A 143640-nucleotide genomic window follows, 5' to 3' on the forward strand; every position below is an offset into this window, starting at 1 on the left:
CAAAGATGCATTCATATGAAACGCTATGTTGGACATATTTCTAAAGTGAATGCATTACAAGCAGAGTGTGCTTCGATTTCAGTCTCAAACAGCAAGGATGACAGCTAGGTGATTGAAGAGAAAAAGAAAGGGGGGAGTAAAGTTGGGTTTTGCGTCTCAATGGGGTTGGCGAACGCTAAGGGCCGAAAGACGTTGGCTTTAATAAAAATAAATGAAGAAGATGTTTTATCAACTTCCACTGTCCTCCAATGGAGTTGGGTTGAAAGCAAAATCACATTTCTGTTCTTCGCAAAGAAAATGGAAAATAAAGTATTTATCTTCTACAAGTTACCCAATAGCCTTGTGCCAGCCACATTCCAGACGGACCTGTTTGTGCTATTGCTTCATGCTCAATGTGGGAAGCTATCACAATCATGGTGTTGTGAAATTAGCTGCATCGGTTTGAAGGCGGTAAGTTGGAACAGTTTTCATTGTTAGTGTTGCATCATAAGCAGTTCCAGTGAATTTCCAATAATCACTGATCTGGCTTTCAAGTCTGTCTATGAAAATGCCATTTTTGTTACAAATATAACCAGAACCATGCATAATGCACATTCACTTAGAATAACTAACTTCTTGTAGCAGGCATTATAGAAAATATACACGTCTCGTAAACAATCGCTCAAGCACATGCCTACGTGCTAGTTGAGTAGCCAGCTAATCTTCTTATTTCAAGTTTAGCCAACTTGGACCTTTTTGCTAGCTAACCAGGAAGAACACACCCTTCTGTCTGTCTCCAACTGTTTGAACAGCATGCCAGCCTGTCCACCTTGTTCAGATATTGAAATAAAGTGGTCTACCTTATTTCTCAGAATGAGAACATGTTGTCAATTCGTTGTAGAACTGTGTTTTTGTCACGATTCCCACCGACGGTGGCGCCCCCTGCTGCTCGGGTGGTGCTCGGCGGTCGTCGTCACCGGCCTATTAGCTACCACTGATTCCCTTTTGGTTTTCCCTTTTTTGGTGTTTTGTGCACCTGTGTTTAGTTTGGGTAATTAGCGGGGCTATTTATTTTAGCTGGTCCGCTTCCGTGTTGTGCGGGATTATTTCGGTACTGACGGCTCATGTTCGTGTCGGCGCTGGTTTACGCCGTGTGTGTTTTCTCCCCTGTGTTTTGGGAATATTTGTTTTATGTGTGAGTGTACATTGAATACGCCACTACCCTGTGCTCGCTGCTTCCTGTGCCTCATTCCTTCACCACGACTACCAACCCGTTACAGTTTTATGCTAATTGATCATTTATAAAACACAGACTAGACCAGAATCAGTGTTCATTTATACTCCTGTTTTAGTAGTCTGCTTTGCGCACAATTTGAGGAGTTGAGACATAAAAAGGTTATCGTTAGAAAGGTTAACTTCTCCTCTATTACAGTAAAATAATGTCTCAATGTGTTTCAGTGTCCCTTTGACTGATTCTGTTGGACCAAACCTCAAAATGCAAATAGCGAGTTGAAACCGCTTATCAGAGAGGAAGAAGTGATCTCTCATCTTTGTTGTTGTGAGTGGCAGGGGGAGGGGCTTAGTGTCTGTGCTTTAATGGAAAGAAGGTGCTTTACAGCACAAAGGGAGTGAAGGAGCCAAGACCAAAAAGACAACATGAAAACAAGAAGATCTAAACGCTCATAAAAACAAAGAAAAAAATTCTTGATTCTTTTGATACAGGCATTCGGAATATTGCGCTAAAAAATACATTTGAATTAAATCTAATTAATTCGTTAACTTATTTCAGGTAGAACCTTTTGGTTCTAAGTAGACCCCTTTCGGGTTATATAAAGATCCCTTTCCACAGATGGTTCTACATCGAACCCAAAAGGATTCTACCTGAAACTAAAAAGGGTTCTCTTATGGGGACAGCCCAGTAACCCTTTTGGAACCCTTTTATCTAAGAATGTGGTAGTAAACCGCAGGGGATAGAGATGTAGGGATTATTGAAATGTGGAAGGTAGAGCAGAGATCCTTGATGATGCTGCCTGACAATTTTTGCAAACGGATAAATCTCTGTTTACGGTCAATGTCAGCGTTTAGCACAAAACAAGAAGACCTAAACGCTCATAAAAACAAAGAAAAAATCCTTGATTCTTTTGATACAGGCATTTGGAATATCGCGCTAAAAAATACATTTGAATTAATCAAATGAATTCGTTAACGTTCTAACCAATTACCAGAGGTGAAGAGAACACACAACCAAACATGGCTGAGCACAAGGCTGCACTAACCCCAGCTAACCACCTCCGAGGTTACCCCACCCTGCCCCATGCTGAGGAACAAGCAAAGATGCATTCATATGAAACGCTATGTTGGACATATTTCTAAAGTGAATGCATTACAAGCAGAGTGTGCTTCGATTTCAGTCTCAAACAGCAAGGATGACAGCTAGGTGATTGAAGAGAAAAAGAAAGGGGGGAGTAAAGTTGGGTTTTGCGTCTCAATGGGGTTGGCGAACGCTAAGGGCCGAAAGACGTTGGCTTTAATAAAAATAAATGAAAAAGATGTTTTATCAACTTCCACTGTCCTCCAATGGAGTTGGGTTGAAAGCAAAATCACATTTCTGTTCTTCGCATAGAAAATGGAAAATAAAGTATTTATCTTCTACAAGTTACCCAATAGCCTTGTGCCAGCCACATTCCAGACAGATATTGCTTCAAGCTCAATGTGGGAAGCTGTCACAATCATGGTGTTGTGAAATTAGCTGCATCGGTTTGAAGGCAGTAGGTTGGAATAGTTTTCATTGTTAGTGTTGCATCATAAGCAGTTCCAGTGAATTTCCAATAATCACTGATCTGGCTTTCAAGTCTGTCTATGAAAATGCCATTTTTGTTACAACTATAACCAGAACCATGCATAATGCACATTCACTTAGTTATTCTAACTTCTTGTAGCAGGCATTATAGAAAATATACACATGTCTCGTAAACAATCGCTCAAGCACAAGCCTACGTGCTAGTTGAGTAGCCAGCTAATCTTATTTCGAGTTTAGCCAACTTGGACCTTTTTGCTAGCTAACCAGGAAGAACACACCCTTCTGTCTGTCTCCAACTGTTTGAACAGCATGCCAGCCTGTCCACCTTGTTCAGATATTGAAATAAAGTGGTCTACCTTATTTCTCAGAATGAGAACGTGTTGCCAATTCCTTGTAGAACTGTGTTTTATGCTAATTGATCATTTATAAAACACAGACTAGCCCAGAATCAGTGTTTATTTATACTCCTGTTTTAGTAGTCTGCTTTGCGCACAATTTGAGGAGTTGAGACATAAAAAGGGTATCGTTAGAAAGGTTAACGTCTCCTCTATTGCAGTAAAATAATGTCTCAATGTGTTTCAGTGTCCCTTTGACTGATTCTGTTGGAATATGGCAACTAAGTTCATTAGTTATTCATCTTAACTCTCTCTCAACTCTCTCTGACCCCTTTACACATGCAGCTGAGTAACAGAGTGACTGAAAAATCTGTAACAGAATGACTTCCATTAAATTGGCCACAATGAGAAATCCTAGTAGTCACAAACCACAGTTGCTGTAGAGAACACTACAGCACAGTACCTTAGAGTACAATACAGTAAATTAAAGTAGAGTATAGTTCAGAACAGTAGAGTAAAGTTCAGTACCGTAGGTTAACACATGAGTAAAGTACAATATAATGTAATATACTCTATTTTATCGGACTATACTGTATTCTACTGTACTTTTCTTTACCTTGCTGTACTATACTCTACTGTACTCTACTCTTCTGTACTGCAGTCTACTCTACTGTACTGAACTATACTCTACTGTGCTTTACTGTACTGTACTGTACTCTACAATGATCTACTGTGCTTTACTGTACTGTACGGTACTCTACAATGATCTACTGTGCTTTACTGTACTGTACTGTACTGTACTGTACTCTACAATGATCTACTGTGCTGTACTGGGATGTCAAAACTTTGATTGGTACAGATTTGTTTCGGTCTGGACCAACAAAATGTGGTCTTGTTTGGGGAATAATAGCCAATGTGTAGAATAATACCCAAACACGCAAAGAACAATATTAAATGTTTCTACCTTCATGTACCTATTTAGGATACATCACCATGAAGATAATGACATTAATAATTATGCATTTCTGGATAGTACAGATCAATGACTCACAATGTCATGCTGTTACCGTCAATCTGTTGCCGGGTGTTGATCCACTAAACTTACTGTAGTTCAATAACCAAAACAGATTTTTTGTATCATAGCTGACAGACATCTTTGAATCTTAATTCAGAGTAGATATTTAACAGAATTTTGGGAAAACGTGGTCACATTAAAAACGGAGGGAGATTTTACTGTCATTCTGTCACCAACCATTGCATCTGCTCTGTTCATCTACTAAATGTGTTTTAGTGAAATTTTCAGTGGCAATTGTTAAAAGTAGACTTCTACATATATGAAGAAGTATGGTTTGTTTAACTTGGCAATCAATGGTTTTTGCTTAGCATACATTTGAAAGTGAAATAGTGAGTCTCATGACCACTCTGCGCAACATTTTTAACACTCTGCTCAAGTGTAAAAAGGTGAACCTGCTAGCAGCATATTATAACTTGGCGGCATACACAAACACACACCTGAGCGGTCTGCCAGGTTAGTGGGTGAATGTGTGACTCATTTCCTTTTCTTGAGACGTCAGTCTTCTGCTGGGCTATAAAAGGAGGTGAGGTGGTTGTGTTCACCAGATCAGAGGACGGTTCACCAGATCAGAGGACGGTTCACCAGATCAGAGGACGGTTCACCAGATCAGAGGACGGTTCACCAGGAACACGGTAAGAGAAGATCATTTACTAACGCATAGATACTATTTCTCTTAAACTCTCTTACTATTTGTGTGCAGTTAGGAATTGTAAACTATTTAACAGTGTTTATGATCTTAGATCTGTTGTATCTGATTACAATGAGATGTTCCCTTTTCTGTTAAATTCTTGCTTGTATTATGCGTGCGGTTAGGAATTGTACTGCAAATTCCTAACAGCGATTGAGCACTTTGAATCTTAATTCAGAGAAGATATTTAACCTACAGTAGCAAAAATATATAAATTATATATTTTTGCTACTGTAGGTTAAATATCTTCTCTGAATTAAGATTCAAAGTGCTCAATCGCTGTTAGGAATTTGCAGTACAATTCCTAACCGCACGCATAATACAAGCAAGAATTTAACAGAAAAGGGAACATCTCATTGTAATCAGATACAACAGATCTAAGATCATAAACACTGTTAAATATTTTACAAAAATAGTTTCCAAAAATATATATACATACATACATACATACATACATACATACATACATACATACATACATACATACATACATACATACATACATACATACATACATACATACATACATACATACATACACACACACTACCGTTCAAAAGTTTGGGGTCACTTAGAAATGTCCTTGTTTTTGAAAGAAAAGCACATTTATTTGTCCATTAAAATAACATAAAATTGATCAGAAATACAGTGTAGACATTATTAATGTTGTAAATGACTACTGTAGCTGGAAACGGCAATTTTTTTATGGAATATCTACATAGGTGTACAGAGGCCCATTACCAGCAACCACCTGTGTTCCAATGGCACGTTGTGTTAGCTAATCCAAGTTTATCCTTCTAGGCAGAGCTTCTCTGTCCAGTGTCTGTGTTCTTTTGCCCATCTTAATCTTTTCTTTTTATTGGCCAGTCTGAGATAAGGCTTTTTCTTTGCAACTCTGCCTAGAAGGCCAGCATCCCGGAGTCGCCTCTTCACTGTTGACGTTGAGACTGTTTTTTTGCGGGTACTATTTAATGAAGCTGCCAGTTGAGGACTTGTGAGGTGTCTGTTTCTCAAACTAGACACTTTAATGTACTTGTCCTTTTGCTCAGTTGTGCACCGGGGCCTCCCACTCCTTTTTCTATTCTGGTTAGAGCCAGTTTGCACTGTTCTGTGAAGGGAGTAGTACACAGCGTTGTTCGAGATCTTCAGTTTCTTGGCAATTTCTCACATGGAATAGTCTTAATTTCTCAGAACAAGAATAGACTGACAAGTTTCAGAAGAAAGGTCTTTGTTTCTGGCCATTTTGAGCCAGTAATCAAACCCACAAATGCTGATGCTCCAGATACTCAACTAGTCTAAAGAAGGCCAGTTTTATTGCTTCTTTAATCAAAACAACAGTTTTCAGCTGTGCTAACATAATTGCAAAAGGGTTTTCTAATGATCAATTAGCATTTTAAAATGATAAACTTGGATTAGCTAAGACAACGTGCCATTGGAACACGGCAGTGATGGTTGCTGATAATGGGCCTCTGTACGCTGTGGCAGACCAGGGAGTTTGGTCAAGACGTTTACACAGATCAGACACGGACAGAGTATGATTAGCTCTGTTTCAAGGGTGTTTATTAAATAATAAATCAAAAGAAAAGGATAGGTCTCCCCTATGAGACCCTCTCCGGGATAGCGTATCTGGGCTCCGGGTCTTACAGTGCTATTCCTGTCAGGCACACATACTCCCTCATCTTTGCTTGGGCACCATCTCCAACTACACAGAAGTCAACTTACTTCCCCCAGTCCTTCCCTGTGTGCTGCCCTTCTGGCAGCTTTATGGGGTTTGTACAGCTGGTGAGCAATCAGCCCTTGATTACTCACCAACACCCCAATCAGCCCCAATTAGTCATGGTCTGAGAGCCCATCGAGACCTGGCACGTCCAGCAGATGGAGCCATCGCCTCGTGATGTATACTCCGTCTGTCACCAGGCCTCGACGAGTCTCCCCCTGGTGGCTGACCTGCTGTACGCCACAACGCCAACGTAGATATTCCATAAAAAATCAGCAGTTTCCAGCTACAATGATAATTTACAACATTAACAATGTCTACACGGTATTTCTGATCAATTTGATGTTATTTTAATGGCAAATGAATGTGTTTTTCTTTCAAAAATAAGGACATTTCTAAGTGACCCCAAACTTTTGAATGGTAGTGTATATCGATATAATATTGTCCCAAAATATTATTGTGATATGTACGTTTATAGATTTTTTTCCCCCATCACTAGTGAACAAAGATGGCGACTCCCATGTACTTACCACAAAACCCTAATTTGCTAAATTTGCCATAAATTGCTCTGCGTTACTATTTTTTGGTATCAGCATTAGCACAGTATACATGATCCTAATTCTAGATCCAAGATGGCGGCAGTTTGAAAAAATGGGAAAAGTAGATTTATTGACACATTGAACCATTTCGCGCGCAGTAGTTTGTGGGTCTGTGAGTGGTGCTAAAAACGTCATATCTGAATTCCTCCATCTTTATGCACCTTCGACCGTTGTAATCAATCAATTCTAAATGCAATCAATCCATCCATTTTCAAGACTTGAGGTACTGCTGCCATCATACTGTCTGTCTCTCTCTCCCACAGGATTACCATGGAGAGAAAAGCCTTGCTTTGCATCTTCTTCTTGTTGCTACCACTGGCCTTAACGTCTGCAGACATACCTGTCCTTAACTCAATAAAAGACCTCAGAGACATCGCGTTTGGCCACAGATTCCCTCGTCATGGCCTAATGCTGCTACACTTTGTCTCTGGCGGCCTATACGTTGATAACAACGATGCACTCATACCAACGTTCTTGCCAGAAAGGGGAGATTTTGGCTTCCATTACTTTTATAACAATGAACACATTTTTCCACCACTGCAAGATCAGAACAATCAGGGTTACTACACAGTCGGGAATATCAACACACGAACAGCATACCCACTCTCTCCTTATGTCACTCATAGCTATTACCTTGCCCCAGGAAACTTAGAGAGGAACATGGACAGGATAGTTGTCAGAACAAGCCCCAACAGTCCACTGTTAGAGGCAGTCTACATAACACAGCACTATCAAGGAAGCAGTGAGTATGACCCCAGTAACACCTACCAAATCAGCCCCGCCCTCCTGCGGGAGATCAGGACCCTCAGCAATAACAGGGTGGACAGTGTGCACGCGTTTCTGTACGCTGCCGACTATGACGTAGACTCCACATCCTTCACCCAGAACTGCTTCGCCACTGATAGCCCACACATGGTTGAAGACGCAGGCAGAATGACTCTGAATGAGTCCACTGCTATAATGAAAGGGGCAGTGGTGAATGACCACCACACAGAGTGCTATGCTGTTGTGCTCCAGGTGAAATCCACAGAAAGTGGGTATGCCCGGCTTGGATGGGCTAATGTCCCTGACAGCCTGCTGGATGAGGGGGTAATGCTGGCCCTCTTTAATAACGGTAAAAATAATCTTGAATCTCTCACTCTTGACAAGCGCAGCTACGGAACCTATGACACCAACCAATACCTTAACCACGGCCTACAGGTCAAGCTAATCTCCAAGGACGGGTCAGATGTCTTCATGAGCGGACCTAAGTATGATGACGCAGACAGGAAGCTTCCTGTTGGCATAGAGGGGTATGACGCCAGTCTGCAGCTCTACACTAAAGACGGCTATGCTTGCGCTCGCCTGTTCATCAGTAAGACCTTCACCGATTGGAAGACTGATTTCTATTCCTCGTGGGTTGGATTCTACTCCAATCACAACGATGCTAGTAATTCTTACTCTACTCACCAGTACGCTATCTCTTTCACTAAGCAGGATGACACAAACATAAAATATGATATATATTCGTATGTGTCTGATATGTCCATTCAACCTGGAGCTCAAGCTCGATTCTTCCTCACGGAAACATACGATCAAATTCTGGCACAAACTAAACCATGGGAAAGGTAAAAAGGTGTCTGGAAGATTGCTGGTATTAGTATTAGTGTCTCCAGCCGTGAGCGAGGTACTTTACCCCTCAGACTGTTGAACAAAAACAGTCATTTAAGGAGAAACCAGCAGAATCTTACAACACTTGGAAAGAAATTGGAAAGCAACAGCGTAAATTTAAAGCACCCAACAGAGAACACCTCAGTCATGTCTCCACCGCTTACACACACCACACCGTCTCCGTGGCGACGGAGCAGCCAATCACCATGCTGACGGCAGTAGAGAGCAGACAGGATTGGGCACATCTGACCCTTCTGTAACTCAGAGACTGACTAGACTACTACTAAAATATGTTTTGTCTCAGGCAATAAGATGGAGATGTGGGGAGAGGATGAGTGAATGAATCAAAAGGCGTAAATCAGCAGAATGCCCTGAGGTAGTTTATCAACTACCCTAAACTACTAGACCTATGATAACTTCATAACTGCAATTGAACAAACTACCCTGACCAGACCAATCGAACACTGATGTCTGTAATGTCTACATGTCAAGTGTTTGTATTGTCTACTACCGTCAATTGTGGTACAGTTTTTCTATGTAAATTGTAAATTATGTTTTGTTGTGTTCATGGAGCCCAGGAAGATTAGCTGTCGTCATAGCGTCAGCTAATGGGGATCCCAATAAAGATAAAGATAAATAACTTTGTGTTATATTGAAGGCCAATTATCAAGATTGTTAATGGCTGGGTAGATTTGTTTGGGCTGGTTAGACTCACAATCTAACAACAGAGGAGTAGAGGAGGGCCAGCAGTATTTTGACTAGGGTTGCAAAATTCTGGGAACTTTCAATACATTTCACAGAAACAAATATATTTAAAGCAGTGGAGGCTGCTGAGGGGAGGACGGCTCATAACAATGGCTGGAATGGAGTGCAATGCCTGAAAATGGAATGGTATCAAAACACATGAAAACCAGGTGTTTGATACCATTTCATTGACTCCATTCCGGCCATTATTATGAGCCGTCCTCCCCTCAGCAGCCTCCACTCTTTTAAAGATAACTTACGGTCAATTTTTTCTTTTCTATTAACTTGTCTGTCGGCCCTGCATTAAAGACCATAAATGGTTAAGGAAAATTGGGATAAATAAAAACATATACCAATTTCATTTAAGGACCTAAAAATTTACAGCTGTGCCGTATAAATTGCAAAATAGTTGGGAAGAGATTTCCGATGTACCCATTCCATGGCATATGGTTTATGAATTGACACGCGAAACAATGCCGGATTCAAAACTTCAAAACAAATTTTTCAATTTAAATTATTATTCTTTCAACCAATATAATGTTATATATATGGGGATATAATCTTCCCAGCTCTGCAGATTTTGCTGTGAAGAGGCAGAGACATTAGATCATTTATGGTACTGTCCATATGTAGCTAGTTTTTGGTCACAGGTCCAGGAATGGCTGAAGAATTGCAACATTTACCTAGAACTAACGCTGCAGATAGCAATACTGGGTGATTTGAAAAGTCATAGTCAATCAATCAATAATATAATAGTTTGTCACGTTCTGACCTTAGTATGAGGTCATTTTTCCATAGTAGATTGGTCAGGGTGTGACAGGGGGGTGTTTTTGTCTATGTATTTTGGGTTTTCTGTTATCTATGTGGGTTGTCTAGATTGTCGTTCTATGTTGTATTTTCTATGTTGTGGCCGAGTATGGTTTTCAATCAGAGGCAGGTGTTTTAAATTTGTCTCTGATTGGAAGCCATACTTAGGCAGCCTGTTTTTGATGGGGTTTTGTGGGTGGTTGTTTTCCATTTCGTTGTTTGTACCTGACGGGACTGTTGGTTGTTTTGTTATTTTTGCAAAGCGTTTTCATTAAAAGTAAATATGAGCACTTCACACGCCGCATTTGGTCTCCTTTAGACGACCCTTATTACATAGTTATCTTTGCAAAAATGTTTACCTTTAATTTACAATCTGTAGAAGCTATGAGAATAGAAAGGTTCAGTACTTTTGTGAAGCATCACAGCACAGTTGAAAAATATATGGCAAATAGAAATCCAAAATGGATGGCGTTAAGAGAGAGATGGGAGGGGTTGAATGGAGCTGAAGGGTGGGACTAATAACAAGATAACCAATGTATAACATATGTGGTCTGTGAAATGTATATAGGTTCAGAAATTTTGTGAAATAGCTACAGTTCCAAATAGAAATCAAACTGAATGGACATCAGAAATAGAGGAAGGACTAAAAACAAACAAAATATAACTATTGAAAGATTGTGTCTGTAAAATGTGTATAAGATGTACAAACTGGAGGTAGAAGCCTAAGTACTATTGTTTATTAGTGTACTCCAATTGGGGGAAGGGTGGTAGGGTTTGCAGGGAATAATAAAGGTATATTAAAAAAAAAAGTATGTATATGTGTGTATGTATGTGTATATGTACGAATGTTTATGTATGCATATATATATATATATATATATATATATATATATATATATATATATATACACACAGTTGAAGTGGGAAGTTTACATACACTTGGGTTGGAGTCATTAAAACTCATTTTTCAACCGCTCCACAAATGTCTTGCTAACAAACTATAGTTTTGGCAAGTCGGTTAGGACATCTACTTTGTGCACGACACAAGTAATTTTTCCAACAATTGTTTGCAGACAGATTATTTCACTTATAATTCACTATATCACAATTCCAGTGGGTCAGAAGTTTACATACATTAAGTTGACTGTGCCTTTAAACAGCTTGGAAAATTCCAGAAAATGATGTCATGGCTTTAGAAGCTTCTCATAGGCTAATTGACATCATTTGAGTCAATTGGAGGTGTACCTGTGGATGTATTTCCAGGCTTACCTTCAAACTCAGTGCCTCTTTGCTTGACATCATGGGAAAATCAAAAGAAACGATCCAAGACCTCTGAAAATAAATTGTAGACCTCCACAAGTCTGGTTCATCCCTGGGAGCAATTTCCAAACGCCTGAAGGTACCACGTTCATCTGTACAAACAATAGTACGCAAGTATAAACACCATGGGACCATCCAGCCGTCATACCGCTCAGGAAGGAGACGCGTTCTGTCTCCTAGAGATGAACGTACTTTGGTGCAGAAAGTGCAAATCAATCCCAGAACAACAGCAAAGGACCTTGTGAAGATGCTGGAGGAAACGGGTACAAAAGTATCTATATCCACAGTGAAACGAGTCCTATATCGACATAACCTGAAAGGCCGCTCAGCAAGGAAGAAGCCACTGCTCCAAAACCGCCATAAAAAAGCCAGTCTACGGTTTGCAACTGCACATGGGGACAAAGATTGTACTTTTGGAGAAATGTCCTCTGGTCTGATGAAACAAAAATAGAACTGTTTGGCCATAATGACCATCGTTATGTTTGGAGGAAAAAGGGGGAGGCTTGCAAACCGAAGAACACCATCCCAAACGTGAAGCACGTCGGTGGCAGCATCATGTTGTGGAAGTGCTTTGCTGCAGGAGGGACTGGTGCACTTCACAAAATAGATGGCTCATGAGGAAGGAAAATGATGTGGATATATTGAAGCAACATTTCAAGACATCAGTCAGGAAGTTAAAGCTTGGTCGCAAATGGGTCTTCCGAATGGACAGTGACCCCAAGCATACTTCCAGCGTTGTGGCAAAACGGCTTAAAGACAACAAAGTCAAGGTATTGGAGTGGCCATCACAAAGCCCTGACCTCTGTGAGCAGAACTGAAAAAGTGTGTGCGAGCAAGGAGGCCTACAAACCTGACTCAGTTACACCAGCTCTGTCAGGAGGAATGGGCCAAAATTCACCCAATTTATTGTGGGAAGCTTGTGGAAAGCTACCCGAAACGTTTGACCCAAGTTAATTTAAAGGCAATGCTACCAAGTACTAATTGAGTGTATGTGAACTTCTGACCCACTGGGAATGTGATGAAAGAAATAAAAGCTGAAATAAATCATTCTCTCTACTATTATTCTGACATTTCACGTTCTTAAAATAAAGTGGTGATCCTAACTGACCTAAGACAGGGGATTTTTACTAGGATTAAATGTCAGGAATTGTGAAAAAATGAGTTGAAATGTATTTGGCTAAGGTGTATGTAAACTTCCGACTTCAACTGTGTGTATGTATGTATATATATATGGTTATGTTTATGGATATATATAATTACCCCCAAAATATATGGGGGATTGGAAATGATGCAGACAATTACATTGATAAAATCTTTACAGCTGATCCACACCTTATTATTTTAAATGACAAAAGAATACTATAAAAAAAACACTCAATTTAAAACACTTAAAAATCCCAATTTCTAGATGAACATGTCGACTCATCGTCTAAGTATCCACCATGAGTAAAGTCAATCGGTCAGTCTATTAAAGATACTATAATTTGTGATGAAATTGTACTGGCGAAATAGCATAGCAACTGTCTAGTTGCGAGTAGAGAAGAGAGAGGGTGAGTGAGAGAGAGAGAGAGAGAGAGATTGACTGAGATTGACATTTTCAGCAAATAAAGTATGCAAATCTTCAGTTAGATAAATGAATGCTACTTTTCCAACAGTCATAGGCTTTGACGACTTAGAAATGGTTAACAACAAATCATCAAATATGATTCATTTCAATAAAGCTCATTTCAGGACTGGTATGGGGATATATTTCTTCATGATCTGTAAACACACTTAGGCCTACAGCTTAGTGTAGTACAAAAATATATACATCGAAATGAACTGCTGCGGAAAATCGAAAAATAAAATATTCAGACATTCATAACGATACACAGACATAAAAATCTACCCTGTACTGATCTTAGTATGAAAACAGGGACTTTTGATAAACACATGTAATCTTCAAACCCTTGAATTATTAATGCCCTTCAAAGCTAAGTAGTACAACTGTGACCGATTCCTGATACGCGCTATTCCTTTTGGAAGGATCCAATCTCAAACACAGAGAGAGGGGAGGAGGCCATGTGATTGGTTGGGAGAACCCCTGACTTCTCAACAACAACAAAAAACTGTGAAACTAGGGAGGGAGTATGGAAGGAAGGAAGGCTGCACCAATCAATATGTCAGAGTAAAAGTTGGCTCTGTAGAAGCGCTAGGTCATCCATCTTCTCCCACAGTGATGAAGCCCATATGAATGCAGAGAGAACCTGTATGGACCATATGCGGACAGAGAAGGATGAGCACCATCACACACTGTTCTAAACCAGTACGCTATGCTCTCTCTCAGACACACACACACACACACACACACACACACACACACACACACACACACACACACACACACACACACACACACACACACACACACACACACACACACACACACACACACACACACACACACTGTGACAAGGACACTGTAAGAACCGCTCCTCCTTCATGGAACAACAGCATGCCTAATTGATTGTAGACGAGCTGTGTGTCCTGAAGGGTAGCCTATTGCTTTGTTTGTCTGTGTTCTGAACATACTTTGTAATGCATGTGTTATCTGGTTTGCTATCACTACATTGATGCAAAGCTACTCCCAGTTGGTTCAATTACTTTCAAAAAGCCCTCAAACCAAACAGTTATGCTGCCATAAAGCATGGCATCATCACCAGCCAATCGGCAGGCAGCAGTCATGTGCTTTGTGCAACAAAGACCTGGGGAATAAGCAGGTGCATGGCAAGAAAACAATGAAATATAGTCACATACCGTATAGTATAGACCAATACAATAAATAGAGGAGAGAGCAGAGGTACACAAGCCTTCTCAAGTGTCCTTTTAACTAACTAGTCTAAGAGCTACCTTGAGATACTGTTGCATTAGCCCTCTGCCAAGGCAGGGTGAAGCTGTACACACGCACGCACAACCCCACACGGACAAACACACGCACGGACGCACACACACACGAGCACCCGCACGCACGCGCACACACTTCCTTCCGTTCATTCCCTTATACAGTAGGCTGCGTTCGTTATCCTTCCGACATCGACAATCCTGCCGTGGTATTAGAATGTTTCCATCCGTCAGAGTAGTGTTATCTCCTTCCCATACAGTATTGCAGCGTCCTCTCACTAGCAGCACGCCTACCGCTTCCCTCTGACAATGACTTCTGCTCACTGGTGACAATCACTTAGCACACACATGATGTGCGTTGAACTCAATCCCACGTAAACCCTACTATACAACGCTGTGTGAGCACAAAGCTCGGCCAAGATCGGATCCCTCTGCTCCAAGGTGTCAGTAGGGGAATTAGACTCCTACAAGGCAGCCTGCTGGGCGGTAGCATACTTCATGTATTAGTGAATTGTTTCTGTAACATGGTTTATGTAATGTGTACTGGTCAACCTCAGTCCAGGGCTTAAGATAGACTTGCTTCCGTTTCATCATTAGAAACTGCATGGTGATATTTTCAGACTACTTATTGCGGGCCTTCAGTTACCTCACACAGCAAGCGGGCTACAGGCACAAGGCTTGACCTCGGCTGTGACCCAAATGGCACCCTATTCCCTACATGGTGCACTACTTTGACCGGTGGCTATATGGCTATGTTCAAAAGTAGAGCACTAGGTAGGGAATAAGTGGCATCTGGGACGCAGGCCCTCATGTCTGTTTGGAGGAAAAGAAGCCAGTGGCTCAGCTATCCAGCCTACTAATCCATTTCAATCCCTCCAAAAACCAGACAGCAGACAAAACCCCAAGGACGAACAGACGAGACAGACAGACAAGAGTCGGCACATTTTGTTCTGGATATGACCGTTGACCAAAGGCATTTTAGAATACTGCAGTTCCTTTCTTTCTTTCATCTCCTGACCCTTTTTGAAAGCGTCTTTTCCTTTGAGGCATTTCAGGTTATGCGCTCTGGATGGCGGCATCAATAGAATCACACTTGTCTTTGGATCTAGTGTAAGCTCAGTCAGGACCAAGTCATCATCACGAAGAGAAAAGAATCTCGTTCAACTCCACCTCTCTCCTCTACTGTACTCTGCCATCTTCAACGTCATCCACAACCTCCTATTACTTACAGTGCATTTGGAAAGTATTCAGACCCCTTGACTTTTTCCACATTTTGTTTCGTTACAGCCTTATTCTAAAATGGATTCAATTATTGTTTCCCCTCATTAACCTACACACAATACCCCATAATGACAAAGAAAAAACTTTTTTTTTTACATTCTTGCAGATTTACAGAAAATGTAAAACAAATACCTTATTCACATAAGCATTCAGATCCTTTGCTATGACACTCAAAATTGAGCTCAGGTGCATCCTGTTTCCATTGATCATCCTTGAGATGTTTCTACAACTTGATTGGAGTCCACCCGTGGCAAATTCAATCGATTGGACATGATTTGGAAAGGCAAACACCTGTCTATATAAGGTCCCACAGTTGACAGTGTATGTCAGAGCAAAATCCAAGGCATGAGTTCGAAGGAATTGTCCGTAGAACTCCGAGACAGGATTGTATCAAGGCACAGATCTGGGGAAGGGTACCAAAACATTTCTGCAGTATTGAAGGTCCCCAAGAACACAGTGGCCATCATTCTTAAATGGAAAAAGTTTGGAACCACCAAGACTCTTCCTAGAGCTGGGTACCCGGCCAAACTAAGTAATCGAGGGAGAAGGGCCTTGGTCAGGGAGGTGACCAAGAACCCTGACAGAGCTCCAGAGTTCCTCTGTGAAGATGGGAGAACATTCCAGAAGGACAACCATCTCTGCAGCACTCCACCAATCAGGCCTTTATGGTAGAGTGGCCAGACGGAAGCCACTCCTCAGTAAAAGGCACATGACAGCCCTCTTGGAGTTTGCCAAAAGACACCTAAAGACTCTCAGACCATGAGAAACAAGGTTCTCTTGTCTGATGAAACCAAGATTGAACTCTTTGGTCTGAAAGCCAATTGTCACGTCTGGAGGAAACCTGGCGCCATCTCCACGGTTAAGCATGGTGGTGGCAGCATCACGCTGTGGGGATGTTTTTCAGCGGCAGGGACTGAGAGACTAGTCAGGATCGAGGGAAAGATGCACAGAGCAAAAGTACAGACCGATCCTTGATGAAAACCTGCTCCAGAGCGCTCAGGACCTCAGACTGGGGTGAAGGTTCACCTTCCAACAGGACAACAACCCTAAGCACACAACCAAGACAACGCAGGAGTAGCTTTGGGACAGAGACCTGAAAATAGCTGTGCCGCAACACCCCACATCCAACCTGACAGAGCTTGAGAGGATCTGCAGAAAAGAATGGGAGAAACTCCACAAATACAGTTGTGCCAAGCTTGTAGCGTCATACCCGAATACATTATATTCTCTAGCAACCTTGTGTCTTTGTACTGCTCCTGGCCTGTTCTTCCCTCAACCGTTACCTACACTACCATCTCATCTCTCCTAAACTCTCCTTTATTCTGTCATTTATTTCATTCTCTCGCTCCCATCCTCCTTATCTTTCTCTTCTCAATTGGTTTTCCCTCTAGCAACCAGACAGTCCCTGGTTGATGGGAAAATAAGAGCAGTGGAGGGGGAGGGAAAAAAGAGGGGAAGAGACAGGAAAAAACAGAGAGGGAGGGAAAGAAAGGTAGCAGAATTCCCCAAGCTATATTCCTCCCTCCACTCTGAGCAGTCAGCCATTCCTCCCTATTCTCCTTTTCTCTGCCTCTGTGTTTCTGTTACAGCTCCCTCCTTCTCTGGCTTATCAAAGACGCATATCCATCCATCCTATCATTAGGACTAAGGCATGCCTAGAGCATTTTTGTTCTTCATCCAGAGAGAGAGAGAGAGAGAGAGAGAGAGAGAGAGAGAGAGAGAGAGAGAGAGAGAGAGAGAGAGAGAGAGAGAGAGAGAGACAGACAGACAGACAGAGACAGACATCAAAAGCACACCAGCAGGAAACAGTGCTAACCCACCCACTCCTCCATTAACGGCACCATCCCATTTTACACTCACACACAAACAAATTGACTGTGCTCTACACACCCATTCATTTCCATCTTACTTTCTCTCTCTCCCTCTCTCACACACACAATCCTTGGAACGCTTCACTTCCCCGAGGTTTCCCATGAGGCTGACAGATGCAGCTGTTGTCACCGCCACCTCCACACACCGGTATTTCCACCTTCTGTTCACCTCACACACACACACACACACACACACACACACACACACACACACACACACCAGCGTCTCCTGCCTCAGTAATGACAGGTCTATTCCCTCAGCTCTACACAAGCCTCCCCTCCCATTTCCCGGCTCTTCCGCACATGCATGCTTCCTGCAACCTCCACCCAATCCCTCCAGCATCTCTCTCATCCACAACCCCACCTCCCCTCTCCCTTTCCCCAGCCACCCTGCATCCTTGTCCCCCTCCTCAGCCTGGACCTGTTCAGAGCATCACATTCTAGCAATGCCTCATCGCCAGCGCCCACATCCAACCCCCCACTCCCTGCTGGGAGAGAATCTGATAGCACAGCCAGCAGATTGGAAAATAAAACACATTGCAAAATAAAATTGAGCTGCTACTTATGTATACATGGAGATAGTAGCGTTGACATGCCTTGGGATGGTGCATTGCCCATGCTGCGACGCGGACAGCTGGAGCCGAGAGTGATCGCGTTTCCTGTTCCTCCTCTTTTTTTCTCCTCCCTCCTGTCCGTCGCGTTCTCTTTTTCACACCAGCGTTTAGTCTCTCCTTCCTCGTGCCGTCCCCTCTTCCTATTCGCTCCTCTCCTTCTTCCGTCCTCCTTCCCTTTGTCTCTCTCTCTCCGTCTTCCTCTTGCTCTCTTGGATCCTCCTCTGAAGAGATGGCTGTGATCCAGCAGCCGAGCTCTGATAGCTGTGAGTGTGTGTGTGTGTGAGAGAGGCGTACACTATAGCAATAAGTGCCTAAGAAGAGAGTGTGTGTGCCTGTGCAGAGATGCTCAGCACACGGCTATGAATGAACAAAAATGTTGCTCATGATAGTTTAATGTGCTCTCTCTGTCTCTTTCTCTCTCGATCTCTCCTGTTTTCTCTCCATTGCACACCTCTCTCTCTTTCCATCTCTCGCTCTCTCCGTCTCTCTTAAAGGCACAGGCAGTGCGTTGCATTGCTACAGGCCTGGGGGCGCATCTCTCGCACCGAGAGATGATATGGCAACCAACGGGAGCCAAGGGACTTGGTCTTGTGGAGCTCAGAACCAGAGCTAGGAGGAGGTGGGTGGAGAGACGCTCCCCAGAATTGAGAGAGGAGGCTGGGGGAGAGAGGGATCCTTTCTAGGTCCCTCTACCACACACTCAATCTGAGGAAGATTGTGTGTAATGTGTATACAAGAAGATATGGTGGATGGGGGAGAGAGAGAGAGAGAGAGAGAGAGAGAGAGAGAGAGAAAGAGAATGGAGATTGTGTACTGTACCAGCAGTCTTCGGCCCATGCAGAGAGGGCATTAGCTCACTATCACAGCCAGTGTTATGCTCTGTCAGCCCACATTCCCAGTCCACTGATAACCACAACAATAAAGTTATGAGTTCAGTTTCATACTTATAAAAATGGTGAGGTGAAAATACCGCCCTGTGACGCGAGCAGCTCGGGATAGCTCTGTGGTGGGCGGGCCAGAGGCAAGGTTACTCTTGACAGGCAGCTGCAACACAATGTCAGTCCACAGGGATACGAACCTGAGAGGGGGTGACATGATGGAAATGTGGAGAGTAAAGGTTACCTTGGTAACCCTGGCATTGCTGTTATCAAATCAAATTTTATTAGTCACATGCTTCCGAATACAACAGGTGAAATGCTTACTTACGAGCCCCTAACCAACAATGCAGTTAAAAAGAATACGGATGAGAATAAGAAATAAAAGTAACAAGTAATTAAAGAGCAGCAGTAAAATAACAATAGCGAGACTATATAGTGGGCGTACTGGTACAGAGTCAATGGTTAGTTGAGGTAATATGTACATGAAGGTAGAGTTATTAAAGTGACTATGCGTAGATGATAACAACAGAGAGTAGCAGCGGTGTAAAACGGGGGGGGGGCAATGCAATAGTCTGGGTAGCCATCTGATTAGGTGTTCAGGAGTCTTATGGCTTGGGGGTTGAAGCCTGTTTAGAAGCCTCTTGGACCTAGACTTGGTGCTCCGGTACCGCTTGCCGTGCGGTAGCAGAGAGAACAGTCTATGACTACGGTGGCTGGAGTCTTTGACCATTTTTAGGGCCTTCCTCTGACACCGCCTGGTATAGAGGATGGCAGGAAGCTTGGCCCCAGTGATGTACTGGGCCATTTGCACTACCCTCTGTAGTGCCTTGCGGTCGTAGGCTGAGCAGTTGCCATACCAGGCAGTGATGCAACCAGTCAGGATGTTCTTGATGGTGCAGCTGTAGAAACTTTTGAGGATCTGAGGACCCATGCCAAATCTTTTCAGTCTCCTGAGGGCGAATAAGTTTTGTCGTACCCTCTTCACGACTGTCTTGCTGTGCTTGGACCATGTTAGTTTGTTGGTGATGTGGACACAAAGGACTTTGAAGCTCTCAACCTGCTCCACTGCAGCCCTTTCGATGAGAATGGGTTGTGCTTGGTCCTCTTTTTCCTGTAGTCCACAATCATCTCGTTGAGGGAGAGGTTGTTGTCCTGGCACCACATGGCCAGGTCTCCATGACCACCTCCCTATAGGCTGTCTCGTCATTATCGGTGATCAGGCCTACCACTGTTGTGTCATCGGCAAACTTAATGATGGTGTTGGAGTCGTGCCTGGCCGTGCAGTCATGAATGAACAGGGAGTACAGGAGGGGACTGAGCACGCACCCCTGAGGGGCCCCTGTGTTGAAGATCAGCGTGGCGGATGTGCTGTTACCTACCCTTACCACCTGGGGCCGGCCCGTCAGGAAGTCTAGGATCCCGTTGCAGAGGGAGGTGTTTAGTCCCATGGTCCTTAGCTTATTGATAAGTTTTGAGGGCACTATGGTGTTGAACGCTGAGCAGTTGTCAATGAATAGCATTCTCACGTAGGTGTTCCTTTTGTCCAGGTGGGAAAGGGCAGTGTGGAGTGCAATAGAGGGAATATGTTCCGCAATAGAGGGAATATGTTCCGCAATAGAGGGAATATGTTTGTCCAGGTGGGAAAGGGCAGTGTGGAGTGCAATAGAGGGAATATGTTCCGGGATTCCTCCGATGGCATTGAGGAGTACACCACGTCAGTCATTGGCTTCATCAATAAGTGCATTGATGATGTCGTCCCCACAGTGACCGTACATACATACCCCAACCAGCAGCCATGGATTACAGGCAACATCTGCGCTGAGCTAAAGGCTAGAGCTGCCGCTTTCAAGGAGCGGGACTCTAAGCCGGAAGCTTTTAAGAAATCCCGCTATGGCCTCCGATGAACAATCAAACAGGAAAAGCGTCAATACAAGTCTAAGATCTAATCGTACTACACAGGCTCTGATGCTCGTCAGATCTGGCAGGGCTTGCAAGCCATTACAGACTACAAAGGGAAGCACAGCCGAGAGCTGCCCAGTGACACAAGCCTACCAGACGAGCTAAACTACTTCTATGCTCGCTTCGAGGCAAATAACACTGAAACATGCATGAGAGCATCAGCTGTTCTGGATCACTGTGGGATCACGCTCTTCACAGCCGAACATTTACCAGGCCGCAGGGCCAGACGGATTACCAGGACGTGTACTGCGAGCATGCGCTGACCAACTGGCAAGTGTCTTCACTGACATTTTCAACTTCTGTAATACCAACATGCTTTAAGCAGACCACCATAGTCCCTGTGCCCAAGAACACAAAGGTAACCTGCCTAAATGACTACTGACCCGTAGCACTCACGTCTGTAGCCATGAAGTGCTTTGAAAGGCTGGTCATGGCCCACATCAACACCATCAACACCATTATCCCAGAAACCCTAGACCCACTCCAATTTGCATACTGCCCCAACAGATCCACAGATGATCTGACGAGCATCAGAGCCTGTGTAGTACGATTAGATCTTAGACTTGTATTGACGCTTTTCCTGTTTGATTGTTCATATTCCAGTCTGTGCTAGCAAAACAGTCCTGTAGCTTAGCATCTGCTTCATCTGACCACTTTTTATTGATCTAGTCACTGTTGCTTCCTGCTTTAATTTTAGCTTGTTAGCAGGAATCAGGAGTATTCCTCTATGTTACCTCTATGACTCTTGCCGCCTTTTAGGAGGTTTGTCACTGTAAGCACTGATGTATTCTTCTGTTGTCTGGGCAACATACACCTCTCAGACATGAACACAGCCAGGATCTAGGGCAGAGCCCACCTACATACACAAGAACAATTTACAAATAGAAAAATCTATATGGCTATGAATTTTTGTTGCACGTAACAACATGGTATCTGACAGAACAAGGTAAAGTATGAGCCACCGCTGGTGAAATCACGCACTCTATAGCGAGGGTCAGGGACACACCAAGGTCGTGGGAAAGAACCACAGGCATTATGGGTGAGAGGAAGATCCTGAGCATTGCAGTCGAGGGACCAAGATTGAGGGGAGAGTGGGAAGAGAGTACAGCAGCTAATGGACTGTGAAAGATGGAGGACAGAGAAGAGGAGGTGAAATGCCAGAAGATGGAGGAAGGAGAAAAATTGTTTTTAATGATTGATAAATAATGTATGGAGGAGCCAGGCTGCCCAGGTCTTTAAGAACATGCTGGTCTGTCTGTCTGTCTGTCTGTCTGTCTGTCTGTCTGTCTGTCTGTCTGTCTGTCTGTCTGTCTGTCTGTCTGTCTATCTGTCTGTCGTCCAGCTGGTTTACAGGCAGAGAAAAACATGAGCCTGTTGCCTGCTGTCACTCCATCTCTATTGGAAACAGAGTCAGAGGTATGGATGGTGGAAGCCTGCTGTACTTCACAGAACAGACCACAGTGTTCCTTCCCGAGGAGGGAGAGAGAGAGAGACATCTCCTCCTTTTATCCCAGTCACTCCCCTGTGTTATACAAGCTTATAAGAGCTGCCAGTCTTGGGATTCGCGTACACACAGGGACAAACAGGCCATTCTGCATTTCAGTCTGAGAGCATCAAAATGATGATGATAATAATGATAATAGCCGGTAATGACTGTCATGATGGGAATGATTTTCACTTATCATCATAAACAGATTGGGTGGTTGTGTGCCACAATGTGTCATGGCAGGTTTGATTTCAACAGAGTGAGAGAGAGAGAGAGAGAGAGAGAGAGAGAGAGAGAGAGAGAGAGAGAGAGAGGGTTGACATTATTACAGGTACTCAATAGTCCAATATGGAAACAAGACCATCATTACTCATCACCAGTATGTACATTTTCTATACCGTACTTAGTCCGCCCATTCTAATCAGTTACTATGGATGGCAGCTGGGTAGGGACATTTCACAACATGCCATAACAAAACACAGAGCCAACTGTGGGATATCACATATTTATCAGTCATCTATCGTTCTAAACCCAAACAATTAGCCAGTCACTACTCCGATGAACCTCTCATGGCCAAGGAGAGGGAGGCCCTATTAGTGACAACAAAGCCCCCAGAACAACAGATAGGTCTAAACTAACGTACTGTATCACAGCTACAGAGAGAAAACAAAAAACTCATTTCACTGTAATTTAGTGCAGCTCCCTCGGGCTCTTTTGATGGCAGCAAGGTGATGTGCTTAATATAGTTTTGTGGAGCGCAGAAAGAGGATGTCTTCGGTGGCCATTCAAAATCATTCAGGCCTAGATCACTGTGTGTAGACTACAAGGAGGAAGGAGCACCTGACTGGACTGCACAATGACTTGGTCAGCTAAACAAAACAACACATTCAACATTGCACATACAACTGAAGGCTTACTACTGCCTATATTATGACCTTTTCAAATGTCCCAGAAGGACTCTAACAGTTGTAGGTCCCACTAACTTAGTGGAACATCAACACGAAGGAAAAACAGTCCTGCCTTTGAAAGACCATTGGGATGCCCATTATATACTATAGAGATGCTTCTCTATAACTCAATACCAAAGTCCTATGTGGCTCAGTTGGTAGAGCATGGTGCTTGCAACACCAGGGTTGTGGGTTTGATTTCCATGGGGGACCAGTATGAAAATGTATGGGCACACTACTGTAAATGTTATGCTATAACAAAAATGTTTTAAAACAGAAATCTTATAATTAAGGCTACATACTCACTGGTAAAAACATGTAGCCTATAGGCTACTATGGAATGAGGGGCAGTCTTACATGTTGGCTACTTGGGTTTGCGTGGCCATGGGCTTCTTCTTTAAACTGAATATCTTTGACTTTAACTGGACAGCAGAACATTTCAACAATGTTTGTCACAAACATTCTCCGGTTAGGCTAACATTTCTTTTTGAATTGTTGTGTGCAAAGTAGGCTAAAGCTATTTAATGTAGTTGTTGGTAAATTGTTCTGTCGAAGTGAAGACACATTTTTACCAAACGGTCAATACAAAAAGAGAATAAAAAAACGCGCCCAAACTGCAAGGTGTGCGACGCACCTGCACAGGCCATGCAGACAGATGGAGACAAATTGCCTCTAAAAAAAGAACCACGTTGCAAAAAAAAAGCAATTCCGTTATGATGAAATGGAAACTTTTTCCCCCATGTCCTCCTATATTAGGCTACCTAAGGCTACATTAAGTGAGAGATATTTGTAGCTTTTCCGTCAAAGATGGATTAGACTCTAGAGTATGCTAATGTCAATTGTTCACGGCCTCTCAAAATTCGCTATTATTTATGACAGTCCGCTCTCTTTTTCATCTTCATCAACTTTGTACACCACCGTGTCTTTGTCTGCAAGGGCTTCAATCAGCATACAAATTCGACGCCCATACAAGGCATGATGGCAGCGATCTAAATGTCATCAGAGATTTTTTTGAAATTCCTAGAACATTGTTGCAATTATGTTTTCTCAATTATATTCCAGAGAAAATGGGCCCTATTCTTTATTAGAACAGCCAACAGCCAACAGCTCAGCAATGATAACAATGATATCTCCCCTTGTTCATGTTTCATTCACCAGTGTTCCTTCCTTGCACAAAGGTTGCAAATTTATCTGTGTTATCATATATGTTTGTCCCTAAAGATTCTTGCTTGCATGAAGTTACGTATGTTCTCTGTGTGTGGATGAAGAAAACATTATCATTAGCAGCAACAGCAAGCAATGGTGGCAGCAGCCAGTAGGAGTTTGCCTGGGGGGCTTTCTCTCATCAGGTCGTGGTTGTGGATTCAGTGAGGCCAGGGAACTGGTTGTTGTGCAAATTGCTGAGGAGGCCGAGCTTCATCGTAGCAGCCCTGCAGTGTTCTGCTGGACTGCACGCTCGACTCCTTCCTTCTAATAACATGACATATACTGTTAGCCTCTACACTCTGGAGCTGACTTCATTTGTAGTGAAATGTTGTCCTACCCTATACCCGCCCTAACCGCCTCCTCTCCTTGACATCCATTGCTCTTTAATGATGTGTGTGAATTAGATGTAGGCCTACCCATCCTCCCCACCCACACAACTAACCCACATACCCATCACTGTCACTTTAATGGACATGCACATCAATCGGGGGGAAATCATAGTAACTGCCTTGCACTTTGTTACTTTCTTAATACAAGTCTCTCTGCATGCTGGCTGGGGAGGATGCACAGCGACGGACTTACCACGAGGCAGACGAGGCAATTGCCTCAAGCCTCACATCATTAAGGGGCCTTGTGCGCTGGGCATAATTTAATAAAATAATACAAGTAATCTTTAATTAAAAATATATATAATTTCTTTGCTTGAGACCCCGGTTGCTCCACTCGATATATATACATACATAAACATATACACTGAGTGTACAAAACATTTGGAACACCTCCTCTTTCCATGACATAGACTGACCTGGTGAATCCAGGTGAAAGCTATGATCCCTTATTGATGTCACTTGTTAAATCCACTTCAATCAGTATAGATCAAGGGTCAAGGGTTAAAGAAGGATTTTTAAGCCTTCAGACAAATGAGACATACATTGTGTATGTGTGCCATTCAGAGGGTGAACGGGCAAGACAAAAGATATAAGTGCCTTCGAACGGGGTATGGTAGTAGGTGCCAGGCGCACTGGTTTGTGTCAAGAACTGCAATGCTGCTGGGTTTTTCACACTCAACAGTTTCCCATGTCTATCAAGAATGGTCCACCAACCAAAGGACATCCAGCCAACTTGACAAAACTGCGGGAAGCATTGGAGTCAAAATGGCCCAGCATCCCTGTGGAACGCTTTCGACACCTTGTAGAGTCCATGCCCCGATGAATTGAGGCTGTTTTGAGGGCAAAGAGCAACTCAGTAATGTTTTGTCCACTCAGTATGTATACATATATTTTTTCACAATAGTAGAAACAAGTGTCATTAATCACCTATGGACTGGTTCATAATAAATAATAGACTATTCCACCCTGACAGAGTTCCCATGCATTTCACGCAATATGATTGGAAACGAAACTTTCATTGAAATTAAGCTGCAGCTGTCATGGATCCCCACGGTACTGCTGCTCATTCCGTGCACCAGCTCCGGAGGTCTACGTCACCGGCCTTCTAGGCGTCACTGAACTGGACTCATTACCACCAACCCCGGACTGTCTTGTCTCATTATGCACACCTGGTTCCCATTCCCCCTGATTAGTATGTTACATATGTGCCCTCTGTTCCCCATTGTCGTTGACGGTTATTGTTACCATGACCGTTGGTCCTGTGAGTACCTGTGCTGTTGTATCGGCTTCCATGCTACGTGTTATTGTGCACTTGTTTTATGGGTCTCGTCCTGTCTATTATTTAGAGGTTTACACCTCGCTAATTTTTTTGGGTGGAGTAAATAAAACCCCCTATTACGTATTCCTGCACCTGTCTCCAATCATTAGACAATGTGACAGAATAACCGACCCATAAATGGAGACAGCAGGAAAGACCGAGCTATCGACCATCGTAGGGACAGTCCAGCATCATGAGGACTGTCTCTCCAGACTCGGCAGCGCCATGGACAACGTGCTGGCAACCATCCTGCGCTTGGAGGGGAATGTGCAGGAATGTGCAGTTGGATAGCGGAGAGGGCGTTCGAGACACTGAAGGCGCTCTTCACCACTGCTCCCCTGCAGGCACATCCCGACCCCTCACTTCCCTTCATCGTCGAGGTGGATGCCTCCGAAGTAGGAGTCGGGGCAGTGCTATCCCAGCACACCGGAACCCCTCCAAAGCTGCGGCCCTGCTCATTCTACTCCAAGCAGCTGAGCCCTGCCCAGAGGTACTCCGACGTCCGGGACAGGGAAGTATTGGCGGTCAAGAAGGCTCTGAAGGCATGGAGGCACTGCCTGGAGGGGGCCAAACACCCTTTCCTGGTGTGGATGGACCACCGCAACCTGGAGTACATCAGGGCAGCGAAGAGGCTAAACCCGAGACAGGCCAGGTGGGCTCTATTCTTTGCCAGGTTCCAATTCATGCTTTCTTATAGGCTAGGCTCAAAGAACGTGAAGGCGGACGCCCTGTCTCGCCTCTATGATACAGAGGAGAAAGAGGGAGAGGAGACGCCCATCATCCCTCCGTCTCATATCATCACACTAGTGGTGTGGGACGTGGACGCCGACATATGGCAGGCCCTGCGCATGGAACCTGCACCTGCACAGTGCCCGGAGAACCACACCTGCGTGCTCACGGGTGTGCGGGACCACCTACTTGCCTGGGCGCACACGGCGCCTGTGTCGGGTCATCCTGGGATAAGCTGTACCATCGCCTGCCTGTCTCTTCCTGTTCCATCTGTGCCCAGTCTAAGACACCTCCCTTATGGAAAGCTCCTTCCCCTGACGGCTCCACAACGACCCTGGTCTCACCTCTCGGTGTACTTTGTCACTGACCTTCCCCCCTCCCATGGGAACACCACCGTTCTCGTCGTTGTGGACCGGTTTTCCAAAGCTTGTTGCCTTCTTCCTCTGCCTGGGCTCTCGTCAGCCATGCAAACCGCGGAGGCTCTTTTACGAACGTCTTCCGGTACTATGGGATCCCGGAGGACATTGTGTCAGACCATGGCCCTCAGTTCACCTCACGCGTATGGAAAGCAATCATTGAATGCCTTGGGGTCATGGTCAGTCTCACCTCCAGGTTCCGTCCTCAAGCTAATGGGCAGGTGGAGAGGGTCAATCAGAAGGTGGGCAGGTTCCTGAGGTGTTACTGTCAGGACCGGCCGGGGGAGTGGGCGGATTGTCTACCTTGGGCTGAGTATGCTCTGAGTATGCACAGAACTCCCTCCACCACTCCTCTACTGACCTTACTCCTTTCCAGTGCGTGTTGGGGTATCAGCCGGCCCTGGTACTTTGGCATCCAAGCCAGACCGAGGCCCCTGCGCTGGACAAGTGGTTTCGGTGCGCTGAGGAGACCTGGAACGCTGCGCACACTCGTCTCTAGTGGGCCGTGTGTTGGCACAAGGAACAGGCCGACCGCCACCGCAGTGAGGCGCCTGTCTTCTCTCCAGGCGCCTGGGTCTTGCTCTCCACCCTCCACCTGCCCCTCCACCTGCCCTGCCGGAAGCTGAGCCCGCGGTTTGTGGGGCGGTTTAAAGTCCTGAGGAGGGTTAATGAGGTAACATACCGTTTGCAACTCCCTGCTGATTACCGCATTAACTCACTTTTCTTTTCATGTGTCTCTCCTCAGGCCAGTGGTGCCTGGTCCCCTCGCTGAGGCTGGACCCACTGACGCCCCGCCTCCTCTGGACATCAAGGGAGGTCCGGCGTACTCGGTCTGTGAAGTCCTGGATTCAAGGCGTCGGGCAAGGCGTCTCCAGTACCTCATCGACTGGGAGGTACACGGCCCAGAGGAGCGGTGCTGGGTTCCTGCGGTGGACATCCTGGACACTTAGCTGACCAGGGATTTTCACCGTTTGCACCGACCCACACTACTTCGTCTCGGGGGGTGTACTGTCACGGATCCCCCTGGTACTGCTACTCATTCCGTGCACCAGCTCCGGAGGTCTACATCACCGGCCTTCAAGGAGTCACTGAACTGGATTCATTACCACCAACCCTGGACTGTCTTGTCTCATTACGCAGACCTGGTTCCCATTCCCCCTGATTAGTATTTTATATATGTGCCCGCTGTTCCCCATTGTCCTTGTCGGTTATTGTTACCATGACTGTTGGTCCTGTGAGTACCTGTGCTGTTGTATCTTCTTCCATGCTACGTGTTATTGTGCACTTGTTTTACGGGTCTCGTCCCCTGTATTATTTAGAGGTTTACACCTCGCTCTTTTGTTTTGGTGGATTAAATTTAAAAAACTATTACGTATTCCTGCACCTGTCTCCAATCATTAGACAACGTGACAGCAGCAGAGCAGGGCAGAGAAAGAAAAAGAAAGAAAGTTTATTGAAAATTCCCAGAATTTGGCAACCTTAGTCACATCCCTCCAATAGAGTTCCCGACACTTGTAGAATCTATGCCATGGTGTATTGAAGCTGTTGTGGTGGCCCAACGCCCTATTAAGACACTTTATGTTGGTGTTTCCTTTCTTTTGGCAGTTACCTATAGTTTCAGCCACTTGCAAATTCAAGGAAAGTTGGTGGGTGCACAGTGCACTGTTCGGATGCTGGAATTATATGGGATGAGCAGGCGAAGCTAACCTACTTTTTCAAGTGATTTGTTTGACAATCATATGAAAACATCATGACTGGTTGTGTTCATGGCATATTAAAATGTAATACATTTTTACAGTTAAATTACATGTCTTTACTATAAAACCCATGGGGGGGGCTCAGACTGGCCTCTGCCTGGGTCCTCCAAATCACTAAATCTGCCCCTAGTGATACATGGAGAATGAGTCTGCAAAATGGTTTAGATGTTATGTTTTTAGGTTGAGCTGATCACTGCACATAACAACTTGATAATATTCTGCTTGGGACCACCTCCTCCAGTAGCTCATAGAGCAGGTTACAGTACTGTAGGTGGTGCAATGATGCTATTAATCTAAACGTATCTACAGGTTAATTGCTGGCATTTTGCATTTCCCAGGGCTGAGCTTATAAGACTGGCTAGTTCCCCTAGGGCTAACACTGATTGTCATCTTCATCATCCTCTTCATCACCACCCCTCTCTGTTCTCTCCATCCAAGCGTTGCGAGCTCACCGGCCCAGAAACCCTTTCACCGGTACAAGCAGTGGCACAATAGATCTGCCTTCGCTCCAGTGGGGATACTGTAGGGGAATGTCAATGACAATGTGGTTGGCTGGATGCTCGAAGAGGGGACATGTTTGGTGGGGGGGGTACATCGATCATCCTTCAACCTCACCTCCACCACTCTTACACACATTCAGTCACTCACCTCTCAATGGTAACCTTCACAGCTACCTCCAGCCAATAACACAATAACCCTGCATCTTGGATGGAGTGTACTATAGAATAAAATATACACTCCCCTACATATTTATTTGGTCAGTGAAGCTAAAATGTTTAATTTGGCTTTATACTCCAGCATCATGGATTTCAGATCAAATATTTTGTGAGGCAATAGCACAGAATGTCACCTTTTATTTGAGGGTATTTTCATACATATCTGTTTTTGCGTTTAGAAATGAAAGCACTTTATGTATCTAGTCCCCCCATTTGAAGGTGTCATAAGTATTTGGGCAAATTCACTTGTGGTATATTCAGTTTGGTCAAAAGTTTTGTATTTGGTCCCATATTCCTAGCACACAGTGACTACATCAAGCTTGTGACTCTACAAACGTGTTGGACGCATTTGCAATTTGATTTGGTTGTATTTCAGATTATGTTGTGTCCAATAGAAACGAATGGTAAATAATGTATTGTGTAATTTTGGAGTCACCTTCATTGTAAATAACAATAGAATATGTTTCTGAGCATTTCTATATTAATGTGGATGCTACCATGATCATGGATAATCATTAATGAATCGTGAATAATGAGTGAGTAAGTTACAGAGGCAAAAATATCATACCCCCAAAAAAATGCTAACCTCCCCTGTTATTGGTAATGGTGAGAGGCAAGCATGTTTTGGGGGTATCATCTTTGTGCGTCTAACTTTCTCATTATTCACAGAAAAACAAATATGTAATACAGATATGTATGAAAATATCCTCCAATAAAAGGTGACGTTCTATGCTGTCACCTCATATAAAATATTTGATCTTAAATCCAAAATGCTGGAGTACAGAGCCAAATGAAGAGTTTTAGCTTCACTATCCACATAAATCCATAGGGGAGTATAGGTTTCTTTGTGAACTAGAGGTTAGAGTAGGGGTATAGTAGTGCATGTGGAGAACATAATGGATGTCAAGCCAGCAGATACACTAATACTGCAATGCACGGTGAACCCAGCCTGATCCAATATGCTGACTAACATTTATCTTAATTAACCTCTTATGCTCTATATATTACACAGTAGCAGCTAGGCCATATACCATAGGCATCAATGCATCTCCATGATAGAGACTACTGTCCATCTAAACCAATGAGCAACATCATCGTGGGCTTCCTGATTTGCATTTTACCCATGATTGCCCACAAGTCAGCAACATACATTGCAGTCAATATTGTCGCACCAATTTCAATGTTAACACAGGACAGAGTGAGATAATGGTCTCTTTTGTTTCCCCATTCAGACAGCACCAGCATGATCAGACAATGGATTTGACTCCTTTATCAAAGCAAAGAGTGCTGCTCCCCAGTACTTGGCCTCGTTCACATACAGCGGCGAAGCCGCCGCCAATCAACTGACCAGATCCGGTGTTTCCATGGCGATGTGGATGGTAGGAGACGAGTCGTGGTCTTTATGGATGAGGACAGACTTGGGGGTGGGCTGGGTTTGCGCGTGTGTGGAGCAGTGTTGGAGCAGTGTTGGAGCAGTGTTGGAGCAGTGTTGGAGCAGTGTGGGTGGATGGGATTATGAATGTCTGTCACCATATGTACTGGGTTGTGGCTGGGCTGTGTTGCATGCTGATGTGCGTGTGTGTGTGTGCGTGTGTGCGGGCTCATGAGGATCAGACACATGGCTGAGTGCAGACTGTGATTCTGGCGTGCCATGCAGAGGGTGTCGGTCTACATATGTGGGATCAACGTTCTTCACACGGACATGGGAAAGGATGAAGAAGGGATTTTTGCCCCCGAGTAAGGTCAGTATGCAGAGAAAAAAAAAATCACATGCACGCACACGCACGCACATACACGGACACACACACTCACACACACACACAGTGAAACCGAGTCACACCCAGCTTTTATCACCCTCTCCCTGAGGTTGTTAGCTATGTTCTTCCTGATTTATCAAAGGCAGCCATCTCTGGATCAACACAGAGCAGAGGGCTCTGTCACTATGACAGGGGAGTTGGACAGAGCACTACTGCACACAGGGTGTCTTACAAGTGTGGAGGAAGGGTAGGATATAATGCTGCTAAAAGAGGGATGGAGAGAGCCGAGGTACAGACAGTACGTACATAGACTTATATTAATAGAGGAATGGAGATACAAGAGAGCATGAGAGCGGCTCTGCACAGAGTATACCCAATTCTGTGTTAGAGAGAATACGGTCAGAGGTCAGGTTAGAGAATATGAGAAATAAAGTGGGAGGGGAGAGGGAGAAATAATTAGATAATTATAGGCGATGTTTGTGGAAAAAAGAAAGAGAAATGTACTGGAAGATGTATTGTTGTTGCTATCTCTAAGATCATAATAACAGACCTACAGAACACACACACACTCAGCCCCCCTCTTCCATCTGCTCTTAGTCCATATTGACAGGACAGGAAATAAGGAATGGCAGATAGAGAGGCTTGTCACGCATGCTTCTCTCTCTCTTTCTCTCCTTCACTCCCTCTCTCCTTCTCACCCCTCTCTTCAGATGGACCTGCAGTGACTCCCTATGGGATACATTAGGACAGGATGGATCAAATGAAAAACTGTGCTGCTGCTGTCACAGAGATACACTGGGCTGACGGGCTGATCGGTGCTCCGGCAGGGGGGCTGTAGGAGACCCTGAACGGGGTGGGGGGCAGTAAGGGATTAATGTGGCAGTAAATTGGGAGTGTGATGCCTCAGATCAAGCTGAGATGTGGGCGCTCCGCAGAGACCTCCTTATAAAGGTCAGGATCAGCCGGCCGCTGTTTGGCCATGTGTGAGAGGGAAAGAATGTGTTTTTATGTACCGGAATTAAGCTGTCGGCGTGTGTTTGTTGGTGTGTGTCTGCGTGTGAATTTGGTGAACGCTAAGATATATTTTTTAAGTCTGCATGTTTATCATACATAATTTTTTTTGCATATATAAGGTCAACCTCCACTGTTAAAAAAAGAATAATCAAAAAACATTCCACTAGCAGATCACTCCTAAAATCACACTCCATAAGCAAGGGATTCCAGGCATCAGATGTGACCAGCAAGATCTCACCCACATCAACCAATCGTTGAATCAGCCGGCCAGACTCTGTCAGCCTCCTTAGCGATGACAGAGCGTCCTCGTTAAGCAACCCTCAACAATAGCATGAAAACGAAGATGTAAAACTGCCCACTATCACCACACACACACATCCTGTGGCAAAGAGTACATGTCTCCCGATCTCCTTTCTTTTTCCATGTCTGCCCAACCACTCTCTATAAATAAGTAAGGTGCTGTTTCCAAGGTAACGTCACCATGGAGAATTGTCCATCTGAAATCATGCTGTAGAGAGAACCATGGAGCAGTGGTCTAGCTAGCACAGTATGGGCTCCGTTTTATATTAACAGACCCTCATGACCAGCACCATGATTCTCTGCCCTCATTAACCACCATGATCCTCAGCCCTCATTAACCCACCATGATCATCTGCCCTCATTAACCACCATGATCTTCAGCCCTCATTAACCCACCATGATCATCTGCCTTCATTAACCACCATGATCTTCAGCCCTCATTAACCCACCATGATCCTCAGCCCTCATTAACCCACCATGATCCTCAGCCCTCATTAACCCACCATGATCCTCAGCCCTCATTAACCCACCATGATCCTCAGCCCTCATTAACCCACCATGATCCTCAGCCCTCATTAACCCACCATGATCCTCAGCCCTCATTAACCCACCATGATCCTCTGCCCTCATTAACCCACCATGATCTTCAGCCCTCATTAACCCACCATGATCCTCAGCCCTCATCAACCCACCATGATCCTCAGCCCTCATTAACCCACCATGATCCTCAGCCCTCATCAACCCACCATGATCCTCTGCCCTCATCAACCCACCATGATCCTCTGCCCTCATCAACCCACCATGATCCTCAGCCCTCATCAACCCACCATGATCCTCTGCCCTCATCAACCCACCATGATCCTCTGCCCTCATCAACCCACCATGATCCTCTGCCCTCATCAACCCACCATGATCCTCAGCCCTCATCAACCTACATTATGCACTATTTCATAATTATAGCCCCAACATTCTTCTTAGCATTTCTGCTAGCTTGGCAGTTCCACTGTGACCCTCATTTAAATTGTGTGTGTGTGTGTGTGTGTGTGTGTGTGTGTGTGTGTGTGTGTGTGTGTGTGTGTGTGTGTGTGTGTGTGTGTGTGTGTGTGTGTGTGTGTGTGTGTGTGTGTGGGTGTGGGTGTGTGTGCGGATCAGAAACCAAATCGAAAGCCAGCAGTGAGCTAAATGGAACTTTGGTTCCCTCTAGTGGTGAGAGCAGACACTGACATGTTTAGGGTGGATTCTACATAGCAGCAAGGCAGAGATGGGTAATTACCCACCATCACACACTAGTAAAGCCAAATTCAGTGTTTGCTTGTTAGGTTACAGTGCAACATTACAGTTGAGGTGTTTTCCTAAGCTGTGGTATTAAGGTTAGAGGGATGTAGTGTGCATGTGAAAAGAGACAGTCTGCCTGGCACCCTGCAGGAGGTGATGAGCCTGTCTCGCTGAGTCCCCTCTCAGTAGTGCCAGTGGGGTTTTTCAAACACAGAGCTGTCACTGAGTGGGAAGTAACACCTACCTCTGGTCTCCCTTCAGGTGGGAGGGAGACATTCACACACGCATGCAGACACACAGTCACAGACAGACGGACGGACCGGACGGACGGACAGACACACCGGTTTTACCATACACACCACTGTCGACTCTAATTACAATGTCTTTCCCCCTAAAACCTGACTAAACCAATCCAATTTCAATCTGAATGGTGGCAAAAAGAGGATTCTCAATCATGGGAGATTTTTCATGGCAGAGAAATATGGAGAACGTGGTAGAGATATACATTGGGCTTCTGAGTGGCGCAGCGGTCTAAGGCACTGCATCTCAGTGCTAAAGGCGTCACTACAGAATCCGGTTCGATTCCAGGCTGTATCACAACCGGCCGTGATTGGGAGTCCCATAGGGAAGCGCACAATTGGCCCGGTTAGGGTTTGGCTGCCCAGGTTAGGGTTTGGCTGGGGTAGGCCATCATTGTAAATAAGAATTTGTTCTTAACTGACTTGCCTAGTTAAATAAATAAATCTGATTAAAGTGGACATCTGGGGATAGGGGGTCTTTCTCCCTCTCGCTGTCAGAACAGCTCTCCCATGTGGGCCTTGTCAGGAAAGGTCAACAGTTAAACTATTGAGGAGTATGGGAAGGGCCATACTGAACCATCTCAAGATCTCCTTTGGAGAGACTTCTCAGGTGTCGTCATTAGAATCATGACAGCCACATCTGTTGAGCCAGGTGCCTGCTAATGTGAATATAATGCCCTTCCTTTCCCAGAACCCTACCTAGCTATACACAGAGCATTAATACCCCAACAAACATCAGAGACAACTTCAATAATCATGATTAGTCCATCAACACTAATTATCTAATTTAGTTCCTGATGGTACACTAAAAGCAATCATGGAAATTTGGTCTGGAGGACAAAGAGAGGATTATGGGGGATTCCGTCAGTTGGCATGGGGATAAGACTCTAGTCCATCACACTGACCTCAATATGTCACATGACCTGTACATCAGACAGCCAAGATGTTGGGCGGAACAAGGGGAGATCACTCTCTATTGTCATTTGATATTGTTGCTATTCTTCAAGGGGGTTCCAATAACGTACGCTTCATATGAGGAACATTCCCTAAGACTCCTTTTCAATGTTATATCCTCCCTTTTTATGAGATGAAGGAAAGAAAATTGAGCTTACTTATCAGAATGAAAAACATTGGGCATGTAAAAATCTATAATTGAATACAGATACCTCGACCTGATTCCTTGAATCCTTTGTAGAATTTGGGGAACCCAAACAAAGAGGATAATGAACAGTCTGCATGAGCTTCACCTAAACCGTATGGACCCCGTCAGAAGATATAACTGCAAATGGGATATGGTCCCCTGTCAAGTATATCTAAGGGCTTGTTCTAAGCTCCACACAGGGACATTCTTCGGGATATTGACTTGTAATGAAAGACTAGCTTAATACTCAATCCCAGCCTGGTCTGAGGAAATTGAGAAATGATATTGCGATAGATCACCTGGGTATTCCAAATGATGACAGAAGTAGGTAAAAGTGCTCTGAGCGTTCTTTGAAAGCATCATTTTTTGATTTTGGGGCAACCGATACAAAGTTTGCATGCCACATATTATTGATTCATCAGAGGAATTCCAGAGGTCATTACACTTATTCCTGAATAACCACATTTTGTGGTGGGCAACATAGCCAAAACATCATAGCACAATATTTTTCAGATTTTTGACGGTATGTCGGTATTTAACAGTATTTAATGTTTTTGAACAATAAAAGTTCTAAATATGTTTTATGACCCTAGGGTGGCAACAAATGAATTATAAGTGGTTATAATGGGCTTTCTCCATTCTGATTAGGCTATTTATACTCAACCAAACTAGGACCAAAATGACAGTGATGTAGTCTAATGTGTAGAACTTTTCATTTGTTTAGCACTGTATCAACATATCGTTACAGTATTGTAAAAATCCATATGGGTATACCAGTACTCCCGATATATCGCCCAGCTCTAACCACATTATTGACCATAATTCTGGGCGGGTCAATGGACCTGAGACAATGAGATGGTGAAACAATCACCTTTTTTTTGTTTTTTTTACTGAAAAAGTACACAAAAGCTAGCATAGAATTGATGTGTGTGGTTTACCTTGCCATGGAGGGGACACACACAACATGGCCTAAAAAACACCCCAGTTCTCTCTAGCAGACACTACAGGAAAGGACAGACTGAGCCTCTGTAGGCCAAGCCTCCCTGAACTCCTGCTATGAAAGTGTTTTCTGTCAGTGGGAAAAACCATGCTGCACCACTTATTCTCTGAAAGAAGAGAGAAACATAATGCTATTATTTTGCAGGTAGTGCCACGCTGTGACTAAGAGGAGTTATTGCAGTCTAGGAAAATCTGCCTCAGGGGCTCTTGACATTCCTTTGTGATTTTTGTAACTCGAAAACACTAATGTTAGCCTGAAAACCTTAAAGGTTTACCTTAAAGGTGAAGCCTTGTTCAAAATGATCTCTGTTCCAAGGTAATGAATAGGTTCTTACTGTGGTGGAATTGTGAAACTGATGTTTCAGTATCGTAGCCTATTTTAGCCCAGTGTTTCAGTATCTAAGCCTATTTTAGCCCAGTGTTTCAGTATCTAAGCCTATTTTAGCCCAGTGTTTCAGTATCTAAGCCTATTTTAGCCCAGTGTTTCAGTATCTAAGCCTATTTTAGCCCAGTGTTTCAGTATCTAAGCCTATTTTAGCCCAGTGTTTCAGTATCTAAGCCTATTTTAGCCCAGTGTTTCAGTATCTAAGCCTATTTTAGCCTAGTGTTTCTTTCAGTAACTAAGCATCTATTTTATTTCATGAAATAAATATACAAGAAATTTGTAATAGAGATCTCTTTATTATAGTGCATTTCTCAGATGTTACAAGATGGGTTTTAAAAAGCTAAAAACAAAGGGAAATCCTTAAGTAAAAGAAAATACATATGCACACACACCTTGTGTCATTTGTACAGAAAATGATCTCAAAATGAAAGCTTCACATCTGAACAAAGGTAGCTAAATGAAATTGTCAAGTAAAAAGAAATGTTCATACAGAAGTTCACATACACTTTAATTACTTGCCATATACCGGAAGTGACGCTCATCATTCAATTCAATGGATTTTCTTTTAGCACTAAACTCTACAATATCATTACAGGAAAAAGGCCCAAAATTTGATTTAGAGTTATTCATTTGTGGAAACCATTTTCTGGAACAATTCATAAAAGAAAAAGAGAGATCTAATTGTCCAGTTGTACACAGATGCAAGGGTAAAGGTCAGTCCTTCCCTCAAGAGGTCAGTGTGGGGCTGGGACCTTAGGGTCATCTTCAATCAGCAGGGGGTGTGTACAGTACAGTGTACTAAGGGTTTCTCAACTAAATTCACAGTAGCCTTTGGAATACATGGGATGTAAAGAAAACCATTGTCAGTTATCGTATGCATTTTGAAGCTGTGTGTTGATGTGGAGAACAGCCGCGGCTTAATTTGCACATGGTAACTGTCTGCTGGTGTAGTTGCTATGGCGATGCTGATGGGAGAGAGTTGTCAATGAGAGCACTGCTGATGTGAGCAGAAAGCTCAAGCTTTCCCCCTGCTGCTTGTTGTAAAGAGGTTGATGAGGCAACCTTCCATGGTCTAGTTACAGAACTATTGTATTATAGTGCAAGCTGGTCATGTTTCACATGTAGCGAAGGGGAAGATGTGACTCTACCTGTGCAGCAGAACCGGGATAACTAACCCCGACGACACATAAAGATCAAACAACCTAGAAAGCCCCGCATAGGGTGTGTGTTCACAATTCAGAGTTTGGATTGTAGGCTGAAGTAAAGCGTAACGCATCGAATGCCATGAGAGCTTGATAAGAACACAGCACTATGAGGATTTGGAGAACAGTGCCGTGTTAGTGCAGCTGAAAGTCAGTGGCGGCTGATGGAAGGAGCTAAAGGAAGGGCTTAATGTAATGTCTGGAATGGAATCAATGGAACGGTATCAAACATATCGAAACCACATTTGACTCAGTCCCAATTATGCCATTCCAGTCATTACAATGAGCCCATCCTACTACAGCTCCTCCCACCAGCCTCCTCTGCTGGAAGTGCCCTGCAGGAAAGCCCAACTCTGCAGCAAACATCCTAAAAGCTAACCCAAACACAACCAGCCCTTCATAAGTCAAACCCAAAGGATCCTAAAGCATTTTGATTGAAAGACTGCACACCTGGCTCCTCAGCTCATGCTAGACCAAGGGAACCAGGTCAATCTGTACAAAAAAGAACAATGTAAATAAAATATAATAAAAAGGAAAAAAGTACACAACAGAAAATGTAATGAGGAGAAAGCCAGAGTGGGAGCAACTCTCAAAAGGCCTCGCTGTTCCAGTGGACAGGAATGGTGCTGAAAACACCCAACTAATCCCATGTACACTCACCCAATACACTAGCAGAGCTATGGCTAGCTACACTCAACCTCTGCCTAGCATAGCTAGTCTAGTGTAGTACTACACAAACACACACACACAATTTATTGCGTTTTCCATACCCGGCGGTAAGGATCTTTCACTCAATCAAAACATTATCAATGATCTCACAAGGCCCTGTGAAAGGATCACTTAGTGGCATTAGCCACCAATAAAGATGCAGTGTGATAAAGAGGCCATCACTTCAGATCCTAGAGGGCAGCAGGGTCAGCAGCTGGTCACCATGGTTACCTTTTGGAACAACAACTTAGTTACATGGAGCCAGCAGACAAGTATTGCTCCACTCTAATAAACCAAAAACAATAGTAACAACTCATTTCAGTCAGTAATGCCTACTAAACAGCTGACCCTAAAGTCCTGCAGGTCTTATCAAGCACCATCATCATTCAGGCTAAGGTGGATACGCTCAACAACAAAAACGAGTGGACGAGGGGCGTGGCGACGTCACTAATTTGTTGTGCTTCAATTGATGTTTGAGGGTTAGGACAGCGACTGAATGCTAGCTAATAATTTATTAGCTAGTGTTCCCAAGACAGCCAGAACAATGCGGTTGGGCATACTACAACAAAACAGCATGATTTTCCAAAGAATGCAAAGAAGGATCTAGGATGGAAAAGCTATTTTTATTTGTCTTTTTTCCAACCTGATACAGGTTACATTGAGATTTATTTCATGGTGTGGGGTCTCAAACCAACAGTTTTTCAAGAGTGTGTGACAGATCGCAACACTAGTGGATGAAAAATCAAAGTAGTTTTTTTAATCTATAAACTTTATTCATTTTTCAGATTACACAAGACTTAGCATCCCGGGTCTTTCTTTGCCTTGTGAAAACCAGGGTGTCTTAAGAGCCACTGAGGGTGGGGCAGGAGGGGAGGGCGCTAGAGTTAGCCATGCTGTCATTTCCACGGGTGAGAGTGACTGTTGAAGGCACAGCAGGGCTGCTCCCACTCCCGGCTCACACACATGCACCCACACATACATACACATTAAGATCCACACAAACACTTGCACTCTCACACACATGCGTATGTGGGGTATCACTGGTCAAAGCCCCAATGGTTGGGATGGAGTGAGAGAGACGGGAGGAGAGAGGGGCTGGGACCAGCGCTGTCGCCCATAACACACTGCGCAGACGAAGACGCAGACAGACGGCGGAATGGTGGATCATTTTGCGTTCTTTAGCTGGTTGGAGAGCCAGTCGAGGCCCTCGTAGAGCCCATCCCCGCTGGTAGCGCAGGTTGCCTGGATGTACCAGTTACGCTGGCGCAGGGAGTGCAGGCCCAGCTTGTCTGTGATCTCCGCTGCGTTCATAGCGTTGGGGAGGTCCTGAAGAGTGGAGAGAAAAGGGTTAACCCAGGAAAACATGCGTCTGCAACAGACCTTCACAAGCCATCTTAGTATTAGAGATCGACCGATTAAAATCGGCAAGGCCAATTAATTAGGGACGATTTCAAGATTTCATAAATCGGTACTCGGCCTTTTTGGACGCCGATTACATTGCAATCCATGAGGAAACTGCGTGGCAGGCTGACCACCTGTTACTTGAGTGCAGCGTCAAAAGGACCTTGTGGCTGCAAGGAGCCACGGTAAGTTGCTAGCTAGCATGAACTTTTCTTATAAAAACAATCAATCTTCACATAATCACTAGTTTAACTAGTTTGTCCTGCGTTGCATATAATCAATGCGGTGCCTGTTAATTTATCATCGAATCACAGCCTACTTCAACTTTGCCAAACGGGTGATGATTTAACAAAAGCGCATTCGCGGAAAAAAGCACTATCGTTGCACAAATGTACCTAACATCAATGCCTTTCTTAAAATCAATACACAGAAGTATATTTTTTTAAACCTGCATATTTAGTTGAAAGAAATTCATGTTAGCAGAAATATTAACTAGGAAAATTGTCTCACTTCTCTTGCATTCAGTGCAATCAGAGTCAGGGTATACGCAACAGTTTGGGCCACCTGGCTCGTTGCCAACTAATTTGCCAGAATTTTACATAAATATGACATAACATTGAAGGTTGTGCAATGTAACAGCAATATTTAGACTTAAGGTTGCCACCCGTTCGATAAAATGCAGAACGGTTCCATATTTCACTGAAAGAATAAACATTTTGTTTTCGAAATGATAGTTTCTGGATTTGACAATATTAATGACCAAAGGCTCATATTTGTGTTTATTATATTACAATTAAGACTATGATTTGATAGAGTAGTCTGACTGAGCGGTGGTAGGCAGCAGGCTCGTAAGCATTAATTCAAACAGTACTTTACTGCGTTTGCCAGCAGCTCTTAGCAATGCATGTTGCACAGCGCTGTTTATGACATCAAGCCTATCAACTCCCGAGATTAGGCTGGCAATACTAAAGTGCTTATAAGAACATCCAATAGTCAAAGGTATATGAAATACAAATGGTAGAGAGAGAAATAGTCGATGCGTCATAATTCCTATAATAACTACAATCTAAAACTTCTTAAGTGGGAATATTGAAGAACTGGGAATATTGAACCACCAGCTTTCATATGTTCTCATGTTCTGAGCAAGGAACTTAAACGTTAGCTTTTTACATGGCACATATTGCACATTTCCAACACTGTTTTTGCATTATTTAAACCAAATTGAACAGGTTTCATTATTTATTTGAGACTAAATAATAATATGTAATAATATTTTATTTATGTATTAAGTTAAAATAAAAGTGTTCATTCAGTATTGTTGTAATTGTCATTATTACAAATATATACATAAAAATTGTCCGATTAATCTGTATCGGCATTGAAAAATCATAATTGGTCGACCGCTACTTAGTATAGAGGAAGTCCATTGTATGACCTTGAGTTTAACTACTAGTATCTGCAAACCATATGAATAATAATACTGTACTACCAATTACAGATGCAGTTTACTGGTGAAGCCTTGGGCTGCGTTAACACAGGCAGCCCAATTGTGATCTTTTGCCAAATTAGTGGCAAAATATCTGATCTGATTGGTCAAAAGACCAAATTAGTGGGAAAAAAGCACCTGTTAGTCTCGCTCTGCTCAATGTAAAATTGCGCTCCGATTCCATTTTAAAGAATTCTACGCACAGCTCACGCTGAGAAAACTTGATTTAAGTGGCTCACTCTTTATGCGCCAAGCTAAATTTACATGTCCAGTGTAGCAGGTAAAAAAAAACTACTGTTTTCCTGACGCACTAGTGTCTCTCCCCAGTTAGTCAGTTCACCTGTTTGTTAGCGAACACAAGCAGCACAGCGTCCCTTAGCTCGTCCTCAGCCAGCATCCTTGTCAGCTCCTCCCGCGCCTCATTCACTCTCTCCCTATCGTTACTGTCCACCACAAAGATCAGACCTGAGAGAAGCAGGGGGAGAGAAAGGATGGAGGGTGAGGAAAACAAAAACATTTACCCGGGACAGTCTCGACTCAAAAAGCCAGAAAGAGTGAAGATGGTGCTGAGGGGGTTCTGGTGACAGTGTCCACTCACCTTGGGTGTTCTGGAAGTAGTGCCGCCACAGAGGCCTGATCTTGTCCTGACCGCCCACATCCCACACAGTGAAGCTGATGTTCTTGTATTCTACCGTCTCAACGTTAAAACCTGAGAGAGATCAGTTACGTCAGAAACCTAAGACACTAACATTCCAAGAGGCTGTGAGATGACATATCAGCAATCGCAAACAGGCAAGCTAAGTCACTCCCTTAACACAAATGCCTACATGAAATGTCTTTGCCCGAATGTAGCTGCAAATTAAAATGTATATTTGAATAAAATATGCAAAGTGAATGAACATCTACTGGAATATGTAATGTCATCAGCCTTGTGTTACATTCATATAATGCAACATTTATTTTGGGGCGGGGGCTGTAAAGCGCAATTCATTCCTATATTTAAAAGTCAGTTAATCCCTATGACAACAGCCACATAGCAGGACGTTGCCTGCCTGTGGGAGCTCTGCAGCTGATGTAGGCAGGTACTCTGGGCATGTGGCCAGTGATCAGAGTTCAGATGAGATGGGGACAGAGGGAGTACATGGCTGTAGGTATGACATTCATTTCCACTCCCCTACAACTAAACAAACAGGAGCCTAGACCTCATGAAAATCACATGGAGCAAGGTGTTGGAGGAGTATTGGGGAGCATTTCAGGAGGGGTTTGTACCTAAGTGAGGAGTGTGTGATGATAAGCGGTAAAAGGGATAAGGCTAAGCTACTCACCGATGGTAGGGATGGTGGTGACGATCTCTCCCAGTTTGAGCTTGTACAGGATGGTGGTCTTGCCGGCAGCATCCAGCCCCACCATCAGAATCCGCATCTCTTTTTTACCAAAGAGATTCTTAAACAGGCCTGCAAACATGTTCCCCATCTTGGCTAATCTGGAGGAAGGGAGACAGAAACCAAAATGGTTAAGCTAGTAGTCGTACAACATTCATTGTGCCTAACACCGGGCTAAACCGGCCGTGTGTATGTGTGTCCACGTGTTCGGTAACACAAAAGCTCGCTGACGTATGTGAGCAGTGTGGATGAAATGATTCATTAACGTTAAAATATTCTGCACCGCTCCCGCATACGTGGATGGTGTGGGATCGGTGTAAAACAAGACATTTTTTATGACTCCATTTATAAATGTATAATCGGGTTCCCATCCTTGGTAATTTCATTAAGACTTTTGACCTGTGAGGGTAATAATGTCAGGCTAAGCTTCCTTATCTCTGATAAAGGGCAACCACAGAGAGTAAATTCATGAGGGGGAGAAAAAGTGCTGAGAAAAGCATTTAGTCGCTGTGTTTATTTTGAGTCTTAACAATGGGCCCTCACAGCGGCGCCTCTGGGTCTCACGCCACACATGAGCAGGACTTGGCTGAAGGGGCTGCAGGTCAGTGTTGTTTTGAGTGGCAGGCAACTGTTTACTCATAGCCAGGAGCAGAGAAGTGGATCACATGACTGGCAGAGCACTGACCAGAGACACGATCCAGGGGTAGAGGCTGGTTATAACATAGCGCCACCTGAACACCTATTGCCCAACACCCACCAGGCAAGAACACAAACAGGCTCTGTAACAGCAGCCACAATGATTAAAATGTAATAGCCTAGTCAGTCCCAAATAGAAGCCTACATACATGTCTAACAAGACCATATAACTAATTCACGTTTTTTTAAAACATAACTTTACCACTGTTGAAATGCGTTTCTAAATGTACACCAATTTGGTGCCTTTTGAGAAGTGTAACTTTCACAACTTCAACTTCATGAAAAAATACAAATAAAAATCCTCTGAAGAGTTACATTTTGTTTTTATAAAGACAGTGCAAAATAAAGTAACAGGGTTGATGAGTTCTTCTTAAATCAACCATCAAATTTGGGGTGTCAGGTAGCCTAGTGGTTAGAGTGTTGGACTAGTAACCGAAAGGTTGCAAGATCGAATCCCTGAGCTGACAAGGTAAAAATCTGTCGTTCTGCTCCTGAACAAGGCAGTTACCCAACTGTTCCTAGACTGTCATTGAAAATTTGAATTTGTTCTTAACTGACTTGCCTAGTTAAATAAAGGTGTAAAAAAAAAAACACTTATGACAGGGAAACTGTCACAGAAACGTGTGTGCAACCAGGAGGGGCTTGCATTCGCTTCACACAAAAAATACATTGTTACAACATTTCTAGTGTATGGGTAACAGGGTTGACATGTTATGCTCAGTTTTGCACCACATAATTTCCAAAAAGAGTAGAATCAGCTCATCTGCTTTTACTCTAAGATATTACTATTAAATGTTCAATGTTTTAAAAGACAGTGCCACCATATTAAAATTACAGTTAATTTCACATAACAGGGTTGAGGGACATACTTAAATGAATCACATAAATAATCATCTTCAGAAATAACTGTCTAGCAACAAAATAAATAGGGCTTTACAATGATGCTGAACCTTGGAGAAGTTTTGGGATTAAGTGGGTTAAAATCGTCATAGAAGTGAGAGTTGACAGAGGGACTTCAAAATGCTGCATTTTGGCACTTCAGAAGATTTATTGAATTCTCCATATTGTCTATTATATTAAAGGGCACATCATTTAATATAACAGGCTTTTAAAACAATATTGGTGCACAATATCTAATTAAATTATCGAAGGGTCGCAAAAGGCACTCTCATGGAATGACCCACAAATGTATCAATTGTTGACTTTCATTTTTAAATCAGGGATATTCATTGCAATAACAATCCTTCCTATTATTCAGTATGTTGCCAACCACATCGCAGAATCATGTGATTTAAGACACGGCCTATGATGAAACAGGCTCACGACATCAGAAAAATAGTGTATCCTAAACACCATGACAAAAACAGATTTATATTTGAGACAAGTTAGTGGTCTTAATAAAAACTGGACAAGAGTAGGGGACGATGGGAGCGCATTATAAAAGACCCATACAGGTGTTGTAGGTGAAACATAGAGCATGCAGGCTGAGCTCAAGGAAAATCACACAATGAGGCCAGTGATGTGGCGAATATAGGTCAGCACTCAGAGGAACCAGAGTACTAGAGACTGGATATGGGAGAGGTAACAACACACCTGTAAGCAGAGACACACTGCTGAATTAACCAGGAGAGAGACAGGGAAACAATGATCCTGTCACACCAAATAGGCTATTGAACACTCAGGTCTTTCTCCAAAGGACACGAATGACTACTAAAATAATGGAACATTTTGCTACACAACTCTGATCTTGTGCAAAAACCCTCCCACTAACACATGCCTACGAATGACTTCATAAGATAACACCAACACAGTATTATTACACTCCTTCAAGACAATTGTGTGGCAAATGGTATGGAAATTAACATAATTCATAAAGGCGTCCTTCGGTAGAAAATGCTGAAGCCATTTAAATATGACACACGCCCTGGCACTTCTGAAATAAACTATACAACTGTAGGCAAACAAAAGCTAGGAGGGGTGTGATTTGAGGTCTAACATCATGAACACAGGGAGTTGTCAGTTTCACAAAGTGCCTTCCTGGATTCAGAATGTGACAACAAATCTAGCTCTAGCCAACAGACATTCCATAGAGGGAAGTTTCAGAACTAGAAAAGCTCATAGATTGCAGATTTCTAACAATGACATCACAACAATGCCAGCTCATTTGAGTCAGGATTGTCCACCCTGTTCCTCAACTAAATCAAAGAGGAAGTGCTCAGAATGCATCATCTTCAGAGGGAACAGGAATGATAGGGGAGGGGTATGGGAGACCAGCAGCAAGTCATCAGAGAGTAGTTAAGTGAACGTATCACAGTATGCGGGGCGGCAGGGTAACCTGGTGGTTAGAGCGTTGGACTAGTAACCGAAAGGTTGCAAGATCGAATCCCCGAGCTGACATGGTAGAAATCTGTCGTTGTGCCCCTGAACAAAGCAGTGTTCCTAGGTCGTCATTGAAAATAAGAATTTGTTCTTAACTGACTTGCCTAGTAAAATATAAATAAATAAAGGCTGCCAATGTGGCAGAAGGGACTTTTTGCTCTTGTCCTGAACAATCTTTGAAAAACATTTTCTGCAACACATTGAGGGAACACTAGGGGCATCAAGGAGGATCATTTTCTTGTTGGACAGGCAAATAGTGGACATTTTTCTTTTAAGTCTAGCGATGTTTTTCCCATATGGGAAAGTTGAAACGTCAGGCATACTGGGGTTATCCTGCTACACTGGTTGTTTGATTAGCCCCTCATCAGGACCTGAACAAAGTAGGAACATCTGCCAGAGATTCCTGGAGAACTCAATGTTTGAAAATGGAAATGTATGGAAGTCAGAGACATGGGTGTCACAGTAATAAATAACACTAAGATGTGTGTAGCGTTGTATGCATCACACACACTATTTTGCTTCAGTTGTCTGTCCATTAAAATGACTTATGTTAGACATAAGGGTTTAGCTACTTTGATTTGTAACACTAGTTAGTGACTAACCATGTGACCCGTTCAGTTTGAAGACACTGACAACCGTTTCCAAAACCAAATCTAACCATACAGTACCCACAGTTACGCTAGCTAAAGCTTCCCGGCACCGTTTAGGTACCCAGCTAGAAGGCCGTAGAGACCACCACGTCCAAGTTACCTTACCGTTTAACCCCCAGGCTGGTTAACTACATTCATTTAGAGACGTGTTTAACGTTGGTTAGCTAGTTAATAAGCGGCGGACGACTCAAATCTCAATCCACGTAAATTAACGTTACGCAGTCAGAAAATAGGCGTAGCTAGCTAGCTAGCTAACGTTAATTTTGCTTACATCGTTAGCTATCACAAGCAAACGAAGCGGCTCGACATGACTCAAAATAGGAGGAAGCTGAATGTCCAATCACAATGACCAGCGAATACTTACTGACACAATTTCAGTAAAGTTAGCGGAATAATGCTCTCACGACTTTTACAGGTCGTGAAAATATGAAGCCGGCGAGCTAGCTAACGTTAACTAGCTATTGACGGCAGATGATCCTCGTTTGGTTTGAGTCTACGCAGGGGGATTCGTTGTCAAAGCTTGCGGTCAAGCCGAAAGCAAATAAGCAATCGTTTGCATTCCAGATCCATGAAAAAAAAAATACAATAAATGACATATTATATTGCTACTTGGTATACATGTTTTACCTTTTAGTGGCGGTTTCTCGATCTTTCTTTTACGCTCCTATTCACCGCTAACAACAAAATGGCGTCTTTCACAAGTGTCAAGAAAGCCGCGTCATGAACGTTGTACATCGTAAGATCTTCACCAATCATGCAAGTCACAAAACCATACCTTGCTGTGCTGCGGACCAATCGATGCAACAACATTTAATGTTGAGGGCGGAGATTTACAAAAGGCCCTCCTCCAGTTTGCCCTACAAACTGAAAGACCAGTCAAGCTTCCCGTAGGATCAAGCATCCCCGCCTCTTCCCCGCCCCATGTTTCCGGCTTCAATGGAGACTGGAGAAATGTGTCACTGGCCCAACCCATCATCATTGGGGAGGATAGCAAACAAAACAAACCGGTTACATTTGTTCAATCCAGAAGAATAAAAAAAAAACGTCCGGGAAATACAGGACCATGGGTGTGTATAGCCTTACATTATATATGGCAAGCAAGTGCTGCCTTATATGCCTTATGGCTAGGCCACTTGCCTATAATGTCATAGAGATTATCATCTCAATCAATAAGCAATAGCCTACAATTTACATTTCTGATCAAAGAATTCCAGCTTGTTTCTGTCATTCATCTTTTAAACAGCCGGAAAGAGTCAGAGCCAACACCATAGAAATAGGAATTAGAATACAAATTAAGTAATTTAATGGGATCTCTATGGCCAACACTAACATGCGAGGTCTACAATGACAGATAGGTCTATAGGGCCAATAGGTAGGTAACCTGGAGTTGGGGGGGCCTTGGAGGTGGGCAGAGGGGAGAAGTGGGTTGCAAGGTTCAAGGTGCATCAGGGTTCAAGCGTTCATCAAGGTTGTTGGGGTCATCGTTTAAAGGCTCACAATGTGTGTTGTTCATATTAAATCCACTAGATGGGGCCGTCTCCATGCTGCAGTCATAATGCCCCAATAAATCAAAGCCAATAGTTTCCGTTTCGTGTTTCCTTTCCATAAATCAACCACTGAAATTCTAGGCATGGGCCTATGTGAGTGCAATATCATCAGGTGGAAGTTTGTCCACGTTTCATGTGTTTGTGCTCATGGTTATCTAATTCAGGTGGTTGTCCGGTTCCCTCAGTTATGCAGGTGCCACACTGAGCAGACAACTCGATATTTGATTACCCATTCATCCACATGGTAATTGTAAACCAGAGTTGTTGTTGATGCTGTTGGACATGAAGTGATTTTTTTTGGACAGGGATTTTATATGAAAATGGCCTATGGACTGAGACATCATGGGTGGTATGCAGATATATCTACAGGTGTCATGAAGCACAGAATATTCTTTAATTATGGGATATAAGCCTTGAGATGCATTGCATTAAAATAAAAGCTTATTGTTGATGTTTGTCTGTATGTGATGTTGTACAGTAATTACTTATTCACCGTGACTAGGCAGTGGGCAGAGGGCATGCCACTTGTTATTAGTTTGTGTGTTGTCAGGGCTGTCTGTCCCACAATGTGTTGCTTCTCCTTGCAGGTGTTTGGTCAAGCGCCCACGTGAGCATAAATAAATATATACAAAAATAAAGATGTAATCCAGTTGAGTATAAAAACGTATTTATAGCGGTTTTTTCCTGCTGCCATGAAACAGTAAGTAAGAATCAAAGAAAAAACACTGTTAAGTAGAGAAAATTAGATTAGAGCCTTGGTGGTTTGTAAACATTATGACCAAAATTAAAATAGAGTTATCAAGAACGAGACAGACCATCAGCGAGTCTTTGCTGCCAATGTAAAATAGACAGCAAGTGATGTTTATCTACAGGGAGCTGTGTGTCTGGCCATCTGATAAAGGAGGTCACTTGCCACTGGTGTATCCACCATAAACATGGTACAGTAGATCTGTCAGTGGGTAGAATGAAAATGCACCAGCAAGTCTGAATATGAGGCACGATAATGACAAAACCCAGACGAATGCTCATCACAGCCAGGTGGATTTCCTACCTGTCACTTCCATCTAAGTGGGGGGCGTTTCAATGGTTGGGGCGGGACGACAAGGGAGTCCAATGGGCGTGTGGCACGATGATGCGCACCCCAGAGGCCTTGCCTCCCTTGGGACCGCGCCTGCCGCAGTGGACCGAAGTTTGTGTGGGCCACTTAGGAGGTGAGCCTGCCAGACGGCACAGACTTTCCCAGTGCAGAATCAGCGAGATGAAGAGCAGCGTCGACCCGTCATCATGTGCTCTAGGCTCCCAAGGACCGCCTGCCTACTGCGACTCATTGAGCTCTGCATCCTCCTTTCGCACACTGCAGCATATTTTGGGTCAGCCACAACTCTTTTACTGTTATGTCTCTGCAGTTTTATTGTCTTTTCCTTGCTTCTAATATATACAGCAGATCGATGTCGGTAGGGAATAATGCATGTGATGCGACGTACATAGCCTGCCTATATGATGGAAGCCCAGCGTTCCATGACTATCGTGCGCAATTACGCACGAGACCTTAATAATGGGACTGTAAATGTTGACTTGTTTGGATGTTCAAGTCCACAGAGATGATTTATGATTGCATTTTTCTGCTATCTAAAAGTGAACAAAGTAGACTAGTTTACAAGGCTGTGTGACAATTTTTCAAATAGGCCTACATCCTTATGATACCACTACATATTATAATAATATTATTGATGATTATTAATTTGCCAAATAAGTCTCAGAGCAGAATATTTGAATATTTAAGATAGCCTTTGTATAATCTATGACTTGCTGTGAGTGTGAATGGTTTCTCACGGTCTCCTGACCTCTCGAGTTTGGCACCACCTCAATTCTCTCACTTTTTGGCAATAGTCGAAATGTGTATGAGGGAGCTCATTTGCATGCATAAACAGATTTGTTTTAATATTTTATTTTAAAATTAGAATCCTACACTCAGTTTTCTTTTTTAGCATTATTGTGTGGTTTTATTGGGCACATGTGGGTAGGACAGACGAAGTCTAATGTAGTCCGATATGTGCGTAATTTTACTTTGGAAGCAAATTCAGTCATTTTGATATGACTTACTACGTTTATACTTAATTGCGCGTATACCTATGTGTAGTGTGTTGTTAAAAGCTTGTAGAGTCAGCAAAAACTATACATATTTTCTCGATTTATAGGCTATGGCTCTATAAACAAATGTAATTGTTATGGACACATGTTATAGAAATTACCCTCGAACAACATGTTTTCTTTATTCCCAGGACCACCAGAACGTTGGTTATTATTTATAGGTCTACATATTTATATTCTCTTGCTAAGATTATTGATATGACTTTTTCCTTTTGAATTTGGTAAAGTCAGTGATAACTATACTGCACTGAATGTATACATTTGTCTCCTTTGAAAGGCTGACAGGCCGAGAGCCCTTGGTCTTTTTGCCTGCCCCGTTCTCCAATGAACCCCCAACGGGAAAAGCTCACCTGAAACAATGCGAGCAGATGACCCTGACCCGTAGGCAGAAACGAATGTGTCGCCGCGAGCCGGGTTTGGCCGAGACGCTGCGTGAATCAGTGCGTCTCAGCCTCTTGGAGTGCCGCTATCAATTCCGGAACGAGCGCTGGAACTGTAGCTTGGACGGCCGCGGGAGTCTTCTGAAAAGAGGTGCAATAATATGTCCATAGAGTTCCATGTATTTGCACACATAGAGATACGAGGGAAAGATTTCCATCTGGAGGGACGCATCATGGGAAACATGTAAACATGTAGGTCTAATAACCTAGACTGATGTTGTGTTGTGAATATCGTAAGGGTCAAATTACTACTTGATGATGCAAATGATTTCTCAAGTGCAATAATGCAATTGATTGTAAATGTAAGTATATTGAATTGATAAATTGACTGTGGTGGGGTAGGTGAGTGATCTCAAAATAAAGAGCCAGGCTAAACTCTAGTCTATAGCCTACAAAAAAAAAGTCCGCGGCTAACGCTCCACCACTTATAAAATAATTTCAGAGCATGGTTATGCTATCAGCACGAAGAGCCATGAACAGGTCAGCATGGAGTTAATTAAGGGCTAAAGAGCCAAAAAGCCCGGTGCGGTGGGGCCGACGAGGGCCCAGTGGTTATTTATATCTCCCAAAACCGCCCAGTTACCAGAGGAAAAGGGCGGCGTGATTACTCACTTTCATCTGAGAAAAAAAATCCTTCCTAGTCAAAATAAGAATTAATTGGATTAAAATACATCATAGCGATGTCTCTGGGCTAAGCAAATAACAGTGCGAAATCATGACACAACTCTTTAAATGGAACACTGTAGTAGAAACATGGGAGTAGAATGTAACCAAAATATGTATCTCATGAGCTTGGATGATAGCCTAGTCTTTGCATGTCTGGGCCTAGCCAATTTACGAGGACTAAACAATATTAAAAACAAATATATATATATAAAAAATTTATTGTAGACTATTATTAATTGTTGATGTCATTTGTCTATTCCAGGCTTCAAGGAGACGGCCTTTCTCCTTGCGGTGTCTTCAGCGGCATTGTCCCACGCACTAGCAAAGGCTTGCAGCTCAGGCCGAATGGAGAGGTGCACATGCGATGACTCCCCAGGAATACAGCATCGCGAGGCATGGCAGTGGGGGGTCTGCGGTGACAACTTGAAATACAGCACCAAATTTCTCAAGAAGTTCTTGGGCCAGAAGAGGGTCAGCAAAGACCTGAGGGCGCAGATCGACTCCCACAACATTAACGTTGGAATTCGGGTGAGTGAGTGAGTGTTGACGTGCGGATAAGCTCAAGCAAAACAACAAGAAGCCCATTAATCATTTGTGAGTGACACTACTGTGGCTTAAATTCATTTTTTCAACATAGAAAGGTATAAGCCTATGCCAGTAGCGAGTAGTTTCCTCCCATGCTCAGGAGAGCATCATAAAACATATCAGCCAATAGCAGCTCAATTTTAGACCCACCAGCAGAAGACAAACCCAACACTGCTTTTCATACAATGCACTCTTACAACAGAGGCAGCAGGGACCGTGTGACTTTACCAGGTCTAGCCCTGACTCCTTGCCCATATAGCTCATCCAGTGCCAGTAGCCCACTCCCTCTGCATAGTGTCTCCCTTCTTGTAGCCCTGGTGGATAGATAGCTACTGAGCCTGGGCTGGTCAAGGCTGAAGGAGGCAGCAGGGATAGGAGAGGAGACAGACTGCTGTCAGATCCCTGGAGCCAGGTGTTCCAAGGCAGGCATGATAAAGCTTGCTGTGCGGGCCCACAGAAAATTAAAGGTCTCCCGTCAGAGAGAACAATTATAACTGTTGCCTCCTTTAATATACGAGCAAGCATTTTTTTCCACATAATGTATGGCGCTGAACTGTGCTCTTGTCCATAAATCCACATAATGTTCATACGGTAACCACTATGTGTGTATTTGTGTGTGTAGCTTAGAAACAGCCAGCCCCAAGGCTCTTCTCCTTTACCTTTCACCTGAGGCAGCAGGCCCTTCAGAGACGGAGAGAGGGAGAGATACAAACAACAGGATGAACTGAAGTAGTCTATCTTATCTTTATTGAGTGTGGCGTTTTCCTCACCTTCCACCTATCCGGCTCAGTAGAGACCCGGAGGTGGTTGTTTTTTTCCACAACACCCCCCTCTAACACCCATCCCTCAGTAATGTTCTGAGATGCCCCTGAGGGGTTCATACCTGCGTAGGGCGGAACTCGGCAGAACTCTTCAACCCTGAAGTAGCCCCTGGGTCTCCCCCTCCCCCCTCCCCGTAAGGATGACCCCCATGCCGCATGACCTGTCTCTGGCCCCCACCCAGTTAGAGTCTCTCTGGCTGAGTGCCTCAGCGCAGGTACCCCCACCCCACCACCACCAAGCTCAGTGAACTTTTGAACGAAGGCATCCTTTCGCCGCTAACCCAAACTCTCTAACTGTTTCAGCTTTTTAAACTCTTATGATCGTTTTCCGTGCACACACACACACACACAGAACAGGGTGGAAAGATTCTGCTGTCTGTCTGTGATGCCTGTCTCTAATGCCTCAGGCTTCATAGGAGAGAAACAAGAGAGAAGCAGTGAGAAAGAGCTAGTTTCAACACATTGAAAAAACGAATCCGCAGGCGCTGTCTAGATGCGAGACGTCAGGTGAATGAAATACTGCATGCCGAACAGTCTCCATAATCCATCATCTCAATCATCTCAAGGATGACTAGCCCCACACCATCTGACCCCCGCCCCACCAACCCACCCTGCAGGAAACTGGTTCCCTCTGTCTAGATAGGCACCGAAGATAAGAGCCCAGTTAATGAATCAGACTGAATAAACTGACATCTCACTCTCTTCCCCTCCTTCCTCCTCACCCTCCTTTCCCCCCTCCTTCCCTTTCAGGCGGTGAAGAGTGGCCTGAAGACTACCTGTAAGTGTCATGGCGTCTCCGGCTCCTGTGCCGTGCGGACCTGCTGGAAGCAGCTGTCCCCGTTCCACGACACCGGGCGGCTGCTCAAGTTCCGCTACGACACGGCCGTGCGTGTGCTGAGCGTCACCAACACGGCCACCGGGGAGACGGAGCTGGCGGGGCCGCGTCGCCACGGCCAGAGCCACCGCTCCACTGACCTGGTGTTCCTGGAGGACTCCCCCAGCTTCTGCAGGCCGTCACGCTACTCTCCCGGCACGGCCGGACGCTCCTGTGCCAAGGACACCAGCTGCCAGAGCCTTTGCTGCGGGCGCGGCTACAACACGGCCATGCACCTCACCACCCTCTCCTGCCACTGCCAGGTGCGCTGGTGCTGCCATGTAGAGTGCCAAACCTGTGTCAGGGAGGAGGAAGTGTACACCTGCAAAAATACCTGAAAAGGGGGAGAGATGGAGACAAAGAGACAAAAAGATGGGGAGAGGAAAACGAGAACATTCAAAATGGCAGGACTAGAACCACTCAGACATTACTCTTGATAAATGAAAGGGTTTGACTTTTAAACATACCCTTACAGATGCCTGTTCTGAACTGAGAACTGTTTTGGGAAGCATGGAAATGGAACAAGGTCATAATGTTGTTGGTAGTTTGCCACTTGATGGAATCGAACATGCGCTGTCTCCTCAGATGAGGCAGTATCAAGGCCACTTTCTGCTTTGCTCTTACTGAATGCACTGACATCACAGACCTTATGTGAGAGGGAGATAGGGTTGCCTTGCTGGACAGTTATGGGCAGGGAATGGGCTCTTCACAAGGTGCTGGAATGGACAGTAGGTCACCATCATTATTTGGCAACATCATGTCTGTGGGAGCCCTGACAGTTCCATTGGTCCTGTCCTCTTGTCGGTCTGTTTCTTAGTCAGTTTGTCTAACTGCTACTATGCTGTAGTGCTTAAATCAAGATTTAGAGCATTTCCAAAGTGGAGTCTAGAGCCTCTTGACGTCTGTCTCCCTGTCTGCCAGTCTCATTTGCTGTTTGCTTGTCTCTTTATTTGCTGTGAGAGCAGTCTAAGGGTTCATTCATTCATAATAGAAAAATGAAGCACTTATGTTGGCTATGTTATGTATAGTACTATACTCCTTTGCTTTAAGGTGAGAAACGTATCTGGGTCAATACTGATATCCACCACACATCTTAAAAAGTCCCATTGAATCACTGGATGTCTGAATATGGAATGTTAGTACAGGTTGCCTATAATCACAGTGAGTTAGTATGTCATTTTTGACTAAATGCAGTCATAGGGTTATTGTGTGGTAAAGTAGACCTGTTGTCTCTTGTGAGAATGTCTATGATAATACTACATGTTTTACATTGTTAACACAGTAAAGGAAAAATGCAAAGGAAATTGCACTCAAACTAAGGGAAACTCCAAACACTGTCCATAAAAACGGCCATGCAAAGTTCTTCTTTTGCTGACAGTGTAAAGAACTTTGCTCTATTTTGTATTTATAAGTGGGCATGTCTGCACGCACTCTGCTGTGCTTTCAAGTGTGTTCCCCTGACCAAATCAAACCGTTTTCTACAGTCTAATTCAGGCACATCTTTGTTCTCTAATGTCTTTGAAATGGCCCAATCATGCTGCTTGTTTTCTCAATTACCAATCAGAGAAAATAGCAGTATTTTACTCCGCCATTCCTCCAGCTCTCAATGCCAGACCTCTGTGTCTGTCCGTGGGTTAGGGTTGAAGGTGCATATCTGCCCCTAGGGCTTTTAGGCACCTATTTATGTTTCCAACAGTTCCCTGTGCCAGTGTTTATTTTCTTGTTTATGCAGAGATATAGAGTTATGTACATGGATATAACTCATATCAGGCTCAAAGCATATTAGACAGTGGAATCGTATATATCTCTACCTCATCTGGTCTTTGGGCAATTATCATAATGATTTATTTGCCTTGCAAATACTTCCTTGTGTCTGTCACGAAACTAAAGTCAAACTTTTAGATCAATGTACAGTTCCTTTAAACTGGGTCATAGCTGTATACTGTAACAACATGATTTACATTGTGACATACTGTATATTCTTATTTAAAAGCAATTCAAATAAATCTACATATACATTTGTAAAAAATGTCTTTGTCTCCATTCATAGTTACTATAAGTAATGATCAAGCTTGTTACCTGTTACTATATTTTGCTTTCTCGTCTTAAAATGAAAGTAAAATGAAAGCCTTGTGGCAGTAACTTCTCTTTCTTTCATCCTGATCAATTTCTGTCTCCCTTTCCCTTTCTCTGTATGTCTCTCTCTCTCTCTCTCTCTCGCGCACACACCAATCACAGAATCACAGTCACAAAAGCCACGGCCATACACCTGCCCTGAGCTCCACACACGAGCAGTCTCTCTCCAGCAAAACCACTTCCTGATTGTGCTGCCCTGCCCTCCTTTTCATCTGAAAGGACTGTGGTCTCAGTGCATCACTCTCAACCACCAACTGCCCAACACATGCAGGGGGAGGAGAGCAGCACGCACATTCAGGTGTTCTGCCTCTGGCACAACAGGCCAGCCACGATGACAACAATAATGATGATGATGTCAAAGACGATGATGCTGAAGAATGTTGTCTACAGAATGTTTTTTTCCCCCCTTTGACCTCAATATACAGTGCGCCCCTCAAAGGGTAAAAGGTCATATCTAACGCTAATGATTAGAAATTAAATATTCGTACCTGTGAGAGAAGGCTCTCCACTGGGAACCAAATCACACAGAGGCTTATTGTTTGAGATATTGCTACATTTACAGACTGTGTCGTGTCCCGGAGCTTTTGATGTTTATCTCCGATCACAGTGATTAGACATGAACATTCTCTGCTCCAACATAATGAGCTCTGCTCTATTAAAACCTCCAACAGGTCACAGGTTGACATAAGCAGACTACTGGCTCATATAGGACGCCACCTAATGACTGTTTATCAACATTTACCTTTATTACATATAGCTGCTTTACAATAAGAGGGGGGTGACGAGGGAGAGAGAGTGGGGGAGAAAGGACGGGAACGCGAGAACCAGACGGAAGGACGTGCCGTTTACTTGCCAGCCGGACGAGGGGAGAAAGAGAGATATGGAGAGAAACGTAAAGAGAGAGAAGTCGATGGAAGGATGAGACGGCGGATCGTTTGGAACCCAGGAGGCTGATCTCCTGCTGCTGCTGTTGTTGTTGTTTTATAATGAACTCCTAAAGCCTTCATTTCCCCCACTGCCCTGAGCGGAGGGGGCTGCTGAGTCCACTGCCATCTTCTCACGCACAAGCCCCCAGGGACAGGACTGAGGCTGCTCAGAGTTGGGAGTCTGGGGAGCTTCAGAAGGGGGATAGCATACATGTGTATGTGATTGTATTTCTATGTGCAGACTGAAAACAGCAAGGTGAGGGAACATAATTGTTTTTGCATATGTGTGTGTGTGTGTGTGCACCTGTGGTTAGCATAATGAGAGTGGTGTGCGTGTGTGCTTATAGTCCCAGTGTTCATGTGCGAGTGTGTGAGGCTGGCCAGGAAGGCTGGATTTGCTCAAACTCTTCACTGTCATCCTGAAACACAACAGAGGCGTGAATGACATACACAATGTAGGGTGACGGTGGCAGTAACACTATCGGCCTTGTGTCTCTGCTGGCCGGGTTCAGTGGGCGGTGACTATGCTGGGCTGGGCTGTGGCAATGTGTCATGCTCTGATGGATGAAGAAGAATTTAGCTCTGGGCCTGGACATTTTGATGCATGTATTTGTATGACACATATGCGTTGCTTAGCGAATGCCCTTATCCATAGCAACATACATAGCTTTCAGGTATATATATTACTTATTTGTACAAGTACAGCAGATGTTAACTGGAGAGTAGCGGGTTAGGTAGCTAGGTACTTTGCTCCAGGATACATACATACATAGAGCAAGGTCCCCTCCTGTAATTTGAACCCTCGGGTCAAAAGTCTAGTCTCTGTCACATTTTCTCCTCTAAGGAGAGGTTACTGCAGGATAGCATCGGCGTGTATGCCCAAACCACCAAACCAGGCCACACCCTACCCAGCCCTGGCAAAATGGAAGTGATGAAGGGATGAACAGAGCGATGGATTGGGTGAAGGAGAGCGAGAGAGAGAGAGAGGGTTGGGGAATACGGCATGGGGTAGGAATTTGGAATGTGAAATGACTAATGCAATTGCTCAACCCACAACAAGAACATGCAATGCCTAGAGCCATGGCAGGGCTGAGTGCATACCTCTATGGAGGGGCCTACCACTGAAGTATAGGTGGCTGGATGGGGAGTTATTACTGGTGGTTGACCGGGAGGCTGTTGATGAGCCTGTATATAAATAGGTGTTAGGGTAACTTGTGCTGTAGCATGGGTGTCAGCAGAGGAGACATGGGCATTTTACTGATGACCTTTGAGGCAAAAGTGAGCTCTACTGAAGGTTCTACAGGTCGAATTCACAGGTAGAACTCATGAAAGTCCCACGTGAGAGAATACCTGTGCTGTGTTTGTGTTTTGTATAACTCCGAGTTTTACGACATTGTTTTCTGACACTGTCATGTCTCAAACAGTGCAGTTTTCCGTGCAGGGTTGAAGTAGCACCCTGAGGGAGACCGTGCGGTTCATTGGAGACCGAGCCAAGGCCTCAGAGACAAGTACACAGAGGAGAGAAACATAAATAGATAGTAGATATGATGCAGGACAGATGACAACAGCAAAGATGCCTCCCATCCCCCCAGCCTGTGTTCGCCCCCCAACCCCCTCCTCAACTTTTTGTTGCTGAAAATGTTCCTTCACAGCAGGAAATGCAAACGTGTACTGCATTCAAGGTTTAAAAAGGCTATTAAAGTTGGTAATTTCCACTTAAAAAATGTCCGATTTGATTTGCCCTAACAAAAAATGCATCAACCCCTACAAAAAATGTCCATTAATTATAATCCACATAATAATTCACATTTCCTGTTGCTGCAGGATTATTTTCCTGCTGGAGCAAACTTGCTCAAATTAAGATCCTACATCTGTAAGCCCTTGGCAATCCTTTCCTCCATGTCTGAGGGCTGCTGAGGGCTGGGAAACTGGTGGGGGAGGCTGTTCCCATGAGCCCCATGGCTGCAGTGGAGGAACACCTGGAGCACCAACACAGCTGTTTGCTCTGCAGCTACGGCGATAAGAGACCACGATAAGCCCCCTTATACCTCCCTATCTGACTCTCCCTGTCTCCCCCTTTCTCTCAGCTCCATGATGTGCACACACAAATACAAAGAAGCACAACACACACACTACACTGACACTCACACAAAATCCACACACATTCACATACACACACACACAACCACACACACTTTTACACTAATCATATACTGCTCATATTCTGTTCTTTAATTTACTCTTATTATTTTCTATAATCTGATATCTGGATGCCTAGTCACTTTACCCTGCCTTCATGTACATATCTACCTCAAATACCTCTGCACATTGATCTGGTACTGGTACTCCCTGTATATATCTCCATTCTTGTGTATTTCATTCTTCTTGTGTTACTATTTTTCAACTTTGCATCGTTGTAAGAAAGCATTTCACGGTTAAGTCGACACCTGTTGTATTTGATGCATGTGACAAATCAAATTTGATTTGACAGAGACAGACAGACAGACAGTCAGACAGACACACACACACACACACACACACACACACACACACACACACACACACACACACACACACACACACACACACACACACACACACACACACACACACACACACACACACACACCACACAAACAGTGTAGGCATGACCTCCATTACAAGCACAAATAAAGCTTTCTCAGATCAACAAAGTCCAGAACAAGAAAATAGAGATAAGGTCCAGAGCTCTGTGTTCTCAACACATGACATCTGGTGCTGCTATGAACTCATATGCTTATTCATACTGTATGGGATATTTACATTCATGAGGTATCACCTGAAATTCTATTTGATTGTAAAACTAAGATTTTTTGTTGTTGAAAGATGACCCTTTGTACAGATGTAGGATCTTAATATGAACCAGTTTGCTACAGCAGGAAAATAATCCTGTAGCAACAGGACATGTGAATTATTATGTGGATTATAATTCATGGACAATTTTTGTCAGGCCTGATACATTTTTCATTAGGGCAAATCAAGTCTGACATTTTAAAGTGGAAAATACAAACTTTAGAAGACTTTTAAAACCTTGAATAAACTATAAGTTTGCATTTCCTGCTGTGTGGGAAAATTCTCAGCAACAAAAGAGTGATCAAATTAAGATCCTACAACTGTAAAATCAAACCTCTAAATTATTGGATAATAATCAAATATGTGGACACATAAAAGTGTTAGTTGCGATATCTACATTTTTATCATAGAACCAATTCCCCCAATTCCTTCATTTCAGTATCACAATTAAAGTATCCATCAATCTATCATCTATCTTTTCTTTTGACTTCCTCAAAACCACATTTTAAGACTCATTGACACATATGACTTGATGATGAGAGTGTGATTAAACCCTGGTGCATGACTGTGGGTAGGAAGCTGTCACTCTGTGTAATGCTACTGGCAGGCAGGGGAAGCCCGGTGAGGTGCTATGTTGTGCTCCTCTCTGTGCCATGTTGCTGTTTACCTTCTCTCCCTGGGAGAGCATAGTGCAGGGAGACGGCATGTCATCCAGTCATGGGGGTGGACATGATCTCTCATCCTCACCGAGACAGCAGAGTGGATGCTCCGGGGTCTAGGTGTCACCACTCCTAGGTGGTATGGCCACAGGGCTGTGTGTGTGTGTGTGTGAGGCTGACAGCTGCATGATCCATGCTCCCTGTGCTCTCTCAGGCCAGAAAGGCAGCAGGTAGGAGAGGGGGGGGAGAAAAGGGGAGAGAGAATGAGAGAGGAGAGAGAGACTCACCAGTATCTTCAGGGCAGTCATTTCACCTCCTCCTCTCTCTGGGTGGGCACGCCCCTCTCACCCCGCTCACCTCCACACACCGCTGTGCTCCATTACAGCCAAAGAGCAGAAACAAATGCCAGTCGAACCCCTCTCCCTGTTCACCATAGACAGAGACCTTATGAATTCTCCCTCTCTTTTTTGACAGGTACTCATCTGCTTTCATTCAACCTTTCATCACGGCTTCAAAGACAAACGGATCATTTCCCTCAGGAGAATGAGAAGATCAGTTGCCTTCCAAAAAATGACTGGTATCCAAACATCGTTGCCCTGAAGCAATTTAGCTCGTCATAATTGGGCTCTTCATTTTGTCTCTCCGGGGCTATGATTGTAGAGTTATAATGTATTATTTTGCCTGAGAAGGATCGTTCAGTGCATTAAAAATAAGTGATTTAATAACATATAATTTTCCCTTTATGTTTAAAACAAAGGCATAGGGGACTCATTCAGTGGGACGGGTGAGTTCCTCCACCTAACAACAGTGCTGCTGCCATGGTGTCTAGCCAGGAGAGGGAGACTGATCCGGCTCAAAATCCTCTCTAGTTCCAGGAAACTGCTTTTGACGGCCCCAGGGATCCAGCCCTGGCATCAGGAAATAGGGTGTCTTACTGGTGGTTCAGAGAACGGGCCACACACACACACAGGGCTAAACATCTCTACCATCCATCTTCACACTAGACCTATCCTAAAAACCTCAACAACAAACCCTAGTTCAACCCTACCTACACAGTCCTTCTTTGTCTCTTTCCCCATAGGTGGGTTCAGTGATTGATGTACCTGAATGTAACAGAACAGGGGAGTTAAGCAGGAGCGGAGTTGAAACGGACACATGATGATGATTTGGTCAATCAGAGTGAAGCGAGCATGCTCCACACCTGGAGTCTAGGTGTCAGTATCTGCCTGTAGTGCTCAGGTGTGGGGGGAAGACCGGTAAACTCAGCTCCTCCTTTCTCCAGGGCTGAAAGATAGAGCACAGACAGTGAGGACCCTACGACCTTAGAAGGGAGGCAAATACGCCCCACATAATCTGCCCAAAGGGCTCGTAGGGGCCCTTCCTCTCCTTCTCTACTTGTCTGAGCTACATGTTAAATCTAAACATATCCCACCACTGCCCTGGGAAGGTGTTATGACAACCAAAAATGGTGAGCAGCAAGAGCAAGAAGTGGCTTGAATATGAATCATGTTTTTTGACATGTGGGGGTGGGTTAAAACAGGCCTCTGTTGAGAAGCAAGTAGCCTGGAGAGACAAGTGTCAACCAACAACCAACAGGCTCAGCAAACCATCTCTCTCATGATAGGTCGGTTGTGCCGTGTGGGGTAAACAATAACACATTATAGAGACATTAAGAGCCAATTCCCCTGAACATATAGTATCTGTCAATGGGACACCTGCACTTGTTTGGCTGCTCTGCTCATACCCTCATGCATCCCCAGTGGTAGGCTGATGGAGCGTGGGAGAGAGAGCTGAGGTGTGGTTTTGTAGGGGTGCCAGGGATAGCCCCAGGATGATTCTCTCTTCTGGATCACTAAGGATCCATTGTTAACATCTCAGGGGGGGAAAAACACCACTCAGTCGCAGCATAATTCGGAGAAATCAAACCACGTCTGTTTCACACTCTCATTGAAGGGGAGAGAGAATTTGATGGGCAGCTTAACAAACAATCTGACACCTTACCTCATCCTCATTTATCCTGGGCGAAGACATTTGTGACTTCTCCCAATCTCATCTGCCTGTGGAAAGTTCGATATCATTATTGTTGGTCTGTCTGTATCCGCGGGCAGAGGAGGGAATGCTGGATGGACAGACAGGTGTATTCCGACACCAATCTGTGGAAAAAGGGATAATTAGACAAAGTCAGGGTGAGCTGACAAAACTTTGCCTGGAGACGTCTTCTCATTAAGTCTTTCCAGTTACATTCGTCTCACCGTCAACAGATGAGCCCTGGTTGGATTGAGGGGGAGAGGAAGTTTTTTTGTGGGAACAGAAAGCACACTGTCTGTGATTCAGATTAAGGGTATGATATATGACATGTAAAATGCTGAGAATAGATGTAGTTCAATAAGTCGGACTCACTCAAATCTAGAAAGCTCACTTCCAGTTCACAAATGTAGACTATTATCATGCCATATTTTGGTGTTGAAAGGAAAGAGAGAAAACATGAATATCGTTTAAATTGCACTAACTTTAAATCATTTTATTTAGCAATTTCCTACATTTCTGCTTCTACATTGTTAGATTGGAGCTGTCGCGCTACCTGTACCTGCCTCGTAGTGTCGCTGCAGCGGATCTTTGGCTTTTATCACTCGGTGGAGCTTCCGTTATTCCATTTCCGTACACAAATCTTCTCAACTGATGACGTGTGCGTTGCACAAAAATCCACTTGTTTTCAGTTTCACAATAAAACCGGCTAAAGGTATTCCTCTATAGACCGAGGGTATTTTTTTTGTGGATTGTGTCTTGAAACATAAAAGGAAAATGGAGTCATTGTACCATCAAACAAATAAGTGAGTGTTTCTGTTCTCTTTCAAAAAAACAAGACATCTAACGTAGCTCACTTGCCTTATGATATACCGCGTTACTGTAACTAGCTGGCTAGCTAACAACATTTCATGACAAAGATAGTTTTAACTAACCCCTTCCATTAGTGGTCATGGTGTCAACAGGAAACTAGCTAGCCAACCAGCTAATAGATAGCCATAGATCCATGACCAACAATATTTAACTATCACCACTGTAACGGTACGCCGCGTTCATATCAACTGGGAACTCAGAAATCTTTGACTTCAGTGCATTCAAGACTAAAAGGAACTCGGAAAAAAACTAGCGCTGACTGGGAAACATCGTTTTGAACGGTCATCCAACTCGGAATTCCAAGTCGGAAACTCGAGCATCTTTTCAGAGTTCCGACTTTCTGACCTAAAGATCACTGACGTCATGATTTTACCTTGTCCCCCCCGAGTTCCCAGTAGTCTTGAAAGCACCATTACATTCACTGTCTGTAGATTACGTGTCTAGCGTGTATTACATTTCTTCATACCATTGTCTAGTTCCTTGTCTATTCAATAGACCTTTATCTAATATTACGCTTCCATATAGACCTCTGTTTAATATTTACGGTAGCCTAGGAATAATTATATATTTTTGCTCTCTGTCCTCTTTGATCAGGCAAATCCAGGAGGTGCAGTCGCTCATGGGACGCCTGGAGAACACAGATCGTCAGTCTGTCCACTGTGAGTTCACTCTTTCTAAATAATGTATCTTCTGCATTCAATGGATGTTGCAAGTGTCAACCTCCCAGAAATGTTCCATATGCACAAAAAGCTTATTTTTCAAAAATGTGTTTACATCCCTGTTAGTGAGCATTTCTCCTTTCCCAAGATAATCGATCCACCTGACAGATGTGGCATATCAAGAAGCTGATTAAACAGCATTATCATTACACAGGTGCACCTTGTGCTGAGGACAAAAAAAGGTCACTCTAAAATGTGCAGTTTTGTCACACAACACAATGCCAGAGAAGTCTCAAGTTTTGAGGGAGCGTGCAATTGGCATGCTGACTGCAGGACTGTCCAACAGAGCATGTAATGTTTATTTCTCTACAATAAGCCGCCTCCCAACGTCATTTACAGAATTTGGCAGTACTTCCAACTGGCCTCACAACCACAGACCACATGTAACCAGGCCAGCCCAGGACATTCACATCTGGCTTCTTCACCTGCGGGATTGTCTGAGCCCAGCAACCCAGACAGCTGATGAAACTGTGGGTTTGCACAACCGCAGAATTTCTGCACAAGCTGTCAGAAACCGTATCAGGGAAGCTCATCTGCGTGCTCGTCGCCCTCACCAGGGTCTTGACCTGACTGCAGTTCAGCGTCGTAACCGACTTCAGTGGGCAAATGCTCACCTTCTATGGCCACCGGCATGCTGGAGAAGTGTGCTCTTCACAGATTAATCCCGGTTTCAGCTGTACTGGGCAGATTGCAGAAGGTGTGTTGGCGAGCGGTTTGCTGATGTCAACGTTGTGAACAGAGTGCCCCATGGTGGGGTTAGAGTATGGGAAGGCATGTGCTCGTTGTCGGGAGCTTAATTGCATTTTATTGATGGCAATTTGAATGCACAGAGATACTGTGACGAGTTCCTGAGGCCCATTGTCGTGCCATTCATCCACCACCATCACCTCATGTTTCAGCACGATAATGCACAACCCCATGCCGCAAGGATCTGTTCACATTTCCTGGAAGCTGAAAATGTCCCAGTTCTTCCATAGCCTGCATACTCACCAGACACGTCACCCATTGAGCATGTTTGGGATGCTCTGGATCGGCGTGTACGACAGCGCGTTCCAGTTCCCATCAATATCCAGCAACTTCGCACAGCCATTGAAGAGGAGTGGGACAACATTCCACAGGCCACAATCAACAGTCTGATCAACTCTTTCTTCGCTCTGCATGAAGAAAATGGTGGCCAGATACTGACTGGTTTTATGATCTAGACCCCTACCTTTTTTAAAGGTATCTGTGACTAACAGATGCATATCTGTTCTCCCAGTCATGTGAAATCCATAGATGAGGGCCTAATTAATTTATTTCAATTGACTGATTTCCTTATATGAACTGTAAATCAGTAAAATATTTAAAATTGTTACGTTTTTATATTTTTGTTAATTATGAATTCGGAATTTACAACTAGGCAGTATTTACATATTTTCCCCTTTTCCAGTGTTGCGCAGCCCTTTGAGCCAAGCTGTACCCTGCCCTCCCTACTGATTGTTTTGGGAGGTGGGCAGGGCGGGCAGTGTTCTGTGAGCCAGGCTGGTGCCAGGGCAGGAAGCATAGGGGTGGTGGCAGAGTCACGTCTAGGAAGTCTTCTCTAAAGATAATGGTGGCAGCCAGTCGGCCGCCCAGTCGTGACAATGACATCATCTCACATGTTAGAGGGTGGAATGATGCAGCAGGTGTCCGAGCGAGGAGTCACTCAGTCAGGACGGGAGGGGGTGGGGGACAAGATGGTGCTAGTCCTTTTAAAGGGCAGATAAAAGCTTCCCACAAGCCTAGTGCTGCTGTCACCTTGGGATCAAACGCTATCTAGAATCTCAGCAGTCTGAGAATGGAACGGGTGTAACGATAGACTTCAAATAAGAATCAGTGGCTGATTTGTCTTCATGAAGAGATTATGTACAAGGCCCTTTGTTTCAATGTGGATTAACTTCCTCTGCGAAGTTTGAGGAAATAACATATTTGCTTTCATCCCTCTCTTGGATTCACCTGAAACCGTGGGGCTATATTCCATGGTAGCATGGAATGTGGAAATCTTGTCTGATTTATTAGAATGAACATAACTTTAACATTTTATTTTGTATAAGATTGGCCAATTTGGGGAGTGAAACAACTGTTCAGGGTGTGTTTAATTGTTTGTGTGTGTGTGTGTGTGGGTGTGTGTGTGTGCGCGCGCTCTCTCCAGTGTTGGAGAACGATCTGCAGGTCAGAATCGACCAGATCTTCAGCCATTTGGAACGTCTGGAAATCCTGGCTAGCAAAGAACCGCCAAACCGGCGTCAGAACGCCAAACTGTGAGTACTCAAACTGCGTCGGTGACCCAAATACACCAGAGGTGGCGTGGCGATGAATGTTTCATAGAGATGGGTGGGACTGGGACGAGGTCGCAGCTAGATTAAACAGGCAGTGTGTTTCTCATCCCCTGTGGCGACGCGGCTCTGTGAAAACATTCCCTCGGAAGCCCCGGCATTCCTGCCGCGTTGGGCAAGGCGTCACGTCAGAGCTGGGTAAACAGGCCCCAGGGGACAAACTGCTGCGCCCCGTCCCACAGCTCTCCTCTGATCTCAGGACAGCTACAGTACGCTGGGGCCGCAGGGCTGAGCCACGAGCAGGTGATGCTCAGGAGGAGCGGGAGAGAAGGGTGGAGGGAGACAGGCCCTCAGGTGTTTCAGCCAGGTGGAGAAGTGGAGAAGTCAGGTTGGGAAGAAGGGAGGCATGTTGACTTATCTTAGTGATGATAGAAAGCTTTTATTGAGAGCTAGAAGACATCCATACAGAGCATACCAAGGGAGATGTCATGAGTTAGTGAAGGAGGAGTGACTGAACCACAGTCCTGAAATGCTGGATGGGGCTGGAGGCAAAGGCAGCCATTTTTACCCTCTGAGATTTCCTCTGCCATTTTTCGGCTGGGGGGGTAAGAAGAATGTTGTCTCTGTCTGTGTCCCCTCCGCAGGCGGGTAGACCAGCTGAAGTATGATGTTCAGCACCTCCAGACGGCCCTGAGGAACTTCCAGCACCGCCGCTACTCACGAGAGAGCCAGGACCGAGAGAGGGAGGAACTCATGAGTCGTACCTTCACCACCAACGTCAGTAGTAGTGGCCCACTCATCTCCCATGTAGCACTACAGTAATGTCTACACTCATGTAATGATAACCTAAAACATGCATGCAAACTCTGCTTGATACACCACAACTGGTGTAACATGGGCAATAAAACCTAAATACATTTATTAGGGGAACATTGTTGAGATGTTACCGGTATTGTCCCCTACAGGATGCAGACACCTCCATCCCCATAGACGAGACGTTGCAGTTAAACTCCAACCTGAACAACGCACACAGAGGCATGGACGACCTCCTGGGCAGCGGCAGCAGCATCCTCACCGGACTCAGGGACCAGAGGGGCACGCTCAAGGTGTGTGTGTTTGCTTACATACGGGCCTTTCCCAACAATGCAGAGAGAGAAAATTATAGAGAATAAATACGCAATGAGTAACGATAACTTGGCTATATACACGGGGTACCAGTACTGAGTTGTTGTGCAGCGGTACGATGTAATTGAGGTAGATATGTACATATAGGGAGGGGTAAAGTGACGAGGCGACAGGATAGATAATAAGCAGTAACAGCAGCGTATGTGATGAGTCAAAAGAGTGCAAAATGCTGATCGTCCTGATAGCTATTTGGTTAACTATTTATCAGTCTTATGGCTTGTTGGTAGAAACTGTTCAGGGTCCTGTTGGTTCCAGACTTGGTGCATCGGTACCGCTTTCCGTGCGGTAGCAGAAATAAGTCTATCACTTGGGGGGTTGGAGTCTTTGACAATTTTCAGGGTCCTACTCTGACACCACCTGGTATAGAGGTCCTGGATGGCAGGGAGCTCGGCCCCAGTGATGTACTGGGCCATACGCACTACCCTTTGTAGTGGATGCCAAGCAGTTGCCATACCAAGCGGTGATGCAGCAAGTCAAGATGCTCTCAATGGTGCAGCTGTAGAACGTTTTGACGATCTGTTTTTTTGTTGTTGACACTTTGCCAAGGAACACTGACCGTGACACGGCAAGGCAGGTCCCTGTCGACGGTATCCCAGAGAGAGGAATCCGTATTCCCAAAACAAACCCTGGCTGACCCGGTTTCTGTCAACTGTAATGATAACTATGTGTAGTAGAAGTGTGTGTGTGTGGTGCTGGTTGTCAGCAGCAGGCTAAGTACATATTTCCAGGGAGGAGAAGAGATGGTGTTCCTGGTGGAGGCTGCTGTAGGCCTCCTGTTATCAGGGCGTCTGGTGATCAGATGGGCTGGCCGTGAGAAACAGCTGAGGGACAGACCGGGAGGACAGAACGGCTGGGTGTGGTTCCTCAGACAGCCTCTCCCTAATCAGTTGAATAGAGCTCTGTCATGACCAGGCTAAATGCAGGTTATGATACTACTGTGTATACAGTATTCCCACAAACAAACAGCAATGAAGCAGAATACCCATTAATAACTAACTTCAGCTTTTTCTTCAGGAAACAACAGCACAATCAATGGAACTTCAGCAGCTAATGTTTGATGTCTTGTCTCCCCTCTGTCTTCCTTAAATCCAGGGGACCCACAAGAAGATGCTGGATGTGGCCAACATGCTGGGTCTGTCCAACACGGTAATGAGGCTGATCGAGAAGAGGGCCACCCAGGATAAGTTCATCATGATTGGAGGGATGCTGCTCACCTGTGTGGTCATGTTCCTGGTGGTCAAGTACCTGGGCTGACCATGACCGCATCTGCAACCACAGTTTTGCGTTGGTCTTGGACATTTTTGCACAATAAGCCCATAAGATACGTGAACGGTGATAATAGGCTCATCTTCAAATCGGAGAGTTCCTTGAAAGTATTGGTTCCGATCGGAAGTCGAGGAATTATCCATCTTTTAATTGCCATGGGTTTTACCACCCACTTCTATTTCAACCACTCTTTGTTTGCACCAGTTAAATGGGTGCTAAGCAAGACATACACTGAGTGTACAAAACATTAAGGATGCCTTCCTAATGTTGAGTTGCACCTTTTGCCCTCAGAACAGCCTCAATTCATCTGGGCATGGACTCTACAAGGTATTGAAAGCGTTCCACAGGGATGCTGGCCCATGTTGATTCCAATGCTTCCCACAGTTGTCAAGCTGGCTAGATGTCCTTTGGGCGGTGGACCATTAGTGATACACACGGGAAACTGTTGAGCGTGAAAAACCCAGCAGCATTGCAGTTCTTGACACAAACCAGTATGCATGGCACCTACCCTGTTCAAAGGCACTTTTTTGTCTTGCCCATTAATCCTCTGAATGGCACACATGCACAATCCACGTCTCAAGGCTTACATTTTTTAACCCATATCCTCCATTTAAAGTGATTGAAGTGAATTTAACAAGTGACATCAATAAGGGATCATAGCTTTCACCTGGTCAGTCTGTTATGGAAAGAGCAGGTGTCCTTAATGTTTTTTACACTCAGTGTCTGTACTTTAATTTTACTTCAAACTGAACGTGCAACCATCATTCCAGCTCACTGCCACTCGTCTCACCTGACAGCCTCTGTGTGAAGCTGTAGGTTGGTGAGGAGGAGGACGTTTCATGACTGATTACCTTTTTTCAAACCAATTCTCCTTCAAGGTCCACTTGCTTGCCTTAGTCTCCCCTATAATGAGTTCTCCATTACCTTGTGGATGGCATTCATTGTGGTTTCATCTTCATCTATTTGAAGCATCATTTTACTGTTTGCTGCCATTGTTCCCAAATTATGATTCTTAAAATGGACAGAGAAATGTAGTTATCTGGAAATGGATGAAAAGCTGACGTTGCCCCTTACCTCATCACACATCCTAATGACACTGCCTGGAGAATACTTATGTCACATTAACCAATACATGTAGCCCAGGAAGGAAGAGGGCAGTTAACAGGGAGGGACCTGTGCCCAAGATACAGACCGAGAGTGAGAACAAAACATGTTTGTCTGAACAAAGTGTATTGTTGTCACACTTTCAAAATGTAAATTATCTGGACATTTTCTTGGCCCTAGTCTCACTGTTAGTGCAACCAAGGTTGAAATTGTAATTCTCTGAAGATAAAAAAATTCAACATTTTAAAAACAACTTGTCTTTAATCGGTTTCTGCAGTGTACATTATTGTCCATGTAATCTGGCAATTGAATTAGGTATGGGTCAAATCTAAATGGATATGAAGCATACCCCATAGTTTATATAAATCTCTCACTGAAACTGTCATACAATAGAGTTTACATTTAAAACAGTTAAGCTATTGTTTGGAGGGATTTTCCTTCCACTGTTTGAAATACAATTACTTTCAAGACTAGTACTTGAGGGGCCCTAGTCTGGGGACCTATCCGGACTGTGCATAGGAACCCCTACCATCACAGCAGACACTCTTATTCAGAGCCACTTACAGTACTGAGTGCATACATTTATACTTTCATACAGTCCATTTACTTCAAATACAATCCTGGGAGAGCAATAAGCATAGAATGTTCCAGCAGGTTGATGAGAAACTATGGATGAAAGGTTTTACGCTGAAATTAGACAGCCTGACTCCTGGTCTAGATGTACAGCTAGCTGTCAGCGAGGCTACGTAAAACTGAGCTCTGGAATTAGACAGCCTGACTCCTGGTCTAGATGTACAGCTAGCTGTCAGCGAGGCTACATAACTGAGCTCTGGCGCCATCTAGTGCCAGCTCAGCATTCCATAACCTAAAGGGGCGAGGCAAAGCAGATGTAAAATCCTCTAGCCTTATTAGCCTAGTCCTCTCGTCTAAAAGGACTGCATGCAATATGCAGACATCTCAAGAAGCTTGTGCTGAGAATGAGAAATTCATTTCTCATTGCAGTTTCAGAAGCCGTTTGCCACAGTAAGTAAAGAATGCATGTCTGTGCTGGTATGTTACTATATGTAATCTGCCTATAATGTACCATACTGGAAGTACCCAAACTGGACATTTATCTTTATGTATTGCTCGCAAGCCTTACTTATACCACTGCAGACTACTCACTCTTCACCAGCTAAACATAGTTAAGACAGACAGACATGTAGCAACTCAAAACTCTTTATTTGCTGACGCATCATATTTAAAAAAGACATACCATTGCTGCTCCTTACAGGGCAGTCCCGTCACCCAATCCTTCCCATACAGGATAATAGTTCAGAAAATGCCTTGATAAAGTATTCTTGTCCATCTTCATTCCTTCAGTTCTTCTTTTGTTTTCAGTAGCAACAAACCCCTAGAATGTTATTGGGGTTAACTACAGCAATTTTATTTACATTGAGCAAAAATTACACAAGAGGAAAAACATCTCCTTTTGAGGAGCATTTTGGAAAATAATTTAGAAACAAAACCAAAAAAAAAATACAATTATTGCAGTATACTACAATCATACATTTGTTACATGATGCGAAAGCAGCATCTTGATGTACAGATTTCAGTGCAAGTCATTTCGATATACAACCACTACCACTTGGAACAACATGACCTTTAACCCTACAGCACTAAGCGGGTGTAACCCCCCCTCCCCTCCACAGTACCACCAATAAAACATGAGCTTCACCCAACCTCTTATCGGTGTTCCCCCTCCAGTGACCATTTTCATTTCCTTATGGGCAACATTTCATTAGTCAGTAATAAAGAACATCCCTTATATGCCCATCATATTAGAGGGATACTTCACATTGCTCAGTGATCTATGTACACTACACCGTATTACAAATCGTTGGTGAATATTACGGGTCATGAAGAGAGCAAGTAGTCATGTGAGAACATTAGATATTAATGACAACAGAATTCAGGCAGTAGACTAGAGCCACCAGATTACATTACAAAGTCAAGGCTGACTCCAGTCATGGATGTCACCCTAAACCTCTTGTCCCCATCTCATCTCCCCCCTTCCTTTCCCACAACACCATCCTGCTTATGGCTTCAGCCACTGCGTCTCTTTGGCTGTAGAAAACAAAGAAGAACATTGACAGCGACAATCAGTTATAAACTGTGGGACAAAAAAATACTCCAGAGGTTTCTTTTTTTTTTCTTTCTTTTTAACTGGGTTCCCATTCAAAACAAACTGCCGTCTTAGATTTGAGGTTGCCTCAAACCCTCCTCCACCCTGTCCAGAAACCTCAGGGTGAATGTCAATCAACTGTTCGGAGGGGTCCATTCAAAGAGCCCACAGTAAATGTCTGTTGTTTACCTCTGCACAGGCAGCATATCACAGCACCTCTGTCTGGCCAGTGGTCTAATGGTGGCCAGTCTGATGAGATTCTCATCATCACCTGCTGCACAATGGTGCCACGACACCTCCCTCTCTCCATGTTAACTCAGATGTTTAACCAGGCCTTCTCTGGCCAAAACACCCTCCTCTGATGTGGACACATGGCTCTAGTGAAGGTCTTTCTCAGGAGCCGTGGTTAGGGGGGTGCTGGAGGTCCTGCCCTGAGAAGATGGGGTGCAGGAAGGGGTGGAGCTGCAGTGCGGCTGCCGCAGCGGCGTTAGAGTGCCGGGGGGCGAACAGCGTTGGGTAGAGGGATGAGTGTGGTATGTGGTGGAGTGCTAAGGGGCTGTGGTGATGAAGAGCTGAGGCTGGGATAATGTGTATGGGCTGGCCAGAGAGGAAGGCCGTGTGATGGGCAGGGATCAGTCCAGCGTGTCCCACTCCCAGCTGGTGGCCCAGAGTGTGGCCCAGAGAGTGTCCCAGGTGAGACAGGGAGATGGGGGTGAGGTGGTGCTGGGGGATGTGGTGGACCTGGGCTAACTGGGGGTGCGGGTGGGGGCCGTGTGGGTGGATGCCCATGGCTGCAGCCTGAGCAGCATGGTGCTGCTGGATGAGGTGTTGTACTGTGGTGATGGAGGTAGCCGAGGCTGCAGACACGGCAGGCTGGTGGATCTGGATCATCTGCTGCTGGGGGGGAGGGGGTGCCGGCTGCAGATGGTTCGCTGCTGCAGCCATGTTTGCTGCAGCCTGTGCTGCTGCGGCTGAGGGGAAGGTCTTAATGTGCTTGGCCAGGAGCTGCTGCTGGATGTGCTGCTGGGCGGCCTGCTGCAGCTTGCCGTACTTCTCCATCTCCTCTGGGGTGAAGGTGATGGGCTGGCTCTCCAGCGGGGCCAGACTGTTCTCCTCTGCCTCCACACCCATGTCCTCCTCCTCCAGGCTGGGCGGGGGGTAGTTGGGGTAGGCGTGCATGGGGGGTGGCTGCTGCTGCATGTCGGGCATGAGGGGCTCCATCATGGGGTTCTGGGAGGGGTCCTGTCCCGGCTCACCCTGGTATGGGGGCATCAGCATGGAGGGTTCCTGATGGAACAGCGGCCGGGGCTCATGAAGTACCCGCGTGTCCAGGGTGAGGTGGCGGGCCTCCTGGACTACTACTACCGTCTCCTCCACCTTCTTATGAGCTGGTTGAGGGGCAGGCGGTGGGGGGAACTCCCGGATGGGCTCCATCAGGATGACCTCTCCTCCGGCATCTGAACCTTTCCCTGCTGATGACTTCTCTCCACCATCGGGCCGGGTCAGGGGGATCGCAGGAAATTTCTTCCCTGCCTGCAGCTTACCGAACAGGGGCAGCATGGACTTATTGCCCAGAGCTGGAGGCAGTTTGGGCCCAAAGTAGCCCGATGGTGGGTCCTTGATCTTGGCGCCAGACTTGGTCCCTGTGGTTGGGACATCAGATCCCTTCCTGGACTGGATCTTATCCAGAAGCTGGCGGGCGGTGAAGTGTGAGGAAGAGTTCCTCTGGTCTCCCCCTCCTTCTCCCCGGGATCCCCCTGCCCTCTGGCTCTGGGAGCTGCTGTTGCGGTTTGGGGCTCGTGATGAGGCAGAGCGGGGGGACTGGGAACGGTAGATGCAGGAGCGGTTGAAGTCTCGGCGCCGTGTGGCGCTGTCTGCCCGGCCCCTGTGGCCCCCCTGGCCTCCACGACCCCGGTGAGGGGAGCCCTTGGTGGAGCTGGAGGAGCGGCTGGCTGAGCTGCGGCTGTAGCTGCGTCTCCACGACCTGGCGCTGCTGCTGCGGCTCCTGCTGCTAGAGCTCCGAGAGCTGCTCCGGTCCCGCCGCTGGTGCCTCTTCCTGCGGCTGTGGCTGCGTGAGCGAGAGCGAGAGTCCTCCGAGGACGAGGAAGAGTAGTGACGTCTTCTGGAGCGCCGCCGCCCGCCGCTTCCCCGTCGATCGTACTCGGAGTCAGAGGAGCGTTTAGAGTGTCTCCGGTGGCGCCCCCCGTCACTGTCGTCACTGTAACTGTCTGAGTAGCTGCGGCTGCGCCGGCTGTAGGCGCTCGAGGAGCGCTCCGAGCTGCTGGAGTCTGACTGGCTACGGGAGGCCTGGCCGCGGTGCCGCCGCCGGCTGCTCCCTCGCCCGTCTCCCCGACGCGACGAGCGGCTTCGGGAGCGGCCGGAGTCATCGCTCTGGTGCCGGCGCCCCTCCCGGGGCGTGGACCTGCGGCGGCTGGATCGGGAAGCTGAGCCTCCACCTCCTTCCTCCTCACTCTCACTGCTGGGTGGTCTGCCTGGCCCGGGACTCTTCTGGGCCGAGGAGGAGCAGGAAGCGCTGGGTGGGGCGCTGGGGTCTGTCTTCAGACGCTTGGTGCCGTTGTGCTCCTCAGAGGGCTTGGCCTCGTCAGAGCCTTTCCCTGCCCCACCTTCCTCTGCCCCGGACTTCTGAAGTGCTTCTTTGGCTGGTCGTTTCCTCTTCCCAGGTTCCGCTCCTGTAGCAGATCCTGCTGGTGCTGGGGGAGCACTAGCAACCGTTGCGGCTACTGCTTTTTCCTCTTTAGGCTTTTCCTTATCACCACCACCTCCCTCTTCCCCCTCTTCACCTTTGTTTTTGCTCTTCTTTCGTTTGTGTTTTTTCTTCTTTTTGGTTTTCTCTCCTAGGATCTCAGTTTCCGCATCCCCGTCCACTACGGCTCCCTTCTCTTTTTCTTTGCGCTTGGAGCCTTTGCCAGATTTCTTATGCTTCTTCTTCTTCTTTTTCTTCTTCTTCTTGGCTCCGCTTGTGCTACTCTGTAGCTTTTGCTCCTCAGTCTCCCCTTGGGAACTCTCTATTTTTAAGGAGGGCTGCTCCTTATCAGTGTTGTCAGTGCTGGGCCCAGGGGTGGTGGTGGCAGCAGCAGCATTCCCCTCATTGACTGCAGCAGCTGCTTCAGGATTGTTTTTTTTCTCAGCTACTTCACCAGCAGGCTTGGAGGACTTTGCTGCTCGTCCAGCACGGGCCCCTTTGTTGCGGGACAGTTTGAAGTCGAAGTACAGGGGGTTGCAGCTGTAAGAGAGGGCGGGCTGAGCCTTGGTAAAATCCAGCAGCTCCGAGGGCCACTGCAGAGTGGTGCTCTCGTCTTTGCTCAGGACCAGGAAGAAGGGGCCGTTGGGGATTTTGGGGCCCGAGTTGGGCTCTGGGACTGGGGCCTCCTGCTTGCTGTCTGCTACTACAGTGGGGGCCGTTGTGGGAGGGGGGTCTGTTAAGCTGGCAGAGGCCTCTTCAGTCTTCAGTTTAGGTGATGTGGGAGTAGGAGTGGGCTCTATGACTGGAGCTGCAGGAGTCTTCTCTGGCTCCTCTGATTTGCACTCAGTAGCTTTTGGCTGCTCAGAAACCTCTGCTACCACCTTCTCTGTCTTCTTCTCTTCCACCTCTTCTTCATCTTCTTCTTCTTGCTCCCTGATCTCACACTGGTCTGTGGCCTTCATGAACACCAGGAACTGGAAGCGGGGTTTGACTCTGCAGTGGGTTGGTGGGATGTAGTGGTAGTACTCAGGCTCCTGGCCGGCCCAGCCTTCCTCCTTCTTCATCATCATCTTCAGCTTGTTGAGGGTGGAGGCTAAGGAGGCGCCATCATCTTCTTCCTCCTGCTCTGGTTGTTCTTGATGTAGTTGCTCCTCCTGCTGCTCCTCCTCCTCCTCCTCCTCCGGCCCTGCTGTTCCATTCCCCCCCCCTCCTCCTCCCTTGGGGCTCTCGGTGCTGCAGCCGGAGGTCTCCTCCTGTCCCGCGGCCTTCTCCCCTCCCTCCTCCTGTCCCCCCTCCTCCTCGTCATCCTGATGGAGTTTAGCGAACACTGCTGCGACCGTCTCCAGCTTCACCGGGGGTTTCTTGGCGAAGGAGAAGGACACGCTGACCTTGGAGGCCCCGGCCGGGGATGAGCTGCTCTTCCCCAGGGAGAAGCTGATGGTGGTGGCTGGTTTGGGGGAGGCCTGACCCCCACTGCTCTTCTCCTCCCCTGACAAGCCCTCCATGGCAGTGTCTGCAGGGGGAACATACTCGTGGGTTACAGCACTCCCGTCTTCACCCTTCTCCCCGTCTACTGCCACGGTGGTGGGTTTGAACATTGGACCACTTCCCGGGGTACTGAAACACAATGATAAAGAACATATTAAAGGGACGTGTTTAATGTGTTTCATCCAGGACACATTCTTTTAAATTATAATCTTTCTTTGCACATACATCGGCAAACACTGCACTGATAGGAAGCTGCCACACAGCTATTAGACTGTTAAACAGCCATCACTAGCACATTAGAGGCTGCTGCCTATAGGCATAGACTAGGAATCACTGGCCACTTTAAGGAATGGAACACTAGTCACTTAATAATGTTTACATAGCTTGCATTACTCATCTCATGTGTATATACTGCATTCTATACTATTCTATGGTATCTTAGTCAATGAATAATGTTTACATATCTTGTATTACTCATCTCATAAGTATATACTGTATTCTATACTATTCTACGGTATCTTAGTCCGTTCCGCTCTGACATCGCTCATCCATATGTATATAGTCTTAATTCATTCCTACTTAGATGTGTGTGTATTGGGTATATGTTAAGTAATTTGTTAGATATTACTGCACTGCCGGAGCTAGAAGCACAAGGATTTCGCTACACCCGCAATAACATCTGCTAACCTAATCACGTATATGTGACCAATAAAATCAAATGTGGTATTGTTTATTATTGGGTTACAGCCTCCACTTCAGCCAGGAGAGGGCGGTTGAGTGTGCAGTATATACTGTAGCATGTGCTCACCGGTTCTGCTGTTTCCTCTGCTCAGCCAGCTCATGCAGCCTGCGTAGCCGCTTCTCCTGCTTCTTCCCACCCTTCCGTGAGCGTGATGACACATTTCTCGCAAACTCCCTCTGCTTCAGCTCCTTAAGCCGCTGCAGCAGCACACCAAGGGCAGGATGGCGGGAGAGTGGGGGGAGAAAGACAGATTGGGTCAGATGGAGAAGAAGAGGGATGAAGGAGGGAGAAAAAAAAGAGGGAGGGGGGAAAAAGAGGGATGAGGGAGAGAAAGAGAGCAGTTAAGGATTCCTGCATCCACAGTAAGGGCAATGGTGCAGCAACATCATTCAACAAGACCATTTTATATCTGCAAAGCCCTCTCCACTGAGACAGGCTCCTTACACTTGTTTCTGAAGTGTCTGGGATTTAAGGCTCTGGTTCTCTAAGCTCGTGTACACGGTGACAGTCTAACCAGTGAGTGTAGGGGTGTAGCAGCGTGGGGGTAAGCGGAGGTCCTCCTCACCTGCTTATGAGCGTGGTCATACGAGTTGATGTGGTTGTCAAACTCTTGGTGCTTCTGGTACTGTTTCTCACACAGCTCACAGTAAAAGTTGGCCCTCAGGTCTTCCAGGGCTTTAGCAATGGCCTTCTCCTTTTCCACCTGGTCCTATTGGTGGGGTTAAGGAGGGCGGGGGGGGTGGACACAGGAGACGTGAGTGACATTGATACAGATTAGAGATGGAAAGATGAAATAAGATCAAAGCCAGTATAATCTGGTCTTTATTCTCCTATCATAGGGCTTGGTACTGGTTGAGTAATCCACAGGAAACTATGGTTGTTTACCATTGAGGTTAAAAGTTCAATAACTGAAAGAAATCAATCACATAAGGTAAGGTACAAGGATTGTGCTTGCAGTTTTTATACAGTGCATTCATAAAGTATTCAGACCCCTTCCCTTTTTCTAAAATGTGTTACATTATAGTCTTATTCTAAAATTGATTAAATAATTGTTTTCCCTTCAATCTACACACAATACCCCATAATGTTTTTTTTTTTTTTTGCACATGAATTAAAAACAGAAATACCTTATTTACAAAAATATCCTTGAGCTGTTTCTACAACTTGGAGTCAACCTGTGGTAAATTCAATTGATTGGACATGATTTGGAAAACTATATCAGATCCCACAGTTGACAGTGCATGAGGTCTAAGCTAGATCTGGGGGAGAGTTCCAAAAAATGTCTGCAGCGTTGACGGTCCCTTAGAGAAACAGTGATCGCCATCATTCTTAAATGGAAGAAATTTGAAACCACCAAGACTCTTCCTAGAGTCAATAAATTGAAGGGGCAGCAGTTAGCCTAGTGGTTAGAGTGTTGGGCCAGTAAGTGAAAGGTTGCTGGATCGAATCCCCGAGCTGACGAGGTAAAAATCTGTTGTTCTGCCCGAGCAAGGCAGTTTAACCCACTGTTCCCCAGATGCCGACGATGTGGATGTCGATTATGGCAGCCCCCCGCACCTCTCTGATTGAGGTGTTGGGTGAAATGCGGTAGACACATTTCAGTTGAATGCGTTCAGTTGTTCAAGATTCTCTGGTCTGATGAAACCAAGATTGAACTTTTGGCCTGAAAGCCAATCGTCACGTCTGGAAGAAACCTGGCAGCATCAATCTGTGGGGATGTTTTTCAGCAGCAGGAGGGATCGAGGGGAAGGTTAACAGAACAAGGTGCAGAACGAAGTTTCTGGAGCAGGAGCACTCAGGACCTCAGACTGAGGCAAAGGTTCACCTTCCATCAGGACAGTGAGCCTAAGCACACAGCCAAGACAACGCTCCCCATTCAACCTGACAGAGCTTGAGAGGATCTGCAGAGAAGAATGGGAGAAACTCCCCAAATACAGGTGTGCCAAGCTTGTAGCATCATACCCAAGAAGACTTGAGGCTGTAATCGCTGCCAAAGGTGCTTCAACAAAGTACTGAGTAAAGGGTCTGAAATAAATGTGATATCAGTTACATTTGTCCTGAATTTGCAAACATTTCTAAAAACCTGTTTATGCTTGTATTTAGGGGGTATTGTGTGTAGATTGATGAGGGACATAAAAAAAATACAAAAATTGAATAAGGGTGTAACATAACAAAATGAGGAAAAAGCCAAGGGGTCTGAATACTTTCCAAATGCACTGGCATATGCCATTTCCGCAGATATACTGGTAACCCGCTAAAATAAATGATTTGGCACATGCATGACAGTATAAGTGTTCCATCGACTGAGCGTCTGTCAGTCTGTCTCATATATTCAGAATCTCACACCAGCACAGACAGCAACTCCTCACATGAACTCATCCAATTTTCTCCACAAGAAAGAAGCGCGAGGGAGTGGGAGATGAGGAACAGGAGACGCTCTATGATTCTCCAAGGCCGATTTTATTGCATCGACACAGAACGGCAGCAGAATCTTAACAAGACAGGGCTATGAGTCACTGGCACAGGAGAAAAGCAAGAAGGTATGCAAATGCAGGAAACGGGGTCACCTTGAAGCGAGTGAACGACTGCTAGTGAGAGATTGTTGAAACGAGGACCTTGAGAAGAGAGACGTATGTATGGCTGGATTGAGTTAGCTAGTAAGGAGAGTCTCTCACCTTGTATTTCTGCTGTAATTCCTCTGTGACTTCCTTCTCCACCTCCAGCACTTTCCTCTTCTCTGTAGCATCTTCGGCAACGTCCAACTACACACACACAGGGTATATGTAAGTTAATAAACTCGCTATGAACAAACTAAAAACAGCACTCACAAATACACAGACCCATTTTACACAGTGCATGTCGTAGGATACAAAATGTAGAATATGGATATTTTGCAAGCCACTGACAGTGTCTTACCTCCATCTCCATGCGTCCCATCCCCATGACATCATATTTGAGGATGATGGGCACAGGGTCGGTGCGTCCTGGGGGGAGAGAGACAGAGAGAGGGGGAGGTGAGGCTCTGACACTGGGACGGGGGGACAGCTCGGGGACAACCTGCTTTTAGAGCACAGGGTGCTGGGGTTAGAGAATATTGCCTTGAAGTGCAAAGAGACCAGAAAAGCTACAGTGAACCAAACACCAGCCATTCTCACAGCTTACCATAGCCACCAGGCACAGCACAGCTTAAGTACCCTGACTTCTTCTCAGCTGGGTTCTCTTTTCTAGAAAGATCCTAGTTCTGAAAGGTAACCAGCAGAGGCCACATGAGCAGTTCAGAGACGTCCATTTGGATAAGGGAGGGGGAGAGGACAAGGAAACGGAGGGATAAAGTATACTGGAGAAAAACACAGTGGCAAGGACAGGGTTTAAGCCTGTATCTGTCGCAGTATCTCTGTGTCTCCCTCCAGTCTCAAACTGCTGAGCGTAGCCTCTCTCTCCCCTCCCTCCTCCAGTACTGCAGTCCTGTTCAACAAGAACGCCAAGTTTACCAAGGACAATACTGCCGGAGGGGCTGGCTGACGCAGCTGCTACAGATTACCGAGCAGAACACCACTGCGACAACATAGTACAGCCTCCCCATCACCCGGCTCTGAACTGCCCAGTGACTGACCTACCCTCCACAACACCCTGTACTGTCCCATAGGAGACCCAGCCTCTGCTCCCCCTCTACCCCAGGCTCTCATCATGGCCCTGGCCTAACAGGCTCTCCCCCTCTTTCCCTCAGTCTACTTAAGCCATGTTACGTAAGCTGTGAAAAGAGCTAGATCAGAAGGAAATTAACTTCAGAAAAATAAATGAACCAAACAAAAACAACCAGAAAACAGAATGAAACAGAAAAAGATCAAAACTATGTTGGAGATTTGACACGTAATTGCTTAATCCACTCATAATCAGCCAAACGAAGCAGAGAGAGAGAGAGAAAATAAAGGACAAGCACTCAACTACAGCAGAGTGAGGTCACAGGCCAGGAATCGCCATGGTGACATTGCAGGGGAGGGGATACTTACCTGAGAAAATAGGGTATGGGGTGGGGTTGGACAGACAGGGGTTCTCGAAACAAAAAAGGCACAAAACAGAATTTGGACTAGTCTGCTGCAGCAGTGGCTGTTGGTTGGCAGCCAGGTACACAGTAAATCAGATAAGAGTCCAATCAGCACTTCAGTTTGGTTTCAGTTTATATTTTTTTCTCTCCGTACTCAAGATTACGTTATTATCCTCTTGATCGATTTTAGACTCAGTTTATACCCTTGGGCAAGAGTGATTATGAACATTTTAAAAGATGCTTGTCTGTAGTTAATAGGGCTAGGAATTAACAAATCCACAATCGGATACAAATAATGACTATTATTACCACGTAGCACAACTTATTAGCCATATTAAACTGGGTGGTTCGAGCCCTGAATGCTGATTGGCTGAAAGCTGTGGTTATCAGACCTTATACCACGGGTGTGACAAACAAATTATTTTTACTGCTCTAATTACATTGGTAACCAGTTTATAATAGCAATGAGGCACCTCGGGGGGTTGTGATATATGGCCAATATATCACAGCCAACAGCTGTATCTGGGAACGCTGTGTTGCGTCGTAACTAAGAACAGCCCTTAGCCGTGGTATATTGACCATATACCACACCCCCTTGTACCTTATTGCTTCATTCTAATCCACATGCCCCCCTACTTCACTAGTGAGGAGGATAGACTGTTTGGTTTGCATCTTAAATCATGTGATAATTAATAATGTAGGGGCTGTTCTATTGCAATGGAAGCCAGCGTGATAATCAGCATTGGCATAATAGGGCAGCAGCATAGGCTTACATACCTAATGTATTCATTAGTGTCAGAATACAGATGTGAGACTAATTAATTCCTAGCCCATGGGGCAAAAAAACCCAACAAATGTAATTTGAATCCTCTCTGTTAACATCTGTCTGTTCTCTGAATTGTTCTTGTATCATTGTTATGGTCACAGCCCAATGGTATAATCCTAATTCTTAAATTATAGCCGCATGTGGATCAAATAAGGGCCTGTCTGGACTCCAAACCCCACTACAGTGTCTGTCTGCCGGTTGGACACATTAAGGCAGGGTGGAGGGTGTGACGCAATTACCAAATTGAGCTCCGTACCGCATCGCCGTGTGCCCCTCATAATTTTGTAATAAGGTTGAAGGCTCCGAATAGACATGATTGATTGACAGTAGGTGGGAGGTCCTGTATAAAAACAAACTCACTTCCTTGACAACAGCTCTGCGCTGCTCCCCGAAGCGTAACAAGTACGAATGTCCTGACTTGCGCAGAGGCCGTATCACCATAAATGCTGCACGGTCAATGCAGACGTCCAAATAACAATGCAGCGCCTTTCGCACTAGGCGATCCGGAGCCTGCTGGTTCTCTGTTCTACCTGATAAGTAATTGCACCCAGGTCTAAATCAGTCCCTAATTAGAGGGGAACAACTAAAAGAACACAGTGGAACTAGCTTCGAGGTCCAGAGTTGAGTTTGATGGACCTAGACTATTAGAGTGGATATTGAGCAGTCCAACCACAAGGGGGACTGTTTGAGACCAGCCCACGGACAGACAGACAGACAGGCCACTGCAGTAAAGCTCTCCACCAATTGACCAGTTCACTGAGAACCCGGGGGAGAAGTCACAATCCAGGCACCTAATCATTATGAAATACGATTTTTTACAATTACAGGAGATGTCCCCAACTATAACCATCTTTAAAAACACAGTGACAATACCTTCAGCATTACCCATTCCAGTGGACAACCAAGGGACCGGACAAAAAAAAGTGTGCATCTAAATCACAGTGTGAATCACAAGGTAAAAAATGTAAAAAAAAATAAAAACTGAAAACAAACAAAATGAGAATGTTTCTAAGAGTAATGTAGATGTATATATATGATAATATACACGCAGCAGAATGAGTACTAATACTGAGAGAGAATTGAAAGCCTATGTAGCATTGGTGCTCTGATGACGGGAAAACAACAAATGAAAGAAATGGGAGGAAAAAAAACAACAAAATAAAAACAATTCAATCGGGGGGAAAAATAACATTTACCACTAAGTTTACCATCAGCACAACATGGGCAGGATCAAATCGCTGTAAAAAAGAAACACCAATTGGTTAAGCAGGAAGATTCGAGGCACATAGAGAAGGGTGGATGGGGTGGGGATGGGAGTTGGGGGGGGGGGGGGGGGGGGGGGGAATTAAAGCCCTCCTCTCCTTTCTTCACTCTTGGCCCTCTGGATGCTTACAGGGATCTCCTCTCACCACCACACTCTCTCACCCACCATCCCAGTCCCCAGTCCTGGCTCTTACTACCCCAATATCCCATGGGTGCCTGGACCCCCTGTTCCTCTCTCCTGTACACCCCAAATCTGTGGTAAGTAACTCCCAAGACCCCTCACTCTTCCTTCACCCTACCCCAAAGAATGACAGCTAGAGCCAGCAGCTGGCTTCAATAACATCCCCATCAGATAAGAGCTCTGGGGGAGTTGAGTTGGACTCTGTTCTTCAGGGTAGGGGATGATTGTTTAAACAGCTGAATCTGAGGACAGATCCACTTGGAACAGGAGAACAGGGTGAAGCTCCCTGTCCGGCTGTCCTACAGATCATGCTTTAAATGTTGTGTGTTAAAATATCTATCGCATCTGGTACAGTAAAGAGGAACGACCATGCCTCATTTGATACGAGCATGCAACCAATCAGCTGACAACAGAACACCACTCGACACACAGCCACCATTCTCCCCTCTGTCAGCCGCACAGACAGATGTTTGTCTTGTCAGCCTGGTTAGCCTAGATTCCCCCAAATCCCCTCACTGTCCCACTGTCAGCAAGCTCAGTTTGGGACATGCTTACCCCAGGACGATGAACATAGACAGAAAGGTACCTGAAAAAGGGGGCCACAGGGCTTTGAGCAGTGCTTAGGAGACTTGGTCTAGCACCGTAAGTGTGCAACAACAGGAAAATAACAGTCAAATGACTATTTAGAGTTGAATTTGAAGTTCCCCATGGAGCATATGAAGGGTCCTTTGAGTGTAGCATGTTGCCTATACAGAGCACTGCTTAAATCCCCAGATGACTGACACAGTCCAGGCAGGCAGGGTCGAACCTCTGGGACAGGCATGCTGTGCAGGGGGGAAGGCCAAAGGGAGAGGGCTGATGGGTGTGTGTGACGTTGGTAGACATGGGAGGGAGGGGCAGACACATTTTAGGTGCAGGAGGGGGGAGTGAGGTTTTCCCTGTAAGTTTTCCCTAGGGCCCCCGTCAGTGACTGACACACACAAATACACACGTCTCAGTCCCACATGACAACCGCACGCATACATACAGTACACACTCACTATACAGGTTTGAAGGTAGATACAGGCAGATGTGGGGGGGGGGCCTACTCTGCAAGCCATTCAAAAGACTGAGCCGTAGTCACAGCCAATCAGAACCCCCAACCATGGCAGCCACAGACACTCAAAAGGGAAAAAAAACAAATCTAAAGAGACTTGGAGTTGGTGATTCTACAGGATGTGATGCAATCTTTGGTTACTAGGATCTACCTTGATTTTAATTGGCTTTTGGTTGGGTTTTTCGTACTTGGAATCAAAGCACTGTAGGTACTTGTGAGCAGATTGTGAAAAGTGAAATAATAGTTTAGTGGTTTATAAAGCCAAGAGGAGGAAGCTGAGAGAGGCCAGTATTAGCCTACGTTGTAAAGGGCGGTGTTACATTGAGGTCAATTGTAGAGTGGGAGAAACACACACACATACAGAGGGAATCCAACAAACCTTACCTAAAAAAGGGGCAAAAAGAACAAAAGAAGAAATAAGAACAGAGTCAATACAGTGAAAACTCAAAGCACTGCTATCAAGTCAAACAAGCTTCTGTTCTGACAGGAGGGGAGAGAATGAGTATAATCCTGTATTATTATCATTAGAATATGATCCCACAGGTTCATTCTATAGTGATGTGTTGGCGTGATACGGTGATTGTGTTATAAGTCCACTCCGGAGTAAAGTAGATGACCATATTTGTCCACAGTTGTTGGGTTCAGACACAGGACCATTAATATCCAAAACAATTGGACATGCAGGCAGGCTAGCGCCACAGACAGACTCATCTACCCACAGGGCCACTGCTTACATGACACTGTACTGACACCATGCGAACAGCAACACAAGAGCTACACTCAACCAACTTAAACATTTTACATTTGAGTCATTTAGCAGACGCTCTCACCCAGAGCAATTAGGGTTAACTGCTTGCTCAAGGGCACAGATTGTCGGATCAGGGATTCGAACCAGAAACCGAAACGAACGCTCTTAACCAAAAGGCTACATGCCGCTTAGTACATAAACCGTAAACATTTACAGATTTTCACATCAAACACACAAATAGAACCCCCTTTATTCGCTAGATTACTGACAACCAGACAGCAGGTCCGGTTTTAAAATGCAAATTTAAAAACAAAACACCCTGTACTGTCTGCCTGTCTCAATCCCGTTATAAACGCATCAGAGTCATGGGTCACCGCAGTGCTTTCACACACTCAGACAGGTAGTTCCCAATGTGCCCTGTAGGAGGCAGTGTCCTGGACTGTAGGGCCTCTGGCTGGTAACTGGTGACAGAGAAGTGGACTGAAAGCCCTACATGTCCATGAACAGAGGAGAGGAGAGAGAGAGCAGAAATACCAGGAACCCCTGCCAACCTCCTTACAACCAGTCCCTGGCATGAGCCTCACCTTTAAAACAGGCAACATTTCAATCCACCATTCCTCATGGGACAGCGTCGAGACCCTCAGCAAGCAAGACGCAACGGCTGTGTTCTCTTCAAGGCCAGAGACGACGAGTCGTTAACACAAGTGTAGCAACGTCTTCAAAAAGCTCCTTAGCATACGAGAGCGTTGTTGGTATTACATTTGCCGTGGCTGCTGTGTGTGTGTGTGGCATTCCTCTGTGTGACTGTTGTGTTTAGCACAGTGCTGCCAAATGGGAGGGTGGGACAGATCCCCAGCTAGATGAGCCATGGCTAAACACTACAGACAGAAAAGCAGACACTTAAAGAATGCAGTGTACCCTGTGCTACGTACACTACCCCGCCTCCCTTAAAACAAATAGCCAGCTGACCTGACTGACCCAGGTCTTAACTCAGTGCAGATCCTTATGTTGCACCGGAGGCTACTACTGCAGGGAGGCTGGTAGTCTACATTTGCATAAGCATCATTGTAACGGCATCCTCCTCTAAAAGCAAGTATAAAAACAAGGTTCTCTAACACGGGCCTATTTATCCACAGTAAGACGTTAAGCTGTAGCATTCGACACATTGTTACAATCACCTGCTCAGGGTGTCAGACTGAACAAGAGGACAAGTCCCCAGTAGTGTACGGTTTTGAGAGGGAGAAGGCATCCAGGCACTGCGTCCCGGTTGAAAACAAGACAGTGTGTTAGGAGATAGAGAACGAGCAGACTGGGATGTTTCCCATTAGCATGTTGTAATGCAGCCCAGATGCTTCCTGCTGGGAGGGTAGGGAAAGGCTGGTGTGACTAAGGGAACGGGGCTAGAGAGAGGAACGATGGAGGGATGAGAAAAGGCTGGGTGAAAGACGGGTCTGGGTTGTGTAGCTAGCTCTGGGCGGAAACAAATGAGAGTGAAAGGGGTTGGGTGAAGAGGTTAAGGCCCCTGGACTCGGCCCCATAAAGTAGACACACTCACTCTAAACCAATTCTCAATAGACTACACGGACCAACCAGCCTGCCAACTATGACATCATTCAAAGCTGAAGTAAAACAACACTACACAGGGCTCTACAGTGCGACCATTTTACTCGCATAGGCACCGAAATATTTTGTTGTGCGACCCTTTTCTAGCACCAGTGCACCTAGAAAAATGTAAGAGTCTAGCTTAATAACCTAAAATATTTTGCATTGTGCGCCAAAATGTATTCGCGTGCGCCTACATTTCACAATTTAGGCGCACACGTGCTCCTTGTAAAAAAGGCCAGCGTAGAGACTTGCTATTCATCACCCTCTATAGAGAGAGCAGAGGGGAAGGAGAGGGAGAGCCAGGGAGAAGTGAGACGGTGAGAGGGAGAGAAAGAGGACGGGTGCGAGTATGAGAGAGAGCGAGAGAGAGAGGGGAGGGGCAGAGAGTGAGTGAGCGAGGGAAGAGAATATAGCATAGCAGGCAGTTGAGTGGAGAGAAGCCAGGGCGCTGCACCACCAGGACCAAGCAAATGAGGCTGTGAGCTGAGCTGAACTAAAGAGCCCCCCCCCCCCCCCCCCCATCCCCATCCTGCACAGCTCCAGTCAATGCTGGGCCAGCCAATCCCTGCCTATAGAGGAAAAACAGCATGAACCACAGCCAACAGCTCTGCATCCTGCACCGAGTGCTGCTGCGTGAGGTTCTGAAGGCTGTTTTCAGACCAAGACAGTCCTACACACAGATACAGACATGAAAGCTTGTACTAGCACAGAAGTGCAGGCAGATAACATGTAAACACGTGTTTGGGCTGTCTAATGAAAGTTCACCAGGACATTACAGGCCTAAGGGAGGAGGAACTGCAGAGACAGACACTCTGTCTTGTCTTTCACTAGTAAACTCAGAGGTTTTTATGCTCAAACCCTTGCCAGCCAACTAAAAACACCATCAGACATGAGCTGTGGTCAATCAATACACACAAAATGCATCAATACAATTAATTCCAATAAGAAGTTAATAGTTAATTACCATGGAAACCCTGAAATAACAGATAATCAGTGTACCCCTTAAAGTAACCCATTAATCCTTCAACCAGATTAGCTTTAAATTCATTTAAATAAAGTGCCAGTTAACAGGGAGAGATCGATAACGGAAATGGAGGAAGTGAGATGAACAGTTTTTAAATCTAACCAACATATTGACTGAATTCCTTTGACTAAAGACTGGGGAGGGTAGAACACAAAGGCATGACATAGGCGATTATATTAGACTATACATAGCTAGATACAGACCACATCAGTTACAGTAACTCCACAATCTTCTACGAGCACATATCCAACCCTACAGCGGCTAGTATCACTGCACTAATCACCACAGCTATGAAGCCCAGACATTCTACAAATTGAGTTGAAATTCCAAACATGACACAGGTGTTCAAAGGCAAACACACACAGTGTGAAACTAACTTGACTCTTGATCAGTGGAACATCTGAGAAGCAGACCTGGACTCTGTCTGCTACACACTTCACAGTGGAACCAAGCTGGGTACACACAGGCATTCCACCATCAGAATATGTCTTTATTGGAGGAGAATGAACAGCAGCTCCCATTGGCTGAGGGCAGTGTGTCTCAAGGGAGCTTGTGAGCAATGAGCATCAGTGCGAGTGTGTGTGGGGTAGGCATGCATTCTACAACCCCTTAAAAAAATATTTTAACTCGGGCCCACTTTAGTCAAATCTGCTCTAGGCTAAATGCATCATGGGAAGGGAACAGCAGTGGCGCAAATAACAAACACTACCACCACCCTCCTCCTCCCTCCCGTCCTGTCCCAGGGTGCATTACACTATCCTTTCTACACCTAGTTCTGGCTAAGACCAGTGCAAGACCGACAGGGACAACTGTACCGGGGTCATGCACTAAATACTCTGATCCTTTCCATCTACCAGAAGAGGAAGAGAGAGATCAGAAAAAGCACAGAAAATAGAAAGGAAAAACAGTTGAAAAGAAACAAAACAAGTACAAAATAAAACCTGGAGAAAGGTGAGGCAAAGAGGAGGAGTACTGAGAGGAGTATTGAGAGGTATTAGCACACAATTGAGAAAGGAGTATGGAAAGAGAGAGAGAGAGAGAGAGAGAGAGAGGGGGCGAGGATGTCTTCTTACCCTGCATGGTTTTGCCCAGTCCTTGCCCCAGCTTCCAGCCATGTTTCTGAAGCAGCCGGTGCCCAATGTTATCCTGGCAGACAGAACAGAGGAGAAAAAGACCAAAAACATTCCAATAATAAGAAAAACTTTCCCCGTGGGCACGGGTCACAAACACATACAGGACTACTACCAAATCATCCCCACCTCCTACACCATGTGACATCAGTGTCTTCCAGCACAGGGGGAGGTGAAGAGGGAGGGAAGGAGGGAGTGTGTAATCTCTGTACTAACATCCTTATGGCCACTGAGGGGTAGAGAAGGAGCCTACCCTTACAGGAACTGATTAAAACCTCTAAAGCTTACAAACTGGGGATGAAGCGTCCCATGTTCTACTCGTTGTTGTAACACAGAGAATATCAGCTGACTGGGAGGAACGAGGGGAAGGAGGAAGAGGAGAAAGGAGACGGTAATATATGTATCACACGCTTATACATATATGAACCGCTATAGAGCGAGATCTATCGTACACAGACAAATGGAACAAAACAAGGTATGGAAATCTTGCGTTGACAGAAAGAGGACCAGAAACTCTCAAGCTTGTTGTGATTCCATAACCAAGACAGAGGGGAGCGCCACGAAAACTATGCAGCTGTCACGAGAGAAATACAGCGAGAGAGGGGGAAAGAAAGAGAGAGAGAGAGAGAGAGAAAGAGCTAAGAGGGCCTTGGGTTACCATTACAAGGCCCAGGGTTGAGAGTGTGTATGACTGTGTAGGAGAGAGGAAGACATCAGGTGCGTGACTGAGACTGTTATAACGCTATGGGACGGCAGTAAAACAAAAGTGAAATGCAAGACTGTCGCACCATTACAAACTACAGTACATCATCAAGCACAAAGAAAACAGAAACAATGAGATTTGTATAAAAAAAAAATTAAAAAAAGAGGTTGCGTTTCAGTTGTGATTATAACTATTCCAAGCTTTTCTACTACCATTCACCAGGGTGCTGAAATCTACCAAAAACATACAAACCAACCCAAAAAGTATATTTATAATCACAAAGAGAGTAGATGTTAAATTTCACAAACTGAAAACCAAGTGGGAGGGATTGAAACCAAACAGTAAAACTGCATGCAGCTTTTTGTTGAAGAGTTGAACAAAAAGAGACGGTGTTAGTACTGGACTGTATATGATGATGCATATACAGAAGGGCAGGGTCAACAGAAGGCCAACGGACCAATGGTGTTAGTCTGAGATGGGCTCAAGCACAGAGGTGATGGTTGGACAGGGTCATAGTAGATTGTCTTGACAGACAGAGGGCCGTGGAAGTGGATGGAGCTGTAAGAGTGGTGGTGGGGTGGGGCAGTATGGGTTAGTGCATGTGGAAGGGGTAGTGGTTGTCACACACAGAACATGCTGCATCTCCGCCCGTCTGCTTTTGTCCAAGAGATGGATTTTTGTCAATTTTATCAAGTCCCTGTGGTATTTCTACCCAAACTAGTGCCCCCCATCTGTATAACTAAGTGAACGCTCCCAGCTTGCTTATCGTTAACTAAAATATCATTACCTAATTGGCTTGTTTTAAGCGAGACACCTAAAAAACTGTTGAAATGGCAACTCCCCTCCAAAGCCACTGATAATCTCCCTCATATACAGTATTTGTTGTAGGGCCTTGCTGATAAAATACACAAATATTTGTTTTCCTACCTTACCCCAGGGAAAAGTTGAACTGCACCACTTCCTAGCTCTGTTTGGTTGTGTTTTTCCCCTCGTCTAATTCCAGACAGGAAGACCCAGTAGAACAGAGCCTGGGAATGGGGGATATATGAGCTGTATCTGTGTGCCGGTCAGATCTTCCGCTCCAAGCACAGATAAGAGAGGAATTCATACTGGGCCTCATATGCTGGTGAGAGGGATCGCATGTGTACTTCTAATAACTGGAGCTATACATCACCTAGCATGGTGTCACCATATAAACATGTTCATGCTGGTTGCTAGACACATCAAGTCAGAGCAGTTATAAATAAAAGAGGGGCTGGAGGACTACAACTCCCATGATCCTCTGCAGCCTCGTCTCTCTGCACTGCAGATGGTGCTGCAGTGGGCTCCTCCCTGCTCCCATTGACAAAGAGATACTGGGGATGCTTTCAGTTTTCACCGCAGTAGGATGGTGCTGTAGCTGCCTGCAACAACCCACACAGAAACACAAGCACCGGCTGAGGAGAGTAGTAGTTGATCTAATAGCACCTTTCAGGGGTTATGTAGGTTGGTGGGGGGGAATCAAATGTAAGCCAATAGTCTGTAACCCTCCCCCAAAATAACTCTAGCTGCGTCTGTAAATCAGAATGAGGAAAACCAGGTGGGGCTGGTGAGGGGGAGAAACTTCAGTCCAAAACGGCTGAGACTGATCGATGAGCCAATCAGAATGGACTGAGCAGAGTGTGAGGGCGGAGATGAGGCGCAGGCTGTGTGCTGAACAACAGATGAATGAATGCACTAAATGAAGAAGAAAACAGACAGACGGACGAGGAAAAGCAACGACGGCGAGTTCCAACAGCAGTGCAAGTGGAGTGAAGGCATTTCCATACGAACCTGGCTTTAAAATACTGGGCTGTCAAAAGAACAGTCACACGTGACACAATGTAAGAAACCGGCCAGTCACTAACTCTTTCAACTGCAATTTGTTCTCTAGCTTTTTCTTATTAAAAAAAGCTAAAATCTTTATTTTGCCCTAATAAAATGTATAAAACACTGTACACAAAACAGAAATGTGGTAACTAGGCATGTCAATAAACTAACTGCTTTAATGATTACTGTTAATATAGGAGAAATAAAAAGAAAATGTTATCCAAACAAGAGAAATCCACACCGAGTGTTGGTAGGGAGGGTAATGTGCATTGTGCTGTCATTGACACAGTGCATGGGAGGGGGGGGGGGGGGGGGGGTGGGGGGGGGAGGGAGGGTAAAACCAAATAGATAGGGGTAAAGGAAGGAAGAGGTATACAGGGGGCACCATACCAGGAACCTCGGCGTGTGTGCGTCTTCAAACCTTGTGATGCTGACGGTGTAATTTTCTGTGTGTGTGTGTGCAGTAGACGCTGGCTGTGTGTGAGCCTCACACTGGAGGTTCAGAAGCCCCTTGCATTATACGGGAGGTTTTTAAAATGGGGATTACTGCACCATCACTGTCTGAGGCCTTAACCCACAGAACAGACAACACGCTAATCCACTTAACCAGAAAATAATGTCAGAAAAAAGATCAACCAAAACTTGGGTCATATTTAATATGATTATCTCTGTGAGATTTCAGAGAGAGAGAGCGAGACACTAGTAACTATGTGACAGTACAAAACAGAGGGTCGCAGTCAGGCGTCACCCGCTCTCGTCCCCTTGTGGAATGTGTGTTTTTACAGGAGTCTGGTGGAGCCTGGTCTGTTGGACAGAGCAGGGGGGCAGCTCTCCTCTCCTCTTCCTTGTAAAGCTCTTTTTCCAGCTCCGCTGTCCTTGGCGCTCTGTCTGTCTGCCTTGCACGCTCACATTCCTCCCTGCTGAGGCTCAGATTGGTGTGACTAAATGGAAACAACGGTCCCTGCATGGGCCTCAAGGGACTCAGGCCAAATAGAACAGACACCTTCCAACCAAGGCCCTGCCCTCTTAGCACCACCATATTGGAGCAGTTGTTACCTAACCTTGGGTCTGTTCAGTTGACCTTGAGGAGCTGTGACTTAACCGGTGGACAGACTTGGTCAGGACCATTGGATCGTTGACCATCAATGACCTTAAAAACATCTAACTGACCTCGTCAGTCTGCCTCCTGCAGTGTGGGAGCGGCTGCTAAATAGAGATGGAGCCCTAGGCGGGGTCAGGGTTGGAAAGGGGACGAGTGACTGACGGCAGACGACCTTTCCCTTGGTAATCTTCCAGGCTGGGAGGCGGTGGGAGTGTAACACTCACACGGCATGGAGCAGAGGAAAGATACAGCTGGTGCCTGAGCAACAGCACAGTAGTCTGTGTGTATAATTGTGTGTGTTCGTCCAGGCTCTGTGTGTGTGCGCGCACGAGAGTGTGTATGTGTGGGCGGGCGGGCGAGCAATGTTGTCGTGCGTGTGGGTGGCAGTGAAAAGAAAAAACACCTATACAAGGTTGATCATTTCAAAGACACCTACAGCTCTGTTGATACATGGATGTGAACAACAACATGGCCTTTAAGCAGTTGGTACACCGTCACAGTCTGTCAGACCCACCTCATGTTGATGATGTCAGCACCTGGACCCAAAACAGAGACACCAAACGGCTGTTAGCACCCGTGATAACATACTGAGGGTGGGCTGGGGTCAGTGTGTTACTGTAGTCGAACTGCACCCTGAGAGGGTGATGTATGACCTTTGACCTGTCATAAATCCCTGGGCATGTACGTTTCCTTCTAATCTGACTGAGGTTTGACTCTGAATATTGTTTTTCAGTGGTGCTGTGATGTAGCTGACCCTGGTCAGTAGCCAAAGGTAAAAGGCCGGAGGACATCACGTTAAATGGCACGGTGTGAAATCAATCTTCTCTCTCAAGTTTGAGGCCAGAAGAGCTTGTGCACAGGTGTTTTTTTTAAATAGAGTTTGCTCTTGTGTGTGTGAACGCTTGTGTATGTGTGTCTGAGGCTGCCCACTGCATCTCTCTTTCAGGGCCAGGGATTTGGAGGAGGGAACAGGGGTAGGGGACATTGGAGAAATGGGGGAGGGGAAAAGGTGTTATGATTAGGACAGAGTAAGAGAGCTAGTACCGAATGATAGCCAGTTAACACATGCAATGCAAAAAAACAATGTTAGAGAAAGAGCGAGAGAACAGAGGGGAAAGACAGAGAGAGAAAACAGATCCCAGTAAAGTACCACAGACCTCTAGCTGCCTACAGATCAGAACACACATGAGTGGCAGGGGAGGGGCGCAGAGAGGCGCTGCACACACAGCCAGCTCCTTGACGTGAGACACGCTGACGACTGTCACTGCCCCCGTCACCCCAGAGCCATGTCACTGCTGCTGGAGTACGAGGGGGAGGGGGGGGGGTCAGACAAACTTAAGTGGAGCTGTGAAATTTCAAAGCTGATCAGCTGCAATTTCACTGAAATTAAAGGTCTGGGGTGTGTGTGTGTGTGTGTGTAATACGCATTATGTGAGCGTATGCGTCTGTGGTTGAAGTGACAGTCCTCTCTCCCTCTCCACGTGTGACAGGAGCTGTCGTGCTGCAGCGCGGCTCTCAGCGCCCCTCCATAGACAATAGCGCAGGAGCAACAGAGCCACTTTACCCAGGCAGGCAGGCCACCTCTCCTGCTCTCCTCTCCACTCCTCTCTACCGCCCACCTACAGTGGGCTCCTGAGCCAGTGAGTGGGTTGGTGCTACATGGCTCAGCTTGGTTTGATCAATCCGCCCACCATGACAACCCATCAGGGTCTATGTCATATATATCTTCACATGAAGGTCTATGGAGAAATGGTCAGGGCCAGACAGGATTTTTTCCCTCACATTTCATTAAGGAAGCATTTTTAGCATGGCTTAGTAACGCTTTCAGAGCAGCAGGACAACAGCAGAGCTAGGAGAAGGACAGACTGACCTTGCTGTTACCGCTGTTGTTACTGCTGCTGTCTATGTGCCTCAGAACAGAACAGACACAGGATTATTTACACCAGAGTGCCTGGCTGAATCATTTGGCTTTGTTACAGCTTCATGCTTAAGGCTAGCTCTCATCGTCTAGCGGTATAGCTGTGTGGGTGTGTGCGCCGTTTCCATGTAGACTGGCAGTATATACTTTAAAACAAAGCCTAAAAACCCTCCTCGTACCTACTTGTAAGTAAAGCTTTATTTATCAATGCAGCTGGAACTCTTGGCATGAACTCTCAATGCAGCTGGGCTAAGATACTGTTCTGCTGTTCCTTGAGATGCTCAGAATCAGATCAATAGTTGGAGTCAGGGGACATCCACTATGCCCTGAGGAGGAGGGGGGATAGACGTTGTAGAGACAAGAGTGGAGTTCAGGCCTGCTCTCCGTGGTGCTTCAGAGAGAGAGAAAAAGAGAGAGAGAGAGAGAGAGAGAGAGAGAGAGAGACAGAGGGAGGGAGGGAGAGATGGAAGGGGGAGCGAGAGGAAAGAGCTGCCTGCGATATTATCCATGTGCCTCGTCAGCGAAAAATGCAGTCCCAGTTGCACAAGCACCATGCCAGCACAGAATGACAGAGGGTACTGAACACCGAATCACTGTGTAGTAGAGAGAGAAATAATTGTTTGAACATAGATGCATGAAAAGAACAGAGAGAAGATTGATTGAGAGAGCAGAAAGACGTAGAGCGATGTGAAGACAGAGAAAGAGTGATAGAGAGACAGTAAGAGAAGCGTTACAAGGAAACCCTAAAAAGATGGGAGTAGGAAAGCGGAGCGTGCAAATACAAACCGGGTCATTGCTGCTTAGCTAATAGGGGCCAATTCGCTGCAGGAGAGAAATGTCGAACACCCCAAGTTGTGTACAATACTGTAATGTTCGGAGATAACTGTCCTATATACACACAAACACACAGAGTACAAACTCCACACACACACAGATACTAAACATACACTTCCATCTCCAAACCTACACCTTTTCTCTTCTCTTGCTGTGGGAGTGGATAAGGCACCGAGTCTGTTTCCTTTCCCAAATCAGGTCAGAGAAGAACAATCAGACCACATCTGATTCGCCTGTTCGTCCCCCCCCCCCCGTGTGTGTGTGTTGTGAACATGTGATTGTGTGCTACGCTTCTAACCTTGTTAGCCCAAAGAGTATTAGATTAGATGCTATTTATCGAGAGGACCCCTTGTGAGTATGTCCATCTCGTGATAGTGCTTCAGTGGCTAGGGTGCTGGCAAGCTATAATTAACTATGGGAGAGTGTGTGTGTGTGTGTGTGTGAGAGTGTGCGTGTGTATAAATATATAAGAAGAGTTTGTCTGTCTGTGTGTCTGTCTGTGTGTGTGTCTGTGTGTGTGTGAGATGTGTTGTAGAGGGGGCTAGAGAGGTTTGTACAAATGGCCTGTATTGCTAAATAGCCACGGTGTAATTTCGCACCGAGGGCAAGGGAGGCAAACAGGGATAAGCAAACTTCCACCACTAAACTCAGGGACCTCACGCTTCCCTAGAGGACATACACAAATGTCATTTTACTGTACACTGCCCTTTTAACAGAGTGATTGGAAGGTATTTAAACTATAGACTGTGCCTTATCCACTCCACTCTAACAATCTAGTGAACTAGTGCCTGGATGAGTGAAAACGGGCTAAAAAAGACAGACGCACATTCAGAGTTAAGAGCTACGATTAAAGTCAAATATAATAATGAATAATAATGAAAATATAATCCTATTCATCCAGCTAAGAGCTATCACACAGGAAATGGCACAGGAAGCAGAGGGGGTCTACAGTGATTCTACTGATTGGTTAGGGAGAATGGGTTGTCAAGGGAACACTGGACGTGTCTATCACACAGGCAGTACAGGGTGAATGAAGGGGGCGAGGCTCTATCCCTCTCTCTCTCTGGACCAATCATCAATTCTCTCTCTCTCACACACAGTTTCAAGTTGGGCTTGTCCAAAAAGGTGCAGGGGTGAAGGATGAGGCCTTACCGATTCTATGGGCTTGTCCAGGGACGCCTGCTCCAGCTCCAACTGGCCCTCTTCATACTGGTCAAAGTGATTTCCCCCCTAAGAGAGAAGACATGACATGGGGACTGAGGGTTAGACACCAGAGAGCTAACACACACAGAGACAGAGAGACAGAGAGACAGAGAGACAGAGAGACAGAGAGAGAGAAAGAGAGAGAGAGATTGACACTGGTCTACTACCATTGCTTTAATGTATTGTTGTTCTGATTAATATTGTTGTTGTAGTTAATGGTAATCCCATGTCCACTATTACTGCTGTTGGTCCCACCATTCATTTATTTTTTCTCCCATATGTATACTTTGACAATGTAAGTAATAATGAACTTGCCATGTCAATAAAGTCAATTGAATTGAGAGAGAGAGACAGCGAGACAGCTTGAGAGAGATATATGGAGAGATATGGCGCGAGAGAGAGAGATATGGCGCGAGAGAGAGAGATATGGCGCGAGAGAGAGAGATATGGCGCGAGAGAGAGATATGACGCGAGAGAGAGATATGGCGCGAGAGAGAGATATGGCGCGAGAGAGAGAGATATGGCGAGAGAGAGAGAGATATGGCGAGATATGGCGCGAGAGAGAGAGATATGGCGAGATATGGCGCGAGAGAGAGAGAGATATGGCGAGATAGAGAGAGAGAGAGATATGGAGAGAGAGAGAGAGATATGGAGAGAGAGAGAGCGATATGGAGAGAGAGAGCGATATGGAGAGAGAGAGAGAGAGAGCGATATGGAGAGAGAGAGAGCGATATGGAGAGAGAGAGAGCGATATGGAGAGAGAGAGAGCGATATGGAGAGAGAGAGAGCGATATGGAGAGAGAGAGAGCGATATGGAGAGAGAGCGATATGGAGAGAGAGCGATATGGAGAGAGAGCGATATGGAGAGAGAGCGATATGGAGAGAGAGCGAGATGGAGAGAGAGCGATATGGAGAGAGAGCGATATGGAGAGAGAGCGATATGGAGAGAGAGCGATATGGAGAGAGAGCGATATGGAGAGAGAGCGATATGGAGAGAGAGCGATATGGAGAGAGAGCGATATGGAGAGAGAGCGATATGGAGAGAGAGCGATATGGAGAGAGAGCGATATGGAGAGAGAGAGAGATATGGAGAGAGAGAGAGATATGGAGAGAGAGAGATATGGAGAGAGAGAGATATGGAGAGAGAGAGATATGGAGAGAGAGAGATATGGAGAGAGAGAGAGAGATATGGAGAGAGAGAGAGATATGGAGAGAGAGAGATATGGAGAGAGAGAGATATGGAGAGAGAGAGAGAGAGAGAGAGCGCTCAGTAGTGAAAAGCCAGAGGGAACAACAACCGAAGGAAAACGGAACAGTCTACAAAAGAGAAACTCCTACTGTTTCTGTGTTCCCTTGATGGAAGTGAAACCATTTCAGCTCCCAAGAGGCTAAAACACATTTCACAATTACACAGAAACCACACACACAATCAAAAGGGGATGAAATGGACATGTTAAAACACATATAGATTCCTGCCAAAGACATAGCTTAATGCACGCACTGTTGAGATAAGGTTCTCTACTGCCTAAGCTTGACAGCTGAAGAGCACCATATCTTACAAGACAGATGGAAACCAAATTTTCCCCGAGTGGTTAAACCGGTTACGGTGGTACAAAATAATAGGCTAGAGAGAGAGAGAGAGTGAATGAGTGTGTGTGTGTAGCTATATTACCACAACATTTCAATGCCATGAGGTCAGTGCAGAGATCTAACCCATTTCACTTCCCTGTCTGCAATGAGGGGGAACAAATTGGAGGGGGGCTAGAATTAATTGAGTTATTTGTATTTTTCAGGGCAGCAGGATGCAAAAACGAGGCATCCTATTTGTATGAGACAGGGTCCTTGACCTGAGGATGACATGAGATGAGTAATGAGTGTGTCACTCCTTCCAGAAGGTGGGTGTTCTATACAGTCTCTGTTCCCAGAAAAGACACATTACCCCTCAAAGCAGAGGCAGCAGAATGGCACGTGAAGGTCACCTTGGAAAGCAGATGCGATTCCTCTGACCTTCAACCTGCTGAGTCTGAATGACTGGAAGACAAGGCAATGTTCTTTCAATGTGTTCAATTAGACTGACTGAAAGCCACTGTTCTAGTGTGTTCAATAATACAGAGATCCCGAGCCCCATATCCCTTTGCTCGGAGTATATTTGAGGCTTGGGTCGTGCTGCGGTACCGACTTCATCAAATGGTTTTAGACGACTGAGGTAGAGCTATACGCTGACCTTTTGTCACGAGGAGCACGTGTGCGCCTAAGTTGAAAAATGTTGGCGCACACAGAGAAATTTAGGAACACCATGACAAATATGAGTCAAATCGCTTCACTGTAGAGCCCCGTGAGGCTTATTGAGTTTAACACACAACCTCAGAGGAGGATCCATTTCTAATAGCTTTTTATTGCAGAACATCAAGCCTAAGTGGGTTAGAACCTGCGGGACGTCTTCTGATGAGACTGTGATGTGCTCTGAAGTCTGTAGAGGCGGCCGCCAGCAGCAGCAGTGACTGTCTACTCACCTACTCATTCTACTACCGCTTCATCTTTCCAACTGGGGGATCCACTGAAGAACACAGATACTAGCCTAACTACAATAGATCACGTTATCGTAGCTCAAACCTTCAAGACAAAACAAGGATTAAATTCAAAAACGGATCACCTGTTCCCTTATTTCTAACCAGACAACATGATTAATACCACAGTAAAGCTTTACATGAGATCCAAGGATGACACTAGCCTGACCGATTTAAAAACAGGTACAAATAACCCTCAAACCGCTGTCCGATCCCACATTAACAGGTCATTATTTCAGTTGAAGTGCAAGCTGCATAAGCATGTTTGTTTTGGAGAATTCCATTAGGGAGAGGCAGTTCCTTATAACAGAGCGAAGGGAGGGGGTTATTTACCAGCAAATCAATGGCTGCCTCCTCTCCCCTCCATTTCCCGTATTAAAAGTAGGGCACTCTTCAGGGAATAGGGTTACATTTGGGACACACAACTCCTGATTTTCTGAAGTGATCAGAATGCCTAATGTGTAACCAGCTGCAGCTCCTGCCACAAACTCATCTTCCCACTGCTGCCAGCTGGTCCTCTCTCATCTCTCCTCCATCTCCGGTCTAATTTCACCACTCACAAAAGCAAAATAAATATTTTGGCATTAAAATAAATAAACATCAATCTAAACTTGTAACTGAGGGTTCCCGCTACCACTGTCTACATTGAAATGGATAATTGATGCTTACCTCGAATGACCCCACATTAGGGGAAGTCTGCTGCTCAGACCGAGTCCGATGGAAGAGACTAGAAAGAAGAGACTCGGTGGCTGCTCTGAATACTGAGCAGTATGCTCTGCATAGTGTTATAACATGCAACATGCCTGAGCCCCAATGACAATTTAGTCTAAATCAATGGGCTTTCTATGAGATGGGTGGGATGAGACGGTGGCTATGTCTGTGTACACAGGCTGAAGTTAGCGGATCTCTGGGTGTTCCATGTGCAGTGTTGCTTGGCAGCGGGCTCTCGTGTAGACCAGGAGAGAAACACCTGGAGAATACTGAGCGCCTGGGTATCCTGGACTGGTGATAGTTGTAACTCCATAGTCACATATTTTGATATTATTTTTGACATTACATCGTATCTACAATTTCGCAATATTTTTGTACTAGTTGGCTGTCCCTGTACCAAAACTCCAGTAAATGATATATTATTAATTTTTTTTTTTAAACATAGTATCAAATCGCATATAGAATCATGAGAATAACAATACATATTGTATCGGCACCTAGGCTAAGTATCGTGATATTATTGTATCGCGAGGTCCCTGGCAATTCCCAGCCCTACTAAGTAGCGTAACATACAAGCTCATGCACACACAACGTTACTTTCTAAAATCATCATCTAACAAGAGTTAAAAAGTAGTGGGGCACCGATCACATTTTTGGCCGATACCTGATATTTTCCTTGGCAAAAACCCCGATACCGATAACCAATATTTAAAATGTATGCGGCCTTTTAAGCATTCTAGTACAGTTAAATAGTTAACACACACACACACACACACACACACACACACACACACACACACACGGACGGACACAGCGGTCTAAGGCAATGCATCTCAGTGCAAGAGGTGTCACTACAGTCCCTGTTAGAATCCAGGCTGTATCACATCCGGCCGTGATTGGGAGTCCCATAGGGCGGCGCACAATTGGCCCAGCGTTGTCCGGGGTAGACCGTCATTGTAAATAAGAACTTGTTCTTAACTGACTTGCCTAGTTAGATAAAGGTTACACACACACACACCAAAAAGTTATTTTGTTGGCATTTATGCATGTCCCCATTACCAGTAAAACATAATCAAAACCTATTTCTTTCACTTACTTGCTGTGCTGTTTCGTTGTTCATTTGTTCAGTCGTTTCATTCTCAACCAGGATTTCTATGGAACACCATTTGGGTCTTCGCGTGTCAAAACATACTATTTAACGTGTCAAATAAGCTTGTTGACCAATCAGGACCTGAATATGCCTGCATGTCACATAATTTAACGCGTTCATACATTTTTTTACATAGTTATTACACATTGATTACACAGCTCATGGATGCAAACAATGTTCTTCCCCAACATAATCTGTTTCAGTTGCTATAGCTAGCTAACTTTATAGGATAGGTGTCATCTGAAATAACCCTTTAATAAGACAGTTCTTATTTGATTAACCTCTCTTGGGGAGGTGGGACGCTAGCGTCCCACCCACAGTTCACACTATTCAACAGCCAGTGAAAAATCAGAGAGACAAATTCAAAACCACAAAATGTCATAATTCAAAGTTCTCAAACATACAACTATTTTACACGTCTCCTTAATGTAACCACATTTTCCAATTTCAAAAAGGCTTTATGGCGAAAGCATAAAGTTAGATTATGTTAGGACAGTTCCAACACAAGAAAAAGCACACAGCCATTTTCCTAGCAAGGACAGGCGTCACAAAAACCAGAGAACCAGCTAAAATTATGCACTAACCTTTGACGATCTTCATCAGATGACACTCCTAGGACATCATGTTACACAATACATGCATTTTTTGTTCGATAAAGTTCATATTTATATCCATAAACCCCATTTTACATTGGCGCGTGATGTTCAGAAAATATTTTGCCTCCAATACTGACGGTGAATCAGCACAACAATTTACAAAAATTCTCACCATAAACGTTGATAAAATATTAAACTGTTATTCAAAGAATTATAGATGAACATCTCCTTTATGCAAACGCTGTGACAGATTTCAAAAAAGCTTCACGGGGAAAGCACACTTTGCAATAATCTGAGTACTGCGCTCAGAAAAATACACTAGGCAATACAGATACCCGCCATTTTGGAGTCATCTAAAATCATAAATAGCATTATGAAATATTCACTTACCTTTGATGATCATCAGAAGGCACTTCCAGGAATCTCACGTCCACAATAAATGTTGTTTTGTTCGATAATGTCCATAATTTATGTCCAAATAGCTCCTTGTTGTTAGCACGTTCAGTTAGCTACTCCAAATATAGGAAGCGCGCGGAAAATGTCACGACGAAAAGTAAAAAAAGTTATATTTACGTTCGTTCAAACGTGTCAAACGTGGAAGCCTTAGGAAGTGCAAAATGAACCCTAAGTCACTGTGTGTTCGATAGGCAATGACTTGAAAGGACTACAAGCACCATAATTCCCACTTCCTGGTTAGATTTTTCTCAGGTTTTTGCCTGCCATATGAGTTCTGTTATACTCACAGATGTCATTCAAACAGTTTTAGAAACTTGAGTGTTTTCTATCCAAATCTACTAATAATATGCATATTCTAGTTTCTGGGCCCGAGTAGTAGGCCATTTAATTTGTGTACGTTTTTCATCCTGCTGTGAAAATACTGCCCCCTACCCTAGAGAGGTTAATGGTGGTTGGACCTATCTATGTGAAGCTAGCCACAATAAGGATTAGCCAATACAACTTTGCGGTTAGCCTTCAAAATAAAGGTACTGCATAATTCTACTATTTGTATTCATTTGCATCACTGTCAATTATATACTTTTAATTTGAAGGCAAACTGCTAATTCCACCATTGTGCCTAATCCTTATTGTGGCTAGCTTCACAACACATAAGCTAGCTGGCTGCTTATAACGTTAGCTTTGGGCAACAGGGTTAAGTAGCTGGCTAGCTACTTATTTTCATGAACTGACTTTTCAATAGGCGAACAACAAGTGACAACTTAGCTAATAGTTACTCACAAGGATTCCTAAATCATTGCTAAGAATAATTTAAAGGACTGCAGTTTCTACTGCTCATTGTTTGCATGCTGGTTGTATTGGTGCTAGCTAGGTACCAAGCTAAAGCTAGCTACCCCAGAAGTTGCAGTCGAACAAATGATGCTTTATTACCAATGTGGTATTGTAAACATCGTTCGTGGCCGGTGTTTGCTTGTTTGTACAGCTTTGACAGAGCTTCTGTATCTTTTTTGACACGCAAAGACCCAAACGGTGTTCCATAGTATGCATGTCGTGAAGCTAATAGCAGTGACGCTATTACTGTGTAACTCCGGTAGGGCAACATCGGAAAAATAGTGCACTTGATAGTGTTAACCGGTGTTCGACCAGTCGGCGAAAGCCAACATCACCCACGACAGAGAATGGTTGATTGTCAAGGGCAATGAATTCCATTATCTTGGCTTCAATGGATTTCGCCTTTGAGTTGTCTCACTGAAATGTTGTTACTCTTTCAAATGACTGCTTGACTTGTTGACTGCTCGATCCACACAGCAGACATTGTGGGCTAGTTTAGGAATGCTGTGTTGCACGTGTAGTGCAAAATTTTACGCGGCGTCATTACATCATGTACCTTCGTTATATAGGTATGCACGTCAGCTTTGACATCGGTTTTGCACATCGGCCGATACCGATGTTGGCATTTTTAGCTAATATTGGCCGATTTCGATATGTTCACCGATATGTCGTGCATCCCTATTAAAAAACATAAAAATCCCCCGTAGTTTCAATCCAATGGAGCAACTTTTTAGCCACATGACTCAGAAGAACAGTGGCCTTCCACACTCACAAGCAGGCCCCATCTTACAAGCTTTGGAACATATGGCCTGCCCTAGGGCTCCCCACCAGAGAGCCAACACTCACCAGGAGCCAGTAAGGCAGCCATACAGGGGCTCTGAGGTCCACACTGTGACACCCAAATCCTGCATGCTGTGTTTCTGTACCCTGACCACATCATTGAACATTTGAAAAGTGCAGATGGCTTCATTGTAAATCAAACACAAAATATTTCATTTTCATCTCAAAAACCCAAGTGCTGCAGAGTTTGCATGACAAACATGGGGTCACTCCGGGTGTGAATGCCCAGTCTCATTGTCCTTTCTCATCAAGCCCCCTCCCCAATTCCCCTTCATATTCTTTAACGAAAGGGGAAAAAGCTGGCCTCAGCAGCATGTGAGGAATGAGCTCCGACTGGAGAGAAGGCAGATGGTAAGTGCCACACTTCCCCCCGGGGTCTGTATTCACCAGAACCATTCAAGCCCATAATCCCAGTATCCCATACCATCCAACCACCACAGAGCTGATCAGGTAGGGGAGTATTAGAGGTATGATAGACAGCTTGTTCTGTGGTCTACATTCATAAAATAACAATTCAAACCCCTCATTATCTCTGGGAAATCAAGCCAACAACTGCATCAAGGGAGATAGTGTTGAGGTAGTGTTGTTCTAAATGGGAGAAAATAACAGACTGTGTGTCTGGGCACAGCTAGGGGAAACCCACTATGATGGAACCCAGGAGAGCAGATAGTTCACAAATTCTTGGAAACCCAGAGTGTTTGGAGAGACAATAGATCATGGAAATGCAGAATGCTCCAGAGGGAATGAAGGCAGCAAAGTGAGAACACTGACTGCGACAGTTTGAGACTGAGTAGTATCACGGCAGCAGACTGGCTTGGCTCTGGGTGTGTGAGGCTGGGCCTCTGTCTTCCGCTCCTCACAGGAGGTAGCGTGGTGTGAGGAGGCCTCATTGGGCCTCTGGCTGGCAGACTGCATGCTGGGAACAGCTGGTCTGGAGCAGTCTTCACTGGGCCCTGAGGCCACACAACAGACCGTGTGTACTGGTACTGCCTTTCCTAGTCCTAACCCCCCCTCCCCACAGCAGCTGCACAGGATGCCCAGCCACAGATCTGTGGACACCATGAGAGTGGCCAGTGGTTGTCCACACTAAAACAAAGATAATATTGTTGAAGTGCTGTTTCTAGTCCAGAGAAGCTGACGAACATGCTGACCACTAGATAACTAACAGTTTGGAAACAGAAATCTCCTGTAATTTCCTTGTTCCCCTGTTACACATTCTTGATCTGGTATTTTATCTTGGATCATTCAATTAGGTCTTGGATTAGGGCAGTGTTAAAGAGCACCCAAAAGCAAATAAAAAAACAGAAAAACTTTCCATCCAAAAATAGGTGCTGCCATCACTTAGAAAAATAAGCCCCTAGTGTCATCTGTCAAAATCTCTCTCTTATGGGCTGCTAAAAACACTCAAGGAATGTGTCAAGTTAGACATGGCTTAAACAAAAACGAAATTGATCACAGACTTATAAATATCAAAACACACCAAAGATGTAGCAAGAATTCTAGAAGGGGGAGAGAAGAGAAGATGCCTATTTGAAAGTTTGAAAAAATTAGTAGCTCGTGACATTTTTTTTTTTTTTTTTTATTTAAGATGGGAGGGCCCTGGTCTAAAGAGTCCTCAAACACCTCCCTGTCATTCTCTGTCCATTTCCCTGTCTTGTCCAGTCCTCTATGCTGCCTGGCCCATCGCCATAATTGAGGTGAGTGACAGGGGAAAAAACCCCACAAACAAATAGGGATAAAACAGGGCAGTTAGCACAACGTCTTCTAAGCCTCATTATGAGAGCAGAATTCTGCTGGGTTCAGGAACGTTAGAAAATAACCAGTATGAAACACAAACAACAGCTTTTCATAACAAGCATGAGACAGGGGCATGACTGATGTGTCATTTTTGCAGACGGTTAGATTTGCTTGCTAGGGCATGTGAGAGCAGAGCAGGGAGATTTAGGCGAGTTAATGGGAAACGTTCAACATTCAATTGCGCAGTGTAACCTGCAGCGACAACCCCACAATCTCTACATTCTCTCACACCCTGCAAAAGGGAAGTGTTGGCATGAATATTTAAGAAACATCTTGAGCTAAATTCATTCATTCACCAAATAGGCTGCAGGTATTTGAGATGGAAGTATGCCACAGACAGTCATTGGAGGACTGAAGGGCAAGACATAATTCATCACAGACACAGCCAATAAAGAAAGTAAATGTAGTCTATATCAAAGCACATCATTTAATCAATTTCTGTATCACGAACACCTTATATTTGCAGAGTTATATTACCTTGGGACCTAGCAACTAGCGAGCATGACTGACTGTGGCAGGCCTCTTTTGGAAACAATCTCTTGGACAATGAGAACTGAATGTACTACAGAAAACACTATGCAGTGTACAATAAACTTGTAGTATACATCCATGGCCCTGCTTTATACAGCCTAGTAGTTGACTTTACTATAGGGTGGTGAGAGAGCAACACTTCGGCCTCTGCACTATTTATGGGCACCATAAGAAAATAATGACTGTCCTTTCCATTACTGTATACATAATCCCAGCATGTCACTTGTAGACATTGCACACATTTCACAAGAGTTTGAGCGTTTCCTATGGTCAAGGACAAGTGTGAGTAGCAGACAGCCAAAGCTGCTTGTGGGTAGACAGCTCCAGCTTCCCACAAATACAAGCATACGCACATACCGGTGCCAACACCAACTAAAGTAGGGTACAGTAAAACAACACAGCCATGAAGGCAAGCAGATCTTTTGCCAGACCTTTGGGCAGCTTTAACCCAAGGGAATTAGTTTGAAAAGTATGTAGGTTATCCCAATTTGACGCATTGTAACATGATCATTGCAGTGGTGCGATGCCAAAATATAAGAAATTGGCACAGGACGTGCACATTTTTGACAGTGGCACACAATTCAGCACAACTTGTCCAAATCTCTCAAACTCTGAGCTACTTTGACAACCATGACTGAAGACCAATGTTCACTCTAAACTGCGCGTGCGTGCAGTAGCCAGAGCGTGCAGCTCCCCCAGGACTGCATGCAGAAATATCTGCCCACAGAGAGAAGCACGAGATGGAACTTAACTTTCTAGAGCAGTGGTCACCAAACAGTCGATCGCTATCTCCAAGGCATTCCTAGTCGATCGCCAAACATTTCTGCAAAAAACCCAATGATAAAGCCTTGTGTTCCTATTAATTTTGGTTTTGTTGTCTCGGGCTGTTTGCGATATGTGCACACAATTCAGCTGCCCTGCGCGCCGGGTAGGTGAACTGTTGCTATTTTGAACCATTTCATGTGTCAAAGTACAAACTGTCTTCCCGGTGGGCCCAGAGAGCAAATCAAGTGCACTATAGGCCTAACGCTGGCCAATCAGATGGCTCAGATGACCATGTCTGCAGTGACGTAGCAGGCATAAAAGAAAGCGACAGCAAAGTTGATACTATAAGATTTCAAAATGTTTAAAACCATGACTAGAGAGAAACGGTCAATGAATACAGCAAAGAGCTGCTGTTTTCATGAGTGAGTTCATGTTAAAGTTCTTACTCAGCACTATCAACATGTTGTATTTAACACTTTTAAGCCATAAAATGAAGTTCTTCTTATTTCCACTCAGTGCTACAAGTACTGCAGCAGTAATGAATGAGTAGGAAAATGTATCTATGGGCTTGCGTTATTATTAGCAGTTTGGGTCTTTTTTAATATCAAGGAATATTTCACTTTCTCTGTTCATAGGAGTAACAACATGAATTTGTGCAGGAGGCAAAAATAATGTGGTGTGACTCGAGTTTCGCTATCAGCTGTCACTTTTTGGTCAGTGGAGGAAAGGGAAAGCGGAGGGACATTGAGAGGCAGACCCTCTGTTTGCTGCTCTCTCCCTCCACTGAGACTGACCAGATTGCAGGCACCATCAGCCCAGTAAAATAAAAATAAAATGATTTAAATGTATGCTCACTCGGGTGTGCTTCACAAGTAATCTATTACCGACCAATGTGATCCTATAGCCTACCCCAATTTTCTTTTAAATATATATTTTTTGAAATGGCCCGAACAAGAACAATGCACTGGCAGGTAAATTCAAGCAAAGCCAATATGTGGTGATAATGTATTGGGCCTATAGCTTACAACACAAACCTCATTGCTACAGTACTGTTTTTAATCGGTTAATTTTGCATAGGTTTACGTTTTTTAAGTCTTGTTAGATCTCAGGTTGCATTTTGACTCAGAAAAGGTTGATGACCACTGTTCTAGAGTTTTCCCTGTTAACACTATCAACATTCCCTTTACTGTGGCAAATGTGATCGAATCAATGCAATAGCCACTTTCAATGCAACATAACGAAACAAAAACTACGCAAGAGATTTTGTTGTAGGCAGAACACATCTGAGGAGGATTCTATTGCATTGACACACACTACACCGCACGTACTCTACACAGACCGGTGCGGCATAAACAATCAGAGCTGCAGTAGGCCAATATGCAATTAGACAATTGACATATGGATCTGTGCCATTTACTTTGAACTGGACTGTGTTTGCAGCTTGAGCGGTCGTGAGTAGATGCGCTTGTTTTGAGATCAAAGCTAGAGCTGCATGTAGCCACATGTGCACATTTTGTTCATATCCTTTGCTAGTTAGTGAGTTATTAGCCCAGTCATTTGTAGTTAGCAATAGGGGAGTGACTGCTTCCTACAAGAGAATAAAACATGTACATTTCTAGACATCTTTGAAACCTGAGTTAGGTAAAGAGCTTTATTTATGTCTTAAAGGGGCACTGTTGTATTTTGAGACAGGCTTGAATGAGCTAAGTAGCCAATAGGCAGAAGGTAGCATAACTCGTCTGATCTGTAATAATGGTATGGGAATAATAATGCATTTTGTAAAGTGGTTACTTGGATCAAACAACATTTTCACTCACCTTGTCTGAAGCGCAAGTAGATAAACAGGTTAATGTCAAGCCTTGTATATTTATTTTAAAAAGTCTCATGGAATGAAGGCCTACATTGAACACCACAAATTGGCTGCTACTGTAGGCTGAATGATAGAACAGCTATTTTCATGTTAAAATGTTATGGGGTGCATTTTCTCCATTGCTTTTGATGGTACGCCACTCTGGTAGGACAACATTATGATCAAATAGCCATAGTAGCCTACATTGCCACTGTTAAAAGTGTAATTTAAAGTAGGTACAGCCTCAGTGTTCACAGTAAACACATACAAGAAGTTGCAAAGATTTTTCACAAAGTTCAAGTTTGCTCTCAGCATACCTGAAATTTGTTCAGAGCCTAAAAACATTTTAGGGAACATTGCTGAAGACCACAACATAATCACTAAAATTCTAAATACTGTATGTATTCACTGGCAACCGAGGCCGAAATTACACACTGGAAGACCAACGGATTATATGAGTGACGTCAGTCGCAGGCAGAAACTGAACAGGACACCAACTCAATCCCATCCTGTCTTGGGTTTCAGACAAGCTAAGCAATAAACCAACTAATCTGAATACATTCATTGCATATGTTGAGGTTAATAGTTAGTGTTGTGGTGCTGCCAGCAATACAGTTAAAATTGTCGCCCATTAGAAGTAACATGTCAAAAAATGCGTGAACTAGTTGGCATAACCGGTAAATCCGACATAAGCAGAACAGAAGCAAAACAAACCCAGCATTGTCGAGCAACTGAGAAAGGAATCCGCTCACCTTATCTGTACCCTACTAGTAAATAACAAAAGCGAATACATTGTGCTGCACCAACAAGCGGCGTAGCTAGCTACAGTAGCTAACTAGCTACAAACGATACATGTAGTTAGCGCTAACATTACACATATAATTCTCAACTCGCCCGAATGTTGCACAGCCAGGTATGGTATGTAGTTCCATGGATGGTGGCTACAGTACAATAGAACCCATGTTTCCCCCTTACTAGCTCTGACTTTGCTGATAGCTACTTTGAGGAAAATGTTACTGTGATGTGTTTGTCCCACCTAGCAAGCTACCCTACGATGAATGCACTAACTGTACATCGCTCTGAATAAGACCGTCTGCTAAATGACTAAATTTACATTGTCATTGTTGTCATTGTCAGCACCAACAATGTGACAGCTAGTCAGCCAACTAACGTTAGCTAGCTCGATGTAGTTAGCTCATTTCCCCAAGGTCACTCGGTTCACTTTGTCAAAATTACACATTATTTGTATCCACTAAGCACGTGCTTAGAATTGGCAGTTGTGTGTAAAATCCATTGCTCGCCAAGACGAGCTCGAGAGCAATGCAACTCGTCGAACACTGGACTATCAAGTTGCTGCTAACTAGCCTAGCTAACATACCTGCAGACTTCTCGAATAGTGCGAGGCTATGAACCACACTACAGATTCCTGGTTCGTTTTAAAATGTGTTATTAAGGTGCACAATTATTATCGTGATATTATTTATACTATATTGTGTTTTGTTGCTAAATATTTGATTAACATTACCTGGAAATCACGTTCTTCGTTGAACCTAGAAAATCTGTCAGCCATTTTCTGTACGCAGCAGCTTCTTTCGTCTCTCTGAATGCTGGACATGGAAACGCCTACTGAGTTACCAACAAAGCAACTGTCCAATTGTAACTCGCAAATACTTTGATTGACGTATACTTTTTTTTAAATGTATTAATTTATGTTTAACTTTTTTTTTGTTGATTGACGTATACTTTGAAACAACATTGCAAATGTGTAAAACAGTGTAACTTATTGTTATTAAGCGTGCCCAAGTATATTAGCTGGTTGCTAAACCAGCAACGGCCACCCTCATATGCCAATCTAGGTCATTTAGTTTAGTCTACATTTATATCCCACACATATACCCACTCATGTACACTTTGTTAGATTAGAAATAGTATTATTTTACTTCAGCTGTCGAAAGCGAGCAGTAAGCTATACATTACATTATTACTTTGTTATTACAGCTCAATGGGAGACTACACATTTCCACAAGCTCTACCTGGATAACAATTAAGATAGGTTCCCATGCCATCTCGTGGTCAAAACATTGAATAGCGCCAAGGCCACAAAAATCAAACAACATTTAATTGTCAAAAACAACAGGTGTAACCTAACAGTGAAATGCTTACAACAACAAAAAACGCAAAAAAAATAAAATAAAATAGTAACACAATTAATAAATACGCAATGATACAGAAGCTTGGATATATACATGGGGTACCAGTACCGAGTCGATGTACAGGGGTAGGAGGAAATTGAGGTAGATATGTACATATAGTTGTGTGTACATGTTATGTGTGAGTGAGTGGTGATGCAGACAGTCAAGATGCTCTGTGGTGCAGCTGTAGAACTTTTTGAGGATCTGAGGGCCCATGTCAAATCTTTTCAGCCAACTAACGTGTCGTGTCCTGTTCACGACTGTGTTGGTGTGTTTGGACCATGATAGGTCCTTAGTGATGTGGACACTGAGGAACTTGAAGCTCTCGGCCCGTTCCACTACAGCCCCATCGATGTGAATGAGGTGTGTTCGGCCCTCCATTTCCTGTAGTCCACGATAAACTCCTTTGTCTTGCCCATGTTGAGGGAGAGGTTGGTGTCCTGGCAACACTCTGCTAGGTCTCTGACCTCCTCAACATAGACTGAGAAAAAAGCTGAGAAAATATGTTTTTACTTTAAACCCAGCATGGCAATTACTAATCTCAACTATTTTCTGATGTACCATGGACAGCACATCATATTTAGCTTAAATTGATTGGAGTGTATTGTTTTTTATATCTTTCAGTTGTCACAGCCATTTTGCGCATAGATGATTTTATTATGTTGAAATGTTGAAGTTGAAATGGTAATGGAATAGTGGAGGCAGCTCCTGTTTTCTTTGAGACTTGAAGTAACTCTCCATGGTTATAAATTAATAGTTGTTTAGTAGTCTGAAAATGTCGGAAACATTAACTTGCTTGACCCTGCTGTAGGTCATGTAACTGTTGGTTATATGCTTTGTGGACTTCACTTGACAGTGATGATGAAACACATGTTGTTGAATTTATTCTGCAACTGTGGCATTTTACCCCTTGATCACACCGACAGTGTCGTTGTGCTAAATAGTACGCAGCATCATCTGGATATGTATGCAACAAAAGTTCAACATTCACCTTCTGCTACCATTTCTGTCAAGTTACACTTCGAACACACTGACAGCATCATTGCATTTTGGTACACCAGAATTACATTCATTTCCAATGAAATGCTGCGTTTGCCTTGCAGCATTGCGATGCACAGGCAGTTGTAGTGCGTTTGGGGTGGTGCGTAAGTTGGAATCTGTGTCAAACTGTATGCGTAGACAGCTTGACAGAAATGGTAGCAGAAGGTGAATGTTGAACTTTTGTTGCATAAATATCCAGATGATGCTGCGTACTATTATGCGCAACGACGTTGTCGGCGTGTTCAAAGCATTATACACATACAGTTTGACGCATACGTTTGATAAATCCAACATATGCACCACACAGAACACACTGCAACTGCCTCTCCAACACAATGCTGCAAGGCAAAATAAGCGTTCCATTGGAAATTAATGTACTTCTGGTGTACCAAAATGCAATGATGCTGTCGGTGTGATCGATGCGTTAGCATCATTGCATTTTGGTACACCAGAAGTACATTCATTTCCAATAGAAAGCTGCGTTTGCCTTGCAGCGTTACCTTGCAGAGGCCGTTGCAGTACGTTCTGTGTCGTTGGATTTATCGAATGCATGCATCAAACTGTATGGTAGTGGGCTTGACAGAAATGGTAGCAGGTGAATGTTGAACTTTTATTGGACACATATCCAGATGCTGCGTACCATTTTGCGTAATGAACCTGTAGGTGTGATCAAGGAGTTAGGCCTACATATCATGGTGGCAAGGCATATGACAGGGATCATCTACTACATTCAGCCTCGGGATGATTTCTTCTTGAGCGGATGGTTGGGGGTCGGTCGTAACATAACTACAAATAATTTGTAGACTGCAAATTGAATGCAAGAAGCCCCCAAAAATATGTTTGACTAAAACAGAATAATTTCAAACATTGGTTACATTTGTATATGATCACTCGTGTCTCTTTATTATGTGTGGAAATACTTTGGAACAGATTTCATAAATGAAAAGCCCTTAGAGCTAATTTCCTGGTGGGTTTTTTTACAGCATTTTATGTCCAACAATGAAAATACCACACACCAAAACATTTATAAATATATAAAGCACAAATCAAGTTTGGACACACCTACTCATTCAAGGGGTATTCTTTATTTTTTTACTATTTTCTACATTATAGAGTAATAGTGAAGACATCAAAACTATGAAATAACACATATGTTATCATGTAGTAACCAAAAAAGTGTTAAATCAAAATATATTTGATATTTGAGATTCTTCAAAGTAGCCACCCTTTGCCTTGATGACAGCTTTGCACACTCTTGGCATTCTCTCAACCAGTTTAACCTAGAATGATTTTCCAACAGTCTGGAAAGAATTCCCACACATGCTGAGCACTTGTTGGCTGCTTTTCCTTCACTCTGCGGTCCAACTTATCCCAAACCATCTCAATTGGGTTGAGGTCGGGTGATTGTGGAGGCCAGGTCATCTGATGCAGCACTCCTTCTTGGTCAAATAGCCAGCCCTTACACAGCCTGGAGGTGTGTTGGGTCATTGTCCTGTTGAAAAACAAATGATAGTGGGACTAATCGCAAACCAGATGGGATGGCGTAAAACTGCAGAATGCTGTGGTAGCCATGCTGGTTAAGTGTGCCTTGAATTCTAAATAAATCACAGACAGTGTCACCAGCAAAGCACACCCACACCATCACACCTCCTCCTCCGTGCTTCACGGTGGGAACCACAGATGCAGAGATCATCCGTTAACCTACTCTGCGTCTCACAAAGACACGGCGGTTGGAACCAAAAATCTCAAATTTGGACTCATCAGACCAAAGGTCTAATGTCCATTGCTCGTGTTTCTTGGCCCAAGCAAGTCTCTTCTTATTATTGGTGTCCTTTAGTAGTGGTTTCTTTGCAGAAATTCGACCATGAAGGCCTGATTCACATAGTATCCTCTGAACAATTGATGTTGAGATGTGTCTGTTACTTGAACTCTGTGAAGCATTTATTTGGGCTGCAATTTCTGAGGCTGGTAACTCTAATGAACTTATCCTCTGCAGCAGAGGTAACTCTGGGTCTTCCTTTCCTGTGGCGGTTCTCATGAGAGCCAGTTTCATCATAGTGCTTGATGGTTTTTGCGACTGCACTTGAAGAAACGTTCAACGTTCTTGAAATGTTCTGCATTGACTGACCTTCATGTCTTAATGTAATGTTGGACTGCCGTTTCTCTTGGATTATTTGAGCTGTTCTTGCCATAATATGGACATGGTATTTTACCAAATAAGGTTATCTTTTGTATATCACCCCTATCTTGTCACAACACAACGGATTGGCTCAAATGCATCAAGGAAAGGAATTCCACACATTTTTTACTTTTAACAAGGCACACCTGTTAATTGAAATGCATTCCAGGTGACTACCTCATGAAGCTGGTTGAGAGAATGCCAAGAGTGTGCAAAGCTGTCATCAAGGCAAAGGGTGGCTACTTTGAAGAATCTCAAATATATTTTGATTTGTTTAATACTTTTTTGGTTACTTCATGATTCCATATGTGTTATTTCATAGTTTTGATGTCTTCACTATTATTCTACAATGTAGAAAATAGTAAAAAAAATAATAAAGGAAACCCCTTAAATGAGTAGGTGTGTCCAAACTTTTGACTGGGACTGTATATTTATTTATTTTTTGCTCAGAAAACTTGGGTGGGGGGGCAAATAAAAATGGACCGCCAGTTGGGGGACCATAGCATATGAACTAACAGGATATTATACAGCAAACGCAATTATCACAGCACATAGGTTGTAAAATGGCTATTTTTTCCTGACTTGGCTTCCCCAGTGATTTTACCCACGCACCGCTGCTTGCCCTTCGCTTCATGCACACTTTCTCATACTTGGGTGCCACCGAGCATGCCTTGTCAGAGAAACCTCCGCTAGCGCTTGGATTAGGCTGGGCAGCCGCTAGTGGTCGCTATGGATCCTCAATATCCATAGCTTCCAAGTTCGATATAACTTCGTTGTGAAAAGTTGTGCCTACATTGTGAAAACATTTAGACTGCGTTTAGACAGGCAGCCCAATTCAGATTTTTTCAATCTGATCGCCTCTGAAAAAATCTGATGTAAAAAGATGTGATTGGTGAGAAAATACAAATGAGTGGAAAACAGATCAGAAATGGACTGCCTGTTTAAACGCAGCCTTGATGTTTACTAATTGTACACAAGAACCACACACTTCCTCCATTCAATCCTAACTTCGAAAAAGATCATGTACTTTCGATTTTCATATCCACACCCCTCCGGTGACGCAATCATCATTTTCAACGTTGGACATTTTTAGCGAGCTGTGTAGATCCTGAAAACAGCCGACGCCTTTTATCATTGTAAAAACAACAGACTTGAACAAAGGTAAGTCATTATCAACTATAAAGATATAAGAATTGAATATGCCCACAAGATGAATAACTTTCTTAGCAAATGGGTTGAAGTACATTTGAAATGGCGGGGGAAAAGGAGGGGAAGTGAAGTCGCGTCAACATTTTCTCGACCATAGCATAATGACATTTTTTATGAAACGACAAAACTTTCATTACTTAAGAACTTCTTAGTTGTTACATTTAAGATAACAAATGACCCAGGTAGATGTTATGCACGAAGTTGCCACATAGGCTATTACAGTAGATATTGCCAGATATTACAGTACACGGCCTGTTGACTATAGTATCTTCTGACCCGGTTGTTTTGTTAAGAGCCGCGCTTGCGGAACGTTTTTTGGAAACACAAGGAACGTATCTTCCAGATCAGAGAGAAATCATTTTCATTAAAAAAAGGTTAAATTACTACACACCTTTATAGGGTTAGTGTTCCCACACATCCAAATAGATCTCCAATATACATCGCTTTTTTATTGAAGACATAGGTGGCCACCTGTTCTAATTAGCTATCTAATGGCTCCGAACACCTGTGTGTAGTTGTAACTGGGGAGGAAGTGTAGTTCCTCAACTGGAGGCACGCACAGCTGTGCAAAACTCTACAGTAAATGTATTTTTTTTATTTGAAGGATTCTTTCACGCTGATATAAAAGATAAGGGGCATATCAACTAGAGGTCGACCGATTATGATTTTTCAACGCCAATACCGATTATTGGAGGACCCCAAAAAAAGCCGATGCCGCTTAATCGGCCAATTTTTTTGTATTTATTTATTTGTAATAATGACAATTACAACAATACTGAATGAACACTTATTTTAACTTAATATAATACATAAATAAAATCAATTTAGCCTCAAATAAATAATGAAACATGTTCAATTTGGTTTAAATAATGCAAAAACAAAGTGTTGGAGAAGAAAGTAAAAGTGCAATATGTGCCATGTAAGAAAGCTAATGTTTAAGTGCCTTGCTCAAAACATGGGAACATATGAAAGCTGGTGGTTCCTTTTAACATGAGTCTTCAATATTCCCAGGTAAGAAGTTTTAGGTTGTAGTTATTGGAATTATAGGACTATTTCTCTCTATATGATTTGTATTTCATATACGTTTGACTATTGGATGTTCTTATAGGCACTTTAGTATTGCCAGTGTAATAGCTTCCGTCCCTCTCCTCGCTCCTACCTGGGCTTGAACCAGGAACACATCGACAACAGCCACCCTCGAAGCAGCGTTACCCATGTAGAGCAAAGGGAACAACTACTCCAAGTCTCAGAGCGAGTGACGTTTGAAACGCTATTAGCGCGCACCCGGCTAACTAGCTAGCCATTTCACATCGGTTACACCAGCCTAATCTTGGAAGTTGATAGGCTTGAAGTCATAAACAGCGCAATGCATTGCGATGGGCTGCTGGCAAAACGCACGAAAGTGCTGTTTTGAATGAATGCTTACGAGCCTGCTGCTGCCTACCATCGCTCAGTCAGACTGCTCTATCAAATCATAGACTTAATTATACCATAATAACACACAGAAACACAAGCCTTAGGTCATTAATATGGTTGAATCCGGAAACTATCATCTCGAAAACAAAACGTTTTTCTTGTCAGTGAAATACGGAACCGTTACGTATTTTATCTAACGGGTGGCATCCCTAAGTCTAAATATTCCTGTTACATTGCCCAACCTTCAATGTTATGTCATAATTACGTAACATTCTGGCAAATTAGTTCGCAACGAGCCAGGCGGCCCAAACTGTTGCATATACCCTGACTCTGCGTGCAATGAACGCTAGAGATGTGACACAATTTCATGTTAGCAGGTAATATTAACTAAATATGCAGGTTTAAAAATATATAGTTGTTTATTGATTTTCAAGAAAGGCATTCATGTTTATGGTTAGGTACATTGGTGCAACGACAGTGCTTTTTTCGCAAATGCGCTTCTTAAATCAACACCCGTTTGGCGAAGTAGGCTGTGATTCAATGATAAATTAACAGGCACTGCATCGATTATATGCAACGCAGGACACGTTAGATAAACTAGTAATATCATCAACCATGTGTAGTTAACTAGTGATTATGTTAAGATTGATAGTTTTTTATAATATAAGTTTAATGCTAGCTAGCAACTTACCTTGGCTTCTTGCTGCCCTCGTGTAACAGGTAGTCAGCCTGCCATGCAGGCTCCTTGTGGAGTGCAATGTAAGGCAGGTGGTTAGAGCGTTGGACTAGTAACAGGAAGGTTGCAAAAACGAATCCCCGAATCCCCCCTGAACAAGGCAGTTAACCCCCGTTCCTAGGCCGTCATTGAAAATAAGAATGTGTTCTTAATCTGACTTGCCTAGTTAAATAAAGGTGTAAAAAAATAAAAAAATAATCCGCAAATCGGTGTCCAAAATACAGATTACCGATTGTTATGAAAACTTGAAATCGGCCCTAATTAATCGGCCATTCCGATTAATCGGTCGACCTCTAATATCAACATATGTTTCGAAACCGGTTGGAAAGTCATGATTGTTGATTTCTTTTTTACTTTAAAACACAGCATCGGAATTGTATACTGAACAAAAATATAAACGCAACATGCAACAATTTCAAAGATTTTACTCAGTTACAGTTTATATAAGGAAATAGTCAATTGAAATAAATTCCTTAATCACTAATCTATGGATTTCACATGACTGGGAATACAGATATGCATCTGTTGGTCACAAGTAGGGGTTTGGAACAGAAAAAGAGTCAGTGTCTGGTGTGCCCACCATTTGCCTCATGCAGCACGACACATCTCCTTCACGTAGAGTTGATCAGGTTGCTGATTGTAGGCTGTGGAATGTTGTCCCACTCCTCTTCAATGGCTGTGCGAAGTTGCTGGATACTGTTCGGAACTGGAACACACTGTCGTACACATCGATTCAGAGCATCCTGCACATGCTCAATGGGTGACATGTCTGGTGAGTATGCAGGCCATGGAAGAACTGGGACATTTTCAGCTTCCAGGAATTGTGTACAGATCCTTGTGACATTGGGCCGTGCATTATCATGCTGAAACATAAGGTGATGGCGGCGAATGAATGGCACAACAATGGCCCTAAGGACCTCGTCACGGTATCTCTGTGCATTCAAATTGCCATAGATAAAATGCAATTGTATTCATTGCCCGTAGTTTATGCCTGCCCATAGCATAACCCCACCGCCACCATTTGTCAATCTGTTCACAACATTGACATCAGCAAACTGCTCGTCCACACAACGCCATACACGTGGTCTGTGGTTATGAGGCCGGTTGGACGTACTGCCAAATTCTCTAAAATTATGTTGAAGGCAGCTTATGGTAGAGAAATGAACATTCAATTCTCTGGCAACAGCTCTGGTTGACAGTGCTGCAGTCAGAATTGCACGCTCCCTCAAAACATGGGTTTTTCATGCTAGCAGTTTAATTGAGTCTAGCAGGGTATTTTTGGACAAGCTGCTGAATTTGATAAACTAATTGGCTCATCAACCCTCTACCAGTTGTCTGTAGAAGCACACACAGTACCTGTGCAAGTGCAGGTTCTTCATTTCACTTCTCACATTATGAAGCTTACTGGTAGTACCCAGTCACATGTTGTTATTACAAGCACACAAAGACAAGAGACCAAAGCCTTTTGAGTCACTCACTGTTGTGCAGCAAACACCATAGCATAGTTACAGTATTGAATTCACAACTAAATGTTTGCAGCTAGATATAACTATTAAGTTAACTGTCTAAAATGTGTTAAATGCTCTGCAGTTGGGCATGTGGATTGCTGACATAGTAGCTAGGTATCTATCAAGTTTCACTCCATTGATCTTCGTGCGTGTGTGCACGTGGGTGGAGTGGGATTTTTGGAGTAGCGAAAACCTTTTTGTTAACATGATATCCTTGCCGGGCCCATTCCCATTCACATTGCGATAGCAACGTTTTTCATTTTGTGAAAACAAGGAAGAATCGACTTTCCTTGCTAGTTTTTTTGTTTTACCTTTATTGAACTTGGCAAGTCAGGTAAGAGCAAATTCTTATTTTCAATGACGACCTAGGAACAGTAGGTTAAGTGTCTTGTTCAGGGGCACAACGACAGATTTCTACCTTGTCAGCTCGGGGATTTGATCTTGCAACTTTTCGGTTACTAGTCCAACGCTCTAACCACCAGGTTACCTGCCGCCCCCTACTTGCTAGTAGTAGCAAGCCTGCAGCCACTGAGGTATAATAAGAACTGGAGACTGCATCCAAGATGTCCACCCGTTATTTTCTAGGTAGATCTACTCACGTTCACATACGCCGATTCATGGACCGTGTATATCTGGGTTGCATCCTGTTTATACGGCCAACAACACATGCGCGCTAGCGCACAGGGAGCAGCGACGACGTCATCCAAAAACATGGCAGACATTGGATGAATATAACATTTTAATATCTTCGGCTGTAAGTGATGGGAAAAAAATCTGCCTCAACGACAATTATTTGAATAATTCAATTCATGCTTTGTGCACAAAGGTGATGACAAAAGTGTCTTATTAGGAATTTTCTAATCTGATTTATGTATGTGGCCATCAATATGGGAATTCTCTTTCTGGGCCAGGCATCAGTTAAACTGCAGTATCCAAACAAAACTGTAGAAACAGTCGAAACGTGCTTTTAGACCAGCCTGGCTAAAAACATAACAAGCTAGCTAGCCTTTGTGAAATAATCAGATTTATAATGAAAAAAATATGGAAAATATTCTTCTACATGCCGGTGTAACCTAAAACATGATCCCAGTTTGATATGCTTCTTGTGTATTTATTCCCATATTATTACTTACCCTCTTGCTCTTTTGCACACCAGTATCTCTACTTGAACAACATCATCATCTGCACATTTATCACTCCAGTGTTAATGCTAAATTGTAATTATTTCGCCTCTATGGCCTATTTATTGCCTTACCTCCCTTACTCTTCTACATTTGCACACACTGTACATAGATTTTTCTATTGTGTTATTGACTGTACGTTTGTTTGTGTGTAACTCTGTGTTGTTGTTTTTGTCACACTGCTTTGCTCTATCTTGGCCAGGTCGCAGTTGTAAATGAGAAATTCTTCTCAACTGGCCTACCTGGTTAAATAAAGGTGAAATAAATAAATACATTCCCATATCAGCTAAAAATAGAATGTCATCATGTTTTGGTCACAGGAGGAAAAAAAGCACATGGCTAGCTAGTTGACTACAGCAGGTTCTACCATTTCATAATAATAACTAGTTATTACTGTAGTTATTACCTTTAAACTAAATACCTTTTTTGGGTTGATTCTTGTTGTTTGGTTTATTTACTGTTTGAACAGTCGCTGAGATTATATTTGGTTATCAATGCAAAATAGGTTACTTTAATGTGGGGATGGCATTTGACATTTTTGGGTACTCAGTTTTTTTTACACAATGCCTGCGCTGGAAAGAAATGTGTGCTTATTTATCTATAGGCCTGTGTCAACATGCCTAATTTATCATAACCATTAAAGATAAGAAATCCTAATTGCTAAATTGCCCCATATATAGTACCAATCAAAAGTTTAGACTCACCTACTCATTCCAGGGTTTTTCTTAATTTTTTACTATTTTCTACATTGTAGTGAAGACATCAAAGCTATGAAATAACACATATGGAATCAATCATGTAGTAACCAAAAAAAAGGTTAAACAAATCAAAATATATTTTATATTTGAGATTCTTCAAAGTAGCCACCCTTTGCCTTAGTGAGAGCTTTACACACACTTGGCGTTCTCTCAACCAGCTTCATGCGGTAGTCACAAATGCACATTTGTACAACCAGCTTCACAAATGCACATGTACAAATGGAACACTAGAGGCAAAGCAAATTAACATTGTCTTCAAGACAAAATAAATAAAACAATTGGGACAAAATGTAACTGTGATCTCTGGTTAAAGAACGAGCTTTAACGTTTGGGTACTCGATTACTCATGCCCATCCCTGCTTTGATGAATAGTTGATATAGCCTATAGATCAGATCATGGAGCCAAGTGACAACACTGCCCCTACTGTGGAAGGAAGGATACAGCGTGTCTTAATTTTCAGGTAGTAAAAAAGTAAGTAAAATGCCAGAGCCTATTACAAAGAGATGCCCCTTTTGTTATGAAAAATTACATTGCAACACTCCGAATCGTACGTCTGCGTAGAGCTTGTAATAAGCTTAAGTGGTTAGCATTTTGCAATCAAGCTCATCTTGGTAACTGAAGTGAATCCCCTCCTGGATCAAGAGGCTTGCTGTCTAATATTTGTTTGAGTAGCATTTTTGAGTTACTTGTATGAGCTGGGATGTCTGTACTCCAAATAGTTTATGTAAAAGGTTTGCATGTTAGCATTAGCTAGCATTTGCTATGGGATTTTACATGTACTTGTTAGCATTGATAACCTTCTGATTGAAAATAGCGCCCCTTGTGTGTTTTAGTGCCAGTATTACGGTATGGCACAAAGTCGGTATGGGGGGGTTATACTTGACTAACATATGGAATTGTTTTAAGATGGTCATACCATGGATCATTTAGCTATTTGATTTAGAATTTAAGGACCCTGTAGGTATAAAAATATATATATTTACAAATTGTTTGATAAAATATAGAATTTGCCCATAGAAACACATTAAATGACACATTCATAAATGGCAAAACAGTCAAAAAATGTATCCGAAGGAATAAGATTTTGAAGTGTCTGTCTTATATCTATGAGATATAAGAAAGCTCAGATTTCTAATTTTTGTATATATTTTTAACACATATTTAACCCATTCATTTTTTAAACTGATACCTGGTTACCTTCAGACGAGTCCTGTGACACTTGTGGGGGTCGTAGAACAAAACAGAGAACAGCATCAGTGACGATTAAAAAGTGAGTATGCCCACTGAAAAGAATAGTGGGTATACAGCGTATAGCCCCCACTACACCACTGGGCTAAAGTCTTCAACTCAGGGACCAGACGCGAACCTGATGAAATGACTAAGAGAAGCAATGTCCTTCTCTATGTCCATGATGCATTTTTAACCCCAGAGTAAATAGCTGTTGTCTTTCTGGCGTGTGAAGGATGTGTTGCTATGCACAGAGGCCTTCACCCCCTCTGATACCCTGCGTCATTCACTCATTGAGACATTCATTTTTTATTCCCATGAGTTGCTTGCTAGTCACTGAATGAATGCCTCGTAACAGTGCTCTGTGAGGGACTGGGGGGCCCAGAACTACTGGTAGGTATCCAGGGATGGCGGAGGCATACTGGTGTGTTAAATTATCCAGGTCCTGCAGAAGATGGAGACCTCGGCTGTCCTTACTCAAGCCTCTGGTATTCTGCTAATCTGAGTGGGCGTATATGAGTCAGTGGTCATTGTGTGTCTGTGTGTATCCTTCCTGAATCTTTTCAGCAGTTCCATCTGCAGCCGTTCCTCTATTTGTTCCTTTCTTTGTTGTATCCTCTACAGTCTACATTCACTCCCCCAGAATCTAGCTGCCATTTTTGGATCCCCTTTCCACCCCTCCTCCCGTTTCTGTCCTTTCTGCCCCCACATTCTCTCACTCCTCCACCAAGATTCCAACTGTCCCCCACCCCTCTGCTCACTGAGTATCATGCTCATGTTTTTCATGCATGTGTTTTCGATAGGGAGTCGACAGGTCCCTTAAGCACAATTACATTGTCACATTGACAGTTAGGCCGGGGCCTACATTGTTATAACAAAATTGTTACATTGCTGTAATAACACAACATGGAGAAATAACAAACTGAATCTGCACACAGTTTACCAAATGCTGAGTACAGCTAGGGGAGGACTAACTTTATATATCACAATGACTGGTCCCCATGGTCAGAGTGGTTTTCTGGGCTGTGGAGTGCAGCTCTACAACCTATCATTAGCCTGTAGTTTTCATAGTTTAACCTCTTCAAGAGTTTTTTAAGAGGGCAAATTACTTGTGAGTGATCCATCAAGGCCAGAGGATGTAGGCTAATCCCAGGATAGAAAATGATAACATTCACTCTGTTTAAGCGATCACAAGTAAAATATTTCATATTACTCAAGGTCAAATAAAGCAAGAGTCAAGGGTGATGATAAATTAATATACTGTAGGCTACTTGCTTTAAGCTGTCACTCACTCCTATGATTTGATACAACAGTTGGCTGTTTGACATGTACAAATGTGGTCCCTGAGTTTCATTGCCCTTTAGTGGCTCTGTTCTGAGTAATTTGTTGTTCCTCTCTCAAAAAAAGAGGAAACCAAAAAAAGGAACTGAGATTTTCCCAAACTCAAAAAGGAGGCCGACCTTATCCCTGCTATAAGTTAAAACCTCACAATTCTCACATGTAATCCTCATGGGTCATTCTGATGTTTTATTTATTAAAATGATTATAATAAGAAGGGAAAACAGCAGGGGCTAAAGGTTGGGAGTTCAACGCACCATAACTAAAAATCATAGATTATAGATTATACAGACAGAGGGGATTGATAGCAGCATCACTGATTTATGGGAGCACATAACTTTGGTTATATGTAGAACAGAACCATGGTGTTCCTGTTGACATGATTGATGCGACTACTCTGGCCGGATGGAATCAAGTGGCTTATTCATGTATCATCGTTTGCTTGGTATTTGACCCTGAGTGTGTTTTAAGAGCTTAACCCTGAACCCTGACCCCTTTCTGCAGCCCCAACGCATCACAATGAGAGGCTTAAAGTGTGGCCAAAGAGTATAACATAGTCTAGTACATAACTAAGACATGGCCCCTTACTTTGGGGAATTAGATCTTCAGGGTTTGTTGTTTTGGTCCCAAATGAACATTTGAAGAGTTAGACGGGTTAGATTTGGACACTGTTGAGTGCGCTTTTTAATAATGTGCTCTAATTTTCCCATTATTTAGGGAGTGAAAATGGGACAGAAAGACACTGAGCATGAGCGAGAGAAAGAGAAAGTGCAGAAAGAGCAAGCCAGCAGGGAAGGGGGGGGGGGGAGTGAGATGGATTTCCCGTAAATCACCATCAACCAATCACAGCTCCTACCCAGGTTGGCAGTGGGCCAGTGGGATCAAGCGACACCAAGCAACCGAGATACACAGCAAGATTACAGAGTGAAGTAGAGAGAGAAGAGAGATAGAGAGAGTTGAACGAGACCTATATTACAGAGAGTGAGTTATCATTTGTAAGGATAGGGGTATATACTAGCAGAATATTTGACTTCAGTTTAGTTTAGTGAAAAACGGATAATCAGAAGAGACTGCAGACCTGCAATTCAGACCTGCCTCTGTCGGTAGGTCTATGTTTCCTTCCTCAATGTCTATTTTTCCGTCCAGTTCTTTGTCAAAGGGCCTGTTCTTACTACCGTCCCACTTGATTTCAGTTGGGGTGTGGTGCTGTGTTTTGGAGGAGGGGTACGTGTGCGGATCTCTCGCTTTAGCAGGAAGTGATGATCAGTGAATGAGAAAGCTGGTGTGCCTGGTCAGAGTCTGGGTTAGACAACGTGTGTGGAGGAGGGAACAGAGAGATAGACAGGAAAGTGGAGAATAAGAATAACAGTAACGAGGCTATATACAGGGGGCACCGCTACCGAGTCAGTGTGCGGGGGTACAGGCTAGTTGAGGTAATCTGTACATGTAGGTGGGGGCGAAGTGACTATCCATAGATAACAAACAAACAGCAAGTAGTAGCAGTGTACAAAAGTGTGTGTGTGGGGGGTCCAAAGCCTCTCTGGCATTTCTCTACTGAATTAAACATGCTCAGATCAGAGGAGTGAAAGACATACTCCATGCTTGATGCTTGTTAACTGACAATAAATACAGGAATACAGCATACACCTATATACTGTTGTTGTACAAACATAAATTATGCCATGTTTGACCAGTCTAGCTCATTGCATCTTATCCCAGCAGTTTGCATGTGTATTTGATTTTGCATACAGGCTGTCAGAGTTTCAACTTTACATTTTTTTATCTTACCTTTATTTATTTACCTTTATTTAACCAGATAGGCAAGTTGAGAACAAGTTCTCATTTACAATTGCGACCTGGCCAAGATAAAGCAAAGCAGTTTGACACATACAACAACACAGAGTTACACATGGAGTAATACAAACATACAGTCAATAATACAGTAGAAAAATAAGTCTATATACAATGTGAGCAAATGAGGTGAGATAAGGGAGGTAAAGGCAAAAAAAAGGCCATGGTGGCGAAGTACATACAATATAGCAAGTAAAACACTGGAATGGTAGATTTGCAGTGGAATAAAGTGCAAAGTAGAAATAGAAATAATGGGGTGCAAAGGAGCAAAATAAATAAATAAATAAATACAGTAGGGGAAGAGGTAGTTGTTTGGGCTAAATTATAGATGGACTATGTACAGGTGCAGTAATCTGTGAGCTGCTCTGACAGCTGATGCCTAAAGCTAGTGAGGGAGATAAGTGTTTCCAGTTTCAGAGATTTTTGTAGTTCGTTCCAGTCATTGGCAGCAGAGAACTGGAAGGAGAGGCGGCCGAAGGAGGAATTGGCTTTGGGGGTGAGATATACAGTGAGATATACCTGCTGGAGCGCGTGCTACAGGTGGGTGCTTCTATAATGACCAGCGAGCTGAGATAAAGGGGGACTTTACCTAGCAGGGTCTTGTAGATGACCTGAAGCCAGTGGGTTTGGCGACGAGTATGAAGCGAGGGCCAGCCAACCAGAGCGTACAGGTCGCAGTGGTGGGTAGTATATGGGGCTTTGGTGACAAAATGGATGGCACTGTGATAGACTGCATCCAGTTTATTGAGTAGGGTATTGGAGGCTATTTTGTGAATGACATCACCGAAGTCGAGGATCGGTAGGATGGTCAGTTTTACGAGGGTATGTTTGGCAGCATGAGTGAAGGATGCTTTGTTGCGAAATAGAAAGCCAATTCTAGATTTAACTTTGGGTTGGAGATGTTTGATATGAGTCTGGAAGGAGAGTTTACAGTCTAACCAGACACCTAGGTATTTGTGGTTGTCCACATATTCTAAGTCAGAACCATCCAGAGTAGTGATGCTGGACGGGCGGGCAGGTGCAGGCAGCGATCGGTTGAAGAGCATGCATTTAGTTTTACTTGTATTTAAGAGCAGTTGGAGGCCACGGAAGGAGAGTTGTATGGCATTGAAGCTCGTCTGGAGGGTTGTTAACACATTGTCCAAAGAAGGGCCAGAAGTATACAGAATGGTGTCGTCTGCGTAGAGGTGGATCAGAGACTCACCAGAAGCAAGAGCGACATCATTGATGTATACAGAGAAGAGAGTCGGCCCAAGAATTGAACCCTGTGGCACCCCCATAGAGACTGCCAGAGGTCCGGACAACAGGCCCTCCGATTTGACACACTGAACTCTATCAGAGAAGTAGTTGGTGAACCAGGCAAGGCAATCATTTGAGAAACCAGGGCTGTTGAGTCTGCCGATGAGGATGTGGTGATTGACAGAGTCGAAAGCCTTGGCCAGGTCAATGAATATGGCTGCACAGTAATGTTTCTTATCGATGGCGGTTAAGATATCGTTTAGGACCTTGACCGTGGCTTAAGGTCCTCAACGATAAGGTGTAAATCTTGGCAGGTGTTGTGCAACATTGTTTTGTGCTGCTCAACATATATTGCGCCCTCCAACACACACTCCTTCTATTCTGTGGAACTGAGGCAGGCCTGTTCCTTGAACATGCCATGTAGCAGTCTTCACAGCACGACTACTTCCTGGTGTTAACGACACAGTTGTAACTGTCAAAACAAAGCCGTGATCGAGTTTCCTGTCTCAGTCGCTCACCGCAAAACATGAAGTTTCAGCAGAGAAGGAGCTGCGATCAAGTTTCTGTATCAAGCATACACTTCCTCCATGTTGAAAAAGTGATATGTTTCAAATCAAATTTATTGGTCACAAAAAAAAGAATTGCTTTGGAACGAGGCGCAATACAAGGCAGAGATAAACAATTACTAGATTGACTTGTTTCACCGCCACACAAAGCCGGCCATTGTTCCGTTCTTAGCAGGTGCAAAGTTCAGTTGACATGAGGGAGGCTCTTTCCAGAAGTGAATAAGCTATACTGGGGTTTTTGATTACCCACTCGATGTCCCTGCAATCACAAGCTCTGCTCCACTCTCTGCTAATGGACAGGTGTGAGGATCGCTTAGATCTTCAAGTTGGTTGTTGTGGAGATGTGCTTCAAATTAAGTGCTGTACACTGAGCTGTTCAAGGACGGACCGTTTTGAATAGTCCAACCAACAGCGAAGTTAGTAAACAGGATTAAACCATGTTTTATTCTGAATTGACATAATTTTCTGTTTCCTTCTCCAGCAGGTGAGATGGCGGTGAGGCGAAGGATCTTTAACTCGACCAGACCATTCTCAGGGTCACCCCAAATAGAGCTGAAGGGGTCTTACCCAAGCCTTCCCAGCCCAGAAGACAGGACGAGTGACGAGGAGGGGAAGGAGAGCAAAGGGGACTTCATGCCTAGTTTAAAACCCAGAATAATTAAAGTCCTAACGATAGGCACAGCAGAACAAGTGGGTGAAGCAGGTCCACTGAACTATCAGAAGAACTCGTTCATAGCCCAGGCTGAATGTGAGTATACTAAGGACGGGTGATACTAGTTTTGATAGGGTTAATTGCAGAGAGAGAGAGAATGGCACCAAGCTAACACCTGCTGTCTGTGCTTCCCCAGGTGAAACCCAAGACTCCCAGCAGTTCAGCCCTTCCTGCTCCGAACGCTCCTTTGTCGCGTCCCCCAACTGCTTAATCAACCGGTATGACCTCACTTATCCCCTAGTACACACTCCATCATTATCTCACCTTACAACTCTCTCAATCTTTGGGTTTCTTCTTTAGCTACAAAGCATTAGTTAAACCACTAATGTCTTCTTACAATTTTCGGTTTTCGTGACAGTACTGTATTCACACAGGCATTGCTGTTGTGTCTTCCACAGGGACTCATCAGAGCACAACAATGTGGCGTGTTCCAACGCAGCCTCCAACCAGGACAAACCAGGCTCCCCGGCCCACCGCTCACCCAGGAAGAAGCCAAGGAAGAAACAGAAGAGGAAGGAGAAGAAAGAGGAGCAGAGGGAGACAGGGAAGCAGAGACAGAGACGTAGAGTACCTTCTGGTGTCCCTGAGCAGGAGACCCAGACTGGCAGTTCTCCTCAACTGATCCAGACCCAGGTAAGATGAGCACTCTCCCTGTAACATCCTACCGTCAGACACAAAATGGATGACGTTGAACTCTAGTTGAACTTGAAGTGCCTTTCTTGTGATTCATAGTCTGTAGTATGAACCGTAGACAGTCTCATATAGTGTTTGAGCTTCTATCAGCAAACATCCTAGCACAAACATTAGCTTTCCAACCGGGAGGAAGTGATTCAGAGAACTCTTGACTGTCTGACAAAGCTTCCTTTCAGGTGTCCACAGTCTTGAAGCCTCACCCACACAGATAGGTGTCTGTGTCAGTATCATTACCTGGAGGTGAAAGCTCTTTCCTGGCAGACAGTCACCTTTAATCACCTGGTGGTTGGTTTGTCTTTTTCCCATTTAACAGGACGCTTCAGAGCACCAAAGTAACATCAGCACTTCCTACAGTAGCAGTATCCCGAGTTTAGAGGCGCATGACACAAGACGCCCTTACCCCCTCCAGGACTGCAACAGGGACCCCAGCCATTCCCACCTCTACTGGGGCCCCCAGGTGTTTAGCCCCCCCTCCAACCTCTCCACCTATGGGCAGGAGAGTGACTCAGACTCTCCTCTCAGCAGTGTGGGAAACTGTTCGTTGGCCCTAGCAGGGCTCAGGGGCAGTGTCAGTCAGGAGGACCGATGCTACGCAGGTCCCTTCTGCAAAGACTTCTGCAAAGACGTGGAAAGGGATGTCAGGGAGAAGGAGGGAGAAGTCTCAGAGACTGACACCAACGAGGGCCTGATCTTCAATGTGGTAACTTTCCAGACTGCAGTAGTTGTCAATAAATGTGGTTGTTTACTTATGGCTTTTTCTGATTCTTCCTTATTAACTCAGCCAATTGTTATCTCTCATTTCCTATTAGAATATTCAGCCTGTGAATCATGAGTACAAGGAGGGGAAGGACTACAGCCTCTGCAAGTCTATCAACACAGGGTCATACGGGGAAGTGCACAGTGTGCAAGACAACAGAACACACTTCAAATTTGGCGCCAAAAAGGTACAACAGCACTTACACTATGTGTATACATTATCTGTGTGTTGTCTCTCTCTATTGGTAACTATTAAAGTCTCTCCTCCCTCTCCTTCCTCCCAGATTCTCCTGAAGAGTTTTAGTAGTGAGGAAGTGGGTACGTGGAGTGCCCTGAAGTCTCCTCGCGTGGTGGAACTCTTCGGAGTGATCAGAGAGGGGCCCTACGTCGTCCTCTTCATGGACCTCAAGGCTGGTGAGCTATACACTATACTGTACTTTGATCTCAGGCAGTGACCTAGACGCTAGTTATGTGCTGGCCAGCTGTTTGTTCACCCGCACCCACCCGCAATTGCTAATAACCCATCCGCAACCGCCAGACTATATGTGATAAAGTGACAATCAGAGGCCTGCACCTGACCCTAACCCGCTATAATATAGAAAAATGCTGTAGGCTACAGTCAAAGACGGTGGAATGATTTTTTGACAAGGGGTGCAGATTTTCTCCTGATTTTAGATATGTTTCAGCTTATAATTTCCGACATTTTGGTAGACTATTTGTTAGTCAACTTGTCTATAACTAGATACATGCAGCTTCTCTTCTGTCATTATATGTTGCCCTCAAAGACTAAATTAACCCCTGCTCACCAGATTGTCATAAATCAATAGAATGAATGCTTTAATCTAGTTGACATCGGTAAAGTTTTTCTCTGTCATCTTCTTTCGTGGAGCAAAAAGGTTTAGGGACCAAAAAATAATGAAAGGAGAACGATTTTCTGTGCTAAATTTCCAAATGACATCAGTTTGACTGGTTGTAAGGAAATAGAAAGCTGTGAAAACGACCCAACATGTTTCTGATAAGATTTCAGTTTGGCTTGGATGCATATTTAACGTGCTTGAAATACTATCAGCTTTTATGATGCTGATAAAGATAGATACCATCTGTAGAGGTACTAACTGAGCATTTGCATTCTCTCAAGATGCTGAAAGAAAGAAATCATATTTCTCCACTCCTGTTCCTGAGTCAGAATTTTGCCTACATTTGGTGTATCATTTTACTGCAAGAAATCCTTAATTTTGCAGGAGTTAATATTAAGGCTATGTGAGAGGTTATAGACCTACAGTCAGTGTCCAGATTTCAGTTTACATTAAACCCATCTGAACAATAGGCTACAGTTCCCATGAACTTCCTGATTTGAAATCCCCGTCTTGTGACTGTTGAATTTGAATAGCTCCTCACAATCATCACACTTTTACCACTTCACCAAATATTTTCCCAGCATTACTTTTCTGGCCCTCCTTTCTCTTCAACATTTCAAAGCTTTTCTCTTGTTGAATTAAAATCTGTGGATTGACGTACATTTTTTGGCCCGTTTCAAAAAGCATGTGGTTATTGTCATGTAGGCTATTTGGCGCGTGTACAGTTAGACTCCTAGGTTTATGCACTAATGCCAGGTAGCCTAAAATAATTAAAGAACAACCTCAATGTAGCCTATAGATATAAATTGTGCAGGAATTATACATTTATGGATTTTTTAAAGGTATTGTTTTTTTTTATTCAACCCGCCCGCTACCCACCCGCCCTTCATCCACACAATATTTAATGACCCTAAACCCGTCCGGGTTATGAGTCAACCAGGGCATCACTACTAGACGCCTCTGTTAGAGTTGCTCGAAGGACGCCTCAGCTCACCACTATGATTTTGAGGTGATTTTCCATCACCCACTGACCCCTCCTGCCCTCTTCTCTCTTATCTGCTTCTAGGCTCTGTGGGTCAGCTTATTAAAGAGAGGGGTCGGCTACCTGAGGACCTGGCCCTGCACTACCACTGTCAGGTCCTGGAGGCGCTGGAACACCTGCTGAAGAGACGAGTCCTGCATCTGGACATAAAGGGTAGGCCGAGACATGAGATAATGAAAATGGCTAACTTATGAACAAAACTACAGCAGAAGGTTCATAAAACCCACGGTAACTGAATGCCTGGGCACGTACACTGACTTTTACTAGGCCTTTTCAAACTAGGTTTGATTATGGTTTTTGATTATGGTGTTTGATTATAGTGTTTGATTATGGCAGCTATTAAAACAGTAGTTAGAAGACTTGTGTCTTGACAGTTGACACATGTAAAGAGAAATAGAAGAAGCAGACGTTCAGGATATTCCTATTTTGATTCCTATTTCGCCTTGGTGAGAGTAAGTTCTTTCTCGGCTGTTTTTGCAGTTGTTATGTGGAACACAAGAGTCGCAGATCGTGTCTTGATCTCCCGCACCTGTGTTGTGAAACCAGAGCACCACAGGCTGAGAACGCGCCAAGCCGGGAATTTCCCACAGCGTGACTCACCGCTGCTCTTTAGAGGGCGCATGCGCTCGCCAGCCAGAGAGAGGGAGAGAGAACTAGAGGAAGAGAGAGAGCGACAGAGCAAAGGATAGACAGTTGGAACCACATGGCTCAGTGCTCAGACGCCACCTGGTGTGAGATATGCCACACCACAGGCACAGATACAACAGGGAGATTTTGCCAAGTCACCTGCTGCCTGTCTATTATGCTATAAGCCCCAGATTCATTCCTTCCCCAACAGCTGTTTCTTAATAGCCAACATGACTTGGATTTGACTCTCTTGTCCCCCTGGTTACCAGAACCTTGACCCGTCTGCATAGCTACAGTGCTGCTAAATATGGCTGTCTCATCCCAGGATTATAGAACAACAATAACCAAATCCAGTATATAGCCATAGATAACATGCCTTCCTGTTTGTGTGTGTGTGTGTGTGTGTGTGTGTGTGTGTGTGTGTGTGTGTGTGTGTGTGTGTGTGTGTGTGTGTGTGTGTGTGTGTGTGTGTGTGTGTTGCAGCGGACAATGTGTTGCTGTCAGAGGATGGGAGGGACACTTTTCTGTGTGACTTTGGACACTCGGAGAGAATGGACATTGGTGGACAGAGCCTAAGTGCATCCCAAGGAGGTAGCAAAATATGAACTCAAACCCCCACTAGACAAAAAAGAGGGATACACTAAAAACAATAAAGTGTTTGACCTGGTTGTCATGTCTGAATGTAAATAATAAATAATAAACTCTGTGTACGTGTGTGGAAGCAGATCTGAAGGGGACTGAGACACACATGGCCCCGGAGATTGTGAAAGGGGAAACCCGCCGCGGAGCCAAAGCAGACGTGTGGAGCAGCTGCTGCATGTTACTGCACATGCTCAATGGCTGCCAGCCCTGGACACGATACTACTCCCGCCCACTGTACTTCAAGGTATCATTCAACACAACACCACCCTGTCTTCATACTTGACATGTGACACATATGTAGCTTTTGATGTTTAAAAAGAAAATTGTAGCCGATATTAGACCTCCGATTGGATTGAATCTTCATGTCGTGGATTGATTGTTCATGTGGCTACGGTTACAGATAGCCAATGAACCACCGCCTCTGAGGGAGATCCCGCCCGATTGCAGTCCCTTCACTGCTGATGTCATAAAGGTGGGACTACAGAAGGAGCCAACCAAGAGGGCCTCCGCCTCGGAGCTCAAGGGAAGAGCAGCCAGAGCTCTGAGAGAAGGTGAGGGTGTAGCACCGCCACTGTTTTTAGATCAGTTCTTAGATGTTAAAAACTGTGGCTGTTAACCATGTTCATTTGAATACTGGCTAACAAACCTACTGCCTTTAGATCAGTCCTTAGATGTTATAACTGACTAACAAACCTACTGTGTGTCTTTAGTGGGAGGACTCAGCAGCCCCATCAGAGGGTCCTATAAGGAGCCCCTACAGATAGATGACAGCCCCAGCCAGTCTAGCCAGCCTTTGCCTCCCTTCAGCAGAGACACCTGCTCTGAGGAGAGTCCTGAGCTATGGCTGGAATCCATGAACCCAGGGAGCAGGGAGCTGAACAATGATGAGGAAGAGGAAGGCAGTGAGGCAGACACTGAGGAGACAGCCTCATCTCCAGACTCACCTCGCTCTCTACTGACACAACTCCATGAATGGCAAAATCCCAAGATGGCCGATGTCACCTCCAATGTGTCTGAGCTTGAACTGCGCAAACTGGAGAGAGGTAAGGGTTGTTGCAACATTCTGTGTGTTTGCTGTCTGACAGTCTGTGTGTCTAAGTTCATTTTACTTGATGTATATCTTTGTGTGTCTATATCAACTCAAGTCAACTCCTCTGTTCTTACCGCTCCTCTTCTGCTTGTCTGCAGAGTTCTACCTGACCAGTCTGTCTCAGCTGCACTCAGCAGAAACCCAGGAGCAGCTACTGTCCTGCCTGAGCAGCAGTGACTGTTACTCCAACAGGGACTTATGGGACAGAAAGGTAACCCACCATACAAGCCTGCCATACCTGACATGTTAGATAATATGAACAGCTGTAGAGTGTAATGTGTTTCTGTGGGTTGGTATCTGGGTCTCTCAGATCACATTAATCAGCCCATTCACGGTTCTCCCTTTCTTTTCCCTGTCTCCCTCCTCCTCCCCTAACTATAGGACTCTGGCCGTTGGTCCATCAGCCCAGGTGATGACCTCAGCTCTGGCGTGTTCTCCTACAACAGCCAACCGGACGGACAGATTCTCAGTATGGACTGGCTGGTTCACCAAAGCCACCTGTCTCCACCCCGATGCTTTGAGGGTGAGTGACATCTCTGGTTAGCTGACCCTGGAAGGTGCTACAGGTCAGGATGTTTAGATAAGAGGATCATGTCATATTGTTTCCCACTGGATAGGACCTCATTCCCATACAGATATCACTCATGCTGAGAAAGCATGTGCAGTGCACTCATGTTGGCTGTTTCTCTGCACTGTGATTGGCTCAGGAGTTGACGTCTGCATCACGGACGTAAATGGGCAAAGCATCCGGATCCGAGAGAAACGCAGGGTGAAGGTGGGACACATCGCCACGGGGATCAGCGACCAGGTGAGTGAGGACTCATGGTTGAGTTTTCAATATGCCTCCCCTGACAAGTCATGCACAATCATATTTTCATTTTGATGCGCTTGTCCTTTTCACAGGCAACTACACGCAGGCCTTCATTACACCAGCTTACACCTGTGTGTCTCTCTCTCTCTCCCCTAGATCTCTGAGAGGGTGTTCACCATGGAGACTCAGGAGCGGGAGCCTGTGGCCCATGATGAGGAGGTGCAGGACTCTGGCCTCCTGCTCCGCTGTGTCCCTGCTCCTGACTACTGCCAGGCCTGGAGATGGAGGGTCAAGGAGGGGGTGCTGGAGACTCGTAACTGAGCCATCAACTCCCCCCACTCATCAGTAGCAGTCTTATCAAGCATCAGGACTGTGAACTCACTCTTGTAGGCCTGTCTCAGTCAATCCTGCTTTTTATCAAACTGTGTGTTATGTATAATCCTCGTAAGGATCGTACCCTTTTTTTTCAATTTTCGCCTAAAATTACATACCCAAATCTAACTGCCTGTAGCTCAGGACCTGAAGCAAGGATATGCATATTCTTGGTACCATTTGAAATGAAACACTTTGAAGTTTGTGGAAATTCTCAATTAATGTAGGAGAATATTAACAGCAGGGGTTCAACCTTTAGAACCAAGTTCCTATATTTGATTATAAGAATGTATTTTATCAAACAAAACTATGCGAAATTGTATCTCTGGGACCCTCAGGATAACAAATCAGAACAAGATTACTGAATGTAAGTACATTATTTACCTTCAGAGGTGAATGTATCAAACCAAGTGCCGTGATAAGTTTTTTGTTGTTGTGCACTCTCCTCAAACAATAGAATGGTATTTTTTTCACTGTAATAGCTACTGTAAATTGTACAGTGCAGTTAGATTAACAAGAATTTAAGCTTTCTGCACATATAAGACATGTCTATGTCCTGGAAAGTTGATGTTACTTACGTCATTCTAGTCACATTAACGCACGTTAGCAACAATCGTCCCGATATTGGGACACCGATCCCGTAGAGGATAAAGGGACAAATGTCATGTGTTTCTTATAAATGGATATCCCTGTAAATTACAGGAGCACACACGTGTGGTGTTTGTGTTCTCTTTAGAGAAAATGGTTAATGTGAATAAGCTACAACTGCCTTTTCTCAAAGGTATGGAAAGTCCAACAATACTGTAAACCTAGCATCATTTTTTACACCTATCCAAAAACAACAGCCCTTTTCTGTACTTAGCTAGAGCACACCCAGCAATAGCACTGAGCCAATAGGATGTTAACATGTCAACCCTGTGTACCTTACAGTAACATGGAATCATGTCATGAAATAAAAGCTGTACTCCGGAGTATTTCATATCCATTTGCTGATCAATAGGAAAGTTTAAATCCAACTACTACTGGACACTCTCTTTAGATATAATGCTTCCAGTTGAGAATTAGTGTACAAGCAGGCAGTAGTTTTAAATTCATCTCATTCACACCCCACAATCTTTCCCCAAATATGTCACAGCTTAATAATGATCGCAATCCATAAAACGTTTTTATTTTATGTTCATATTACAACATACAAAAACAAACCAGTGTCACTGCAAAAAGATTGTTTTGGGGGACAAGAGTTTTACAAAAGATATAGAAAAAGTGGAAAAATGTGAATATCAAAGCAATTTATTGTAGAAAAGAAAAAGGACCAAGGCACTGACAACTTAAAAGAAATAAGAAAGCTTACTTATTTAACACATTAACAAGGTGTATAAAAAGAGCATTTGATTGTGAAGGATTATGGTATAGTCTACTTTTAAATAGCCCACCATAGAATACAGTACTTTGAACACTATGCTGAGAGAGAGGTAAACATCTGTGAGACAAGGACAGTGCTGTGTGTGTCTGCAGTAGAATTGCACACACGTACTTGGAACATCTGTTGATCCTATGACCACAAGTAAATAATCACAGACACACACCCCAAAATGCATACTCCAGCAAAGAGATACCATGAAGAGACGGATGGAGAATGATCAGATAGGAAAAAGGAGAGACTCAATGGAAGAAAAGTACAACAGAAAAAAAGCACAGCAAGAAAGCATAGGAGATTCTCATGGCTAACCTGAGGGAAAAAATGTCATAAGACCTAAGCAACAAAATGTCATGCAGCGACTTGTTTGTTTGCAAGAAATAAAAAATAATTTAATTAAAATATGTGCCCTGGCCGAGTCTCTACACATCTCTTTCCATCCTTCTCTCTGTGCGGTCAAGAGCTGCTCACATTTTTCAGCGGTGTAGGGAACAGAGGCAAGAAGAACCTTGAATCTGACTCAATCCTTTGCCATGGATGGATGGATGGAGGGTGGGAAAGAGGAGTGGTTCAAACGTTGCTGCTTTTCCATCCCCAACTATCTTTCCTCACCTTTTCCTTCCCCTGAAACACTTCCCATTTACTCCCACATCATGTCTGCCTCTACTAACCAGTTTCCCTCCCAGTCTTATGTCCCCCCCCTCTTTGTCCTTTCTTCTCTCAGGCTCTCCACCCCCTCACATCTTGCGGATGACCAGCACAGTGGTAAGAACTCCAGCGAGGAACACCCCCACGGTCTGCCAGGTGGGAGTGCCAAAGTAGGAACGGATTCCCTCCTAAAAATTAGGAAGAGACACCATTGTCTTCAACCATCACCACAATTTCAAAAAGACATTTGTAAAAAAACATGTATGAAACTTGTAAGTCAATGTGGGGAAAGCACATCTACTGATTCCTTACCCAGCCACCCTGATCCCTAATCCAGTTGATCACATGATCTCGCAGGTAGTCTGTAGCCCAGCTGATAATGGTTCTGATGATGTCAGGGACCTTGGTCAACAGAGCCTGAGGAGAGAAAGACGATGCTGTCTTATTACACAATGAAGAAGACAACTCATCCCAAAACGTGTAAATTGCAGTTCCATTCCAAGCACTGCGGTTTACAAGACAGTGAATCTATTCCGACTGAGATGAGCCCTGTTTCCTTTGTCTAACGGAGGACAAGAGAGCAAGAGAATGACAGAGAGAAAGGAGAGCTAAATAAAATACTACCACTGATAACACTCACCTTGATGACCAGCCGACAGGCAAAGTAGAAGAGTGCCACCACCCTGCCCCAGTTGAACTTTCCATCAGAGAAGATCTCACGGGCCACTCTCATAAAAACCTCATGGCTGGGCTGGAGTGCAGTATCATTTAACATACTGAAGGGGAAAACGAGATGCTCTGAGTATTGCACAAATTCCAGAGGTCAATTTAAAGTGAATATCTATTCAAGCAAAGAGCTGGAGTCCCTTTCTAAGTCCTTGGTTTAAGATACCTTTGGAGCTGCGTATTGCCATCCAGCTCATCTCCAATCTGCTGCAGGCACAGGGCCAGTTTCTTGTGGTTGGGGTCACACAGCTCACTCCCGCCCAACTGGGTCCGTGACACTGACAACTGAGTACTGCTGTCAGCATGGTGACGAACCCGCTCGTAGATGAAACTGCGAAGAGAGGGTCCCGGGTAAACAACTAGCTAGTATATTTTGATCCTTGTCTGATTAATCAGGCTGTAACAAACAATTAATTGGTATATACAGCCTAAAACAGTGCAACATCTTATAAAACATTCAGCCAGAATGTTGAATGAAATTACATTTCAACTTACTCTACTGGTTGTCTATGCAGTTTGTCCTTCAGACGCTCAATTTGAGACAAAATATCCACAGGAAAGTATTGTTTACCAGACTTTTTAGAGAGCTGGTAGGTCAGCTGAATGTGAGCAATGGTCTTTGGTTTGCTTACGCTTGGCTATTATTTACATATTGTGCAAGTGTTTACGTCGCATCTGTCAGTAGAATAAAAATACACACCAGAACCATATACCTACCGGCTCTCTAAAAAGTCTGGTAAACAATACTTCCCTGTGGAAATTTTGTCTCATATTTCGAGCGTCTGAAGGACGAACCGCACAGACAACCAGTAATGCAAGTTTAAATTCAATTTTATTCAACATTCTGGCTTGTAAGGAACATTCACACGATTTGGCACTCCAATGTTTCAGGCTATATCTACCGATTAAATTGTGTATTACAGCCTGATTAATCAGACAAATGTGAATAAAGAATAAAGATCAAATTCAGGAGTAAACATGAAGGTATACTCACTCTGTCAGTAATTTTTCCCCCAGTTCTAGTACCTGATCAGTTCCATTACCTGAGAACACAAAGCAGCACTGGAGTTAGTACTACCAGGACATAAACCAAGGGCAGGTAGAGGCAAAATTAGTATTTATTTTTTTTACCCCTTTTTCTCCCCAATTTTGTGGTATCCAATTGGTAGTAGTTACTGTCTTGTCTTGTCTCATCGCTGCAACTCCTGTACGGACTCGGGAGAGGCGAATGTCGAGAGTCATGCATCCTCTGAAACACAACCCAACCAAGCCGCACTGCTTCTTGACACAACGCACATCCAACCCGGAAGCCAGCTGCACCAAGGTGTCGGAGGAAACACCGTACACCTGGCGACCTGGTCAGCGTGCACTGCACCCGGCCCGCCACAGGAGTCACTAGTGCGCAATGAGACAAGGAAACCCTCCCTAACCCGGACGACGCTGGGCCAATTATGCGTTGCCCTATGAGCCTCCCGGTCGCGTCTGGCTGCGGCAGAGCCTAGGCTCGAACCCAGAGTCTCTGGTGGCACAGCTAGCACTGCGATGCCTACCACTGCGCCACCCGGGAGGCCCGGTAGAGGCAATTTAAGACAATGCCTATGTGTGGGTAGTCTGGCAAACACTGAATTCTTGAAGTCCTCCTGACTGAGTCACGTGGGTAGCGTCAGCCAGGCTAATGTATAAGTGTCTGTCAAATCGAAACTGGGCAGTCATAAATATATTATGTAATGGGCTAAACATGTTTGAAATGTGACACACAGATATTCTTGAACAAGTAGCTACTGAAGTATGCATGTCTCATGACCAGTTCAGTGTGACAATGTGAAATAAAGTTAAAACACCAGCTGGCTCATTTTCAGAAGTTGACTTGTCAGCTGACATTAGTAAAACGCTGGGCTGGTCCAAGATAGACAACTAGCTTAACTGTAGTACATGATGTTTCTGGAATGACAACAATTAAGTATGAAGTACAAAGACTCAGACTGCCACATCTGGCCCTCCCACCCCAACATGAGGGCAGCTCCCACTCAGCCCAGTCCAAGCACTTCTGTGTCCTAGCACCCCAATGGTGGAACCAGCTTCCCCCTGCACATATTCTGATACTCTTTAAAGGGGTAGGGTTTTAGAGGTTATCTTAAATAATCCCACAGCCCCCCCTACTTTAGAGGGAAAATGTACTTTACTATGATTGTGATATGTGGTTGTCCCACTTAGCTATCTTAAGATAAGTGCACTAACTGTAAATCACTCTGGATGAGAGCGTCTGCTAAATTACTAAAATGCAAATTAAACACAGCTAGCTAGCTAGCACTCACATACTAGTCTGACTAATCAGTCTGTAATACACAATTAATTGGTATATAGAGCCTGAAACAAATGCCTACTAAATCATGTAAATGTTCCTTTCCAGAATGTTGAATAAACTTTAATTTAAACTTACTATACCGATTGTCTGTGTGGTTTGTCCTTCATCTGCTCAAGATTTGAGACAAAATATCCCCAGGAAAGTGTTGTTTAACAAACTTTTTAGAGAGCCGGTAGGGACAGTTGAAGTCGGAAGTTTACATACACCTTAGCCAAATACATTTAAACTCAGTTTCACAATTCCTGACATTTAATCCTAGTAATAATTCAATGTCTTAGGTCAGTTAGGATCACCACTATATTTTAAGAGTGTGAAATGTCAGAATAATGGTAGAGAGAATGATTAATGTCAGCTTTTATTTCTTTCATCACATTCCCATTGGGTCAGAAGTTTACATACCAAATACTATTTGAGTGTAGCATTTCCTTTCAATGATTTAACTTGGGTCAAACGTTTTAGGTAGCCTTCCACAAGCTTCCCACAATGAGTTGGGTGAATTTTAGCCCATTCCTCCTGACAGAGCTGGTGTTACTGAGTCAGGTTTGTAGGCCTCCTTGCTCACGCACACTTTTTCAGTTCTGCCCACAAATGTTCTATGGGATTGAGGTCAGGGCTTTGTGATGGCCACTCCAATACCTTGACTTTGTTGTCCTTAAGCCATTTTGCCACAACTTTGGAAGTATGCTTGGGGTCATTGTCCATTTGGAAGACCCATTTGCGACCAAGCTTTTAACTTCCTGACTGATGGCTTGAGATGTTTCTTCAACATATCCAAATAATTTCCCCTCCTCATGGTGCCATCTATTTGTGCACCAGTCCCTCCTGCAGCAAAGCACCCCCACGCTTCACGGTTGGGATGGTGTTGTTCAGCTTGCAAGCCTCCCCCTTTTTCCTCCAAACATAATGATGGTCATTATGGCCAAACAGTTCTATTTTTGTTTCACCAGACCAGAGGACATTTCTCAAAAATTACAATCTTTGTCCCCATGTGCAGTTGCAAACCATAGTCTGTTTTTTTTATGGCGGTTTTGGAGCAGTGGCTTCTTCCTTGCTGATCGGCCTTCCAGGTTATGTCAATATAAGACTCGTTTTACTGTCGATATGGATACTTTTGTACCCGTTTCCTCCAGCATCTTCACAAGATCCTTTGCTGCTGTTCTGGGATTGATTTGCACTTTTCGCACCAAAGTACATTCATCTCTTGGAGACATAACGCGTCTCCTTCCTGAGCGGTATGATGGCGGTGTGGTCTCATGGTGTTTATACTTGCGTACTATTGTTTGTACAGATGAACATGGTACCTTCAGGCATTTGGAAATTGCTCCCAATGATGAACCAGACTTGTGGAGGTCTACAATTCTTGGCTGATTTATTTTGATTTTCTCATGTCAGGCAAAGAGGCACTCAGTTTGAAGGTAGGCCTTAAAATACATCCACAGGTACACCTCCAATTAATTGACTCAAATTATGTCAATTAGCCTATCAGAAGCTTCTAAAGCCATGACATTTTCTGGAATTTCCCAAGCTGTTTAAAGGCACAGTCAACTTAGTGTATGTAAGCTTCTGACCCACTGGAATTGTGGTACAGTGAATTATAAGTTAGATAATATGTCTGTAAACAATTGTGGGAAAAATGACTTGTGTCATGCACAAAGTAGAAGTCCTAACTGCCTTGCCAAAACTATAGGTTTGTTAACAAGACATTTGTGGAGTGGTTTAAAAACGAGTTTTAATGACTCCAACCTAAGTGTATGTAAACTTCCGACTTCAACTGTATATGGTTCAGTACCAAGGTAAAGGTTGTTTTATATAGGATATTCGCTTGACTCGTCAATAGCTATTGAACCAAGCATGCCGTGACAATTAAAATATGTTCTAAATCTGGTTTAGGATGGATAATAATCCAGATCTTTTTTTTTGGTAATTTCAAATTTTCTGTTCAGATTACAATCTTCAAAAAGATCTAAGATTTACACACAAAAAAAGGTGTCGATTGTTCTCCATTCTCCCCTGATTCAGAATATAACGTTACAATACTCCATGTCATGGCATGCTTGGTTCAATAGCTATTGACGATTGAAAACCGAATATCCAAAACAAATGTTTGGGCTGTATATGTATATACCAATTAATTGTTTATTACATACTATCACATACATGCTTACAAGCTAGGTTAATGAGAAAATGAAACAAGTTAACTGTACACTTTTCCCCCAGTTGAACAGCTAACAATAATGTAGCTTTACTGGGTAACTAGCTTACCTAGTCATGTGTACGGGCATGTTTCAGAGATGGGATGGCTGGGTGTTATGTTAGCTAGCTGACTGGCTAGCTCGACGCGGCTGGGTCCAACCGACAACAAAACTCAATTATTTAACAAGTAAGCTAAATCGTGACAAATACTTTACGTTCCGGCTCACGATAATTACGATATCAGTACCACGGTTCCGTATCGATTGTGTTTATCATAGTTATGTCACTTACCTGAATCGCCTCCTCCCGACGGCGCTGCCATCTTGTACTAAGATTACTTTAGGTCTGCTTCCGCCTGCAGTCATGTGACATATGTTTACAGCACCAGAGGAGTGGCTTCGTTTTGCTCGTTCACGAATGCCAGCTTGCAACAGCACTACGTAGAAGGCCAATAATATTTATGAGTAGTCAACTTACAAAAGACTTACTACAGCAAGTTTAATCAGCAATGAATACAAACATTTTTGACACAAATGGAATCCAACGTTCCGCTTCTGCCTTACCCTTTCTTAAACGTCATATCCTGTCCTTTCTGACTTCTGTCCGTCGCGCGCATGCTTAGTTCTCTTTACGACTCGGCTGGCAAAGATGGCGGACGCACAAGTACGTTCAATTGAACATCGTGGCGTACAATAAATAGCGTCAATTAAGCGGAAAGCATGCGAGGAAAGTATCTCAAAGTAGACTGGGCCCGCCTGTCCTGCATCACTACTCTGGACGGTGCTGACTTAGAATATGTGGACAACTACAAATACCTAGGTGTTTGGTTAGACTAAACTCTCCTTCCAGACTCACATCAAACATCTCCAATCCAAAGTTAAATCAAGAATTGGCTTCCTATTTCGCAACCGATCCTCGACTTTGGCGATGTCATTTACAAAATAGCCTCCAATACCCTACTCAACAAACTGGATGCAGTCTATCACAGTGCCATCCGTTTTGTCACCAAAGCCCCATATACTACCCACCACTGCGACCTGTATGCTCTTGTTGGCTGGCCTTTGCTTCATAATCGTCGCCAAACCCACTGGCTCCAGGTCATCTACAAGCCCCTGCTAGGTAAAGTCCCCCCTTATCTCCGCTCACTGGTCACCATAGCAGCACCCACCTGTAGCACGCGCTCCAGCAGGTA

At 44.3% G+C, this 143640-nt stretch overlaps 7 protein-coding genes across 21 annotated transcripts in view; 3 read left to right on the forward strand and 4 right to left on the reverse strand.

Moving 5' to 3' along the window:
• Positions 1 to 18752, reverse strand: part of srcin1a (SRC kinase signaling inhibitor 1a) — a 166478-nt gene extending 147726 nt beyond the window's left edge. For both annotated transcript variants that reach the window (XM_029759995.1, XM_029760004.1), the window contains exon 1: positions 18343 to 18752. In XM_029759995.1, coding sequence (XP_029615855.1) covers positions 18343 to 18364 — 22 coding nt within the window. In that variant the 5' untranslated portion in view covers positions 18365 to 18752. The remainder of the gene's footprint in view (positions 1 to 18342) is intronic.
• Positions 18753 to 37607: 18855 nt separating this feature from the next.
• LOC115198258 (ADP-ribosylation factor 2) lies at positions 37608 to 48039 on the reverse strand. The gene is made up of 5 exons (XM_029760087.1): positions 47863 to 48039; positions 43454 to 43611; positions 42727 to 42837; positions 42469 to 42593; positions 37608 to 40567 (listed from the first exon to the last, which is right to left on the reverse strand). Exons 2-5 carry the CDS (start codon positions 43599 to 43601, stop codon positions 40406 to 40408), a joined length of 546 nt encoding a protein of 181 aa, XP_029615947.1. The 5' UTR covers positions 43602 to 43611; positions 47863 to 48039; the 3' UTR covers positions 37608 to 40405.
• A 1900-nt stretch (positions 48040 to 49939) lies between these two features.
• LOC115198259 (protein Wnt-9b) lies at positions 49940 to 56348 on the forward strand. The gene is made up of 4 exons (XM_029760101.1): positions 49940 to 50152; positions 51211 to 51464; positions 52302 to 52567; positions 54196 to 56348. Exons 1-4 carry the CDS (start codon positions 50067 to 50069, stop codon positions 54655 to 54657), a joined length of 1068 nt encoding a protein of 355 aa, XP_029615961.1. The 5' UTR covers positions 49940 to 50066; the 3' UTR covers positions 54658 to 56348.
• A 7167-nt stretch (positions 56349 to 63515) lies between these two features.
• On the forward strand, positions 63516 to 70591 carry LOC115198322 (Golgi SNAP receptor complex member 2). The gene is made up of 6 exons (XM_029760217.1): positions 63516 to 63703; positions 64365 to 64429; positions 66660 to 66768; positions 67428 to 67560; positions 67749 to 67889; positions 69061 to 70591. The coding sequence occupies exons 1-6, from the start codon at positions 63675 to 63677 to the stop codon at positions 69220 to 69222; spliced, it is 639 nt and encodes a 212-aa protein (XP_029616077.1). The 5' UTR covers positions 63516 to 63674; the 3' UTR covers positions 69223 to 70591.
• Positions 70592 to 71538: 947 nt separating this feature from the next.
• Positions 71539 to 110662, reverse strand: LOC115198265 (G patch domain-containing protein 8). 12 transcript variants are annotated; one of them, XM_029760164.1, is made up of 9 exons: positions 110581 to 110611; positions 95712 to 96989; positions 91870 to 91888; positions 89298 to 89370; positions 80353 to 80420; positions 80112 to 80198; positions 78002 to 78145; positions 77503 to 77633; positions 71539 to 76823 (listed from the first exon to the last, which is right to left on the reverse strand). In XM_029760164.1, the coding sequence occupies exons 4-9, from the start codon at positions 89302 to 89304 to the stop codon at positions 72896 to 72898; spliced, it is 4365 nt and encodes a 1454-aa protein (XP_029616024.1). In that variant the 5' UTR covers positions 89305 to 89370; positions 91870 to 91888; positions 95712 to 96989; positions 110581 to 110611; the 3' UTR covers positions 71539 to 72895. The 12 variants fall into 12 exon arrangements, with proteins under 12 accessions (XP_029616024.1, XP_029616032.1, XP_029616003.1 ...); XM_029760172.1 differs by lacking the exon at positions 110581 to 110611 and having other exon boundaries at positions 95712 to 95747; positions 96912 to 96982; XM_029760143.1 differs by lacking the exon at positions 91870 to 91888 and having other exon boundaries at positions 96912 to 96989; positions 110581 to 110662.
• A 4858-nt stretch (positions 110663 to 115520) lies between these two features.
• Positions 115521 to 135406, forward strand: LOC115198333 (mitogen-activated protein kinase kinase kinase 14). Of its 3 annotated transcripts, none has more exons than XM_029760227.1 (16): positions 115521 to 115628; positions 127979 to 128245; positions 128346 to 128427; positions 128608 to 128842; positions 129216 to 129602; positions 129712 to 129846; positions 129943 to 130072; positions 131582 to 131710; positions 132668 to 132775; positions 132910 to 133070; positions 133227 to 133377; positions 133537 to 133869; positions 134015 to 134127; positions 134298 to 134439; positions 134624 to 134724; positions 134884 to 135406. In XM_029760227.1, exons 2-16 carry the CDS (start codon positions 127987 to 127989, stop codon positions 135046 to 135048), a joined length of 2631 nt encoding a protein of 876 aa, XP_029616087.1. In that variant the 5' UTR covers positions 115521 to 115628; positions 127979 to 127986; the 3' UTR covers positions 135049 to 135406. The 3 variants fall into 3 exon arrangements, with proteins under 3 accessions (XP_029616087.1, XP_029616098.1, XP_029616091.1); XM_029760238.1 differs by having other exon boundaries at positions 127982 to 128245; XM_029760231.1 differs by lacking the exon at positions 115521 to 115628 and adding an exon at positions 124170 to 124944.
• Positions 135407 to 136245: 839 nt separating this feature from the next.
• On the reverse strand, positions 136246 to 142890 carry LOC115198352 (apoptosis regulator BAX). The gene is made up of 6 exons (XM_029760249.1): positions 142740 to 142890; positions 138885 to 138933; positions 138057 to 138221; positions 137805 to 137940; positions 137477 to 137581; positions 136246 to 137352 (listed from the first exon to the last, which is right to left on the reverse strand). The coding sequence occupies exons 1-6, from the start codon at positions 142768 to 142770 to the stop codon at positions 137254 to 137256; spliced, it is 585 nt and encodes a 194-aa protein (XP_029616109.1). The 5' UTR covers positions 142771 to 142890; the 3' UTR covers positions 136246 to 137253.
• Between the last annotated feature and the right edge of the window lie 750 nt (positions 142891 to 143640).

This window comes from Salmo trutta, chromosome 1 (assembly GCF_901001165.1).
Source record: "Salmo trutta chromosome 1, fSalTru1.1, whole genome shotgun sequence".
Lineage (NCBI taxonomy): Eukaryota > Metazoa > Chordata > Actinopteri > Salmoniformes > Salmonidae > Salmo > Salmo trutta.

What these genes read in the sequence shown, in the direction of transcription:
- LOC115198258 (XM_029760087.1), bottom strand. Translation starts at nt 43,601, where the DNA reads ATGGGGAACATGTTTGCAGGCCTGTTTAAGAATCTCTTTGGTAAAAAA. An exon ending in CACCACCATCCCTACCATCG is followed by an intron (nt 42,838 to 43,453) that starts GTGAGTAGCTTA and finishes GATCTCTCTCAG; the next exon opens with GTTTTAACGTTGAGACGGTA. An exon ending in CTACTTCCAGAACACCCAAG is followed by an intron (nt 42,594 to 42,726) that starts GTGAGTGGACAC and finishes TGCTTCTCTCAG; the next exon opens with GTCTGATCTTTGTGGTGGAC.
- LOC115198259 (XM_029760101.1), top strand. Translation starts at nt 50,067, where the DNA reads ATGTGCTCTAGGCTCCCAAGGACCGCCTGCCTACTGCGACTCATTGAG. An exon ending in CACACTGCAGCATATTTTGG is followed by an intron (nt 50,153 to 51,210) that starts GTCAGCCACAAC and finishes CTCCTTTGAAAG; the next exon opens with GCTGACAGGCCGAGAGCCCT. An exon ending in ACATTAACGTTGGAATTCGG is followed by an intron (nt 52,568 to 54,195) that starts GTGAGTGAGTGA and finishes CTTCCCTTTCAG; the next exon opens with GCGGTGAAGAGTGGCCTGAA.
- LOC115198322 (XM_029760217.1), top strand. Translation starts at nt 63,675, where the DNA reads ATGGAGTCATTGTACCATCAAACAAATAA. An exon ending in TTGTACCATCAAACAAATAA is followed by an intron (nt 63,704 to 64,364) that starts GTGAGTGTTTCT and finishes CTCTTTGATCAG; the next exon opens with GCAAATCCAGGAGGTGCAGT. An exon ending in ACCAGAGGGGCACGCTCAAG is followed by an intron (nt 67,890 to 69,060) that starts GTGTGTGTGTTT and finishes CCTTAAATCCAG; the next exon opens with GGGACCCACAAGAAGATGCT.
- LOC115198265 (XM_029760117.1), bottom strand. Translation starts at nt 89,502, where the DNA reads ATGTCACATGGTGTAGGAGGTGGGGATGATTTGGTAGTAGTCCTGTAT. An exon ending in ACTGGGCAAAACCATGCAGG is followed by an intron (nt 80,421 to 89,297) that starts GTAAGAAGACAT and finishes CTCTCCCCCCAG; the next exon opens with GACGCACCGACCCTGTGCCC. An exon ending in AATTACAGCAGAAATACAAG is followed by an intron (nt 78,146 to 80,111) that starts GTGAGAGACTCT and finishes CCCCACCAATAG; the next exon opens with GACCAGGTGGAAAAGGAGAA.
- LOC115198333 (XM_029760227.1), top strand. Translation starts at nt 127,987, where the DNA reads ATGGCGGTGAGGCGAAGGATCTTTAACTCGACCAGACCATTCTCAGGG. An exon ending in GTTCATAGCCCAGGCTGAAT is followed by an intron (nt 128,246 to 128,345) that starts GTGAGTATACTA and finishes GTGCTTCCCCAG; the next exon opens with GTGAAACCCAAGACTCCCAG. An exon ending in TCCACCCCGATGCTTTGAGG is followed by an intron (nt 134,440 to 134,623) that starts GTGAGTGACATC and finishes TGATTGGCTCAG; the next exon opens with GAGTTGACGTCTGCATCACG.
- LOC115198352 (XM_029760249.1), bottom strand. Translation starts at nt 142,770, where the DNA reads ATGGCAGCGCCGTCGGGAGGAGGCGATTCAG. An exon ending in GGGGAAAAATTACTGACAGA is followed by an intron (nt 138,222 to 138,884) that starts GTGAGTATACCT and finishes CTCTCTTCGCAG; the next exon opens with TTTCATCTACGAGCGGGTTC. An exon ending in TTAGGGATCAGGGTGGCTGG is followed by an intron (nt 137,353 to 137,476) that starts GTAAGGAATCAG and finishes CCTAATTTTTAG; the next exon opens with GAGGGAATCCGTTCCTACTT.